General features: G+C 42.9%; 1 protein-coding gene across 1 annotated transcript; it reads right to left on the reverse strand.

Annotated features, from left to right (window-relative positions):
* Nucleotides 1-8,635: 8,635 nt before the first annotated feature.
* LOC126252749 (sialin-like) lies at nt 8,636-109,699 on the reverse strand. Its single transcript, XM_049953655.1, has 10 exons — nt 109,608-109,699; nt 97,104-97,315; nt 90,165-90,398; nt 88,437-88,521; nt 86,364-86,578; nt 77,225-77,377; nt 57,289-57,421; nt 35,232-35,473; nt 13,919-14,039; nt 8,636-8,830 (listed from the first exon to the last, which is right to left on the reverse strand). The coding sequence occupies exons 1-10, from the start codon at nt 109,633-109,635 to the stop codon at nt 8,733-8,735; spliced, it is 1,521 nt and encodes a 506-aa protein (XP_049809612.1). The 5' UTR covers nt 109,636-109,699; the 3' UTR covers nt 8,636-8,732.
* Nucleotides 109,700-144,179: the final 34,480 nt, after the last annotated feature.

The following is a 144,179-nucleotide window of genomic DNA, read 5'->3' on the forward strand; positions in this document are numbered from 1 at the left end:
GGTTCATCGGAAAACCGAGGCGCTCTATTTGGTGAGCTGTGACCTGTCTGAAATTTTAAAGGATGTGGGGTGGCTGTGGAAGAGTGGTTCTCTGGTAAGGGTGGAGAGAGGGTGCAAAAGAAGAAGGCAGTCGCTGGTAAGTCACGGCGCAAATTGTTCCGCTATGACTTGGTTCAAATGGCTCTGAGCACTATGGGACTTTAGAGCTGTGGTCATCAGTCCCATAGAACTACTTAAACCTAACTAAGCTAAGGACATCACTCACATCCATGCCCGAGGCAGGATTCGAACCTGCGACCGTAGCGGTCACGCGGTTCCAGACTGAAGCGCCTAGAACCGCACGGCCACACCGGCCGGCTGCTATGACTTACTAAGGGCTGCGTCTGCACACGATGTTATCATTTCTTCAGCGCAGTCGAGTTCGCAGTTTTTCTAAGCGCAGTCAGGGGTTCAACACTGGTACAAATTAGAATGTCCGTCAGTGATGACCCGTAATTACCTAAGATAACTGATGGATCTTTCAGCATTTATTGCATGTGATGATGCCAGGATATATGTTTTATAGAACGATGGGCGGTCGTACTGGTTGATGGCTTAATGCAATCCAGCCAAATTTTACCCGAAGGTGCGATTCATTATTGCGTAACCGCATGTACCTTGATTCCAGAATAACGAGTATTACCAAAAATTAAAAAAGAATTTAATCCTCCTGTTGAGTTTGAACAAGGAACCGTCCCTCCAGTTCCACCACAATGCAGTTGTTCAGCTGGCTGTAGATCTGTGCGGACATCCTGCCAAGACTCGTCACGTAACGGTGTTGGTTTGTTGGTTTCTTATAGAAAACGTCAATAATTTGACGTTCGGAATCAACATAGTCGGAGAAACCTCGAGAGGAGTATTTATTATTATTTTGGTAGTTTTGTAAGTAGGCTGTTTAGGTTTTTATGTTGGTAACGCCACGTAGCGCTCTATATGAAAATCACTGACTGTGCTGTGTGAAGTCTGTGGCTGGTTTGTATTGTTGTTTGCTATTGTAGTGTTGGGCAGTTGGCTGTTAACAGCGCGTAGCGTTGCGCAGTTGGAGGTGAGCCGCCAGCAGTGGTGGATGTGGGGAGTGAGATGGCGGAGTTTTGAGAGCGGATGATCTGGACAGAGACAGTATATTTGTAAGACTGGATGTCATGAACTGATATATATATTATGACTTTTGAACACTATTAAGGTAAATACATTGTTTGTTCTCTATCAAAATCTTTCATTTCCTAACTATGCCTATCAGTAGTTAGTGCCTTCAGTAGTTAGAATCTTTTATTTAGCTGGCAGTATTGGCGCTCGCTGTATTGCAGTAGTTCGAGTAACGAAGATTTTTGTGAGGTAAGAATTCATGAAAGGTATAGGTTATTGTTAGTCAGGGCCATTCTTTTGTAGGGATTACTGAAAGTCAGATTGCGTTGCCCTAAAAATATTGTGTGTCAGTTTAGTGAATGTCTGAGTACGTTCAGTTTTGCTCAGCTGTTTGAAAATCAAATAACGTAAGATGTTTATCAGCACAATCATTCATTAATTTTTCTAAGAGGACGTTACAGTTTAAACGGTAAAAGGGGACTCGGTCATGACCATCCAGCGCGGCTGTGAAGTGTTGGAGCAGGCGTAAAGTCTCGTGATGTTGTTCAGATAGTATCATTTTGGTTGACTTTTGTTAAAATTAAGGATATTTCCTTGTATGTTGGACTTGGTCACCTGTTCCCGCCATTAGTCGTTTTCATCTTGACTATGTCCATATTATATTTTTGGGCTGTTTCTATTACATCGCAAGTTTAGTCAAATGAATATGAGTGGGCTACACCAGTTTTGTCGCGGAATTTTGCGGAATTTATAGTAATGTTCAACCGTATGTTCCCGACATTCGGTGTGTACTTTCCTTACTGAGCTCAAATTACATTTTCGCGTGGTTTTCTCGTGGTAAAAGCATGTTCAGTTGAATATCAATGAGGCACTAATAATTTTCTACAGCAATTTTATTGAACTTTGCAAGTAATTTTCAACCACATGTGCTCCCAATTAGGCTTCAGCTAGATTGATCCTGTCCAAATTACGTTTTCGTGTGATCTCTCTCGCACTGTGAGGTTGACTAAGTGAATATGAGAGTGGCTATAATAATTTTGTGTGATAATTTGCCGGGTTTTCTGTGATTTATTTGTACGTACCTGTCATTTGCCATGTAGTAGATATGCGTAGTCAGAATGAATTTATTCACCTCTGGTGCAATTACAGTTCGCTTCAGTGAATATTATTCAAAGAGTCCTCGTTTCGTTTAAGAATTATCACAGTTTTAGCATCCTTTCTCTGTATGTAATGTACGACCATGTATTCCCGCCATTTGTGTTGAATTATCTGTTTGGTATTAATCGTGTGATTGCTGTGGAACCTCTTGCTTGAAGTGTTTGTTTGTAAAGATCAGAAATTTAATTAATACAACCAAACATAATAATTTCACGTTTTGGCATAATTTAACCACATCCTCCCCCCCCCCCCCCTCTCCCCTGATGTAATATAATGCATGCGCCCATGTGACCAAGAATCTGCTGTATACCTCCCTGTTGCATATCGCTACCAATCGGAAGAATATTCTGTATGATTTAACGTCAACTGAAAACTTAAACTCATTAATTTCCATGTTTCCCCTGTGTATGTGTATTGTCGGACGCTGTGACCAGCGACACACTTAGTCCATGTTCGCTTTGTCATTTTTCTGCACGTGCTTAGACGTCATAAATTTGCTTAACTTGCTCATGATAGTTCTTGGTGCTCGATTGCGAGATGGCAAGCTTATGGTAATGATGAATGTAATAACCAGATCTAGTTGCTAACACCGTGTGACAATATGTTTTATTCAATATCTTTCATTCACTAGGAGAGCAAAATTGAACTTCATAGAATTCATTACCAGTTATGCCGTGGATTTGAACGTTCAACCCATTTGTCACTTAAATGTAAATCTGTTTTACTTGCTAATTTCATAATAATCATCGGAGCACAATTCGAAGAGGATTCATCACTTGAAGACAATACTCCAGTGAAAGAGAATCCAGGCCTAACACGTGGTCGGAGATACCCAGGACAGCGGCAGGATACCAACCTGACTGTCGCCCGCCATACGCCTTCACGACCAGGGGTGATGATCTGGGGTACCATTTCGTTCCACAGCGGGACCCCTATGTCAACCGCTGTACCCTTACAGCATAGCGATACGTCAACGATATTCTACGCCCCGTTTTGTTGCCGTCGTGGTAAGGCATCCTGGGCCTACATTTCAGTAGGATAATGACTGCAACATCGAGAGGTTCTATTGCTTGTCTGCGTGCTTGTAAAATCCTACTTTGGCCAGTAAGGTCGCCGGATCTCTCCCCAAATGAAAAAGTTTCGAGTATTATGGGCAGCGCTCTCCCACAACCCCGTGATTTTGACACATCTGACGTGCTAATTGGACAGAATTTGACACAATATCCAACAACACTATCAATTAATGCCAAGCCACTTTAACTGATTTCCTAAGGTCCAGGTGTGGGCCAATCCGTTACTGACTTGCTCAATTTGTGAAGCTGTTTCTCTTGAATAAATCATAAATTTTTTTCTGAAATTGTAATCATTTGTTTGTCTGTACATGTGCATCACATCTACCCACTTCCATCCCGTTCGGATAATTCCTTCGTTGTGTGCCGTTTTCTGTCTTATATTATGATTACTGATTTAACAAGGAAATCAAAGAGTGTAGGTACAAGAATTAATCCATGTTTATAAAAGGAAGAGGTGCATGCCCCATATAATAATTTCATATCAATTTCCATTACCGTTATGTTGACCTGTTCTTGTAATCATATCTTCATCTCCTCTCTTTCCTATTCCTCATGTGACACCCTTCGCCCGCGGTGTGCCTAAGTCGACAGACTGTCCTGGCTTTGAATATTCTTCCAAGAAATCTCGGTCTAATTTTCCCTCCTCTATTAGTTTTAAGTTAGCTAGCAGTGCACTTTGTGATAGCTCTACTTCTAGTGAACCTAAATCGTCCACAGTAGTGTTAAAAGTGACAGTGAGTGCTGAGCTAGCGAGTGTCAGGGAAGTCCTGGATTTCAGCATCAGACGCTGGTTTTTGCGCGCCCGACTACAGAATCAACAACAGTTTCCCTTCCTGACAAAGCCATGACTTCAGAAATCAGAAACTTAGCCCAGAGGTCTTACCCGCTTATTCGGGCTTTGAAGCAAACAGTCGAACATTTCACTCCAGCAGTAATTTGAAATGTGCTGCTAATTGGAATATCGCAGTGACTGAAGAAACCTCCGCATTTCAAGTGTGCAGCATGGAATTTGCTCGAAACATATTATCTTCACCACAGTGACGAGCAGACTAGCAGATTTTCTAATGATACGTAGCCCTTTGGTAGAGGAACGATGTTATGTTGCACGTATGTTGCCTTCTCTAGTCTGGCTAAAGCCTTCAGGGCTTTTTTCCACTGTTCGTTGTAGTTGGTCGCATTATCTACAATACATCTACTTGATTACTCTGCAGTTGACAGTGCTTGGCAGAGGGTTCATCGAACCATCTTCAAGCTATTTCCCTACCGTCCCACTCTCGAACAGCGCATGGGAAAAACGAACACTTCAATCTTTCTATGCGCATTCTGATTTCTCTTATTTTATTATGATGATCATTCCTCCGTATGTAGGTTTGCGTCTATAAAATAATTTCACACTCTGAGGAGAAAGCTGGTGATTGAAATTTCGTGAGAAATTACTGCTGCAACGAAAAACACCTTTGTTTTAACGATTGCGACCCCAATTCCCGTATCATGTCCATGGCGATCTCTCCCCCATTTCACGATAATTCAGAACGAGCTGCCCTTCTTTGAACTTTTTCGATGTCCTCCGTCGATCCTGTGTGATGCAGATCCAACACCACACAGCAATGCTGCAGAACGGGAGGTACAAGCACAACGTAAGCAGTCTTTTTAGTAGGCGTGTTGCATTTTCTCAGTGCTCTGCCAATAAATCTTAGTCTTTGGTTTGCTTTAGTTATTCGTAATTAATAGTGATTTATCGTGTAACTGAAATTTAGCGGACTGCTTTTGGTACTTAATGTGGATGACTTCACACTTTCCATCATTTAGTCGATTGCCACTTTACGCACCATACAGACATCTTGTCGAAATCGTTTTGCATTTTTTTATGATCATCTGTTGACTTTATAAGACCATAAATGACTGCATCATTCGTAAATAATCTAAGAGTGCTACTCAGATTGTATCCTAAACCGTTTACGTAGATCAGGAACAGCAGATGGCCTGTAACACTTTCTTGTGAAACGGTAGATATTACTTCTGTTTTACTCGACGACATTCCGTCAGTTACTACGAACTGTGACCCTTCTGACAGGAAATAACGAATCCAGTCGCACAATTTAGACGATAGTCCATAGGCACGCAATTTGATTGGAAGTCACTTTTTAGGTTCTATATAATTCTTTGCAGTAGTCCCTGCTTATAATTCCAAAAATACTTTCTGATATTATAAGTATATAAATTGTCGGGAAACGAACAAGAAAGCGATTCCGGAACGTTTTCAGTAGGGTATCCTATCTGCTGCTGCTTATTTTTCCTCCTTGCCTTCCTCCTCTTTTGGAATTTTCTCTTTAATGTGTTAAATCAGCTACATTGGGCGGATATATACGCAAGAATTTAATGGACTGCACTATCTCTGTGACTAATTTTGTTTTTGACTGGAGAACAATTCTAACACATACCTTTGCGACATATCTGCTGTAAGGCGTTTGTACTGTAGTTCAAGGGCTCTCGTAAGACATCGTAAGCCATTGTGTAATTCTATTGCCTGCATGTCCAAGAAAGTGTGTTTTTGCTCCATTGGTAGCCATGACTCTGCATACATCAGAAGTTCACCATATCCTTGAATTGTGAACCTATCCAGACTAGTTTGCGGTAACACTTCCACATAATTTTATAGTAGTGCAAATAACTTGAACGTTAAAACTGGCAACTCCGTTGCTGCTGAAGTATTCGTCACTTTGTACGTACTGTTATTTAACATACGTGTGCAGTCGACTGTTCGATAACATCGGGTAACGTATAGCGTTCTTGCCATTTAGTGTACTTCAAGAGCAACTGAAATCACAGAAAATTTGATCCATTATGACATCTATCTTTTTTCTGCAGTTACTAATTGAAAAAGATTAAAAATTGCCTTGCATAATACGTAGCCGAACTATTTATATTTATTAAAGACGATCGATTTCGTTTATTATACAACAAACTTTGGGTCCCTTTGCCAAAGGAGAATAACCAAAAGACACGTGTGTACAGTTGTCATATAATGCGCCTTATGAAACAGTGCCTCCCACCTGTATGGTCGAGTTCCGCTCTGAAGGCTAGTTCCTTTCGTATCAACATGGAAGTATCCACTAAGTCATTTTTAGGTGTACTTTCGTGAACCTGTATCGTTGTTTATAATTCTGAATTTCTTAGTCCTCTCACTTTTGACAACATCTTCTTCTTTGTGAAGGAACAACCATTACCCTGTCCGAAATAAAGTATAGGTGCTCATAATCCACTGCTAAGGCATTAACTGAGGCGGCTTAAGGGATTGCGAGTCGTCGTTTGGTTTTATTAATGCCATAAACGAGTCGCATATCAACAGCTGGAGAGAATGAGTAGCCATTAAAGTCGCGCATAAGGTGGTATCTGAGACACATGCTATATGGTGGAATAGCAGCTCACAGGGAATCCACAGTATCCGAGAAAATGATGTTTCTTTCAAGGAGATGTTAGCATTTATGACATTTTACATTCACTACTCAAGTACTTTGATTTTAGTTGAGGACTAAGTTGCAACTTCACTGTATTGCTTTTTGTGTTACAACATTTAGGTGGCAGAAAGGGAACTTGTTTTTTCCAAGAAAGGTTCATATCTCGCCATTGTACTCGCCCGTCCTATAGACCGCTTTGTTAATTAATTTTGTTCTAGGAAAACACCCACCATAAAAGTCAATATTCGACACAATAATTCTGTTGCTTCCATTAACATTGCCCATGTTAACAAGTACTACAAGCCTACAGCAGCCAGGCGCAGTGATGTTTAATGCATATTTAGATTTCGGTCACAGTGTGGCCATCATCAGCGCAGTAAATGTAAGTTAAAATACCAGAAACCCTTGCGTATGCACATACTCAACTACGCTATTCATTTCAGACGATGACTTCATACTCACACGTTGTCCCAACTGGACTATTCTTATTAGATTGAGTTTGAGCTCAACGTCTGACGTGAATCGTTCAGTGGGAACTAGTGCATGCAAAAGTGTTTTTTTGTTTTTATATACGAATAGAACGAAAAACCAGTCAAAGTTGCAAATATTTAATTTTTTATTCATTAGATGACTAGTTTCGGGACAAGACCCATTTTCAAATCAACATTATGTTTTAACTGACACTTAGTGCACTGAACATAAGAAACAATAACCGAAATCTAGATATGCGATAACAACATTGCGACTGACTGCTGTTCCCTTTACTAGAAATGAATACAGTAGCTGGGCACAACTGTTTCCGTATGGAATCAAACCCGAATGTCCATGATGACATCAATCCAGTACCACGCTAATAGTTACTGTAAATATATTTGTTGTCCTATCGATATCGTTTTTATCAATTAAACTATGGTGAATATGGCAGGAAACATCATTTTGTTGAGGGTGAAGTTACTGAAACGGTCATAGTAACGACCAATTGTAGTTTTCATAGGTGTGAATGGGGATGTTAGTGCTAGTAGTACTGAAGTATATCATTTATATTTACGTTACATAATTTCTGCCTGTTCTTTGTAATTACAGCGACTCCTAGCTATACAAGAGACGGCATCATGTCACTGAATAAACTGGTGATCTTGTTTTATATTTATGTGGACGATGCACAATCTGGATTATTGATTTTAGTTGAATTGTCCAATTTCGACTAACTTAGGGCATCTACATAGCTGAAATATGGGCAGGACGACCTATGGTCTGTTGGCTTCTATCTGGGGTTCTTCAGCCGACATCTGTTTAGCGATTTTGCTGACGTTTGGCAGTCCAAGTGGCTGACATTGCCAAAGGTTTACCCACCATTGCTGAAAAAATGTCAGCAAAATTGCTAAGCGAACATCCGCTGTAGATATCGAGACAGAAACCAACAGGCTGCAGGCCAATAAATCGATGCAGAAGCCTCTACAACTTTTTGTATAGAGGACTTTTGCTTTTACCGATGATAGTTCTTATCATCTTCCAATTTTAGATCTGCGTATATTCTTTCAATAAATGTTCGTGAAATACACTCTAGCTACTTTGTTCATACACTTCACTAAGTGCTTACCGTAGCTCAGCTTTCGAGTTAAACCTACTACTGTGACAGTGACGCTCGTCTCATGGTCAGTTCCGTGTTTTTATATAGTCAGGACTCACTGTAGAAACATCTGAAGACTCTACAGAATAATGATCTGTTACTATGAAATAAGTAGAGAGCAAAAAACTAGCATTTATTTGGATTTTGATATGTAATTTCAGTAACAAAACAACTTTAACATTAGTGTCAGCTATTAGAGAATTGGCTGATAGAAGTCGAAATTATAGTGAATAATAATTTATAAGGTTGATTCAGACGACTGCAATGTGTCCTGATGCAGAACGTAAATTAAAGTCTAGAAGATATTCGATTGTTGAGCTGCGAGTCGTTCTCTTCGAATGCTGCGTTTACAACGCCCTTGACGTTCTTCTTCGAGGATCCGTTTTCTGGAACAAAAATATTATGTTTTCTGAATAAGGAAACTACTGTTTGTTGATGAATAAATTTCACTCGCAGTTAATTGTAGAGAGTGTGTGAAGTGCATCGCAGTTGTGAGGAGACACAACTGTAGTATACAAACTTTAAGGGAATAAATGAAATAATATTAGTGTAATCAATTTATTAGACCATTCTGTAAGTTAATTTAGCTGGTGATGGATGTATTATGTTAATCCCCTTGATAGGTTTATATTAATTTGTTTGTTGGCTGTAAAAATTGCACATGACTGCGATATTTGAAACTAATATAAATTAAAAGGATGAGATGCATCAGCTGCAGCAGTATAATCAGAATATAATTCCTCTTATTATTATGAAATTCATCTTACATTGGAGCACAGCTAACTGATCGTAGATACAATTTAGATAACTTCTGCAGACACAATTAATGTCTTCCCATCACACATTAAGTTCGAAAAGAAAAACGTTACCTCAGAGCCTCTTTCCTAGTTGTTAAGTATTACTCTGAGAACATTGGCAGTTGGACTTTTCTGGTACTGCAGTTCATTACCAGGTGGTTTATGACTAATAACACATAGCAGCAAAGGTATCCTAGTAGGACTACTATTCAGACCCCTCCCTGCCTTGGAATTCTTGCATTTGACTGCCCAGTTCAGATTCATCCCGTTAGTTGAATTATGTATTGGAAATTTCGGTTGTCACAGCGTGCCGTCTCCCTTTCCCACACTGAAAAATATACTTCGCAAGCATATATCTTTCTAAAAGCACTCCTTGCATAGTATTCAATTTACCCTAGGTCTGCAAGCTTGGCTAGTCATATATCTTACTGCTTTCAAGAGTACTTCTCACCTGCTCTTTCCAGAACCACTTCGTTTGTGACCTTGTCGATACATTTTATTTTGAGCATGCGTCTATAGCACCACATTTCAAAAGAATTTAGCTTCTGGTCTTCCTCTGTTCCGAGAGTCCATGTTTCACACCCATAGCATGCCACACACCTAGTTACTCACGCCTCTAAAATAGTAACCTCAATTATCCTAAAACGCATAGAACAAAAAGTCGAAGCTACACTCTCCAAATACCAGTTTGGATTCCGAAAAGATAGAGGAACCAGAGAATCAATATTTGCTCTAAAACTAATAATAGAGAAACGACTAGATAAGAACCTGACAACATACATAGCTTTCGTAGATGTAGAGAAAGCCTTTAATAATGTTAAATGGGATAAGATGTTTGAGGTACTCAAAGAAGTAGGAACAGACTATAAAGATAGAAAAATGATATGGAACCTGTACAAAAACGAGACAGCAGTTATCTGTGGATGGACAAAACAAGAAGAGGTGCAGATACGGAAAGGTGTCCGACAAGGTTGCGCACTATCCCCTGTTATCTTTAACTATACATTGAAGAGGCGCTGAAAAAGTAAGGGAAAATTCACAGACAGGTGTAGTAATTCATGGCCAACAAATAGATATGATAAGATATGCCGATGATATAGCTGTCCTGGCTGAAAGTGAAGAAGATCTTGTAGTCCTACTGAATAGAATGGATAAAGTTATGGGGGAAGAATATAATATGAGAATTAATAAAGCAAAAACAAAAGTAATGGCATGCGACAAAAAAGATCAAGTGAAAGTCCAAGTTCATGTAAGCAATGAACTGCTTGAACAATTTGATAAACTTACTTATTTGGGCAGTAATATTACCAGGGATGGAAGGAGCAAGGCAGAAGTGAGAAGTAGAATTGCTCAAGCAAAGGCTGCTTTTAACAAGAAGAAAAACATCTTAACATCTAAGAGCACCAGCCTTGAAATCAGGAAAAGATTTTTGAAATCATATGTGTGGAGTGTGGCATGCTATGGGTGTGCATCTCATTGGCAGCGGCATAATCGTTTGTGGCAGCGTCCTCGTACCACGTTGGCGGCTGTAGGAAACGCGGCGGCGCACGTATTTGGAGTGCGGCCGCCTGGATAACGGCCGATACCGCAGCTGTATCGCTCGTTTCCTTGGCTATACGTCTAATCTGCACTTCACTGTACCCAGTTTTTGAACCACTTCTTTAAAGTGTTGCAACTCACCTGGCAGTCTGTCTCTGTCGTATGTCCTGTGGAGTTGTTATAACAGTGTATCGCTGCACCGGACGATGTCAGCTCATGGCATATTGTCACAGATCTGTAGGGGTATTCTCTCTGTAGACTACATGTCTAAGGGTACCATCGCATTTTCTACTTATTATAATGTCAAAAACAGAGACATTCTGTCTATTCTAGCTCAATCGTGAACTGTTCATATGATCCGGGAACATATTAAGGGCTTCTCTGCCACGTTCCCACACAGTGAAGGTGTCATCCATGCAGCGGAAAGGTTTGAGCCCTGCAGTTTTTCGTGACATATCCTCAAACTGCTCCATATAGAGATTAGCAATTTCAGGGACAAGAGGTGAGCCCATGGCTACTCCATCAATATGATGATAGGGGCGGCCTGGTGTTGCAGAGTACGTTGTGCTGAGAAATAATTCTTAAGAAAAAAAATCGATACGTTGCCCCGTTTCCGAATTAATTAGCATTGAAGTTAGGCAATCAGTCTGTTGTGCACGCAAACTCAGTCTGCCTGCCAGATACAACTAGTGTCAGTTGTCCCGGAGGCTAGATGCTAGGGCACTGCTCAGCCTTCAGCTTTGGATGCTTACTACACAATGAATACAATTATTATACTGGGCCATGTCTTGTGATACTCGGGTAAAAAAATGACTTTTCACCTTCAGAGCCCTATTCGTATCTGTGCAATGAAAGCATACAGAATAAAATGCTACGTACCATAGCAAAGCGAGAAGTTGGGATGTCAGGTCAGATTCCTTTGTACTGCTGGAACCGCGCTCTGCTCCAATTTCGGTCCTGACTTCGATAACAGTATCAGCAACTATGAACCAGCCGGCTGTCTCCTCAGTCCAGACCGGCTGCTTGATACAGTCAGTAGCCAGCTTGTGCCCCCCGTGCTGACGATAGCACTCGCTGCTGGCCGTTTCGCCTCGGCTGCTGGACGCCGCCTGCCTCAGAGAGCCTGACCCAGTCGGCTGCTGCCGCACTGCAGTCGTCGCTTTCTGGCACCTCAGCGGCTCCCGACTACGGTAACTGGCCGACTTGGCAGCATAGAATGAGCTGCCAACAGAAGCTGTTTACCTTCTGGGAGCACTCTCTGGCTTCACTGTAGCCACGGTCCAGGCATTACACATTCGCTGAGGTCGTCCGTACTCGACGCCCTGACGGCCAAGTGGCCATGTTGCTATCCCCGGGTGCCCATGTAGCAGTCAACCCGGGCCGCTACACTACAGTCTCAGGCTAGCTCAGATGAGCACGGGACAGTGCGGTTTGTGTACACTGTTCACTTTGTTAACATGCCTCAAAGGGCTACTTCAAGCTTAGACCGGGCCTACATTATCACTTTACGGTAGGAGGAGCTATCAACACGAGAATGACATACACTACAACGAGGTCAGTCTGACATTCAACTGCAGTCGTGAGTAATAAAATGCTGAAGATTTTGTTCACAGAAGGAGCCCATGGCCAAGAATACCAATACATTATCTTTGCTTACAAATTATGGCTTTTAGGTATCCATAGGAGAACGCAATAGAACAAAGGTTGCCTTCTTGGAGGTAGCTAGGAGGCCCGTGTAGAACTATACAATACGTAAGTGTTCCAACAAATAAATATCAATAAAAAGGTGAAGAACTCTCTCTCCCTCACCAACAGCCCTGGGGAGTGCGGAGATGCAAACACGTGGAATAGGACCTCTATCAGTGTAACTGGGTTCTCTTCACTGACGTGTGTAAGATTTGAAACTTCCTGGCAGATTAAAACTGTGTGCCGGACCGAGACTCGAACTCGGGACCTTTGCCTTTTGGGGGCAAGTGCTCTACCAACTCTTTTTAAAAAAAAAATCTCATTTTGTTCGCTTTTGTTCGTTGCATCTGCTCGGGGCGGACGTCGTAAGACATGTTCGTTGTTGATCGATTGACTCAGTTTTTTTTTATTACAGAGAGCACGTAACCTTCTGGCCGAACACGCTGAGCTACCGTGCCGGTTACCAACTGAGCTACCCAAGCACGACTCACGCCCGGTCCTTACAGCTTTACTTCTGCCAGTACCTCGTCTCCTACCTTCCAAATTTCACAGAAGCTCTCCTGCGGAAGCTCTCCATCAGTCCACACTCCGCTGCAGAGTGAAAATCTTACTCTGGAAATATCCCCCAGGCTGTGGCTAGGCCATGTCTCCGCAATATCCTTTCTTTCAGGAGTGCTAGTTCTGCAGGGTTCGCAGGAGAGCTTCTGTAAAGTTTGGAACGTAGGAGGCGAGGTACTGGCATAAGTAAAGCTGTGAGGACGGGGCGTGAGTCGTGCTTGGGTAGCTCAGTTGGTAGAGCACTTGCCCGCGAAAAGGCAAAGGTCCCGAGTTCGAGTATCGGTCCGGCACACAGTTTTAATCTGCCAGGAAGTTTCATATCAGCGCACACTCCGCTGCAGAGTGAAAATCTCATTCTGAGTGTAAGATTTGTCTGACTCCTGATGATGGTCGTATAAGAGCGTGGCGACGGTTAAGTCTTAGGCGTACGTTCCCGCGTGCTCAGTACTTAGGTTTGGGACCGTATCGTGTAAATGTGTCAGTCGCCTCTCATCACTACAGAGGGTGAGTTGGGTGCATAGCGTGTCAGGATCCTCTATACTATTTCTCATTCCTACATTCAACAATTCGGCGTACGGTCCATCTTTCAGTACGACAATGCACGAGCACAATTCGTGCAGCTCGTGAACATATTCTTTCAGGACGAAGGAATGTCCTGTATGGAGATCGTCTGGGGCAACTGCTGAAAAGATCCCAACTGAGCATACTTGCGTCCAGTTGAAAGTTTCAGTGTCACTGTAGAAATGCTCCCCATACACGAAAAGACCTCACGAGACCTGCTACCAAAGAGTGGAACAGGTTTGAACTGCTTTCAGGTATGAAGTAGAGAGGAGTGAGCAGGCAAGCAGAGACGCGCTCTGTCGGAGGCGGCAGGAAACAGCCTCAAGCCCTCACCTGTGGGTGGCACGTTCCAAGACTGCTCCTCGGCGGTGGTGAAGACGGCGTAGAAGATGTAGCCCGCTGCAGCCACCGCTGCCGCCACGTAGAACACCATGTTCCATGTCGCCCGTGTCGGCTGTTGACATACGAAAAGGTTGTACGCATTGATCACCAGTAGCGTCATCAAGACGAGGATTAAAAAGCGTATGTTGTCATCATTGTAACGTTAGTGGGTATAAAAATTTGCTTATTTTCAAGAGCTTCGTAATTTTAATGTAACTCAGTTCTTTACGGAATATGATTGGGCTTCACTGAATTGCTAAAGCTTGTCCACAAAGTAGTGACGAAGGATGGTAGCAGTAGTTCCGTAGTGACAGGCTAAATGGACTTCATTTGTAATGTCATTGTGGCAGCTGTCGGCAAGCATCGTTATGTGTTTATTGCTGGGTGTTGGAACATTTGTCAGCAAAACCTTGGAGTGTGAGCAAGGTAAGCTAACCAAGAAGTTTATGGCATTCTATAATTACTGATATCTTAGTTGCAAATTTTGGAGAGGTGTCCCCTTCACAGTGGACGACGTGTTAAACGTGCAATAACATGTATGATAATTGCAAGACCCAGAAAGAAAAGAGCTAATGAATTCAGATTCAAAGGATGTGCAAAAAAGTGAATGAGTGATTGCGACTGCAGAGAGATGAGGTACACATTCCCAAAGGAAACACCGTTTCAATGGCGGCTTTAATATTGGGTGTCTCACCCGGTTGATAAAGAGAAATAGTGATGAAGGAAGCGCAAAGGTGAAAAAGTGCACCAACGCCAGTCTTCAACTTTAAATGACGCAATATAAGAGTTAGAGCGTGACAGTATCTGTCTGTGCGAAATGGGTTGTCTGACTGTGGCGTTTCGCCCCATATAGTGCAGGAAATACTGTTGTGGCAAACCATAAACTTCCTCTGTCTGGAGAAAAACGAGGTACAGAAAACGGCTAGCGACCAATCTGAAGCGTTACTATGAGAATAATGGTAGTACTCGACGCCTAATTAGGAGAGAAATACATCTCTGGTATGATCTGTACGCTTCCTGATCCAAAGATACAAACGGCAATCTAAATCACTTCTGTACTTGGCACCTTTACTCTAGGTGAGATCATAGGTGAAAATGAATATAGCATCTTCTTCTTCTGCCAAGATGTTTAGAGGAAAAGACGTGTTTTGTCCCACAAAAATCATATAACAGTGATAACTAAGAAAATTATAATAAATGGATTAATTTATTATTTCAAAAATGAATTGGCGATAGTTTTTACTATTGAATTTCTTGGGCTGTGATTTCTTCCAGAAGGACTGAATAACTGATTTTTGAAACAGAGGGAAGGCATATCCTCTATAAAAAATAAACTGTAATCACGTCAGGGTCATTACTACTACCAATTTCAATACTCTGTATTTTACGACATTCTAAATTACATTCTTAGGTTTTAATTCGTGGAAGGAGATGAGCCAGTACACAGCAGACATCGCAGTTGTGTCCTGTTGTGACGTCCGACGACTGTACTTTTTCCCTTTCTTGAAGACACACATGCTGAGTCTCATTTTTACTGTCCGTGTAAACTGCATGTACAAATGAATCTCAAATGTCATCTACACAAATATTCCTCATATGCATTATAATATAAACTTTTGTTTGTAATTTTACATTATGACGCAAATACAGAAGCAGAGTTCCTTTCAATGCTTTGAAAGCGTAAAAAACCTTGTACATGACCTGCTACGGCACCTCTTCCCTGTTGGCTACGAAGACACGATGTACCACGTAGTGTTCGTAAGTGGATACGAGCAGACATTTTGCAAATTTAGATATATTGCTTCCTTCACACTCAGTGGCTTGCAACGATCCGCGTGATATTCCTGATGATATTTATAACAATTACAACATGTCGCTGCGCCTAAGAACAAAAGCGTCAATGAAATGAAAGGTCTCACAGAAACATTGCCGTCTTCATCCACTTTACGCCACTATTTAACGAACAGTATTTTCATCTATACTGTCTGCTTACGAAAGGAGGCTTAAATAGACTGTAGAATTATGTGGCATTCTCAGTCAATCAGTCAATGATGTATTTGCTTGTAATAGTTTTTCTCTTATATCTACATAATGATAATATTTCGAAAATCACTGTAAGATTAAAAAAGAAGAGAAAAAAAGAAGAAAAAACGGAGAAAACGATGGACACGGAGGAATTATTCGAGTGGGACGGAAATCGGTAGATGTGATGTACATGTACAGACAAAAAAATGATTACGATTTTAGAAAAATTCGGCTGTTTATTCAAAAGGAAGAGTTTTACAAACTGAGCAAGCTAATAAAGCGTTGCTCCACCTCTGGCTCGTTTAGAAGCAGTTATTAAGTTTTTCATTGATTGATAGAGTTGTTGAATCTCTCCTGATGGGTGCTGTGTTAAATTCTATTCAACTACTGCTTCAGATAGTCAGAATTCCAAAATGGTTGGAGGGCCATACCCACAATGCTCCAAATGTTCTCAACTGGAAGAGATCCGGCGACCTTGCTGGCCAAGGTAATGTTTGGCAAGCACGAAGACAAGCAATAGAAGCGAGAGGGCATTATCTTGCTGAAATGTAAGCCGAGGATGGCTTCTCATGAAGGGCAACAAAACGGGGCATAGAATATCGTCGACATGCCGTTGTGCTCCTGGTTGCATCACTCCTGTTTGGCGACCATTTGGCGAGCGACAGTCAGGTTGGTATCCCACAACTGTCTGGGACGTCTCCAGACACGTGTCCGGCCTGGAATCCCATTGACTGAAGTAGAACAGTCCTCAGTGATGAGTCTCGCCTCGAAGGCGTGTCTCGACAACCCCGGACAGCGTGGAATACCAAACTGACTTTCGTCCGCCATACTGCCCGGCAACCAGGAGAGATGATCTTGAGTGCTATTTCTTTTCATATCAGGACGCCTTTGGTTGTCATCCATGGTACCCTTACAGCACAGCGGTGCGTCGACGATATTGTTGCCCTTCATGGTAAGCCATCCTGGAATCCCATTTTAGCAAGATAAAGTCCTCCCGCACACGGCGAGAGTTTCTACTACTTGTATTCGTGCTTGCAAAACCCTACCTTCGGCAGCAAGGTCGCCGGATCTCTCCCAATCGAGAACGTTTTGGGCATTATGGGCAGGTCTCTCCAACCATCTCGGCATTTTGACGATGTAACTCAAGAAATGGACATAATTTGACATAGTATCCCTCAGGAGGACAGCCAACAGCAGTATCACTCAAAGCCAGGCAGAATAACTGCTTGTATAAGGACCAGAGTTGGACAAACGCATTAATGACTTGCTCAATTTGTGAAGCTCTTCCTCTTGATTAAACCATCCAGTTTTTCTGATATTGAAACCATTTGTTTGTCTGCGCATGTACATCAGATCTCCTGGTTCGCAGGAGAGCTTCTGTAAAGTTTGGAAGGTATGAGACGAGGTACTGGCGGAAGTAAAGCTGTGAGGACGGGGCGTGAGTCGTGCTTGGGTATCTCAGTTGGTAGAGCACTTGCCCGCGAAAGGCAAAGGTCCCGAGTTCGAGTCTCAGTCCGGCACACAGTTTTAACTGCCAGAAAGTTTCATATCAGCGCACACTCCACTGCCGAGTGAAAATCCCATCAGATGTATCGATTTCCGTCCCATTCGGATAATTCCTCCATGGTCCATCGTTTTTCGTGTGTGTGTGTGTATGTGTGTGTGTGTATGTCTGTTAGAGCGCTGATTGCAAGATTTTGATACAAGCTCTTAGCTTCTCTTACTTGCAGTTTTCTTGAACCATGTTAAGTAATTATCGTTAAACAGCCTTGGTTCAGGAACGACATCACGTCTTCGGTCTAACCACCGTTCCAATAAAATTAAAACATCAACTGGTTGACAAACTAAAGAAAATTAATGATCTACAAATTACAAATTGTGTAGTCGTACTGTATTTGTCTGTGTTTGCTTGGTATGCAGTTTTATGTCGTTGTCTCATCTGCCGTGTTGTTTGATGCTATAATTCTGAGTACTTATGTTTTCTTATGTTTTTCAAGTCATCGGTTTTCTTCACCTCATGTTTAACTTCATGAATGTCATGTAATGTTGCCTTTGATAAGGATATTTTTCCATTGTGAAAATTCGTAAACAGATGTATTTAAATCAAATTTGGTAAAGTTAGGACGTGTAATCTTTAAAGATAAACGTTGTGATGTTGTCGTTCTGGAGTGCTTATTTCAGAAGTTGCCGAACAATTTTCAGTACATATATTTTTGTAAATTGCTAGAAAAATGTTTTCTTCAGATTTTTATGGGGAATTACGCGCGTAATATTGTTGCACAGATCTAGTACATCCGCATCTCCAGGTTATGTGATTTTCTGTTATATTATGCAACTGGTTAAAACATTTTATGATCATCTACATTACCTACATTCTTCAGTGACGCTTCTATGCTTATGTCATTTTGTGCTGTGCTGACAACGTAAGTTTTTGTCAAATCTAAGTACTATTCACTTAAATTTATCTCACCACTCGAATTGGTGGACTCACATTCTGCAAACGAGCAGTTGAGTTCCCCGTCCGCCATCCAGATTTAAATTTTCTGTCTTTCCCTAAATAACTTATGTGGAATGTGGGAATGATTTTTGGAAAAGACAAGACACGATCATTTTCCTTCCCTTTCCTTCACCTATTTTCAAATTTGTCACCCCGCCCCCTTGCTAGATGCCTTATTGGTGATTAAAATTCAAATTAATCTAAACCCCCTATTAAACGAAAAACGCCAACTACACTTGGGGTTGGCGACGTAATTAAATGGTTAACTGTATGAATCACAATATCCTCCTAAATAAACTACGGTTTCATGGAATTGATGGTGTAGCTAACTAATGGATTACGTAGTATCTAACCACAAGAATGCATAAAGTTGTTCTTAATAATTCAGCCAGATTTTTACGACGGGAGAAATCAGTTATGGGGTTCCACAAGACTCAATATTAGGTCCATTGTTGTTTCTCATTCATGTAAACTTCAGCAGATACACTACCGTAGCAGATGCTCGCGGATAATTGACAGAGAATAAGCTGAATCAATGGAAACATTTTTTTTTGTGGAACTATTAACAGTCAATATATTTGGAATAATACGTGATGCCTTCTAAATTATTTATTCCCAAACTGTTTCATTCATAGACCATCTTCACAGTGATGGCGTGCCATCACATGATACTCATGCTTTTAAACAAGAAATGAAGAAAACTGATGACTTGAAAAACGTAAGTAGTCAGAATTATAGCACTGGCTAGAACAGCAACAAATAGTGAAGTGTGAGCACAAACAAACTGTCCTAGAGATTAAGACTAGGGAGAACGAAACGGACAACGTACACTCCTGGAAATTGAAATAAGAACACCGTGAATTCATTGTCCCAGGAAGGGGAAACTTTATTGACACATTCCTGGGGTCAGATACATCACATGATCACACTGACAGAACCACAGGCACATAGACACAGGCAACAGAGCATGCACAATGTCGGCACTAGTACAGTGTATATCCACCTTTCGCAGCAATGCAGGCTGCTATTCTCCCATGGAGACGATCGTAGAGATGCTGGATGTAGTCCTGTGGAACGGCTTGCCATGCCATTTCCACCTGGCGCCTCAGTTGGACCAGCGTTCGTGCTGGACGTGCAGACCGCGTGAGACGACGCTTCATCCAGTCCCAAACATGCTCAATGGGGGACAGATCCGGAGATCTTGCTGGCCAGGGTAGTTGACTTCACCTTCTAGATCACGTTGGGTGGCACGGGATACATGCGGACGTGCATTGTCCTGTTGGAACAGCAAGTTCCCTTGCCGGTCTAGGAATGGTAGAACGATTGGTTCGATGACGGTTTGGATGTACCGTGCACTATTCAGTATCCCCTCGACGATCACCAGTGGTGTACGGCCAGTGTAGGAGATCGCTCCCCACACCATGATGCCGGGTGTTGGCCCTGTGTGCCTCGGTCGTATGCAGTCCTGATTGTGGCGCTCACCTGCACGGCGCCAAACACGCATACGACCATCATTGGCACCAAGGCAGAAGCGACTCTCATCGCTGAAGACGACACATCTCCATTCGTCCCTCCATTCACGCCTGTCGCGACACCACTGGAGGCGGGCTGCACGATGTTGGGGCGTGAGCGGAAGACGGCCTAACGGTATGCGGGACCGTAACCCAGCTTCATGGAGACGGTTGCGAATGGTCCTCGCCGATACCCCAGGAGCAACAGTGTCCCTAATTTGCTGGGAAGTGGCGGTGCGGTCCCCTACGGCACTGCGTAGGATCCTACGGTCTTGGCGTGCATCCGTGCGTCGCTGCGGTCCGGTCCCAGGTCGACGGGCACGCGCACCTTCCGCCGACCACTGGCGACAACATCGATGTACTGTGGAGACCTCACGCCCCACGTGTTGAGCAATTCGGCGGTACGTCCACCCGGCCTCCCGCATGCCCACTATACGCCCTCGCTCAAAGTCCGTCAACTGCATATACGGTTCACGTCCACGCTGTCGCGGCATGCTACCAGTGTTAAAGACTGCGATGGAGCTCCGTATGCCACGGCAAACTGGCTGACACTGACGGCGGCGGTGCACAAATGCTGAGCAGCTAGCGCCATTCGACGGCCAACACCGCGGTTCCTGGTGTGTCCGCTGTGCCGTGCGTGTGATCATTGCTTGTACAGCCCTCTCGCAGTGTCCGGAGCAAGTATGGTGGGTCTGACACACCGGTGTCAATGTGTTCTTTTTTCCATTTCCAGGAGTGTAGTAGATCTCCCCGACACAACCATTGCAGATTAAAATGTGTGAGCTGTTCACGGACGCTTCGTAGAGAAGGACTGTGCTCCATCGCGCACGAACCAAATCTCAAGCCGTTGTTGGTAAGTTACCTCCCGTAGCAGGATCCGAATATATCGTGCACCTAACAACGTGTCTGAAAGTATGGAATCTCCTATTAGTCTCGCTGTAACAGAGGTGTGTTTCACAGTATCGAAAATGAATAAGTGCTCTTAGCTCTTAAAATACGCATTTTAGAACCCATGTTTACTGGACATTTCAAAACGTGGAACACTTTTTAACAACCTATATTTTCTCATTTCTAGTTTATTTGATCTAAATATCGCCTATCCTGGCTCTCTCACTCTGTATTTCCGACCATACCACACGTGTACTGCAACGATACAGAAGTGTTTCTACATTATCAGTAAAGTGGGTTTCATACCTGATCTGAGCGTCGTCTCAGTCGAAAGTGACGCTGTGGCGGCCTTCGGCCATTAAATATACTCTTATAAAATTTCGGAAGTACAGGTCTAGGTATGAGCATAGTAAAAATTCTCATCTGGAGACAGGTTTTCCACTCAGTACCGGTAATTTATAGCCATTTGTCTTTTATAAATGTTACTAAATTCGCAGTCCAATGCTGTGAGAAAGCTCAGTGGGCTGTAGTTTGGCAACTCACCTTACTAGTTGCAAGTAAAGCTGTCCGTGGTTTAACATTATCCCATACGTAAATGGCGTAACGCGTTAGAATGTGTGTTGAAACTCAGTTACTTTCATCAGATGTTTCTCACACGTTACATCAGAAACGCATGCAGTCGAATCCTTGTACGTGGAGGAATAAGCGGAATTACCTAGCCTAGCGTCGAGATTATGGCAGCGCCGAACGTTGTTTGTTCGGACCTTCTGAAGGACGTTCCTTACACATGTGTTGCTAAGTGCTCCCGTTATCTTCGTGTAGCATAAAGAGGTACAATTGTGACGACACCAAGCACACGAGCTGGGAGAGTAATAATTCACGTGAACCGTGTCAGGTCTAATACGGCCGCTTTTTAAATGCATCATTAAAAGGGAGAGACATGCTGATGCACGTAGTAAAACTAACAGGGCAACCGTCAAACTTTTGTGTACCTTACGTTATCGACTTCATTTGGAGTGCTGCTGCTGCGGTGTGTAGAGTAACAATTCTTTTAGCTCCAACGTTACGCGAGTGGCAGTTTTGCGTTTAATAGTTCTGTGTACGTCCTTCCATTCAGTAACTTATAGTTCCATGTTTCGCATTTATATGGACAGCACACATACTTTTAGCTTCACTGATACAGCGCACCATTCACGATGTGGTATAGTTCTGCGGTTGTTTTCAACGACAATGAATTGCGTGAAGGACATACTGGAGCAGACGGATGGTGGCAGTGAGTGGACAAAATCAGTTGTGATGACGTAACCGACTCTTGGGCCACGGGTTTGGTTAAGTTTGACGGTAACAAATGTGGAGCATTTTGTCCTAAAGGAAGCTATAAGCGGACATTGGTCATTGGTCAAGTCCACAGATATGTAGTTTAGAAAGGGTACCAATGCGTCTTACTCGATAAAAGCCATTTTCAAGATCCAGGGAAGGAAGAAGAACATTTTTCTGCTCACGAACTAGTTTGTTGCGTTAGCTTCGAAAGCGAATTGTATACCCTGAACGTTAGCGATTAATTTTGCAATTACTTGTCAAGCATTGTGACTTGGATAGCTCAGTTTTTTACTCTGTTGTTTTCTTCTCAGAAGGGAATAATAAGAGTGTATACTTAGAGTTTTATTCTGCGTTTACCCTTAACACAGAAGCAGCTCCATCTGCTTCTCTCCGAAACGCATCACGGTACAATGCTACTCTCTACGTCAGGCACAAACACAGACACTTTGCTTCGTTGGGCTGTGCTCTTGTTATCTCGTTTACAGGTGACATGGCTTAAAAACTGCTAATATTATGTAACAAGTCACCCTAGATGGTGTAATATTAGCAACGCATTTCGTCACCTTATATGGCTGCCTGTGACAGCTACCTGTCCAAAGCTATGCGGTCGTTGCCATGCAGATGCGTGGCACTCATGAGCTGTTACCTCGACCAGAACAGTTTCTCCAGGGCCTCCTTCCCCGGTTTTAAAACATCATTGTTCATTAAATGTGTAGTACATCGCTGAGGGAGACCAAGAGATGAATACACTAAGCAGATTCAGAAGGACGTAGGTTGCAGTAAGTACGGGGATATGAAGAAGCTTGCACAGGATTGAGTAGCACGGAGAGCTGCATCAAACCAGTCTCAGGAATGAAGACCACAACAACAACAACATCGCTGTAAAACTATTAACAATCATTCGCTGTGTTATTGTTATCATCTCTTGGAAAACATATTAACGTAACGTATATAATTTAAAACAGTATAGTTATGTTCATACGGCATCTTAGATCAATGCTTTATCGATACCTAGGTAAGCTTACGAAACGGTAAATCACAAAATATTCATAGGTAAGGTATGTATGGCTACAGTGGACTACCGCTTATCGCAGTTCGTCAGACTTTTACACAAAGAAAATTTTATGTCACCATGCAAGACAAAAGGTGCAGATGGGGATTACAAATAAATGTGCTACCTTAAAAAAAATGCTGGCTGCCCTTCTACATAACATCTCTACTAATAATCAGCCCATTTCTGTCGACAGCAGAGAATTCATCTGCAAGGATGACACTACAATGACTTTCGAAGAGGAGCCGGCCGGTGTGGCCGTGCGGTTCTAGGCGCGTCAGTCTGGAACCGCGAGACCGCTACGGTCGCAGGTTCGAATCCTGCCTCGGGCATGGATGTGTGTGATGTCCTTAGGTTAGTTAGGTTTAAGTAGTTCTAAGTTCTAGGGGACTGATGACCTCAGACGTTAAGTCCCATAGTGCTCAGAGCCATTTGAACCATTCGAAGAGGAAGGAAACAAGTTTGTCCATGCCACTGCAGAATTATCCACTTACAAGGGAACATTCCCAAGTGTCAATAAATCATGTTGATGAACTTCTCACAAAGTTCTTCCAGCGTCGAAAGCTGTATACGTTCCACGGCTGCATCTGTACATCGAGCCCTTTGGATCGGCAGATGTTCCTTGCCCTCGGCTACGACGATCAAAACGGTTCTTTCACACTGATCACCGGCCTTTTCATAGTTTTAAAAGAAACTAATGGTGAGTTTGGACGGAGAATTCGAGAATCTCTTTTTAAGTCCTAAATGTCCTTGTAACAGCATAGAAAATTGGTAAACAAACGCATGGATAGGTCGTAAGATATTTGAAAGAAGTTTTCTTTTCCAGTATGGGAGAAACATCTTCAGTATTGTTAGATTATTGGGGTGGCCAATGGGAAAGAACCGTTGAGAGCGTCATAGCTGAGACCAAGGAATTTGCTCATCTGGCGATCCCAAAGGGCTCGATGGCACAGGTGCAGCAGTGGGACTACAACTTTCGATGTTGGAAGAATTTTGTGAGAAGATTTTCAAATCTAGGTCTGTTGAAAGATTATGATGTCGTTCTCCACTTTAGAAACAATATAATCAAGCTGCATTCTTTAGTACATAATCAATTCTCTTGGCCAACGCTTACCAGTGTACTGAAATATGACTGTTATAAATCAGGATATTTAGAGGACCACCCTTGGGAATTTGAAATCTTGTTGTGTTTTGTTTCATATTGTTTTGTTTGTCGTGTATAGTGTACTACGCGAAAAATTTCGTTCATTTTGTGTGTATGGTGTAAAAAACGTATGTGTTAAGAATTTCTTTACAGATTAAAATTATTGTAATTATCTTCTATCATATTAAAGAGCTACTTATTACTTACTATTAACGAAATACACGTATGTGAAACGGTAAACCAAAACACATAAAAACAAAAAACGTAAAATAACAACTTAAACATAACACAAACATAAGTAAATAATTAGAATAGTAAGGAATGTTTAGATATTTTGATTAGTTATGTTGAAAATACTCCGACAGCACACTGTGTGCAGCTTATTTTCGAAAAACACTATTTCAGAAGCTTGCTTTATTACACAGAGATATATGTAGCTTGAAAGTTTCTTTAACTTATGTTGCAAAAAAGTCTTCATTTTTTAAAACTAATTAATAGTGGTGGGGTATTTTGCAAAATTTCAAATTCTTACAAAAGTTGGTTATATAGCTTTCAAGAACGTTACTTACATATCAACTTTTATATGGGAAAATAATTTTATATACCATCTTTTCGAAGATATTCCCTCTAAATCTAAAATGCCAATTACCTTTCAAGATATTTTTTACCGCTTAAAGTGAAACTGGTCACAAGCGAAAAATATGTTTTCTGCTATTTTGCACTCTGTACACCCCAGCCAAGTTTCATCAAGATCGTTTATTGACACTTGGAAATGGTCCCTTGGTAGTATCAAAACAACCATCTTACACGAAATCCTGGGAAAACTCCTATCTGTGGATTTCATCTAAGAAACAGGGAGGCAGAAATGGAGGGTGGACAACACTTTCCCCACTGCCAGAACAAAAAATATTTGAGTGTGAAACTGGTCTAAATTCCAGCATTCAGACACCAATGCTAGAACACTGACCAGAAGATTAGTACCAGGAACGTCATCTTTCAGAAAATAACAACTACCACATGGGGTGCACATACCAACATCTTTCGCACACTAGTCCTACGTAGCTCCAACTCAGCCCATACTGATCTAGCTCGTGATGAGAGAGTTTGAATATTAACGGATCTCTTAAAACGAAATCCACATAGAAGAATCTTCCCGTTCATTGGCATACAGCCTTCAGATATAACTTTAGCAGCAAAACTGGAAAAGGAAAAACAGAAAACAGATCCACAACAGTTGCTGTTTGGACGATCTCCGTCCTTCAGAGTTTCCTGTACAAATCAGCACCAATTCGACCTGCTTCTTTACCTGATTCCCACCATAACGACCTGTGAAGTGAAAGAACATCACGTGGATTCAGGGATGCCACTGACACTAGTAAAGCTTTTTACCACCTCCAGTTTGGGACATAGGAGGCACTCAACAGACTGAACGGGAGTGACGCGGCACAACACCAACATGAAGCCCCCAGGGGCTCAGCATTCATTTGCTGAGTACGGGCTTGGCGACCCCGGGGTCCTGAGCTGGGGACTGGTCGGCGCCGCCGGTCTCCTGTCACCGTAACCCCCGGACATGCTTCAGCGACCACCGTATGGCGCGGCGGTGGAATGTTGTGTGCTGCGGGGAATGGTAATCTTGGCTTGACCGCCTGGATTGCGAGGAAGGCCAACCTCTATAAAAACCCCTCAATCTTCCGGTGTGCTCCGCGCCTATGAGATGCATGGCTGTTGAGGTGGAACAGTCGCAAGCGGGCAACCTCTGGGGCACCTGCCACACCCCAGTTGTGTAAGGCTTACTCAGGCACGCGGGGCTCTGTCTGAGCGGACCTTTAGTTCCCTAGCTGCTCGTGGGACCGCAATGGACCCTTCGACCTCTACATTTCCCCCTACCAGTGGCTTGGGTGGGCCACTGGTAGGAAAACACACCCCATCGAAGAAGCGACTTCGTGCTGCGAGTCCTCCAGCGCCTAGTGTTGATCGAGATTTATCAGACTGTCGTAAGAGAGCACATGCTGATACTCAGAATGTGTTTTTGATTATTAAACGGAAGGGGGGTAGCTTTGAGAGGGTTTCTCCCTTTTACATCCACAAGGGTCTTGAGGGAATTGCAGGAACACTTAAATCTGTGAAGCGACTGCGCAATGGGACTCTGTTAGTTGAGACATCTAGTTCCCGTCAGGTCACTTCTCTTAGGAATGCAACCTGTCTCGGTGAGTACGCTATCGAGACCGAGCTCCACTCCACTCTGAACTACAGTAAGGGTGTTGTGACATGTAGGGATTTGATGGATATCCCCTCAGACGAGTTAAAATCTGAATGGGCTCATGAAGGTATTGTTGACGTGCAGCATATTATGAAACGAGTCGATGGGAACCTAGTCAAATCCGACTCTTTTATTCTCACGTTCAGTTGCCCACGACTCCCAGAGCATGTTAAAGCGGGGTTCTTACGTTTGCCAGTAAGGCCATATTTCCCCAACCCCATGCGCTATTTTAAATGTCAGCGCTTTGGGCATACTACGTTGGGGTGCAATGGGATAGCCACTTGTGGTAAATGTGGTCAGCCTGCCCATGAAGGAGCCGATTGTTCATCGCCTGTGAAGTGCGTGAATTGCTCTGGGAGTCACCCTGTCTGGAGCCGGGTCTGCCCCATCTATCTCGACGAACGGAAGATCCAGGAGATCAAAACATCTAAGCGCATCCCCTATGATGAGGCCAAGAAGCTCTTTAAGGCCATGCAACCTCCTGTGTTTACGACATCTTTCGCTTCCGCTCTGAAAAAACCGGTACAAATGGCCACTGTTGCTACGCAAACGGAGGTTGCTAGTGTTAGCACTAATACCTGCGTTTGCCAGTGCACTTGTGCTGCTGCGGTTGTTTTGAAACCTGCAGCTCTCCCCGCAACGTCGGACAAGGCCGTGGTTGCTGACATTGGGGTACTTCCTGCCTCTTCCCATATGGCGCCTTCTGTCCAGGCGGGTACAGCTCCACCAGCTGCCAAGGCTCTGACTTCTAAGCCCCCCCAAGACAAAGACGACGAAGGTGAAGGTTTTGCCACCTGAGGAGACTGGTCAGGGTCGGTCCGATGACGAGGCCATCGCACTGTCTGACATCTCCCGTGGGTCGTCATCGGAGCTGATGGACATGGATGTCGACCGGGGGCGATCTTCTCGCCCCAGGAATAAATCTCCGGCCAGTACGGGCTCTCCTCCAAAACACAGAGGCAGGGTGAAAGTTCAGCCACCCTGATCACTGGCTCCCGTATTACAGTGAAACCTGAATGGGTTCAGGACGCATGTGGCCGAATTACAACTCCTTGTACGAGAGTGCCCTTTGTACTTATGTCTCCAAGAGACACATTTTCGGGCCACTGATGCTCCTTCTTTACGGGGCTATACCGTATATCGGAAAGATGATCTGACGGGGGAAAGGGCAAAGGGTGGTGTTGCGGTTTTTGTCCGTGACATGCACCCCTCATCTGAGCTCCCTCTCGTTACAGACTTGCAAGCAGTTGCAGTTGACCTTCTTGTGGGTCAGAGGCTCACAGTCTGTTCACTTTACTTACCACCTCAGGATGCGATAGACTCTGAGGCTCTCACAGACCTTATTAGCCAACTCCCCCGCCCATTTCTTCTTCTGGGGGACTTCAATGCTCATAATGTCTTATGGGGCTCTTCGACTACTTGCCCCAGGGGTCGCATTCTGGAAAACCTCATAATGTCTGAAGAACTGTGCATCCTCAACTCTGGTGCTCCCACTCATTTCTGTATTCCTTCTGGGTCGTCATCAGCTATTGACCTTTCCTTTTGCTCTCCAGCACTCGCGGATTCTGCTCTGTGAGAGGTTGCTGCAGACCTCCTTTCTAGTGACCACTTCCCCCTTTGGATTCGCCTCCTGGCTGAGGCTATAGCATTACCAGTGCCACCCCGGTGGCACCTCTGCAGAGCTGACTGGACACTTTTCAGCCGTTTTGAAACACCGTGCCAGCGTCCACGAATGGGTAGACCATGTTACAGCCGTGATCTCCCATACTGCTGAATTGTCAATCCCACGGTCATCCGCTCATCCCAAGAGACGTCCTGTCCCTTGGTGGACCACTGAGTGCCGCACAGCCATCCGAGCCCGTCGTGCAGCTCTGCGCCGCTTCAAGTGCCGTCCCTCAGCTGACAATCTTGCGGCCTTTCGGGTGGCAAGGGCCCAAGCGCGGCGAGTGATTAAAGAGAGCAAACGACGGTCATGGCAATCGTTCTTGAACTCCACCTCCCGTTCCACTAATTCTACGAAAGTATGGGAAGCCATTAGGAGGATTTCCGGGAAACTCGGTCAGCTACCTGTCACGGCATTGCTGCATCAGGGAAGTCTCCTCACGGCGCCGAGAGACATTGCCCAGACACTGGCCATACATTTTGCGGAATCTACCGCTACTATTCACTGTGATCCAGATTTCTGCCGCTACCGCTCTGCCATCGAGAGGGGTCACTTGGACTTCCGGTCTCCAAATTCTGAACCCTACAACTGCCCCTTCACAATGTGGGAACTGGATTCGGCGCTGTCTGAGGCTCATGATACTGCGCCTGGCCATGATCAAATTCGGTACAGCATGCTGCAGCACTTGTTACTGCCTTCCAAGGAAGTTCTCCTGACTTGTTTTAATATGATATGGTTATCTGGCACGTACCCTGACTCGTGGAGGGAGGCGATTTTGATCCCCCTCCTCAAACCGGGGTAGGACCGAACGCATCCCGGTAGTTATCGAAGTATTGCTTTGACGAGCTGTGTCGGGAAGACGTTCGAACGCATGGTCAACCGTCGCCTGGTTTGGCTGCTCGAAACCAGGCAGCTCCTTAGCCCCTCGCAGTGTGGCTTTCGGAGATGTCGTTCAACTATAGACAACTTGACCCTGCTTGAGGCGGCCATCCAGCAGGCCTTCCTACGTAACCAGCATTGTCTCGGTGTCTTCTTTGACATTCATAAGGCGTATGAGTGGGGTTTTCGTGGCCGTCTCCCCATCTTCATTCGGTCCTTTCTTTCCCACCGCCTCTTTCGGTATAGGGTTGGTAATGTGCTATCTGATTTGTATGTGCAGGAGAATGGTGTTCCTCAGGGAAGCGTTTTAAGTGTCACCCTCTTTGCCGTCGCCATTAACAGTATCACGTCCACTATCCGGAGTCCTGCCCAATGCTCCTTGTTTGTGGACGATTTTGCTGTTTTCTGTTCTTCCTCCAGTCTTGTCACTGCTAGTCGGCAGTTGCAGCTTACGATACAGCGATTAGAGGCATGGACTGCGAAGACGGGTTTTACCTTTTCTGCAGACAAATGTGTGTGTGTTCATTTTAATCGTTCTCGACGTCTTTTTACCTCCCCTGAATTGCGTCTGAGGGACACCATTCTTCCTTTTAGCGACACTGTGCGGTTCCTTTTGATTCCAAGTTGTCGTGGTTGCCTCACCTTAAAGACCTCAAGGTGCGGGCCCTGAAGGCACTGAATATTTTGAAATGCCTGAGCCATCGGTCCTGGGGAGCAGATCGGGCGCGTCTGCTGCAGTTTTATAGGGCTTTCGTCCGATCGCGTCTTGACTATGGTTGCACCGTGTATGGGTCAGCAAGGCCTTCGTATCTGAAGATTCTTGACGCAGTACACCATGAGGGTATCAGGCTGGCCACTGGTGCCTTCCGTACCAGTCCCATCCCCAGCCTGTGTGCTGAGGCAGGGGAACCGCCGCTCGCCATCCGGCGGAAACTCCTCATGGTGCGACGGGTGTGTCAATTCCTTGCCTGTCCTACCTCCCCTGCGTACCCTACCGTTGCCCGACCGCCTATGGAACGTCTCTTTTCCGGTCGTCCCAGGGCAACGAGACCATTTGGGATTCGTGCCAAGCATTTGCTTGAGTCCCTTGGTGTCGAGCGTGTGGCCCCCCAACGACAAGGTTTTACTCGTCTGCCTCCCTGGTTGCTCCAGAGGCCCAGCGTCTTTTAGACTTGTCGGAGTACCGGAGGAGCTGCACTCCTGCGTTTGTTTTTACCTCCTTATTTTATGATATTTTAAACCAGCATCCCGACCATGTACCAGTATTTACGGATGGCTCCAAACAGGGGGACTCTGTTGGTTGTACTGTTGTTTTCCCTGATCGAGTCGTCAAGTTACGGCTTCCTGCGGCGTTTACCATCTTTGATGCCGAATTGTTTGCGATCTTGCGGGCATTTGAGCAGATGAGATGTGTTCCCAGTCTTAAGTTCCTCATCTGTTCTGACTCCCTGAGTGCCCTTCAGACCATGCAACACTTGTACCCAGCGGATACGGTCGTCCAGAACATCCATGATGCCCTACTCCACCTGCAACGGCAGGGGAAGGAGGTTTCCTTCTGCTGGGTGCCGGGGCACGTGGGTATTAGGGGAAACGAACTGGCGGATGTGGCTGCCAAAGATGCGTGTTCTCTCCCTCACGTTGTTGCATATGCCGTCCCCCTCCATGCTGTTACCTCCCTCCTGCGTTTTCGCGTTCTGCGTCAGTGGGAAGAGGAGTGGCTGGCAGACGGTGAAAATAAACTGCGTATGGTCAAGGCCACCACGCGGCCATGGCGTACGTCCTACCAGTCATGCAGGCGGGATGAGATTCTCCTCACTCGCCTCCGCATCGGGCACAGTCCCTTAACGCATGGTTTTTTACTCCGGCGGGAGGACCCCCCAATCTGCAGTGCTTGTGGCGTCCAGATTACTGTCCGCCACATTTTACTTGACTGTCTTTTATTCTCTGACCAGAGGGCGGTGGTTTCTTTGCCACCGGATTTGCCCTCTGTTTTACAAGATGACGCAACGACTGTAGTTAAGGTCTTACGGTTTTGTGTCCTGTCCAATTTGTTGCCTCGGATTTTAGGGAGAGGGTTTTAATGTGCTGCTGGGTGACTGGCTCACCCATGTTTTAGGTAAGAGGTCAGCCAGTCACGATTACCTCCTTGTTTCCCTTCGGTTTCTGTTCTCTTTTCCTTGTTTCCCTTCCTTTTTAGTGTGTTCCTACTCCTCTTGTTTTGCCTCTGTATGTGAGGATTTGAAACTGCGTCAGGTCTGTGTCTTTTAGCCATTCTCCTTGTTCGCTGTCCGTCTTAGTCCCTTCACTGCATGTGTTCCTGTTTTTATGCGTTTGGGCGCTGATGACCCCGTTGTTTAGCGCCCGTAAACCTCAAACACACACACACACACACACCAACATGAAGAAATGCAATTATGCTGAAGAAGCCGAAGTATGTGATTATGGAGAAATGAAGAATTCCAAACACCCTTTGGTCTGTAGCAACGTGCTGAAAAATATTCTGTAGAAGATTTATGTCTGCAAATGACAAGGCCGTTCACACAGCCAAACGCTTTAATTAAGCTATAGCTGAAATGTTAGTTGTGTTTTGAGCTATCCATCTGTGTTTCAGACTAAGGGTGAGAAAAGGATGATATGGTCTGGTAATTAGCGAACGACTTTAATCTTCCAATGATATCACTCTCTTCACAAAAATGCTCATTTTTGCTTATGGAATTTAGTGGCAAAATAGCCAGCGTTTCTTGATTCCCTTATATTTTTTCTAGGGTATCTACTTTTGATACTTCGCATATTATCTGATTATTTATGGCCATGTCTTTCCTAGAATGCCTTTTTACAGCTCGAAGACACCTAATTTTAGTGAACTGCTCCATCGCTGCTTCTCTTACGTTTAGACACATGTCACAACCAAAATAATGACACAGTTGTGTGCTTGGCTGCTTAGCGTAGCGTTTTAGCCAACCTGTATTTTCTCAGTTATAAATCTGGTCACGTTCGTTCGACGACATGGTTCTTTTAGAGCTGTTAGTTTATCATGTCCTTCGTAACTATTTAGGCTTGGGAATAGCGTAGGAATACTTAGTTTAGAGTTCACCATCATGTTTTAGGCACAGATTTGGGGGATACGTGCGTATATGGAAAATAAAATTGCGATATTTGACATAAACATTACACTTTCTGTGTTGCTGACGTATTTTCTTGGAATAAACATTGTAACACTTAACAAGCATCATATGTATGGTAAGTATTTAGTTTTAGATGTATATATGGAAACTGAAGGGACGAATGAAAATTTGTACTAAGTCCCGGATTCAAACCCTGCTCACAAGGCACTGCGCCACGCTGAGACACGGACTTTCCACAACTGCACAGGACTACCCTAACACGCCGCCCCGTCAATTCAAATTCCCACTCATGCCTCAGACCACTTGGTATTCCCCATAAACTCGTATCTCTGATATTCAGTCTCTGTTGATCCACCATGGATACAGTACAACGGCCAATCAAACACTTACCAAAGAAAAATCACCAAACAGCCGTATGTTTTCAGAAGTTATTTTATTTAGACGAACATTTTCAGCGTCTCATTAATGCCATCTTTAGGCCCTGTGCACTCCATGTATAAACAATCACATACATCGGTGTATGCGTAACTGGAGCCATCAGTATCTGGATTCCATGAATCTGATCGTGGAGTGCGTGAATAGGAGACTTGATAACAACTCCCTGGAATACAGATGTTGATGGTTGCAGTTATAATTGCATCTGTGTATCTGATTGTCTATACATGGAGTGCATGGAACATTTCGTATTCGTTCGATGCTGAGTTGCTATTCTAATACAGTTGGAGAGCCTCTGCAATGCTGTTGGAGTTTAGAGAATTGCCGAATGGGCTGAGGTGTGAATCCCGGGCATGGTAAAAATTTTCATTCGTCATTTCAGTCTGCATATATACATCATAGATGTTTGAGACTAAAAGGTCTCTGGAACCATATAGTTACATTTAATTTAATTTGAGGCTCTGCGTGGTGTTCAGATGAGACAATGAAGGTTACGACCTGTCGGTGAGACAAGCGACAGGAGCATAAACCAGCAGTTGATTTTATTCCTCGTTTTTGAAATTTTCGGGAATAATATGTAAAGTAAAACTCATCTTCGAAAACTATATCCTATATCCTACTAATTCATTTATTACGCTGCATAAGCAAGTGTTTGTTGAACATGTTTGCCGGCCGTGGTGGCCGTGCGGTTCTAGGCGCTGCAGTCCGGAACCGCGGAACTGCTATGGTCGCAGGTTCGAATATTGCCTCGGGCATGGCGGTGTGTGATGTCCTTAGGTTAGTTAGGTTTAAGCAGTTCTAAGTTCTAGGGGACTGATACCTAAGATGTTAAGTCCCATAGTGCTCAGAGCCATTTGAACCATTTGTTGAACATGTTTATGGAGAGTATGTTTTATTCTCGTTATCATATTCCTTAAGAGTTTTACCTGCCTGTTTAGCATGCCACGTGTGTTTAGACGTACTTAAGAGTTTTCAATGACATTTTTTTACCCCAATTTGATGTAGACGTGGTACTTTTTTGCGTTTCTGATGCATTTTTGCTAACTTCGAAAGAACATTGTGATATTTGACAAACATCATGGACAATAAACAATTAATCTGAGGCTCCGTTGTGCCTTACACCATGGTGCTTCAATCGAACTTTGACATTTTACCCTTGCAGCCATCTGTTGACAAAGACAAGCAACAGGAGCATAAAAGCAGCAGTTGATGCAATTTCGCGTTTTTGAAATTTTGCGGACTAGTACTTAAAGTAAATCTCATGTTTGGCAGCTACGTTTTTCTAATTCGTTACTTGCATTAGACAGTCAGATGCTGATTTTTAATTATTTATGATGAGTATATTATACACTCATAATATTTCATAGCGAATTATATACAAGGTGTTCAGAAACAGTCTGACAAGCTTCGAAGAGTGTCGGTTGATCTCATAGCGCGGATGACAGCGCACGAGACTGTTCAGCGTTTGGCTCGGTTTCGATCCCTGCTACCAACCCGTGTTTGTATCGCTATCTTGTTCTGTTTTATGAAAACAACGAAGAACACGTTTGGCGATACTGTCCTTGGCAAGGCGCTTGAAGTTCCTCATGCAACTGCTTCGTTGGCTACCTTCAATCTTAATAACCTGAGAAACGGCCCAACGTATCGAATTTTTTTCTTAAGAATTATTTCTCAGCACAACCTAATCTGCAACACCCTTACAAGCGTTGATATACACCATTGGGGACATGTTGAAAATGTGTGCCCCCACCAGGACTCGACCCCGGAATCTCCTGTGTACATAGCAGACTCTATCCATCTGAGCCACCGAGGGCACAGAGGGTAGTGCGCCTGCAGGGACTTATCACTTGCACGCTCCCTGTGAGAGTGTGATGGGCAAAGATCTAGAGAAGCTGCTCGCTCATCAATGGTATCTGTTCTTTCGGGAACAGTTACTACCTTCATATACCCTTACAAGCTTTTCAGACAATTTCTGACTACATTTTCTAGCTTTCAATGAAATTTATGGATGTGACTGGTGAGCCAGGCCATAAGCGAATTTTTTAAGTCAATAACGAAAACAGAATTGAGAACATTTTCATCATTTTCGCAGATGAGTAACTTCTCTAAGTGAATGATGATTCAGCAAGAAGAGTCAGAACTACTCAGAAGTATTCGAAGTGAGACAAGAAATTCCAGAAAATTCCTTGCCCACCACTTGCTGAATCAGCAGGAAGATTCGGAATTAATCGGAAGTATTCTGAGCAAGATGAGTTCTGGAGATTCCCTGTGATATCACCAAAAATTTAATGACCTAGGCCACTAACTTGAACAAAATGAGCAAGAAACCAGGCCAAGGTTATCGCCCAAGGTCACAGATGTAAATCCCCGTGGGAATACTCTCTGCACATCGTGCAGCGTGAGCCACTTCTACTTGTCACGATTGCTGCCACTTCTACTTGCCACAAGTGACGGTGAAGTAACGTACGTTTGCCTTGGTGGCGGCTCCAACGACGTACGGGACGACGATGCCCGACATGTTGCCGAAGGTGTTGACGAAGCCGACGATGGTGCCGGCGAAGTTGGGCGCTATGGCCTGCATGTTCATGTAGAAGCCGGAGCAGTGCGCGGCCATGCAGAAGCCGCCGAACGCCAGCATCGCCACGATGGAGGCCGAGTCGCAGCCCACCAGCGCCACCACCAGAATCGCCGTGCCGGGACCCAGGATACCTGCACACAACAGGGAGCTGTAGTCGGCTCTGCGCTTCTAACGGCCGCAGTACAAAACGTGCACGGTGCAGATAGAGTTGTAATAAATAAAAATAAACTGGCTGTAGGAGTGCTTACTAAAATGTACACTGTAAATGGTCCCTTTGTAATCACTTTATTCATCAGTTAATACTGTTAAAATTTTCCATCTTTATATTATTGAAATTAGCTTGGCCATATATTTTCACATCCAGTTTCCAATTTTTGAAAATTCCTCAAACCAAAAAGGTAAAGAGGTACGTGCCCATTCTGAACATAGCCATCACACTGTGAAGACTATCATAATAAAAATCTGCAATTTGTGATTTTGAAAGTGACGTCTTCTGCAAAAGACAAAGTTTTTTTTTCTTTCCCTTCCCCAGACTAGTGTCGGTGCCTATGTGTCATCTTCATTAGATCACTGGCATGACAGTGTGTCATCTTCAAAACAGTAGGAGGAATAAGTTTCTTTTTTCAAAAAGTGTTTTTTCAAAATATTTTTCTGAGAGTAATAGTGGTGCATGGGCTGTCATAATGCACATACTTCGCTTGTTTTGTGAGTTGTAGTTATATACACTGTTTTCACACGTTTTTCATTTCCCTCTCACCTGTCGTCACAACTTTTCATACACAATTCTAGACTTACGAAAAACTTATCTGACCACACTCATAGAGTGTCTTTTTTTATCGCTTGATTGTCCATTTGGTTTTTGTTCGGTGTAGTGTTAATTTTGAATGTTTGATTCAAGCTTTTATAGCGCTTAAGCTAAAGGAAGGAGCACTTATTTCCTGTGTGTGTGTGTGTGTGTAATCGCTGGATGCAGGAGGGAACGACGGACCGACGGGTCCGATAGCTTTCACCTCGTTGCGTCACTATACGTGATATTGAGCGCATGGCAGTAATGGATCGCTTTGCCACATCGGGAACTGTATCACAACGAATTCGGTCTCTTAAGCAACAAGCAATGTCCGCGCGTACCATTCGACGTTGTTTGCAGCACAGTGGACTCTTCGCAAGGCGTCCATTGCTACGTTTACCACTACGTCAACGCCGCAGGCGTTTGCGCCGGAAATGGTACGATGAGGGCTAGGCTCTGAGCACTATAGGACTTAACATCTTAGGTCATCAGTCCCCTATAACTTAGGACTACTTAAACCTAACTAACCTAAGGACATCACACACATCCATGCCCGAGGCAGGATTCGAACCTGCGACCGTAGCAGTCCCGCGGTTCCGGACTGTAGCGCCTAGAACCGCACGGCCACCGCGGCCGGCACTGGTACGATGAATGGACATGGCCAACCGAATGGAACGACATTATTTTTACCGAGGAATCCTGATTCTGCGTGCCACACCACGATGGTTGGACTAGAGTCTAGATACACCGTGGTGAGCGGCTGTGGAACTGTTGCTTTATGCATAGCCACAGTGGTCCTGTACCTGATATTATGGTTTGGGGTTGTATTGGATTCCACTCTCACAATCCCTAGTATATATTGCCAGTAACTAACCAGCCAGTATTATACCTCTGAAGTGTTGGAGCCCATTGCCCTCCAACACTTCAGAGGAGCCTGCTGACGGCCACATTGCAATAGTAAAATGAGCGATCACTCGTGGCTCGCAGTATTCAAAAATTCTTCCTCGCCCATTGGAATGCATTGCTGCCTTGGCCTTCCTGCTCTAAACGTCTAGCCAATGATTGTGGAATGACTGGTCTGGGGTACATCACCCGCTGCTACACCAGACTAACTTTGGCAATTTGTGGAAACAGCATGGACTACTATATCGCAAAAACACATCCAGAGCCCATTTGAGTCAGTGCCGAGGCGTGTAGCAGCGGCTATAGCCGACAATGGTGCCAGCACTCATTACTCATTTCATCATCTTCCTCACTTAGAATGGGTCTGTATTTTCAGTCATGTGATCTTTGTATAGAGGGTTATCCCCCGAATAAATTTGGCTGTGATATCTTCGGTCCTTTTTGGTATTGCATATAGGATGGCCAGCAGTGTATTTACCAATAATTGCTAACCTGTAGCAGATAAATTAAGTGCATATAAAGAAGAAACTGTCAATAATGTGAAGATAATGGGCTGGAAACTAAAAGCAGACAATCTGAATTTGATTGCCTATGGTTATGTACATATTGTAGACAGATGAAAGAATAGCGTTTGAACCTCATCCTTCCATTCCATGTTATTCACTTATTGCTTCTCTTCTTTGCCTCTTGGATCTATTTTAATATACAGGGTGTAACGGGTATAAGTTGAGATAATTTTATTTGGTACCTTAATACGTACACACATCAATGTGTTAGTAGGGTTTTTTTTTTTTTTTTTTTTTTTTTTTTGCGTCGAACAGTCTTCCCAGAACACATCACAAACTTGACGACTTGGTTTTTCCACCATTGTGATAACTGCACAACTAAATAGACTACATCTGTCGGTATAGACTAACTGTTTTGCATCCACGTGTACACTTCAACACCTGACCTGCTGCCAAGTGGAAAATAAGCATTAATGGTTCAAATGGCTCTGAGAACTGTGGGCCTTAACATCTGAGGTCATCAGTCCCCTAGAACTTATTATTGTTGTTGTGGTGTTCAGTCCTGAGACTGGTTTGATGCAGCTCTCCATGCTACTCTATCCTGTGCAAGCTTCTTCATCTCCCAGTACTTACTGCAACCTACATCCTTCTGAATCTGCTTAGTGTATTCATCTCTTGGTCTCCCTCAGCGATTTTTACTCAATACCTCCTCATTAGTTATGCGATCTACTCATCTAATCTTCAGCATTCTTCTGTAGCACCACATTTCGAAAGCTTCTATTCTCTTCTTGTCCAAACTATTTATCGTCCATGTTTCCCTTCCATACATGCATACGCTCCATATGAATACTTTCAGAAACGAACACTTAAATCGATACTCGATGTTAACAAATTTCTCTACTTCAGAAACGCTTTCCTTGCCATTGCCAGTCTACATTTTATATCATCTCTACTTCGACCACATCAGTTATTTTGCTCCCTAAATAGCAAAACTCCTTTACTACTTTCAGTGTCTCATTTCCTAATCTAATTCCCTCAGCATCACCTGACTTAATTCGACTACATTCCATTATCCTCGTTTTGTTATTGTTGATGTTCATCTTATATCCTCATTTCAAGGCACTGTCCATTCCGTTCAACTGCTCTTCCAAGTCCTTTGCTGTCTCTGACAGAATTACAATGTCATCGACGAACCTCAAAGTTTTTACTTCTTCTCCATGAATTTTAATACCTACTCCGAATTTTTCTTATGTTTCCTGCACTGCTTGCTCAATATACGGATTCAATAACATTGGACAGATGCTACAACCCTGTCTCACTCCCTTCCCAACCACTGCTTCCCTTTCATGTCCCTCGACTCTTATAACTGCCATCTGGTTTCTGTACAAATTGTAAATAGCCTTTCGCTCCCTGTATTTTATCCCTGCCACCTTCAGAATTTGAAAGAGAGTATTCCAGTTAACATTGTCAAAAGCTTTCTCTAAGTCTACAAATGCTAGAAACGTAGGTTTGCCTTTTCTTAATCTTTCTTCTAATATAAGTCGTAAGGTTAGTATTGCCTCACGTGTTCCAACATTTCTACAGAATCCAAACTGATCTTCCCCGAGGTCGGCTTCTACCAGTTTTTCCATTCGTCTGTAAAGAATTGGCATTAGTATTTTGCAGCTGTGACTTATTAAATTGATAGTTCGGTAATTTTCACATCTGTCAACACCTGCATTCTTTGGGATTGGAATTATTATATTCTTCTTGAAGTCTGAGGGTATTTCGCCTGTCTCATACATCTTGCTCACCAGATGGTAAAGTTTTGTCAGGACTGGCTCTCCCAAGGCCGTAGTAGTTCTAATGGGATGTTGTCTACTCCCGGGGCCTTGTTTCGACTTAGGTCTGTCAGTGCTCTGTCAAACTCTTCACGCAGTATCATATCTCCCATTTCATCTTCATCTACCTCCTCTTCCATTTCCATAATATTGTCCTCATATACATCGACCCTGTATAGACCCCCTATATACTCCTTCCACCTTTCTGCTTTCCCTTCTTTGCTTAGAACTGGGTTTCCATCTGAGCTCTTGATATTCATACTAGTGTTTCTCTTTTCTCCAAATGTCTCTTTAATTTTCCTGTAGGCAGCATCTATCTTACCCCTAGTGCGATAAGCCTCTACAGCCTTACATTTGTCCTCAAGCCATCCCTGCTTAGCCATTTTGCACTTCCTGTCGATCTTATTTTTGAGACGTTTGTATTCCTTTTTGCCTGCTTCATTTACTGCGTTTTTATATTTTCTCCTTTCATCAATTAAATTCAATATTTCTTCTGTTACCGAAGGATTTCTACTAGCCCTCGACCTTTTATCTACTTGATCCCTCAAAGCTACCCATTCTTCTTCTACTGTATTTCTTTCCCCCATTCGTGACAACTGTTCCCTTATGCTCTCCCTGAAACTCTGTACAACCTCTGGTTTAGTCAGTTTATCCAGGTCCTATCTCCTTAAATTCCCACCTTTTTGCAGTTGCTTCAGTTATAATCTACAGTTCAAAACCAATAGATAACCTTAGAACTTAGTACTTCTCAAACCTAACTAACCTAAGGACCTCACACACATCCATGCCGAAGGCAGGATTCGAACCTGCGACCGTAGCGGTCGCGCGGTTCCAGACTGGAGAGCCTAGAACCGCTCGGCCACTCCGGCCGGCCTAAGCATTAATGTCTTGCTGTTGCCACACATACTTGGAGATACTAATCAGTCTAAAAATAATTGAGCTATAATAGCTGTAATTATTAACCTGCAGATGACGTAAATACTGACGTAACGTTGTTCAGCGAACAGTCTTCAATTACCAATAGTAATACCTGCAATTACACTGGTTCCACTCTGTATTATCGACAGTGGATCATTAGAGACTAAGCGAAGAACGTGTTAAATATGGATGTACGAAAGAAGCCGTAGTATTTACGGAATCATCTTAGCGTCCATTTGCAGTGACGAAGGGAAGAAATAGTGCAGCAACGTAAGACTGAGGAGGCAGAGACTGGAATGGTAGGCGTCACAGTGTTCCATATCGCCGATACCATGTTCACTACAAAAATTCTTCTCATCTTCCATACAACGAAGCTAATGTTTCACTTATCGTGATCTTACCACATAAACGATAATAATTGCAAACGCTATGTGTAATGCATTTAAATTAATAGTACAACCGAGCAGCATTGTTCCTACATCTCCACAGTAAATTTTATGTTTTCATGTAAGGAATTCAGATCTTGAAGGAACTCTCCGAGACTGTCCAAACCAGGAAACCAAACCATAAAAGTGTCATCAACCTCTTGCCAAAATACTGCTGGTTTTAAAATAGCTGAGGCGGGCGCTCCCTGCTCAGAATCTTCCATAAAAGATTGGCCACCAGGTGACATCGTCAGATCGTTCAAATACTCGTTAAGTACAAAGTATGTCGAGGAGAGTGTGTGCTCGAACAAAGCTGTAATATTTACATATGTGCGTCTGGTGGACTCAACTGCATCTCATCGGCAATAGGTTTGTGGCTGACATTTCAGCTTTGCTCGAGCACACTGAGCCATGGCGGCTGTTTCGCAATGTATCAATATCACCATTCCTATGCTCTTTGACTAACATGTTGCTGTTGGAGCACAGCGCCCTCTGGTGTGGCGACTCCGGGAGTGGTGGTCGGTTTTGTGGGCAGTAGGAGCTGAGGAACGAAGCTGTAACGAGCTTTGCGTGGGGGGCCTCTTCGCCTTCGTGTTAGCTGCTGGCGGGCGATCAGTGTTAGGGTCATGTTACCCCATGTAAGTTTGTTGAGTACCAACGTGGCTTGTGATGTGGTTTATCAGAAGGCCACCGACCAGTCAGAGCAGTGTTCTCTGTTCCTTTGCTCTGTCTTCCTTCTGTTTGTTGGGTACGGACGCCCGCTTCTCCATGGTACTCGAAGGGCAATGAGACTCCAAGATCTGGCTGACATGTTAGACTGATTCATTGGCTGATATCCTTTTATAATTTACGAGCATTTTGTGTTAACCTTATGCATACATGGTACTTCTGAACCTTTAGCCTGTGTAAAGAGCCGTTTTCCAGAAGAAAGCTTATTCGGAAGATTGGCTGTGTGGACTAGGGTATGCGTTACCTGCTCTTGTCTGCCTCTCATTAATTCTTCTGATTTTAAAGTAAATGATTGTTCACTTAGTTCTCAATAGGTTCAAACGGTTCAAATGGCTCTGAGCACTATGGGACTTAGCATCTGTGGTCATCACTTCCCTACAACTTAGAACTACTTAAACCTAACTAACCTAAGGACATCACACACATCCATGCCCGAGGCAGGATTCGAACCTGCGACCGTAGCAGTCACGCGGTTCCGGACTGTGCGCCTAGAACCGCTAGACCACCGCGGTCGGCTCTCAATAGAGACGCAGTTAAGTATTACTTGTTACCACGGATATGTAATTGTTTATGCCGTAATGTGTGTCGGTTTTGCTGTTTTACTGGCCTAGTTATAGTCTGCTTTTGTTGTTCTTATTTCCTTGAGGCTAATGGTAACCAAGTATGCTGTCTAAGAAATGCTTCTGTGATATTTAAGTGGCTCAGGTAAATTTTAGTTTGCTCCAGGCCGCATTTGTTCTCTCCGAGTCACTGTGGACTGATGCGTGCACGGACGCTTTGAACGTCATGCGAATGTCCTTGTGGCTACTTTAATTGGTTACCCACAAAAAATTAATATTTATCGTTTGTTTCTTAATTCTTCTAATTGTCATGGTTTTTGGTGAGCTCAGATTAATTAATTCTACCCCAAAAGTTATTTATTTGATGTACGGCTGTGTGTTTCAGTTCTAATTAAAATTATTTGTGTTGCGGGGAACTGTCTTAATCTTCTGTACTCCATTGCTGGTACGTGTTACCCAGCATCGGGCCTCACACAAAGCCCGTCGGCTTGCTTAGCCCGGTGTTTAAGTCACTTGAAGTGCATATACTCGGCAGCTCTTGCCGCTGTCTGTCCTTCGTGCTGTTTGCTCCAACCGCAGCCGCACTAGTTAATGTTCCTGTTCAAGTTAAATTTATACTTTGAAGAATTCTGAATTTGTGCCCGTTAGCTTGTGGCCTTCACCTTACGCAAATTTAACTGTGCATTGTGTCTCAACATACACTTTAATCTGTTGAAACTCAATTATTCTTCTGTTATTGGAAAATGTGTTAAATCTTCTATTGATGTGTGTTTCTGGGCTGAAAATTATCTTGCCCGGATGTTAAATTGTTTTTCATTGTTTTAATTATGGTTTTAGGTTTTTTTATCAGTCAAGTTTAAATCATGTTTTATTCTCACCATTCGGTAATTAACGCGTTTTTGATGTGTTCTGGTATTATTGTTTAGATTTACGTCTGCCTTTGTCACGACTTTACCGTTATTTCATTGGAAATTTGTGGTAAGTTCTATGGACCTCCGACGGGGGAGGGGGGAGGGGGGGAGCCGCGCGAACCGTGGCAAGGTGCCCAAGACCGCACGGCTACCCCGCGTGGCCCTTATTGCATTCTGTGTATTACCAGGACGTGTCTTGCCTTAAGGAATATTAAGTCAGCTTGGGTTAAAGTTAACGTTAAATTTTCTGCAAATTATTTAAATTCGCATTGAATTTTAAATGACTCTCATTATTTGGCTTTTAATTAATTAAAAAGGGTTTAATTGGCTGCTGTGTGATTTGTGTTACACCACTGAATGAAGTGAGTAAAATCCCCATTAGTACAATCCCTCCTGATCTTCCTACCTAGCTAATTAAGAGTCCGTTATTATCACGTTTCACACACTATCTCAACGCCAACCGGACACACCGCACATGTGCCGGCGGGGTCTTACACACGTGAGCTCATTGCCTTTCCTGTCAGTATTCAGGTGGGGACGGCCAGAAGACTCTGCGCTGAAATATCGTGGCAGCGATTTGCAGACACCCAGAAGTGGTGCAGAAATTTTATGGAACAATTTGTCAATTGTCTACTTCTCACGCGTTGGACGCTGTGTCTGCTAAGGAGGAGCTCCAGAGAGTTGTTACACGGCTGAAATGCGGGAACAACAACATTCGCAAATAACTGATACCGCCCCTACCAGCGCTCTACACCCATTTATTGACTGTTGGGCCGAGGGTACTGTGCCGCAGGGTATACGAGCGTGCCCAGCACATGTACCGTGAGTTTCAACGTGAGTTTCGAGCTTAGCGATCCACTATTCATAAGAACTTCATTCTCTGACAATTCCTTTGTTCAGTACTTTCATCAATCTAAATAACGCATTTGAGACAGTAGGCAGGGAGGGACTGTACACTTAATTAGCGGGGTGTTCTCCAGAACTCCTGAAGATGATCAGGACTTTTCACGAAGATATAAAGTCTGTTGTGGTATTTTCTGGAAGCACCTCAGATCCTTTTGTTATGCGTAGGACTTGAGTCTGGTTGGAAGAAAGTGAGGCCCTACCGAACAGTCACCAACAATGCCGGCCCAAATATTGATAAAAAAAATCTTTGTTTATTACTTGTTTCAACAGTTGCGTGAGGATTGACGTCTACCAGCACTTGCACGTGAGTACATGCATACGCCGATTGTGAAAATTTACAATCTGATCTCGGTGAAACTTGTTGCAGAAAATGAGTTGTAACATGGAAACAAAGCGTTTCGAGCCAATGTTCAAACATAATTTATTCGTCTACGTGTGAAGAACGTGACCTGCAATTTGTGCCGTACATTTTTGTTGCACCCTACATATGACATATCGCAGTCAACACACTAATTTGTATACGCCTGACCGGCTTACTTTATGGGGGCGTTCATTGTTGTACGTAATGATGCTGAAGCTCGTTACCAGTAATAAAAACAACACGTAAATCCTGGTTTTTAAAAATCTTAGCCAAATCGTAAGAGAAACCCCTCACAAACGGGACGTTTACAAATTTTGGTCTCGAAAACAGCGAGACGATAGGACCTCCGTGCTGAGTTACTGCTGTTCTTTTCTGTACACAGTTTCTCAACGGCTGCAGGACAGTGTGAAATGTTTACAGCGATGTGTTTCAAGTTCCCTAATTCTTTTCCTATGGAGGATTGGCTGAGCGGTAGCCCACTAAACAAGTTTCATGCTGGAAGACCTTCCTCCGTCTCAAGTTCCAAGAGGGCGCAGGACCTGCGAAGTATGGCTCAATCGTCCACAAGTTAAGCAACTAGCTTTCTTAAAAAAATACGGATTTTACTCGCCATAAAACTCTGTAACTGAAGAATTAACAGCATCATCAAAATTGCTTTAACTTATTGTACAGCACTTAAATATGTAGATGTAATATTTATAAACGTCCACAAAACACAACCTCATGTCTCACACGCAACTAAAACGGTAGGAATTACCGGAAATTGTTTATGACGGTCTTCAGTGTGCGTTCATTCACATGATTCCAAAAACAAGTCACTAGACTAAAACACCGGCCAGGAAACATCATGTGTACTCAGGTATACTATCCTCCGGCTGCAACGCTCTTCGCTGCTGTTATTCTAAATGGCCATAACTGCAAATCATCCTTCCATTCTATAATAACAACAATAATAATAGTAATTGTTATTATTATTATTATTGTTTGATTAAGAATCAATGTAGAATGAAGGAAGATATCGAAGCAGTTTAGAGGCGGGCTGCTAGATTTGTTACCAGTAGGTTCGAGCAACACGAAAGTATTATGCAGATGTTTCGGGAACTCAAATGGAAATCACTGGAGGGAAGGCGCCGTTCGTTTCGGGGAGCACTATTGAGAAAATTTATAGAACCGGCATTTGAGACTGGCTGCAGAACGATTCTGTTACCACCAGAGTATCTTCCGCGTAATGACCATGAAGGAGGCAGTTGGTTTTCCCCTCGCTCTGTTTGCGAGAGGACAGGAAATGAAATCATATGTTCTTGGCATTATCAAGTTAGGGGGCGATATAGATTAATGTAGAAACAAAATAGAACTTCAAACAGTAAAGATTGCTACTGTACAGCATTTATTGTGATGACCAGTTTCAGCAAACTACTTTGCCATTATCAGATCTTGTGCACTACGTTTCACTCAGTCTTGAGCAAATGCATATTATACCGTGTCATATCACAGAATGATATTTCATGAACATGAGAACACTAGTATATCAGGAAATCAAGCATAAAGTAACTATTACATAAAACTACGTAAATACTGCACTGATTAGGGTGATTGTTCTCGTTGTTGTTGTTGTTGTGGTCTTCAGTCCTGAGACTGGTTTGATGCAGCTCTCCATGCTACTCTATCCTGTGCAAGCTTCTTCATCTCCCAGTACCTACTGCAACCTACATCCTTCTGAATCTGCTTAGTGTATTGATCTCTTGGTCTCCCTCTACGATTTTTACCCTCCACGCTGCCCTCCAATGCTAAATTTGTGATCCCTTGATGCCTCAAAACATGTCCTACCAACCGATCCCTTCTTCTAGTCAAGTTGTGCCACAAACTTCTCTTCTCCCCAATCCTATTCAATACCTCCTCATTAGTTACGTGATCTACCCACCTTATCTTCAGCATTCTTCTGTAGCACCATATTTCGAAAGCTTCTATTCTCTTCTTGTCCAAACTATTTATCGTCCATGTTTCACTTCCATACATGCATACGCTCCATACGAATACTTTCAGAAACGAACACTTAAATCGATACTCGATGTTAACAAATTTCTCTACTTCAGAAACGCTTTCCTTGCCATTGCCAGTCTACATTTTATATCACCTCTACTTCGACCACATCAGTTATTTTGCTCCCGAAATAGCGAAACTCCTTTACTACTTTCAGTGTCTCATTTCCTAATCTAATTCCCTCAGCATCACCCGATTTAATTCGACTACATTCCATTATCCTCGTTTTGTTATTGTTGATGTTCATCTTGTATCCTCCTTTCAAGGCACTGTCCATTCCGTTCAACTGCTCTTCCAAGTCCTTTGTTGTCTCTGACAGAATTACAATGTCATCGGCGAACCTCAAAGTTTTTACTTCTTCTCCATGAATTTTAATACCTACTCCGAATTTTTCTTTTGTTTCCTTTACTGCTTGCTCAATATACAGATTGAATAACATCGGGGAGAGGCTACAACCCTGTCTCACTCCTTTCCCAACCACTGCTTCCCTTTCATGTCCCTCGACTCTTATAACTGCCATCTGGTTTCTGTACAAATTGTAAATAGCCTTTCGCTCCCTGTATTTTACCCCTGCCACCTTCAGAATTTGAAAGAGAGTATTCCAGTTAACATTGTCAAAAGCTTTCTCTAAGTCTACAAATGCTAGAAACGTAGGTTTGCCTTTTCTTAATCTTTCTTGTAAGATAAGGCGTAATGTTAGTATTGCCTCACGTGTTCTAACATTTCTACAGAATCCAAACTGATCTTCCCCGAGGTCCGCTTCTACCAGTTTTTCCATTCGTCTGTAAAGACTTGGCATTAGTATTTTGCAGCTGTGACTTATTAAATTGATAGTTCGGTAATTTTCACATCTGTCAACACCTGCATTCTTTGGGATTGGAATTATTATATTCTTCTTGAAGCCTGAGGGTATTTCGCCTGTCTCATACATCTTGCTCACCAGATGGTAGAGTTTTGTCAGGACTGGCTCTCCCAAGGCCGTAGTAGTTCTAATGGGATGTTGTCTACTCCCGGGGCCTTGTTTCGACTTAGGTCTGTCAGTGCTCTGTCAAACTCTTCACGCAGTATCATATCTCCCATTTCATCTTCATCTACCTCCTCTTCCATTTCCATAATATTGTCCTCATATACATCGACCCTGTATAGACCCCCTATATACTCCTTCCACCTTTCTGCTTTCCCTTCTTTGCTTAGAACTGGGTTTCCATCTGAGCTCTTGATATTCATACAAGTGGTTCTCTTTTCTCCAAATGTCTCTTTAATTTTCCTGTAGGCAGCATCTATCTTACCCCTAGTGCGATAAGCCTCTACAGCCTTACATTTGTCCTCAAGCCATCCCTGCTTAGCCATTTTGCACTTCCTGTCGATCTTATTTTTGAGACGTTTGTATTCCTTTTTGCCTGCTTCATTTACTGCGTTTTTATATTTTCTCCTTTCATCAATTAAATTCAATATTTCTTCTGTTACCGAAGGATTTATACTAGCCCTCGTCCTTTTATCTACTTGATCCCTCAAAGCTACCCATTCTTCTTCTACTGTATTTCTTTCCCCCATTCGTGACAATTGTTCCCTTATGCTCTCCCTGAAACTCTGTACAACCTCTGGTTTAGTCCGTTTATCCAGGTCCTATCTCCTTAAATTCCCACCTTTTTGCAGTTTCTTCAGTTATAATCTACAGTTCAAAACCAATAGATAACCTTAGAACTTAGTACTTCTCAAACCTAACTAACCTAAGGACCTCACACACATCCATGCCGAAGGCAGGATTCGAACCTGCGACCGTAGCGGTCGCGCGGTTCCAGACAGGAGAGCCTAGAACCGCTCGGCCACACCGGCCGGCCTAAGCATTAATGTCTTGTTGTTGCCACACATACTTGGAGATACTAATCAGTCTAAAAATATATGAGCTATAATAGCTATAATTATTAACCTGCAGATGACGTAAATACTGACGTAACGTTGTTCAGCGAACAGTCTTCAATTACCAATAGTAATACCTGCAATTACACTGGTTCCACTCTGTATTATCGACATTGGATCATTAGAGACTAAGCGAAGAACGTGTTAAATATGGATGTACGAAAGAAGCCGTAGTATTTACGGAATCATCTTAGCGTCCATTTGCAGTGACGAAGGGAAGAAATAGTGCAGCAACGTAAGACTGAGGAGGCAGAGACTGGAATGGTAGGCGTCACAGTGTTCCATATCGCCGATACCGTGTTCACTACAAAAATTCTTCTCATTTTCCATACAACGAAGCTAATGTTTCACTTATCGTGATCTTACCACATACACGATAATAATTGCAAACGCTATGTGTAATGCATTTAAATGAATAGTTCAACCGAGCAGCAATGTTCCTACATCTCCACAGTAAATTTTATATTTCATGTAAGGAATTCAGATGTTGAAGGAACTCTCCGAGACTGTCCAAACCAGGAAACCAAACCATAAAAGTGTCATCAACCTCTTGCCAAAATACTGCTGGTTTTAAAATAGCTGAGGCGGGTGCTCCCTGCTCAGAATCTTCCATAAAAGATTGGCCACCAGGTGACATCGTCAGATCGTTCAAATACTCGTTAAGTACAAAGTATGTCGAGGAGAGTGTGTGCTCGAACAAAGCTGTAATATTTACATATGTGCATCTGGTGGACTCAACTGCATCTCATCGGCAATAGGTTTGTGGCTGACATTTCAGCTTTGCTCGAGCACACTGAGCCATGGCGGCTGTTTCGCAATGTATCAATATCACCATTCCTATGCTCTTTGACTAACATGTTGCTGTTGGAGCACAGCGCCCTCTGGTGTGGCGACTCCGGGAGTGGTGGCCGGTTTTGTGGGCAGTAGGAGCTGAGGAACGAAGCTGTAACGAGCTTTGCGTGGGGGGCCCCTTCGCCTTCGTGTTAGCTGCTGGCGGGCGATCAGTGTTAGGGTCATGTTACCCCATGTAAGTTTGTTGAGTACCAACGTGGCTTGTGATGTGGTTTATCAGAAGGGCAGCGAGCAGTCAGAGCAGTGTTCTCTGTTCCTTTGCTCTGTCTTCCTTCTGTTTGTTGGGTACGGACGCCCGCTTCTCCATGGTACTCGAAGGGCAATGAGACTCCAAGATCTGGTTGACATGTTAGACTGATTCATTGGCTGATATCCTTTTATAATTTACGAGTATTTTGTGTTAACCTTATGTATACATGGTACTTCTGAACCTTTCGCCAGTGTAAAGAGCCGTTTTCCAGAAGAAAGCTTATTCGGAAGATTGGCTGTGTGGACTAGTGTATGCGTTACCTGCTCCTGTCTGCCTCTCATTAATTCTTCTGATTTTAAAGTAAATGATTGGTCACTTAGTTCTCAATAGGTTCAAACGGTTCAAATGGCTCTGAGCAATATGGGACTTAGCATCTGTGGTCATCAGTGCCCTAGAACTTAGAACTACTTAAACCTAACTAACCTAAGGACATCACACACATCCATGCCCGAGGCAGGATTCGAACCTGCGACCGTAGCAGTCACGCGGTTCCGGACTGTGCGCCTAGAACCGCTAGACCACCGCGGTCGGCTCTCAATAGGAGGCGCAGTTTAGTATTACTTGTTACCACGGATATTTAATTGTTTATGCCATAATGTGTGTCGGTTTTGCGGTTTTACTGGCCTAGTTATAGTCTGCTTTTGTTGTTCTGATTTCCTTGATGCTAATGTTAACCAAGTATGCTGTCTAAGAAATGCTTCTGTGATATTTATGTGGCTCAGGTAAATTTTAATTTGCTCCAGGCCGCATTTGTTCTCTCCGAGTCACTGTGGACTGACGCGTGCACGGACGCTTTGAACGTCATGCGAATGTCCTTGTGGGTACTTTAATTGGTTGCCCACTAAAAATTAATATTTATAGTTTGTTTCTTAATTCTTCTAATTGTCATGGTTTTTGGTGAGCTCAGATTAATTAATTCTACCCCAAAAGTTATTTATTTGATGTACGGCTGTGTGTTTCAGTTCTAATTAAAATTATTTGTGTTGCAGGGAACTGTCTTAATCTTCTGTACTCCATTGCTGGTACGTGTTACCCAGAATCGGGCCTCACACAAAGCCCGTCGGCTTGCTTAGCCCGGTGTTTAAGTCACTTGGAGTGCATACACTCGGCAGCTCTTGCCGCTGTCTGTCCTTCGAGCTGTTTTCTCCAACCGCAGCCGCACTAGTTAATGTTCCTGTTCAAGTTAAATTTATACTTTGAAGAATTCTGAATTTGTGCCCGTCAGCTTGTGGCCTTCACCTTACGCAAATTTAACTGTGCATTGTGTCTCAACATACACTTTAATCTGTTGAAACTCAATTATTCTTCTGTTATTGGAAAATGTGTTAAATCTTCTATTGATGTGTGTTTCTGGGCTGAAAATTATCTTGCCCGGATGTTAAATTGTTTTTCATTGTTTTAATTATGGTTTTAGGTTTTTTTTATCAGTCATGTTGAAATCATGTTTTATTCTCACCATTCGGTAATTAACGCGTTTTTGATGTGTGTCTGGTATTATTGTTTAGATTTACGTCTGCCTTTGTCACGACTTTACCGTTATTTCATTGGAAATTTGTGGTAAGTTCTATGGACCTCCGACGGGGGTGGGGGGGGGGGGGAGCCGCGCGAACCGTGGCAAGGTGCCCAAGACCGCACGGCTACCCCGCGTGGCCCTTATTGCATTCTGTGTATTACCAGGACGTGTCTTGCCTTAAGGAATATTAAGTCAGCTTGGGTTAAAGTTAACGTTAAATTTTCTGCAAATTATTTAAATTCGCATTGAATTTTAAATGACTCTCATTATTTGGCTTTTAATTAATTAAAAAGGGTTTAATTGGCTGCTGTGTGATTTGTGTTACACCACTGAATGAAGTGAGTAAAATCCCCATTAGTACAATCCCTCCTGATCTTCCTACCTAGCTAATTAAGAGTCCGTTATTATCACGTTTCACACACTATCTCAACGCCAACCGGACACACCGCGCATGTGCCGGCGGGGTCTTAAACACGTGAGCTCATTGCCTTTCCTGTCAGTATTCAGGTGGGGATGGCCAGAAGACTCTGCGCTGAAATATCGTGGCAGCGATTTGCAGACACCCGGAAGTGGTGCAGAAATTTTATGGAACAATTTGTCGATTGTCTACTTCTCACGCGTTGGACGCTGTGTCTGCTAAGGAGGAGCTCCAGAGAGTTGTTGCACGGCTGAAATGCGGGAACAACAACATCCGCAAATAACTGATACCGCCCCTACCAGCGCTCTACACCCATTTATTGACTGTTGGGCCGAGGGTACTGTGCCGCAGGGTATACGAGCGTGCCCAGCACATGTACCGTGAGTTTCAACGTGAGTTTCGAGCTTAGCGATCCACTATTCATAAGAACTTCATTCTCTGACAATTCCTTTGTTCAGTACTTTCATCAATCTAAATAACGCATTTGAGACAGTAGGCAGGGAGGGACTGTACACTTAATTAGCGGGGTGTTCTCCAGAACTCCTGAAGATGATCAGGACTTTTCACGAAGATATAAAGTCTGTTGTGGTATTTTCTGGAAGCACCTCAGATCCTTTTGTTATGCGTAGGACTTGAGTCTGGTTGGAAGAAAGTGAGGCCCTACCGAACAGTCACCAACAATGCCGGCCCAAATATTGATAAAAAAAATCTTTGTTTATTACTTGTTTCAACAGTTGCGTGAGGATTGACGTCTACCAGCACTTGCACGTGAGTACATGCATACGCCGATTGTGAAAATTTACAATCTGATCTCGGTGAAACTTGTTGCAGAAAATGAGTTGTAACATGGAAACAAAGCGTTTCGAGCCAATGTTCAAACATAATTTATTCGTCTACGTGTGAAGAACGTGACCTGCAATTTGTGCCGTACATTTTTGTTGCACCCTACATATGACATATCGCAGTCAACACACTAATTTGTATACGCCTGACCGGCTTACTTTATGGGGGCGTTCATTGTTGTACGTAATGATGCTGAAGCTCGTTACCAGTAATAAAAACAACACGTAAATCCTGGTTTTTAAAAATCTTAGCCAAATCGTAAGAGAAACCCCTCACAAACGGGACGTTTACAAATTTTGGTCTCGAAAACAGCGAGACGATAGGACCTCCGTGCTGAGTTACTGCTGTTCTTTTCTGTACACAGTTTCTCAACGGCTGCAGGACAGTGTGAAATGTTTACAGCGATGTGTTTCAAGTTCCCTAATTCTTTTCCTATGGAGGATTGGCTGAGCGGTAGCCCACTAAACAAGTTTCATGCTGGAAGACCTTCCTCCGTCTCAAGTTCCAAGAGGGCGCAGGACCTGCGAAGTATGGCTCAATCGTCCACAAGTTAAGCAACTAGCTTTCTTAAAAAAATACGGATTTTACTCGCCATAAAACTCTGTAACTGAAGAATTAACAGCATCATCAAAATTGCTTTAACTTATTGTACAGCACTTAAATATGTAGATGTAATATTTATAAACGTCCACAAAACACAACCTCATGTCTCACACGCAACTAAAACGGTAGGAATTACCGGAAATTGTTTATGACGGTCTTCAGTGTGCGTTCATTCACATGATTCCAAAAACAAGTCACTAGACTAAAACACCGGCCAGGAAACATCATGTGTACTCAGGTATACTATCCTCCGGCTGCAACGCTCTTCGCTGCTGTTATTCTAAATGGCCATAACTGCAAATCATCCTTCCATTCTATAATAACAACAATAATAATAGTAATTGTTATTATTATTATTATTGTTTGATTAAGAATCAATGTAGAATGAAGGAAGATATCGAAGCAGTTTAGAGGCGGGCTGCTAGATTTGTTACCAGTAGGTTCGAGCAACACGAAAGTATTATGCAGATGTTTCGGGAACTCAAATGGAAATCACTGGAGGGAAGGCGCCGTTCGTTTCGGGGAGCACTATTGAGAAAATTTATAGAACCGGCATTTGAGACTGGCTGCAGAACGATTCTGTTACCACCAGAGTATCTTCCGCGTAATGACCATGAAGGAGGCAGTTGGTTTTCCCCTCGCTCTGTTTGCGAGAGGACAGGAAATGAAATCATATGTTCTTGGCATTATCAAGTTAGGGGGCGATATAGATTAATGTAGAAACAAAATAGAACTTCAAACAGTAAAGATTGCTACTGTACAGCATTTATTGTGATGACCAGTTTCAGCAAACTACTTTGCCATTATCAGATCTTGTGCACTACGTTTCACTCAGTCTTGAGCAAATGCATATTATACCGTGTCATATCACAGAATGATATTTCATGAACATGAGAACACTAGTATATCAGGAAATCAAGCATAAAGTAACTATTACATAAAACTACGTAAATACTGCACTGATTAGGGTGATTGTTCTCGTTGTTGTTGTTGTTGTGGTCTTCAGTCCTGAGACTGGTTTGATGCAGCTCTCCATGCTACTCTATCCTGTGCAAGCTTCTTCATCTCCCAGTACCTACTGCAACCTACATCCTTCTGAATCTGCTTAGTGTATTGATCTCTTGGTCTCCCTCTACGATTTTTACCCTCCACGCTGCCCTCCAATGCTAAATTTGTGATCCCTTGATGCCTCAAAACATGTCCTACCAACCGATCCCTTCTTCTAGTCAAGTTGTGCCACAAACTTCTCTTCTCCCCAATCCTATTCAATACCTCCTCATTAGTTACGTGATCTACCCACCTTATCTTCAGCATTCTTCTGTAGCACCACATTTCGAAAGCTTCTATTCTCTTCTTGTCCAAACTGGTTATCGTCCATGTTTCACTTCCATACATGGCTACACTCCATACAAATACTTTCAGAAACGACTTCCTGACACTTAAATCTATACTCGATGTTAACAAATTTCTCTTCTTCAGAAACGATTTCCTTGCCATTGCCAGTCTACATTTTATATCCTCTCTACTTCGACCATCATCAGTTATTTTACTCCCTAAATAGCAAAACTCCTTTACTACTTTCAGTGTCTCATTTCCTAATCTAATCCCCTCAGCATCACCCGATTTAATTCGACTACATTCCATTATCCTCGTTTTGCTTTTGTTGATGTTCATCTTATATCCTCCTTTCAAGACACTGTCCATTCCGTTCAACTGCTCTTCCAAGTCCTTTGCTGTCTCTGACAGAATTACAATGTCATCGGCGAACCTCAAAGTTTTTACTTCTTCTCCATGAATTTTAATACCTACTCCGAATTTTTCTTTTGTTTCCTTTACTGCTTGCTCAATATACAGATTGAATAACATCGGGGAGAGGCTACAACCCTGTCTCACTCCTTTCCCAACCACTGCTTCCCTTTCATGCCCCTCGACTCTTATAACTGCCATCTGGTTTCTGTACAAATTGTAAATAGCCTTTCGCTCCCTGTATTTTACCCCTGCCACCTTCAGAATTTGAAAGAGAGTATTCCAGTTAACATTGTCAAAAGCTTTCTCTAAGTCTACAAATGCTAGAAACGTAGGTTTGCCTTTTCTTAATCTTTCTTGTAAGATAAGGCGTAATGTTAGTATTGCCTCACGTGTTCTAACATTTCTACAGAATCCAAACTGATCTTCCCCGAGGTCCGCTTCTACCAGTTTTTCCATTCGTCTGTAAAGACTTGGCATTAGTATTTTGCAGCTGTGACTTATTAAATTGATAGTTCGGTAATTTTCACATCTGTCAACACCTGCATTCTTTGGGATTGGAATTATTATATTCTTCTTGAAGCCTGAGGGTATTTCGCCTGTCTCATACATCTTGCTCACCAGATGGTAGAGTTTTGTCAGGACTGGCTCTCCCAAGGCCGTAGTAGTTCTAATGGGATGTTGTCTACTCCCGGGGCCTTGTTTCGACTTAGGTCTGTCAGTGCTCTGTCAAACTCTTCACGCAGTATCTTATCTCCCATTTCATCTTCATCTACATCCTCTTCCATTTCCATAATACTGTCCTCAAGTACATCGCCCTTGTATAAACCCTCTATATACTCCTTCCACCTTTCTGCCTTCCCTTCTTTGCTTAGAACTGGGTTTCCATCTGAGCTCTTGATATTCATACAAGTGGTTCTCTTCTCTCCAAAGGTCTCTTTAATTTTCCTGTAGGCAGTATCTATCTTACCCCTAGTGAGACAAGCCTCTACATCCTTACATTTGTCCTCTAGCCATCCCTGCTTAGCCATTTTGCACTTTCTGTCGATCTCATTTTTGAGACGTTTGTATTCCCTTTTGCCTGCTTCATGTACTGCATTTTTATATTTTCTCCTTTCATCAATTAAATTCAATATTTCTTCTGTTACCCAAGGATTTCTATTAGCCCTCGTCTTTTTACCTACTTGATCCTCTGCTGCCTTCACTACTTCATCCCTCAGAGCTACCCATTCTTCTTCTACTGTATTTCTTTCCCCCATTCCTGTCAATTGTTCCCTTATGCTCTCCCTGAAACTCTGTACAACCTCTGGTTCTTTCAGTTTATCCAGGTCCCATCTCCTTAAATTCCCACCTTTTTGCAGTTTCTTCAGTTTCAATCTGCAGTTCATAACCAATAGATTGTGGTCAGAATCCACATCTGCCCCTGGAAATGTCTTACAATTTAAAACCTGGTTCCTAAATCTCTGTCTTACCATTATATAATCTATCTGATACCTATTAGTATCTCCAGGATTCTTCCAGGTATACAACCTTCTTTTATGATTCTTGAACCAAGTGTTAGCTATGATTAAGTTATGCTCTGTGCAAAATTCTACAAGGCGGCTTCCTCTTTCATTTCTTCCCCCCAATCCATATTCACCTACTATGTTTCCTTCTCTCCCTTTTCCTACTGACGAATTCCAGTCTCCCTTCACTACCTGAATAATTTCTTTTATCTCGTCATACATTTCATCAATTTCTTCATCATCTGCAGAGCTAGTTGGCATATAAACTTGTACTACTGTAGTAGGCATGGGCTTTGTGTCTATCTTGGCCACAATAATGCGTTCACTATGCTGTTTGTAGTAGCTAACCCGCACTCCTATTTTTTTATTCATTATTAAACCTACTCCTGCATTACCCCTATTTGATCTTGTATTTATAACCCTGTAATCACCTGACCAAAAGTCTTGTTCCTCCTGCCACCGAACTTCACTAATTCCCACTATATCTAACTTTAACCTATCCATTTCCCTTTTTAAATTTTCTAACCTACCTGCCCGATTAAGGGATCTGACATTCCACGCTCCGATCCGTAGAATGCCAGTTTTCTTTCTCCTGATAACGACGTCCTCTTGAGTAGTCCCCGCCCGGAGATCCGAATGGGGGACTATTTTACCTCCGGAATATTTTACCCAAGAGGACGCCATCATCATTTAATCATACAGTAAAGCTGCATGTCCTCGGGAAAAATTACGGCTGTAGTTTCCCCTTGCTTTCAGCCGTTCGCAGTACCAGCACAGCAAGGCCGTTTTGGTTAATGTTACAAGGCCAGATCAGTCAATCATCCAGACTGTTGCCCCTGCAACTACTGAAAAGGCTGCTGCCCCTCTTCAGGAACCACATGTTTGTCTGGCCTCTCAACAGATACCCCTCCGTTGTGGTTGCACCTACGGTACGGCCATCTGTATTGCTGAGGCACGCAAGCCTCCCCACCAACGGCAAGGTCCATGGTTCATGGGGGAAGTGATTGTTCTCATGTTCATGAAATATCGTTCTGTGATATCATATATGCGTTTGATTAAGATACAATTAAATGTACTGAAGATACCCTCCGCCATACGATGGCTTGTGGAGTATATGAGTATATGTAGATGTAGGTAACCATGGTCCGATGTAAGGGAGAGCCTGATGCATTTATCTGATCAAATTAAATATACACATCACCTGTGTCCCCTCAGTGGTTTACAAAAGAACAATTGAAGGATTAGAAACTCCTTAAACAGATCCTGAAAGCATTCTAGGTAGTAAAATAAGGACTAAAAATAATTACTATTAAGGCGTTCTTTTGTATACAGCATCACTTTCTGCTTTCATTCGGTAATGAGGATCATAAGTAAAAATTCTTGGAAAGAGGCAATAAACACGAAAGAAAAGATACTATGAATAAACTTACCTATTGCGTTTGTGATACGGAACACACTAATTTTGGACACATAGCCCCTGCGGTAAACAAAGTCAACCAACCATCCAAACAGCAAATTGCCAATTGAGCCGGTGATATGAGGAACAGCAGACAGGATACCATTCTGTGTGAAATACAGGAATCTTGACTACTTTTGCAATACGCCTGACAGTATAAACATCTAATCATATATGTCACAATTTTTGTCGCATCTATTTATTTATGTTTTAGACATTCTAAGACATTAATAAAAGCTAAATCTGATAATGAACTACTACAGGTTGAAACACATCCTAAATCACTAAAACTTTTAAAAACTGTATGGAGTAAAATACTTAAATTATTTTCTGTAATCCAAGATATCACATACATTATGTGTAGTTTCATTCTAGATATGAAAAACATCCACTTTTGTGTAACATCTAAGAGACTGTTTTATGTAAGAAATGAGCAAAATTTTTCAACATTTACTTTAATGTTTTAATCTTGGCAACAGAGTGATGTAGATACACAGCTGTATGACATGGATGTAAAGGAGCTCTAGTTTACACACACTTATATTTGGCCGGCCGGAGTGGCCGTGCGGTTAAAGGCGCTGCAGTCTGGAACCGCAAGACCGCTACGGTCGCAGGTTCGAATCCTGCCTCGGACATGGATGTTTGTGATGTCCTTAGGTTAGTTAGGTTTAACTAGTTCTAAGTTCTAGGGGACTAATGACCTCAGAAGTTGAGTCCCATAGTGCTCAGAGCCATTTGAACCATTTGAACTTATATTTGTTATCTCGTCTCCGAGAATAGAACAACGCATGCAGTCTGTTTTAACGTATCTAGAAAGAAGTTACAGTCCTACGAAAAAGACTATAACTATACTCTTTTGGCTGCATTAAGCCCTTTGGTAAGCACATGATAACGGAACTAAATGTTCTGAAATATCAGTTATTCTCTATCGCACGAACCAGTATAGAAAACTGTTTGGAAAACAATTTTTGTGATGTATAGAGTTTTAGCGTTTGCTCATCCTAATGGTTACTGAAAGCAGGTAAGGGTAAAAATAAATTTTACGTCGGATTTGAGACCCAATGTGGGCTCTTACGCTACGTTTGTCTGAACAGTGTGGGACAGTAGTTAGAACAATAAATTTGTATTCTAGAGAAATAGATTAAAATCGCCGGCTGACCTTCCTGATTCAGGTTTCCTACATTTTCCATAAGTCAATTACACAACAAACATGACCACAGTTGAGTTTAATGTTCGGTAAGTTCTAATGTGCGATAAACTGACAGGCCCATTTCTCTTCGTAGACGAAACGATAATGGAAAATGTTTGCCAGGATACGTTCGAGCTGTGGTGTCACCGCCAGACACCACACTTGCTAAGTGGTAGCCTTTAAATCGGCCGCGGTCCGGTAGTATACGTCGGACCCGCGTGTCGCCACTGTCAGTGATTGCAGACCGAGCGCCGCCACACGGCAGGTCTAGAGAGACTTCCTAGCACTCGCCCCAGTTGTACAGCCGACTTTGCTAGCGATGGTTCACTGACAAATGACGCTCTCATTTGCCGCGACGATAGTTAGCATAGCCTTCAGCTACGTCATTTGCTACGACCTAGCAAGGCGCCATTATCAATTGCATGTACCGTCAGACCGATGTTCACCAATTATGGATTAAAGTTAAGTATTCCAACAGCTACGTACTTTATTTGCTAGACTCAAATCCTTTAACTGTTCCAGACCTCACGCCAGCCTGCGTGAGCTTAAACGCGTGCCTTTCGGCTTCACCTCCTAGTGGCTTGGCTGTCTTGCCAAGTCACAACACGAGCATCTTCTGCAACCGCAGATCCGCAGTCGTCTATCACCTTCCAGCATGGTACGATATTGCAGTGCCTGTGTTATTCCTCGTTACGATGCAATGTGCCTTTGTACACTCATGCTGGTCCAAACGAACAGGCATTGTAGCGACTACAGCCACTATGAAATACATTAAATGTACTCGTAATTGCTAATATAGACAAGCATCAGCTGTAGCATAGAATAACGACAACGGACATTTGTGCCGGACCGGGACTCGAACCCTTGTTTCCCCTTTTCGCGAGCGGTCGCCTCACTATTCGGCTTCCTGTCCACGACTCACGGCTAGACCCAAACTTCCAGAAGTCTACCACCATGTGTCTACAATCTGTACTCGTACATCCACTATATATCTTCCCGTACAGTCGAGACATTTTTCTTGGAAGTAGCTTGCCCCATGTTGGAGGATAAATACGATGTTGCAGTGGTTGTGTTATTCCGAATTGTGGTGCAATGTTCCTTTGAACAAGCATGTATGTCCGAAGAAACAGGCACCACGGCGACTATAGGCGTTATGAAATTCATTAAATGCGTTCGTAACTGCGAATGTGGAAAACCATCAGATGTATAATTGAATGACGACGTAGAAAATTTGTGCCCGGCCGCCACTCGAAACGGGATTTGCTGCTTTTCGCAGGTGTTCTCCTTACCATTAGTCAGCCCGAGCAGGACTAATCGTCAGACCTAAACTTCATGCATGTCAAACTTCATGCATCGTAATTCGGAACAACACAGAGACTGCAATATCGTATTTATCCGCCGACACCAGAAACTGACTTTCACGTACAATCTCTCCCCTGTACGGGAATATACGTGATGGAAGTACGCGCACAGGTTGTAGACACATGTTTGACGACATATGGAAGTTTGTGTTTGGTCACGTCTCGTGTACGCACCCCTCACGAAAAGTGGAAAATCCGGGTTTGCGTTCTGGTCTGGCACAGGTTTTCACTGTCGTCTTTCCTTTCTACAGCTGATGGTTGCCCATATTCGCAATTGCGTATAGATTTAATGTATTCCAGCATGGTGGTGCACGCCCACATAGTGGTCTGAACGTGCTGGTTATACTGGATGGCACGTTTCCTGAGAGGTGGGTGAGTCGTGATGGTCTCATTGCAAGGTCCCTCCTCTCCCCCGATGATACTTCATTGGACTACATTTTGTGGGTTTACTTCGAGGAACACTTGTATACACCACAGTGAATGACATAGCTACCTTTCACGCTCTAATCAGTGAACCAATCAGAGCTAAGATACGACAGTGCTGCGCCGCAAGTGGGCAGAAATCGAATATCGCCTTGATGTCCTCCGAGTGATAAGTGAGGCACGCACTGAAATTCTGGCATAACAGTAAAAGCTTCGAGAGCTGCTAAACGTTTTACAACAAATCACGATTCTCTATCTGTAACAGTTTCTAAGTTTCTGGACATCCTGTATTTCTTCCTTCCTTTGAATGCAAGGACAGGGAAAACATCAGTAGAGGGGTGACGCTGATTTTAGTTCAAATGTTCAAATGTTTGTGTTTCTTATGGGACTTAACTGCTAAGGTCATCAACTTACACACTATTTAACCTAAATTATCCTAAGGACAAACACACACACCCATGCCCGAGGGAGGACTCGAACCTCCGCCGGGACCAGCCGCACAGTCTGGGACTGCAGCGCCTAAGACCGCTCAGCTAATCCAGCGCGGCGCTGATTTTAGTAAAATTGTGTTTTTCTAATGTTGTAAGTGTTGATTATATATGTACAAATAATTTGTTTAAACTAAACTTCAGAGTCGTATCACTGATTGACCACCAACCTAGTAGCCGGCATGTCCACCTTTGGGACGGACATCAGTAGCGACGCATCGTGGCGTGGACGGAACGATGCATTGGATGGAGTTGGCCTCACATCTACCTAATTCCAGTAAATTACGGAGAGGGTGGCAGTGAGCTTTGATGCTACATCCAATCACAGCCCACATGTGTTCGAATGGGTTTAGATCTGGTGGGTTGTGGGCCAGCACATCAATTGGAGCTCACCACTGTATTCCTCGAACCACTTCATTGTACTCCTTGTCTTGTGGCATGGCGCATTATCTTGTTGAAGAATGGCACTGTCGTCAGGAAACATGATTGTCATGAAGGGGTGTATGTGGGCTGCAGCCAGTGTACGATACTCTTTGGCCGCCATGGTGCCCCTCACGAGGTCCACTGGAGCCACGAATGCTCACATGCATGCTCCTCAGACCATAATGGAGCCGCCGCCAGCCTGTCTCCGTCACGCAGTACAGACGTCAAGAAGCTGTTACCCTGGAAGACAACGGATTCGCACCCTCCCATCGGCATGACGAGGAAGGTATCGGGATTCATCAGAACATGACATGCTCTGCCACTGAGTCAACGTCCAGTGTCTATGGTCGCGTGCCTATTTCACTCGTGGTGTTAAGATTGGCACATGCAAGGTTCGTCGGCTGTGGAGGCCCATCGTTAGGAGTGTCCGGCGCACAGTGTGTGCAGACACGCTTTTAATCTGCTCACCGTTAAAGTCTCACGTTAGTTCCGCAATAGTTCGCTGCCTGTCTTGTTTCTCCAGTCTGCCCACACCACGACGTCCGACATTTGTAATGAGCGGTGGCCGGCCAACCCCAGGACGTCCGGACGGGGTGAGGTCATTCCTAGCCAGGTGACGCTGCTAGTGCCTGGAGGGGTTTATATCAATAGTAGGTCGGTGATAATGTTCTGGATGGTCAGTGGCTGTACACCAGTACAGAGAGGATTGCACATTTCACATGAGGAACTTACTGTGAAATCGCACAGTGGATGTTGCATTTGTTGGCTGCTGACCAAAAGGAAATGCGAAAATGAACTTCTCAACAATTAATGGACCCTTTTCAGAAATAATCATATTGATTTTTTGCTGCTATTTGTGTCTGTGGACGAGATGTCGGATCCGTTATTTAACACTGAAAGACTGTTCAACTACATTAAGTCGTAAGAATCCCGAAGAGTATCTCGGCAAATATTTCGAAACGTCAAGGTACTGAAGTTGCAAAGAAAAGTGGATTAGTCTAATCATCAAGATGATTTTACTTTCATCAATTTCATCTGTCAGGGCAAAGGGTATTCCTTATGTTTAGGGGAGAGAACCTTAACAGGCCAAGACAACATAAGTGTCGTGAACCTACTGGGTGATTACATAAAGAAGGTGACATGAATGGATTGTAAAACTAAATACTAGACTGTTTGTCTGCTCACAACGTTATTATATTAAATTGAAATTCGTAGTTACACTTTCTCAGCTTACATTAGCAACCTACTGCATGGAATCATACTGCTGCTATTATGGTCACTGTAGGAACCTTATTTTCATGGTGGTTGCTTTTTCACAGTACCTAGCTTTAGAAATTAGTTTATATTAATTACATTTATTAAATGTAAAAATTGCACTTTAGTTCCTCATTTGCAGTCAATATACGAGGGCAGTTCAATAAGTAATGCAACACATTTTTTTCTGAAACAGGGGTTGTTTTATTCAGCATTGAAATACACCAGGTTATTCCCCAATCTTTTAGCTACACAACACTATTTTTCAACGTAATCTCCATTCAATGCTACGGCCTTACGCCACCTTGAAATGAGGGCCTGTATGCCTGCACGGTACCATTCCACTGGTCGATGTCGGAGCCAACGTCGTACTGCATCAATAACTTCTTCATCATCCGCGTAGTGCGTCCCACGGATTGCGTCCTTCATTGGGCCAAACATATGGAAATCCGACGGTGCGAGATCGGGGCTGTAGGGTGCATGAGGAAGAACAGTCCACTGAAGTTTTGTGAGCTCCTCTCGGGTGCGAAGACTTGTGTGAGGTCTTGCGTTGTCATGAAGAAGGAGAAGTTCGTTCTGATTTTTGTGCCTACGAACACGCTGAAGTCGTTTCTTCACTTTCTGAAGAGTAGCACAATACACTTCAGAGTCGATCGTTTGACCATGGGGAAGGACATCGAACAGAATAACTCCTTCAGCGTCCCAGAAGACTGTAACCATGACTTTACCGGCTGAGGGTATGGCTTTAAACTTTTTCTTGGTAGGGGAGTGGGTGTGGCGCCACTCCATTGATTGCCGTTTTGTTTCAGGTTCGAAGTGATGAACCCATGTTTCATCGCCTGTAACAATCTTTGACAAGAAATTGTCACCCTCAGCCACATGACGAGCAAGCAATTCCGCACAGATGGTTCTCCTTTGCTCTTTATGGTGTTCGGTTAGACAACGAGGGACCCAGCGGGAACAAACCTTTGAATATCCCAACTGGTGAACAATTGTGACAGCACTACCAACAGAGATGTCAAGTTGAGCACTGAGTTGTTTGATGGTGATCCGTCGATCATCTCGAAAGAGTGTGTTCGCACGCTCCGCCATTGCAGGAGTCACAGCTGTGCACGGCCAGACAGTCTTGCTTGACCTTGCGGCGATGATGACACACGCTTTGCCCAACGACTTACCGTGCTTTTGTCCACTGCCAGATCACCGTAGACATTCTGCAAGCGCCTATGAATATCTGAGATGCCCTGGTTTTCCGCCAAAAGAAACTCGATCACTGCCCGTTTTTTGCAACGCACATCCGTTACAGACGCCATTTTAACAGCTGCGTACAGCGCTGCCACCTGTCGGAAGTCAATGAAACTATACGAGACGAAGCGGGAATGTTTGAAAATATTCCACAAGAAATTTCCGGTTTTTTCAACCAAAATTGGGCGAGAAAAAAAATGTATTGCATTACTTATTGAACTGCCCTCGTAAAATGTAACGATTAGATGCACCTATTTCAGGAATGTAAGTGAACTTTTTTGTGACTGTCTTTATTTTCACAGATTTTGTCTTGTTCCCGACTATGGCTACTTTAACTGCAGCTACCCTTTACAAAACATTTTTGAAAAAAATTTGCAACTTTCCATCACACAGTAGTATTAAACAGACAATATAAATATGCTCATTGTGTGAGCTACTATCTCAGGATCAGTTTTCCAGATGTTATATTTTAAGATAAACGGAACATAGCAGATGGACTTTATAGGAGTGCTGAACTACATTCCTTCGCTAGTGGGAAGAATCCACATAGTACTATACTATGCAGTGTTCGTAGGTGTTCGTATTGTGTTCTGCTCTGGCATTCAGACACTGCAGAGTTCCAACTATTATCAGGGTACCCTGGTACTGACTGGGTAGTCTAAAATCGTGCATTTGGAATAGCAAACACTTCCCGCTGGGAAGGTGGGGTATCCACAAACTCTTTGAAGTGACTGTTTGGTGAACTGTTTCAGTAAAAGAAAATTACTTAAGGTCCTGATAAAATTCACAATCGACTTGATTTACCCAAAGTGAAAAGTAATTTTGAAGTGCATACGTGATTGTTTATAGGAGAAAACTGGACTGAGAAAGTAAATGGAACATATAATGGAGGGCTAGTCCGTGGGCCTTACGGTCGTCAGGACTACCAGCGGGAGACAGAGGTGAGGAAAAGGAAAAATTACTGTCAGTTATATATTTATTAATCACAAATACACGGTTATCTTCCCCAGCAACGACTGCTCACAGAGCAAGCCACTATGTCTTTGGCGGGCGATAAGGCCAGTAGTGCCACCAACGGTGGTCTGTCTGTAGCTCTGATCTTCAGAGCGTTCTCGTTGGCGTCGAAGACCGACCCCCTAGTGCGGCCTCCCGTTAGGAGAGAGAGAGGCTGGCAGGGTTGGTGTCCGCCGTAGAAACCAGCGCCAGAGGCAGTAGTGGCTCAGTCTCCAGCTTATGGATGAGGATCTGCTCCTAGACCTGGCTGGTCAGGCCTCGAGGAGGCCACTGGGATGGTTACAGTCACAGCACCCGATTAGCCTCGGCTCCGTTGTAGGCCCTGCTGCTCACGGCAGCTAGGTCCCTCCAACAGGTTGTGGTGCTCCATGGAATTTCGGAGACGGTGAGGCGAATAGAGGGTCGACCGACATAAGCTACCCTCCCGAAAGGAGTGCCGCGACTGATCCAGACGGGAGTGATATTTATGCTGGGAGTGCTCATGTGCTCTGGTGCAGTGAGGCACCAATGACATCAAGCATCCTGGTTTTCCATTTGGTCAGCTCTCTCGGTCGCTTCAGAATTTCTCAGCTTTGTCTTTCAGACTGTCTTAACTTCTGCGTCGGTAACAGTATAGTAACTGTCATGACAGATCTAGACTTTCTTGTGACACTCCGCGTAATCCCCATTATGACGATTCCTTCTGTTGTCATGATCTCATCGTGCTGCGCTCGCTTGCTTTGGCGCTCGGACAGTTCGGAGTTTCGCAGTATCCTCCACGTTCAGTGCTCCTCCATCACACGGCGTCTCTTGCTGGCATTCCGCCGCTCAACGACAGGCATTGCCGGGGACGTACTTTGCCAATTTTTTAATTTCTATTTGAAATACTATACTAGTGAGCAGCAATATGCCATATAATTGTGCATTTTAATTCAATGTATTAAATTCATGCATGTTTTTTAAATAAAATAATGATACGAATGAAGAACAAAGAAAATATTTGTCCTTCTCGTGCTCGTCAGGTTGAGCAATTCGAAGCTGTTACAGTCATCCCTTTGGCATTACATAATAATTTTGTTAACCACCAAAAATCAAGTATTTATATTTGCATGTGTCACGTTGCACTCATGTACCTATATTTTTCCTCAATATGCAAGCACAACTTTCTACCTCCATAACAGAGTCCCTGTTTCCTTCGATTGTTTCCACCTTGTACTTCCCCATCTCATTTATGAGGGCGAAATTACTAGTAAAACTACAAGAAGAACTACCATCTATAGAATATTGTTGTAGTGTATGTTGCTATCATACCAGGCGCTTGCTGAGTGCCGTGCGGGATTAGCCGAGCGGTCTTAGGCGCTGCAGTTATGGACTGTGCCGCTGATCCCGGCTGAGGTTCGAGTCCTCCCTCGGGCATGGGTGTGTGTGTTTGTCCTTAGGATAATTTAGGTTAAGTAGTGTGTAAGCTTAGGGACTGATGACCTTAGCAGTTGAGTCCCATAAGATTTCACACACATTTGAACATTTGAGCTTTCTGAGTAAAAATAATTATTTTACCTGATGTACAAATCAGAATAAACAACTATTACGTTGCTGATACGTGGTGCATGGTAAATTATGTGCACCAACTACAATTTCAAATTTAACATCTTATTTTACTTTTTCACAACCTATGTAACAACTGGTGATCGATCTATTCACTGTTGCTAATCTGATACAAAATTGCTTGAACCCTCATGTAACGATTAGAAACTCACTACAAAGTTAAAATAAAACCGGTAACATAAGATTTACGCATAGTACAAGTGTCAAAATGATTTATTTTTAAATAAACACTAATCACAATAAATCCAGGTCCGTCCTATACTCTACGAAATAACTCTAAGTGTCGACTAGTGCTAAATTAATCAGAGGCGCCACTAAAATTGAGTTCGAATCCAACTCGGTACGAGATTACTCCTGTTCCGAACCAGATCTACACACGAAAATGACGGTTTAGATTAGAGATTAGATTAGATTAATACTAGTTCCATGGATCATGAATACGATATTTCGTAATGATGTGGAACGAGTCGAATTTTCCAATACATGACATAATTAGGTTAATTTAACAACATACTTAAGTTAATATAACAACTTTATTTTATTGTGTTTTTTTGTTTTTCTTTATTTTTTATTTTTATTTTTTAATTTTTATTTTATTTTATTTTTTATATTTTTTTGTTTTTTTTTCCTTAATTTATATCTAAAAATTCCTCTATGGAGTAGAAGGAGTTGTCATTCAGAAATTCTTTTAATTTCTTCTTAAATACTTGTTGGTTATCTGTCAGACTTTTGATACTATTTGGTAAGTGACCAAAGACTTTAGTGCCAGTATAATTCACCCCTTTCTGTGCCACAGTTGGAGTTAATCTTGAATAGTGAAGATCATCCTTTCTCCTAGTATTGTAGTTATGCACACTGCTATTACTTTTGAATTGGGTTTGGTTGTTAATAACAAATTTCATAAGAGAGTATATATACTGAGAAGCTACTGTGAATATCCCTAGATCCTTAAATAAATGTCTGCAGGATGATCTTGGGTGGACTCCAGCTATTATTCTGATTACACGCTTTTGTGCAATAAATACTTTATTCCTCAGTGATGAATTACCCCAAAATATGATGCCATATGAAAGCAATGAGTGAAAATAGGCGTAGTAAGCTAATTTACTAAGATGTTTATCACCAAAATTTGCAATGACCCTTATTGCATAAGTAGCTGAACTCAAACGTTTCAGCAGATCATCAATGTGTTTCTTCCAATTTAATCTCTCATCAATGGACACACCAAAAAATTTGCAATATTCTACCTTAGCTATATTCTTCTGATTAAGGTCTATATTTATTAATTGCGTCATACCATTCACTGTACGGAACTGTATGTACTGTGTCTTATCAAAATTCAGTGAGAGTCCGTTTACAAGGAACCACTTAGTAATTTTCTGAAAGACAGTATTGACAATTTCATCAGTTAATTCTTGTTTGTCAGGTGTGATTACTATACTTGTATCAGCAGCAAAGAGAACTAACTTTGCCTCTTCATGAATATAGAATGGCAAGTCATTAATATATAATAAGAACAACAAAGGACCCAAGACTGACCCTTGTGGAACCCCATTCTTGATAGTTCCCCAGTTTGAGGAATGTGCTGATCTTTGCATGTTACGAGAACTACTTATTTCTACTTTCTGCACTCTTCCAGTTAGGTACGAATTAAACCATTTGTGCACTGTCCCACTCATGCCACAATACTTGAGCTTGTCTAGCAGAATTTCATGATTTACACAATCAAAAGCCTTCGAGAGATCACAAAAAATCCCAATGGGTGGTGTTCGGCTATTCAGATCATTCAAAATTTGACTGGTGAAAGCATATATGGCATTTTCTGTTGAAAAACCTTTCTGGAAACCAAACTGACATTTTGTTAGTACTTCATTTTTACAAATATGTGAAGCTACTCTTGAATACATTACTTTCTCAAAAATTTTGGATAAAGCTGTTAGAAGGGAGATTGGACGGTAATTGTTGACATCAGATCTATCCCCCTTTTTATGCAAAGGTATAACAATAGCATATTTCAGTCTATCAGGGAAAATGCCCTGTTCCAGAGAGCTATTACACAGGTGGCTGAGAATCTTACTTATCTGTTGAGAACAAGCTTTCAGTATTTTGCTGGAAATGCCATCAATTCCATGTGAGTTTTTGCTTTTAAGCAAGTTTATTATTTTCCTAATTTCAGAGGGAGAAGTGGGTGAGATTTCAATTGTATCAAATTGCATAGGTATGGCCTCTTCCATTAACAACCTAGCATCTTCTAATGAACACCTGGATCCTACTATATCCACAACATTTAGAAAATGATTATTAAAAATATTTTCAACTTCTGACTTTTTGTTCGTAAAGTTTTCATTCAATTTGATGGTAATAATGTCTTCCTCTGCTCTTGGTTGACCTGTTTCTCTTTTAGTAATATTCCAAATTGTTTTAATTTTATTATCAGAGTTGCTGATTTCAGACATGATACACATACTCCTGGATTTTTTAATAACTTTTCTTAATATAACACAGTAGTTTTTATAATTTTTGATAGTTTCTGGGTCACTACTCTTTCTTGCTGTCAGATACATTTCCCTTTTCCGGTTACAAGATATTTTTATACCCTTAGTAAGCCATGGTTTGTTACAAGGTTTCTTACGAGTATATTTAACTATTTTCTTGGGGAAGCAGTTTTCAAATGCATTTACAAAAATGTCATGAAATAAATTATATTTTAAATTGGCATCAGGTTCACGGTATACCTCATCCCAGTCTAACTGCTGTAGGCTTTCCCTGAAATTTGCAATTGTTAAATCGTTGACTGAACGTACTACCTTGGAGGACTGTTTAGTATTGCTGAATGGAGCTATGTCATATATTGTAACTAGCTGTGCACCATGATCAGAAAGACCATTCTCAACAGGCTGAGCATTTATCTGGTTAAACTTATCTTGGTCTATAAAGAAGTTATCTATCAGTGAGCTGCTATCCTTTACCACCCGAGTAGGAAAATCAATAACGGGTGTCAAATTGAAAGAACCGAGTAATACTTCAAGGTCATTTTTCCTATTACCCTCTTTCAGAGAATCTACATTGAAGTCCCCACAAATAATAATTTGCTTCCCCCTGTCTGACAGATAGCACAACAAGGAGTCCAAATTTTTCAGAAATAGATGAAAATTTCCTGATGGGGACCTATATACAGTTACAATTATAAATGTGCCTTTATTTAATTTAAGCTCACAGGCACATGCTTCTATATGTTTCTCTACACAAAACTTTTTTGTTTCTATACTTTTTGCACAATGATAACTTTTGACATATATGGCAACTCCTCCTTTCTCCATATTTTCTCTCATTACATGTGCAGAGAGCTTATATCCACTTACATTTACCTTATCCATATCAGTAACAATGTGATGCTCAGACAGGCATAGTATATCTATTTCATTCTCAGCTTCTAAATCTTCTAAACAAACCAGAAGCTCATCTACTTTATTCTTTAAACTCCCAATATTTTGATGAAATATACTTACATTATTTTTAATTATACTTTTATGAGAACCTTTCCTTATTCTAACATTTGCAGTACTCTCCTGTCTGAGTTTCTCATTGTGCTTAGGCCTAGTTCCTATACCAGTGGTCACACGGTGTTCAGAGAGGCAGATTATGTCAACTGGGTTGGGTGACTTTAATTCATCAATGCAATTACCTAGGACTGAGATACAACTTGGTGGAGATAAAGTTTCTGGTTATTGGTGAAAATTTATAATTGATAGCTGTGATTGGTGATCCAATGTGCTAGAATTGTGCTGTTTAATTTCTTTCCTAAACTGAAGATTTGTTTCAATCCTGACCTCTCGTAGAACTTGACATCTTTCTGTCTTACCTATCCTAAAAAAGGTGCTGCTCCAACACCTGTAACCACTGGTATTTTACCATTCATGGCAGTGCCTCCCCCCTTAAATTTCCTGCTATTACCCCAGCCAGTTTCCCCTTCCCTTTCTTGTTGAGATGTAGGCCGTGCCTGGTATAGTCCCACCTACTGAGATAATCAACAGGAACCACACCAATATGAGCCCCCGCACCCGACCCAAGCAGCCATTCCAACTCCAAATTAACTCTCCCAACAGAAGAGTTCAAATGAGGCCGGTCATGGCGTCTCAGGACAGATACAAATTCAACATTGGTGTGTCTTGATGCCGACGCAATCTTTACCAGGTCACACTCTATACTGTACCCAGGATCTCTGTCGATGCTGTTCCCTGGCCCTCCCACAATAACCACGGTGTCTTCCCTGGTAAATCCTTTACAGAGTGAACCTAAATCCTCTGTCACCTGATCCAGACTAGCACTTGGTTTGAAAAAATTTGTGACCTGGTATTCTGGTCCTAATTCCTCCTGCAGAAGTTGGCCTACACCTCTGGCATGAGAACTGCCTAACAACAAAACTTTCTTCCTTTTCGATGACTTTCCTAGATTCTTTTTCAATTTCCTATTGAAAGTTTGTTGTGTCCTGTCTACACCTACCTCTGCTTGAGGCTCATCAGTTTCTAACTGAAGCAACAGGTCAAACTTATTTTTGACATTCACCACAAAACTGTCAGACTTAGTTCTAGGCCTGTTCCTTCTGCTACCTGTTGCCACTTCCCACCTCTCTTTGCCCTTCTCCCTCCTTAACCTGTCCAGATCTTCCCTAGCCTGATCTAGCTCAGCCTGAAGGGCAGCAATTTTCCCCTCCTGTTCCACTATCTTCCTATCTCTGCTGCAAATCCTACATAACCACTGATGAGCCTGGTCCACTTTCCCAACACCCACGCCACTGCAATCCCCCCAGTGAAAAAAACTACTACATCCATCACACCAAACCCCGGAACTAACAATTCTACGGCAAGTCAGGCACTTCTCACTCATGGCAAAAATAATACTTTAGCTAGAATAAATCAATTAAATTACCGAAAATCAAAAAAGACGTTACAAGAATTAAGCCTATTCACAAATGTATATAAGCAAGTTTCTGATTTAAAATTCCGCTGTTTTTCTGAGATCTGTATTAAAACAATGAAGGTATACGCTATTTATTATATATTTCACTCGATTGAATGAAAAAAGGACAATTAAACGAGGTACTTTAACTTTGATTCTCCAAAAACGTTACGAGAATTAGGCCTACAAACAAATGTATATAGGCAAGTTTCTGATATAACGTTACGCTGTTTTTCTGAAATCTGTATTAAAACAATGAAGTTACACGCTATTTACGGTAGTTTACTTATTTGTTACCGAGAAACTAGTTAAATTACCGTGAAACAATAAACAAACACGTTTACAAAATTTAAGCCTAAGCGCGACTTCGCGAAGTTACGATCTTTTCGTGTTTTCTGAAAAAATACGCAAAGAAAAGTCAAACCTTTAATGGCAAGACTAAACGAGACACTAATGCACGTATTTAATTTGTTGTCGACGTTAAACTAAATTATATTCCTGTCTAAATCACTTAACTTTCTGGAAATGGTTTCTGGCGTCACTTACTCGGCGGCCATCTGCAGAAGTCATTGTAAGTGTTGATCACAGTGAAATTTTAAGAGCCCACACTCAACCGTCAAGAAAATAACTCTAAGTGTTGGATCTATCAACCCACAAAATCTTTTAAGTTCATAAAATCTTGCGACTAAATCGCCGGCCAGACCAGAGTAGATGCTGCGTTTTCAACTGCGTCCGATCGACTACGTGTGAGAAAAATGAATATATAATTATATGCACGCTTCAAACCCTGATTAATGAGACATATTACACCTAGTAACATAATGAAGTAGACATATGAATGGCACATCTGTCTTATAGGGAATGACCTGCTCTTTCCACTGTGCAATCCAAATTCATGTATCTTTAACGACATTTAAATTACGGGTGAAACTACGAAACATTCTGAATAGTAACTGATAACTAATTCTACAATCTAAATGTTTTATATGAAGCATGTTTACTTTCATCAAGACATACTGCCATGCTATCGTGTATCTGTCTTGGTTCATTAATTAAAATAATTTTTCTTAAACACTTGATTCAATTGGCTCTCTCTGGACAAATAAGAATGTAAGCAAACAGGTAGGTAAGTCACTCGATGCGTTTCGATGAGTGCTTTAATCTCAAGTTAAAGTATTTCCAATATTGACAAATATTTAGCTAAAAGAACGTTGCAGATGTCTTCTCTGCATTGTGGCTAATTACGCATATCATTCACATAGCCTGTATAAGTATCACCTGAATCGTCTTGCTATGCTCTCGAAATTGCTGTATCCCATTCCATGGTTTAATCACCACATGCTCAAAAATGTACAAAGTGTCGCGATTGTAATGCAGGATATGTTGGACAAACAGGCAGACCCTTCCAAATTAGATTGCAAGAACATCTTCTTAATAGATGGGTACAAGTAAAACAGAACTCTGCCTTTGCCCAAAACCTTAAAGCCAGTGGCCATAGTCCTTCGCAAGTACAAAGTCTTAAGATTTTGCATTTTGCGCAAAAGGGTAAGAAGTTAAACATTTTGGAAGAAATTTAAATATTTAGGCATATGGAAGACAAAGATTTGTCTCTCCTTAACGGCCAAATATTTGGCGCCAATCAGGCCTTTAGAGAAGTTATGAAATCGGTGTTATTAATATAATCCTGGAGCTCTCGTAATTCTACCTAAATATGAGCCCTGTTCCTCTCTGGTCTTATGTCGTCTTCTTAACCAAGCCATTAGGGTTTTTTTGACTCAAATAGGATACTTGCGAGTTTGTCGCTTTAAATGATGACGCATTTTACACATTTCAATGTAGCTATATAAAAAAGGGGAAGGGGGGGGGGGGGAAGTTTACCTGCATAACGTCTGTCTTCCACGTTGGTGTGTATTGTTTAAGCCTAATAATTTCATTTGTATTTTATTGAAAAAAATTTTCTTGCTAGAAGTTCTAGCTCCGAATGACGCACTATTGAGTGTTATATGGGCGGCCTCTTTATCTGAAGTTGCAGTCCTGTGTTTTCAATGTTCTTGTTCTAGTGGTATATGACACGAAAAATCTGTTTATTACAATGAAATGAACACCCTTAACTGCTTACAGGCGTTGACATACGTCAACAGGGACAGATGAAAATGTGTGCCCTGACCGGGACTCGAACCCGTGGTCTCTTGCTTACATGGCAGACGCTCTATCCATCTGAGCCACCGAGGACACAGAGGCTATTGCAGATATTTATCCCTGGCAGAACAGATACCATATTAGTGTATAAATCTGTTTATCTACTGCATCTGTGTGTTGTATTATACATCTTGTTTTCTCATTTTAAATTTACCGCCTTCATTTATATTTTACTTCGTCAAAATTTAAGGATAAGCTATGCACAGATGTTGCTCCTAGTAATTCCATCTAATCAATGTTTTATGTGCATTACATTTATAAAGTTTTAGTGGGTATGTATATCCAGTTTATGATCTCTCATTTTTATCACTGCTGCGTCGCAGCGCCGCCTCTTGAGGTGATTTTGTATTAGGCTTCAGTACTGGCACACGACGCTGTGGCGCATTATGCTTTCTACCTGAGCCCCCATCTTACTCTGTTACTCGCTCCTGTGAACGGGAAAGCGTTATGCTGATCTTGGTGCCTCTCGTCCATCTAGAAAAGGTAATGATTTTACTATTTTATATTTCTAGTTTGTACTGAGTTGACGAAGGCGATGTTGGCCTGATATATTTGACGATGCCCTTTGGCTACACTGACTAAAGGATTTTTCTAAGAAATACCAAATTAAGGTATTTGCTCTTTCAATAGGTGATCTGTTTATACATGCTTACAAGTTATCCAAGTCTGCACAACGCGATTGCGATTCTTAAATAGATGTATTTGTTCTCCGTTTTCTATGTAGATAACCTGAAGATGCCTAAATAAGGCGAAACGCGTCGTTGAAAATTAAAAGAACTAAAATTGCAACCAAGACTGTTTTTAACCAATACTGTTAAGCACTGGTTTGCTGTATGCCACATATGAATTGGAAGAATTTCTACAAAGTTATCTAGCCTTTGTGTGAGATTTATCTGTGCGTGTGACGTTGGTTGTTTTGGGGAAGGAGACCAGACAGCGAGGTCATCGGTCTCATCGGATTAGGGAAGGACGGGGGAGGAAGTCGGCCGTGCCCTTTGAAAGGAACCATCCCGGCATTTGCCTGGAGCGATTTAGGGAAACCACGGAAAACCTAAATCAGGATGGCCGGACGCGGGATTGAACCGTCGTCCTTCCGAATGCGAGTCCAGTGTCTAACCACTGCGCCATCTCGCTCGGTACGTACGTGTGACGTCACGTCTGGACCACGTGAACTGAGCGACCGCTTCCGGCCCAGCCATCACGTCAACTTGGCATTCCGTCAAACGGCATCGTCAAACCATCTCTGATCTCGTTCCTGGTCGTGGTGTTAGAAACTCAATACTTAAGGAATGCGCCTCGAGAACACTGGAGGTTGACTCGTCTACCTGAGACATTATCCACCTCTGTATTACACAGGGCAATCTCATGGGTGAGCATTAGAGATGGGGGATCCGCTCTTGAACTAATTCATAGAGTTGAATCTTTCAAATGAGTGAACAATCAGTGATTCAGAAAAAAAGAACGGTAGCTCCAAACGTTTCCCACGGCAGAGAGAGAGAGAGAGAGAGAGAGAGAGAGAGATGGAGCATATCAGCAGCGCCTCTGCTGGTCAGAGCACAGTGCACGCCACACAACACAGCCAGCGCCGGCCTCTGCCCTGCTTCTACCTTGGCTGCCTGCATTGTGCAGTGCCCCATTGGATTTTGTGTTTCACATATGCCGTGCCGTCTCTGTGCGTCGTCTGCCGTGTGCAGTGTCTGGCGCAGCTTAACTTCGCATCGCACTCTGTCGGCGATCGTTTCAGTCGCACGTCCTGCCCTCTGGGCAGTTGATGCAAGCAACAGGACAGAGAGCCACCTAGCGGATAACATAGGAAGTACTTGCAAAAACCTGCTCGCAAGGGAACGGACGATTTGTCTCGGAGCGGGTGAGTTCACCACTCCCCCCACCCTCGGAACTCGCCCGCTCAATGCTCACCCCACCGTCTCGATTCTAGCCAGAGCGTTGAGCAAAGCGACTCAGGTGTCACTCTGGTCTCTGCGGTCTTAGCTCATGCAGTAATACAGCTCGCGGCTCGACCTGCTCGACTCAGCGCCTCTGCATCGGAGTTCGTCCCCACTGGATATTGTTCTTCGTAGTAATACCGCTATGTATATTACATTATTATGTTATGTATACATCAATCGTTTTTATTTTATTTTTATTTGTTTAGACTGATTAGATTAGGTTCCTGATGACTCCTCTTACCATAGGATTTTTATTATGGACACTCGAATTTACGCTTTAATTACGAGCGAACCGATAAACGTATCGCAAAATGTGATACACCAATATTTTCCTTGTTTTATTCTGCGTAAGGCTATATGCAGCACTTTCGTTTTACAGTCAAATTTATATATTTTTTTCTTATTCTGGTACGGATTTTGCGATTTTAGGCGTCTTCAGAAGGAAACGTTCACTTTAAAAATATATGGCTTGGGATGTATTTGTATGAGGTTAATGAAATTTTAATACATTATAGCCAAATATATTGTTAATGTAAATCTCAAGTTACAACATTTTCCGATCACCCAAAAAACCACGATAGTGCAAAATAAATCAATAATCAAAAACTTTGTCATATCGTGGAAATTTCAATAAACAATACAAAATTCTTACTCATTATCTGTGTTACTTCAAAATAGGATCAAATAAGATCAAAATACAGGTATAGTACTGGAATAAACCAAGTTTAAAGGGCAATGTGCCTTCCATTTATTTTCTATTGTAAATGAGTGGTGAGTCATGAAAAAGAGCTAATTCATTTCAGGGAGTGAACAGTTCTGATCCAATCTCTGAAAAGAACAGTTTTGCCCATCTCTAGTGAGCATCGATGATGTGTTGACTTTGTGACTCTACATTTCTGGGTGGCTGGACATTGTTTACATGGAGAGCGAAGGCCGGTTGAGACTGGGCCATACTTCTACCTGGAGTGATTGGCGTTACTCACTCTTAAAATCACAGCCTTGAGTGGCCTTCCAGCAGTAGATACAGTGTTCCAAATAACGCATGCAGTAAAGTGATCCACAGTGCGAGAATCATCAAAGGGCCTCCACCACTCTGCGTTCTGAGGATTTGCCTTGGTTGTCTTCTTATGTTCGACATCTCATACTAGAACTGGATTATTTATCAATCACTGCAGTTACACTTACTTCACGCCATCTGTTCCCACGCCAAATCAGAAGGTCACTTTGCTTTAAATGCTGGAGAATGATACTTATTTCGGTGACATCCCTCTCAGAAACTGCAAACCCCATGTCATGTTGAGCTGTGAGTCTTTTCAAATGCTTTAGATTGGCTCCTCCAGTGTGCATCATCGTCCTGGTCTACAGGTGAGACCAGCAGAAGTTTGTTCCGCACACTCAACTGGTGCGGAAGACTCAGCCACAACGTCTTCGTCTGGCGAGACGCTTCTCCTGTCCGGCGACGTTAATATAAACAACAAATTTACGATACTCACGAGATTTTCTACCTTTTACTTCCACTCATTCTCACATGCGAGGAAATTTTTTACTCTAAGAAGATTTTGAATCTGTTAGAATCGCATTTGTGGACTGCATCTGTTCACTGAAGTATCTTTGAACATTGTATTTTGATTTACAAGTCAATGGACATCAAACTAGAGATTCTAATTTCATTACTGATGAGAGAAAAGAAACGTAATGTCGTCAATAGCAATAGAATCTTCACGAAATAGAACCAGTCAGCAACATAAGTAATTGGACCAGCGAGGCTGTATATGTTATTGAGGAAGTGTACCCTACGGTAAAAATGGTAGAAGTTTTCTGTACTTACACTTTCAACGTCAAAGTGCAAGATGTCGGCGATGTACAGGGGCAGCGAAGAGAGTAGCAGATAGAAAGTAACGTCCAGAGTCACGAGGAAGACGACTAGGGCCCAGATAGCTGGCGTCGACAGCAACCTTTTCCAGGGCACAGGCAGTTTTTGCTGCAACATCAGAAACGTATCTTCAAAGGTTACACCTGCTGATTGCACTATTTTGTTCGAGAACTAATGCACAGATATCTTGCTTAAACAGGCAATTAGTGAAAGGACAATCAAGAAAGATATTATGGTCCTTTCTCCTGGCCTTACCCTTCAACTGGTGGGGGGATGTGAAATTAATCACTGGTAATCACCTGATGTTCACTGTGATGATGCAGTTCAAACCTAAACTGCAACATGAAAGCAACGATACTCTCTCATTGCTACACAGGCAACAAGCAAGACTGTATACTTACCACTAAAAGGAAGAGTGCTTTTTGGGTTGACAGCCGAAAATTCCAAAGTAAGACACTAACGAGAATATTATGGAAAGGATAGATTGCTACTCATATATAGCGGAGATGTTGAGTCGCTAACAGGCACAACAAGAAGACTACTAAACACGTAAGCTTTCAGCCAGAAGGCCCACTTCTGAAATAGACATCATCCACGGAAAAGCAGCTCACACACTAATGGCCACTGTCTCTGGCTGCCGAGTCCACACAAGAACTGCATATGATGAGAGAAGCAGGGGGTAAGGGTAAGAAGGAGGCTGAGTTTTGGAGGGGGAGGGAGAGCGGGATACGGGGTAGGCACAGCAAAGTGCTCTTTGTGGAGGCATACAGGGACGAGATGGAGAGAGGGTAGGGCAGCTAGGTGTGGTGTGGTCGGGAAATAAGATGAAGAGTGGGGGAGAGGGAGGCAGAAAAGAAGAGAGGTAAAATGACAGTGGGTGTGCTTGGGGAATAGAAGGCTGTGTAATGTTGGAGTGGGAACAGGAAAGGGGATAGGTAGGTGAAGAACAATGGCAAAAGGAGGTTGAGGCCAGGAGGTTTATGGGAATGTAGGATATATGGCAGGGAGATTTCCCACACGTACAAGTAAAAAAAGCTATTGTTGGTAGGAAGGGTTCATATGGTACAGGCTGTGAAACTGTCATTATCAAAGTCCGTTACGTTGGCCATTGTGCCCAGCAACTTGATGGTCCAGCTGCTTCTTGGTCACAATTTGTCAGTGGCCATTCACATGGACAAACAGCATGTTGGTTGTCATGCACACGTAGAATGAAGCACAGTGGTTGCAGCTTAACTTGTAGTCCACATGTCTGGTTTCATAGGTACCCAAGCATTTGAAGGGCTTGGCGATGCTTGCCACTTGACTAAAGTAGGTAGCTGTGGAAGAATGTATGAGACAGATCTTGCATCCAGATGTGATACAGGTGTATGAGCCGTGAGACAAGGAGTTTGGAACAGGGGATGTGTAGGGATATAGGTTCAGAGGGTGGCGAAATCCATGTGGCAGGGGTGGGAAGAATAGTGAGTAGGACATACCTCATTTCAGGGGACGACAAGAGGTAATCGAGAGCCTGGAACAGAATGTCATTCAGTTGCTCCTGTCCTGGGTGGTACTGAGTCACAAGGGGAGAAGGGGAGTGCTCCTCCGTGGCCAGACAATGGGAATTTGAGAGGTGCTGGGTGGCTGGAGAGATAAAGCACACAACATCAGCTTCTGTACAAGGTTCGGAGGATAATTACGGTCTGTGAAGGCCTCAGTGAGATCCTTAGTATATTTCAGGAGGGTCTGCTCATTAATACAGATGTGAAGGCCATGGGTGGCTAGGCTGTAGGCAAAGCACTTCGTGGCATGGAATGAGAGGGAGCTGTCGACATGGAGGTCTTGATGGTGGTTGTAGGTTTGATAAGGATGGAGGTACTGGTGTGTTCATCTTTTAGGTGGGGTCGAGGAGCTGGCTTGCTGGGCTGAGGAGGACCAGGTGAAGTGAATGAGGGAGAAGTTGTTGAGGTTCTGGAGAAACATGGATAGGATGTCTTCATCCTGAGTCCAGATCACGTAGATGTCATCAGTGAATCTGAATCAGGTGAGGGGTTTGGGATTTTGTGTTGTTAGAAGGGATTCCCTTAGAAGTCTCATGAATAGCTTGACATAGGACAATGCCCACTACTGTAACCTGAATAAACAAAGTTCCAAATCAACTCCAGCCGCAGAAAGGTAAAATTGAATTCGAGAATCGGCGTTACGAGGGTTTCGATGATGATACATGCACTGCCAATGCTCCTGACAGAGAGGGAATTCATTGCTTGTCACCATTCTCTAGGGAGAGATTCTTCAATTAGCAATCGAAACGACCTGGATCCTGGAGTTGACCCCAGTCATGAGTGAATTTCTGAATAAAACTCTTCAGCAGAATCGATCGAACACTTCAGATATAAGAAGTAGCCTCGTTTTGCTAGAGACACTATCAAAGAGAGCAAGGTGCGAACAGATATTCAGAGTACCCTCTTGATCTGCGGGTGGGGAACTGTCCTAAAAGGCCAAAGAATTACCAATGACCAACGGCATGAGAATGCAGAAGGCGCAGAAATCTCTGCATTAAAGATGCATAATGTGTAATAACTGCACTTGCGTCCTGAAACAGATAAGTTGTCATAATGCTCCCTCTTTTAGCAAACGATTCCAGATTAATCTTCCATCCGAATTTCCTGCAAAAGGCGATGTTACCACCATAAAAAGTTTCAATAACGAACGAAAGGGAAGCATTCCGCGAACCACAGGGGGAAATGTCAGCAGTTTGAATGTAGTAAAGATGCACCTGTAGTCTAAGGGTAACGTCTTTGACCAGCAATCAAAACGTCCTCGGGCCCGGGGTCGAACCCCGCCACCGCTTAAACTCTGAATAAAAATCATCAGCAATGGCAGCCGAAGACTTCCGGCATTAAAAAACACCCTCATTCTGCCAACAGCCTTTTCAAAGAGGGCGGTGGAGCGTATAGAGGTTCAGAGCACTCTCGTATCCTTGGGATGGAAACTGCCCCTACAGGCGGAAGATCAGATATGATCAGAGGTATGAGGATGCAAAAGGGAATGGAAATCAATGCATTAAAGACGCATAATGTGTATCCACAGGACTTGTAACCTCTGATTGTGTCATGATGATCTCTCCACTGGCAAAAGATTCCCGAGTAGTCACCCATTAGGATCTCCAGGAAAGCATTGCCGAGACGGTGGTGACCGTGATAACGAATCGGGGCATGGAATGTCAGAATTTTGAACGTGGTAGGGTAGCTAGAAAATCTGAAAAGGAAAATGCTAAGGTTTACTCTAGATATATTTGGGGTCAGTGAAGTGAACTGGCGAAAAGACAATTATTTTTGATCTCATGAGCATCTGGTAATATCAACAGCAGCAGAAAATGGTATAAAGGGAGTAGGATTCGTTATCAATAAGAATGTACGGCAGAGAGTGATTACTGTGAACAGTACAGTGATAAGTTTATCATCAGAATCGTCAGCAAGACAACATCGAAAACGATATATCAGGTATACATGCTTATGTCGCAAGCCGAAGATGAAGAGATAGAAAAAGTATATGAGGATATTGAACATGTAATTCAGTACGTATAGGAAGATGATAATCTAATAGTCACGGGGGATTAGAATGCGTTTCTAGGGGAAGGAGCAGAAGGAAGGGTTACGGGAGAACGTGGGTTTGGTACTGGGAATGAGAGAGGAGAAAGAATAGTCGGTTTCTGCAATAAAGTTCAGCTAGTACCAGCAAATACTCTGTTCAAGAATCACAAGAGGAGGAGGTATACACGGAAAGATTTCAGTTAGATTACGAGGGCAGTTCAATAAGTAATGCAACACATTTTTTTTCTCGGCCAATTTTGGTTGAAAAAACCGGAAATTTCTTGTGGAATATTTTTAAACATTCCTGCTTCGTCTCGTTTAGTTTCATTGACTTCCGACAGGTGGCAGCCCTGTACGGAGCTGTTAAAATGGCGTCTGTAACGGATGTGTGTTGCAAACAACGGGCAGTGATCGAGTTTCTTTTGGCGGAAAACCAGGGCATCTCAGATATTCATAGGCGCTTGCAGAATGTCTACGGTGATCTGGCAGTGGACAAAAGCACGGTGAGTCGTTGGGCAAAGCGTGTGTCATCATCGCCGCAAGGTCAAGCAAGACTGTCTGATCTCCCGCGTGCGGGCCGGCCGTGCACAGCTGTGACTCCTGCAATGGCGGAGCGTGCGAACACACTCGTTCGAGATGATCGACGGATCACCATCAAACAACTCAGTGCTCAACTTGACATCTCTGTTGGTAGTGCTGTCACAATTGTTCACCAGTTGGGATATTCAAAGGTTTGTTCCCGCTGGGTCCCTCGTTGTCTAACCGAACACCATAAAGAGCAAAGGAGTACCATCTGTGCGGAATTGCTTGCTCGTCATGTGGCTGAGGGTGACAATTTCTTGTCAAAGATTGTTACAGGCGATGAAACATGGGTTCATCACTTCGAACCTGAAACAAAACGGCAATCAATGGAGTGGCGCCACACCCACTCCCCTACCAAGAAAAAGTTTAAAGCCATACCCTCAGCTGGTAAAGTCATGGTTACAGTCTTCTGGGGCGCTGAAGGGGTTATTCTGTTCGATGTCCTTCCCCATGGTCAAACGATCAACTCTGAAGTGTATTGTGCTACTCTTCAGAAATTGAAGAAACAACTTCAGCGTGTTCGTAGGCACAAAAATCAGAAGGAACTTCTCCTTCTTCATGACAACGCAAGACCTCACACAAGTCTTCGCACTCGAGAGGAGCTCACAAAACTTCAGTGGACTGTTCTTCCTCATGCACCCTACAGCCCCGATCTCGCACCGTCGGATTTCCATATGTTTGGCCCAATGAAGGACGCAATCCGTGGGACGCACTACGCGGATGATGAAGTAGTTATTGATGCAGTACGACGTTGGCTCCGACATCGACCAGTGGAATGGTACCGTGCAGGCATACAGGCCCTCATTTCAAGGTGGCGTAAGGCCGTAGCATTGAATGGAGATTACGTTGAAAAATAGTGTTGTGTAGCTAAAAGATTGGGGAATAACCTGGTGTATTTCAATGCTGAATAAAACAAACCCTGTTTCAGAAAAAAAAATGTGTTGCATTACTTATTGAACTGCCCTCGTACATCAAGGTCAGGCAGAGGTTGCGAAATCACATACTGGGTTGTAAGGCGTAACCATAATCAGATTTAGACTAAGATCACAATTTAACAGTGATGAAGATTAGGCTGAAGTTTAAGAGGCAAGTCAGGAGGAATCATAACCGAAGAAGCAGTTCAGTTGAAGAGAAACGGACATCTCTGAAAAGGGCAATCACAGAAGTTAGAAAGAAAAACATAGATACAAAGAAGGTAACTGCGAAGAAACTATGAGTAACGGAAGAAATACTTCAGTTGATGGAGGAAAGAAGTAAATACAAAAATGTTCAACGAAATGCAGGAGTACTTCTCTACAAGTCACTTGGGAATGAAATAAACAGGAATTTAATGGAAACCAAGGCGAAATGGCTGCATGAAAAATTTGAAGGCATCGACAAAGAAATGATTGTCGGAAAGATTGACTCAGCGTATAGAAAATAAAAGCAAGGATGGTAATATTAAGAGTGCAGTGGGAATTCCACTGTTAAATATGGAGGAGAGAGCGGGTAGATGAAAAGAGTACATTGTAGACCTCTATGAGGGGAAGACTTATGTAATGTGATAGAAGAAGGAACAGGACTCGAAAGAGGAGATAGGGGATCCAGTATTGGAATCAGAATTTAAAAGAGCTTTGGAAGATTTAACCTCAAATAAGGCAGAAGGAATAGACAACATTTCATCAGAATTTCTAAAATCATTGGGGGAAGCTACCACAAAATTACTATTCACATTGGAGTGCAGAATGTATGAGTCTGGCGACACACCACCTGACTTTTAGAAAAATATCATCCACACAGCTACGAAGACCGCAAGAGCTGACAAGTGCGAGAAGTATCGCACAATCAGCTTAACAGCTCATGCATTCAAGTTGTTGACAAGAACAATATACAGAAGAAGGGAAAATAAAATTGAGGATGTGTTAGAGGACGATCAGTTTGTCTTCAGAGAAGGCAAAGGAGCCAGAGAAGCAGTTGTGACGTCGCAGTAATAGGAGTAAGACTAGAGAAAAATCAAGATACTTTCATGGGATTTATCGATCTGTAGAAAACGTTCGACAATGACAAATGGTGCAGGATGTTCGAAATTCTGAGGAAAATAGGGGTAAGCTATAGGGAGAGACGGTAATATACAATATGTACAAGAGCCAAGAGATAATAATAAGAGTGAGCACCAAGAACGAAGTGCTCAGTTAAAAAGGGTTTAAGACAGGTATGTAGTTTTCGCGTCTATTGTTCAATCTGTGTATAGAAGAAACAATGATCGAAATAAACGAAAGGTTCAAGAGTGGAATTAAAATTCAAGGTGATAGGATGTCAATAATAAGATTCGCTGATGACGTTGCTGTTTCAGAGAAAGTGAAGAAGAATTACAGAATCTGCTGAACGGAAAGAAGAGTTTAATGAGCACAGAATATGAATTGAGAGTAAATCGTAGAAAGAGGAAAGTAATGAGAAGTATCAGAAATGAGAACAGCGAGATTGGCGCTCACGAATTAGATGAAAAGAAATTCTGCTACCTAGACAGCACAATAACCCATGACGGAGAAAGCAAGCAGAACATCAAAAGTAGATTAACATTGGAAAAAAAAGGGATTCCTGGCCAAGAGAAGTCTACTATTATCAAACATAGGCCACAATTTGAGGAAGAAATTTCTGAGATGTATGCTTGGAGCACAATGTTGTATGGTAGTGAAACACGGAGTGTGGGAATACCGGAACGAAAGAGAATCGAAGCATTTGAGATTTTGTGCTAATGACTAATGTCGAAAATTAGATGGAATAATAAGATAAGGAATGAGGAGGTTCTGCGCAGAACCAGAGAGGAAAGAAATATACGAAAAACTCTGGAAAGAAGAAGGAAAAAAATTGGAGGGAAGCTAGGAAATCTGAAAATGTAAATGCAAGGTCTCAACCTAGATATAATGGGGTCAGAGAACTGAAATGGGCAACAATTTGTGGACAGAAGAATATAGGGTACTATCAACAGCAGCAGAAAGTGGTGTCATGGGAGTAGGATTCGTTATGAATAGGAAGGTAGGGCACGGAATGGGGTAGTGTGGACAGTTCACTCATTGAATTGCTCCCATCAGAATAGTCAGAAAAGCAACAGCCATACCAATAGTTGAAATGTACATGTCGTCGTCACAGACAGAAAATGAAGAGCTGGAAAAAATATATGGGAGCATTTGACGGCTGATTCAGGATTGAAAAGATATAAAAATCTAATAAACTTGGGCATTTGGCAAGTTCTTGTAAGAGAAAGAAATCCGATATAAAATGGGATCGTAGCAAGAATGAGAGAGAATAAAGATTAATTGAATTCTACAATAAATGTGGGCTAGTAATAGCGAATACAACTATTGGAAGACCACAAGAGTAGAAAGTATTGTAAAAGGCATGGGTACACGAGAAGATCAAGGTGAATTACACAGTACCCAGACAGGTATTCTGAAATCATATACTGTACTGTAAGGTGTATCCAGGATCAGACTAAGACATGTATCACAATTTAATAATGACGAAGAGTGGACTGACGTTTGAGGGAATCGACCTGAAGAATCAGCGCGAAAAGAGAGGGGGTACTGAAGTACTGAGGAGGATGATTTACATTTGAAGTTCTTTTAGGCGGTAGATATTACCATAATGAAATCGCCAGTACGCAGTTCAGGTGAAGGGGAATGGACATTTCTGAAAAGGGTAAGCAGAGAAGTTGTACAGACAAATATGGGTATAAGGAAGGTAACTGCTAAGAAACCTTGGATAAGGATAGAAATACTTCAAATGATCAACGAAAGAAGGAAGTACAAAACTGTTCAGGAATGGTCAAAAATGCAGTAACGTAAGTCACTTCGAAATTAAATAAATAGCAAGTACAAATTACTTTCGGTTTGCGGTTTGTCGAGGGCTGTTCTATTATCTCAGACTTACCAGTTTCGAATAGTGTCGCCCATCTTCGGATAATTCTCGTAGTTACAGAGTAACCTGTCTTAACGGAAACACTATTAGTTTTACTGTCACAGGGATATGAATATATGACAGTGAACTAGTAGCGTTTTCGTTGAGACTGATTACTCTGTAACTGCGAGAATGATGTGAATATGTTCTAAATTCTCAGGAAAATGGATGTAAGCTATAGGGAGACAACAGCTACAAGAACGAACAGACAAAAATAAGGAGAACAAGAACGAAATGAACGGATTAAGAAGGGTATATGACAAGTTTATGTTCTTTCACTCCTACTGTTCAATTTACACACCGCCAAAGGAATAACGGAAATAAAGAAAATGTCGTGCGGTGGGATGAAAATTCCGGGTGAAATCACTGATAAGATTCTCTTGTGACCTTACTTCCCACATTGAAAGTGAGGAAAAATTGTAGGTTCTTTTGAATGCTTCGAAGCGTCTAATGAGCAGAGAGTATTGAAAGGAAACCAAAGAAAACGAAAGTAATAAGGACTGACAGAAATGAAATTTGCGACAAACTTGCATGGAAACTGGGAGCCACACATTAGAGGAAGTTAAGTAGTTCTACTACCTTGTTAATAAAACAATGCATGACGGACAAAGCAAGGAGGATGTAAGAAGTAGATTACTTTGCCAAAGGAGGAACTCCTCACAAGAAGAAGTGTACTGTTATCAATCGTTGGCCTTAATTAGAGGAAGAAATTTCTGAGAATGGAGTCTGTAATGGAATATGTACAGTGGGAAACCGAAAAGTAATAGAAAACTTGAAGTTATAATGACAGATGATGCTGAAAAGTAGGTGGACTGATAGGAAATGAAGATGTTCTCGGCAGCGCCAGCGAGGATATGAACATGAGGCAACAATGAGAAGAAGAAGGGTGAAGATAACTGGACATACGTTAAGACATCTTGCGATAGTTTTCACACTGCTAGAGGGAGTCGTACAGGACAAAACTTGTAGGGGACGACAGAGACTGGAACATATCCAATAAATACCTTGGCACTCGAATGTATAGTGGCCTCGATGTATCGACGTTCTGCTGGATCGATGTTCTTGTGTTGCGCCGGCGAGTCGGCAACCAGCAGCCACCATGGCACACACCATAGCAGTCCGATGCCGCCAAACACATAGAAAGTTAACGGCCAACCTACCGACGTCGCGCATAGAGAGCCCGTTGCCGCCATCGATACCACCATACCACCGTACAGCCCTGCAGGAAAAACAAATAAACCTAGTACACTTCTAAACAACAGAAAAATTCAAGCATACATGTCATTAATATTTCTAAGAGGGTGTACATTTGGAGACCTAGTTACCACTTCTTTCGTTTGGACTCCAATGTCTGAGGGTATTCTAAATATTTTCTTTCCGTCGCTTATACTGTGAAGCGCTTCTAGTACGATTATTTTTACAGAAAGAGATATTTCGTGGAACATAAGCTAGTGAGGAACTCTCTATTCTCAGTAGTATCTGAAGGTATTGTTCTTAAATTACATCATGATCTTATACGTTTAATGAAGCATTTGAGTAACTCTTCACTTAAAACTTCCGGGCTGATAGGCCGTGGTCGAAGTATAAAACTGTCTCCTAACGTTTCGTCTCCGACTGCGGGAGACATCTTCGGAGGTAAAGCGGCGCTTTACCTCCGAAGATGTCTCCCGCAGTCGGAGACGAAACGTTAGGAGACAGTTTTATACTTCGACCACGGCCTATCAGCCCGGAAGTTTTAAGTGAAGACAATACCGGCCGTGAAAGTTTACATTGTATGATCATTTGAGTAACTATTCTTTCGCGTCTGTACTCAGAAATAACAGATACGAGGAAAAAAGATCTCACTGCAGTGCTTTTGGCTGAAACACAAAATATGAGCTAAATCATAAACCACAAATATGGGCTGTCATCTTAGACCCAAATTCGCTTTAATATGTGAGTGTTGTGTGAATGTACAGACCTCAGAGGAATTTAAAAAAGTGTTTGGCACAACCACAGCCTTCTGAGCGTAAACGTTCATTTTCACAAAGATGTTATTTTCAAATAGTACTTCTTTAAGCACTAATAGCTAGTTTCGAGCGTTCGTCGTTCAATGCTGATAAACCATGCTAGAATGGCGTAACAAGCAGAAATCACATGCCATGCAGAGTTAGGCATAGCATGGTCGTCACTGTATGTGCACGACCTTGGGATATGTGTCCATTAATCGTACTCATACGCATCTATTTGCAGTTCCGCTACATGTCTACAATCGAATACAATTATTGTAATCTATGTTCATGTTTATTTTGTTGCTTAGAAGTTCTTCTTACAATATCTGGATGGCTTGTGAATTAAAAGACCAACGACTAAATACAAAGAAAACTGAAAATTTGGTACTGTTTGTCTAACAGCTGTGAGTACGATATACATAAAAGAAATACTAAGAAAATCTGAGTTATTCAGTGAAAGTTATTCCCCCACTGAAAAGCAAAAACACACCCTTTGAAGATGGACATCGTAAGTACATAAACATAATGCCGGTCCGTGTTACTTCAAAGTTCAATTATAGCTCCGGTATGTGTACATGTTGACTGCACAGCTGTAGCTACTACACATAAAGGTTGTTTATAAAATAATGACTGGCAGAAAATCTGAGCAAAATAACAGCGTAGTGTTGAGGTTTTTAGACAATATCGAGAAATGGCAACGGGACAACGAGCTCGGCGTTATTATCGATTTTATCGAGAAGGAGACCGAGCGAGGTGGCGCAGTGGTTAGCACACTGGACTCGCATTCGGGAGGACGACGGTTCAATCCCGTCTCCGGCCATCCTGATTTAGGTTTTCCGTGATTTCCCTAAATCGTTTCAGGCAAATGCCGGGATGGTTCCTTTGAAAGGGCACGGCCGACTTCCTTCCCAATCCTTCCATAACCCGAGCTTGCGCTCCGTCTCTAATGACCTCGTTGTCGACGGGACGTTAAACACTAACCACCACCACCACCACCATCGAGAAGGAGTGTCTTCTACACGGAACAGAGGAATTTATACCATCTAGGTGAGCTACAATACAGCATCTACAAATTTCGAAACTTACCTAGAAAAATTATAGAGAATTTGCTTCTTTCGTGGTCTGGCGACCACCTGCAGATAAGAGTTTGTATGGTGGGTACAATTCCGCCCTGGAACAAAGAGAAAATGATATCCAAATGCAAGTGGACTATATATTGCTGGACGTAAGGTTGTTTCTGAACACCACTCATGAAAGTTATGACACTGTGCAGCGTGAAATTCAAATTCCAGTTTCGAGAAACAAATTGAAGCTTATAGAATTAACTAAAATATTATTGACAAAAAAAAATACTGCGCAACCTCCCTCATCAATTTTAGTGCAGCTGCCCCCTGACACTTCGTCGTCTATATATTCTTCGTCCTCTTTTACATCCCAAGAGGCATTTATTTCATTTATGTGCATTATAGGCATTCATATTTAACGAAATTTAATGCAGCACCATAGTACTGCAAATGCCGTTGATGTACATTGATCAGCCCGGAACATTATGACCAGCTACCTACTACCCTTTCAGGTGGTAGCAGCGTCACCTGGCGAGGATTGACTGCTATTCAGACACATGCACTGTGCATGTGATATCAATGAGAGTATTGTCGTTTGTAGAATGGGGGACGCGCGTGATGTATCTGAGTTTGACCGAGGGCAGATTGTGACATCCCAGCGGCTCGACACGAGCATTTCGACTTGCCGGGTGTTCGATGAGTGCTGTGGTGAGTGTCTTCAACAAGTGACGAAAACAAGGTGAAACCACCTTGCCACCTGCCACCTCTCATTACAGATGTCGGACGTTGTAGGTTGGGCAGACTGGAAAACAGGACGGGCTACCAACTGTGGCGGAAATGACAACAGACTTTAATTCTGGGCAGAGAACACGTGTGACTGAACACACAGTGTACCTAACACGCTTAACGATGGACCTCAGAAGCCGACGACCCATGAGTGTGCCGATGATAGCATCACGCCATCGGCAACTACTGTACGACTGAAACGGACGCTTGATCATCGGCACTGGACGTTGCCGCAGTGGCAGATCGTTGCATGGTCTGATGAACCCCGATACCTTCTTCATCATGTCGATCGGAGAGCGCGAATCTATGGTCTTCCAGGGCAACAGCTCCTTACCACCTGTACTACGGTACGACGGCCAAGTAGTTTCGTACATTGAATGCAAACCATGTACACCTTTCATGACGATCACGTTTCCCGTGCCATTTTTCAACAAGATAATGCTCCATGTCATAGGGCCAGGAGCGTGATGGAATGGTTCGAGGAACACAGTGGCTAGTTCCAATTGACGTGCAGGTCCCCCATCTCGCCAGACCTGCATCCGTTCGAACGCATTTGGGATGAAATTGAACGTAGCGTCATAGCTCATCGCTCCCCTACCCGGAATTTACGGGAATCAGGTGACTTGTGCGTGCAGATGTGGCGCCAACTCACTCTAGCGACCTACCAGGGCGTCACTGCGTCCATACCGCGATGCCCCGCCGTTGTTATCTGTGCCAAAGGTGGACGTACCGGCTATTAGGTAGCTGGTCACAATGTTATGGCTGATCAGTGTACATGACTAATTTATGTTGAATGGCAGTGATTGCAATAAATTCCTTGCCTTTTCTAGGGGAGAGAAGGTGAGGAAGTTCTTTAGTGCATGATAATGCCTGTTGCTGCTCGTTTCAAAATCAGTGCCCTAGAGCACTTCCATTAGCACTTCAATTCGTAAATTCGCAGAGAGGAAGAAAATAGAAAAAATACCTGCACCGTTCCCTGGATCAGCCTGTTGGCAAACAGGACGTAGTCACCAGCCCACGCTGAAGCTGGAGTTAGAATAGAGAGCACAGACGAAACAAAGATGCCGACTGCGAATACGATCTTCCCTCCGAAGTGATCTGCCAGCATGCCACCAGGGAAGTGTCCGATTACGTAGCCGTAGTAATAGGCGGCCAGGATCTCACCCTGCTTCTGCTTGTCCCACGCGAAGTCGCCGTCCTGCAAAAAAACAGACAGTTGAAATAACTAAGTTTGCAGCACCAACCTCTTCTTTCATTTAGCTGTACATGCTGACATGAAAAGCATATGATGAATAGGTACATTATGAGAGGGCATCGAACGGGTAACTCCTTGGGTAAAGGGACAGGAAAATACAGTAACTAGGGTGGATGAAGAAATACAAAACAAAGTTAGGGGGAAAAAGACTTTGTAGTTGGAGTGAGGCAGCAGAAAGACTCTTCGAGTTCTGCAATAAACTTCAGCTAGTAATTGCGAATACACTGTTCAAGACTCAAAAGAGGAGGAGACGTGCTTGGAAAAGGCCTGTGGTTTCGGGAAAACTCCTCTGGTTCATGTGGTGACGAGACACAGATTCCAAAACGAGGTGCGGGATTGTAAGGCGTACCTAAAACAGATATACACCGTGAAAAAAAATCAGAGACCTATTTTAATCCTGCCGTATAAGCGGCGTAAGCGCAATAACTATGCTGGCATCTTGAACAAACAGCTGTTAACACCTCATGCGCTTTAGACCAGTCACTTGTGAGCAGGCAGTGCTAAAAAGGTTATCGCGCCTATCCGTCGATTTCGTTCAGAATGGGAGCGCCAGATGGTCATGAGTTTAGAAAAAACTACCATTTTTAGCGCTGGTCGGGCGTGGCATGAACCTTTTATGTTAAGGTAGTTTCCAGGCAGCGGAAGGCACAGTGAAAACAATTCAGAATCCAACGGACGTGGAGTCAAGTCCCTACGCGGAAACTCTTTTTAATTTCAATTTTTGCTTTACTTACACTAAATATAAATTGAAATAATGGTCAGTATACTGTATTTCTAAATATTTTCATAAAAGGACGAAAAGGAAATGCAAAATATAATTTCGGATGCAAATAAATTTCCAGGATGGAACTGCAGAACATACACGAGAACTTCATATATAAAATAAGGTAGTCCTGTTATTTTACAGTTGATGACACACATATGCTGCGGTGATATTCATCGTAAAAACTGGGAAACACTAATTTTCTCGGCATCTTGCAAACATTATAAACGCCGAATTTTAACACTTACACTGTTATTTTAGAATTTCTATAGAAAAACAACCTCGGTTTATAATGACAAAAAAATCTCTCTAATCGCATAGTTTGGTAGCTAATCACGTGTGATGTACACTCTTCTTGTGATGTTATTTCTTTTACTCTCTCTACGTGATAAGTGCAGTTTTGTAGATTTTTGATCAAGTCCGTTACCTCACATGTCAACAGTCTTGTCGTAGTGTTAGTACCAATTCCCGTCAGATCACCGAAGTTAATCGCTGTCGGGTTTGGCTAGCACTTATACGGATGACCGTTCATGTCTGCCGAGCACTGTTGGCAAGCGCGTTGCACTCAGACCATTTGAGGCGAACAGAGGAGAAGCATCGGCTCCAGTCACGAAAGCTGACAACGACCGGGAGAGTGGTGTGTTGACCACATGCCCTCCATATCCGCATCCGAGTGACGCTATTGGATGAGGATGACACTGTGGTCGGTCGGCACCGTTGGACCTTCATAGAGGTCCGCTCGGACGGAGTTCTTACCTCACGATAAAAATAGACGTCACAGCTTTGCACTAGCGGAATGAATTTCGGTGGAATCACTCTAAAATTGCACGGTGGCAATCCTTCGTCACCTCGAGAAATCTCGTCGTATAATCGTGGATTTGTTTGCCCTCTCCACGCTTCAAATGATAGAAGAAATTTGTTTTCTTGCTATTATGGCTTCATAATATCAGCCAAAAAGGTTTTGTGTAAAACTGTTGTAAATTGCCTAGACTTTCATGAAGTAATGACGAGATTCATATATTTTGCTACGAACTCATCCACTCTTTTTCGTATTCTTAGTCCAAATGTGCCACTACTCTCTTGCAGCCATAAATAGACTGTTGACAATAATTTTCCAGAAAGAGTTATAGCATACTGCAGTGTATATGAGTGAGTTGCTCTATTCATATCCCATCGTTTCATAAGAACTGCTTTCGCCCCTCGCTTGTCCAGGTACGAGTTATAACAATTGATACTGACACTCTGGAAACAGAACATACGAGAGTAAATGATGGATTTTGCGTGACGTTAAAGAAAGTATTTTAGTCGAAAGTCGATGAATGAGAATTTCCGACGTACGTGTTTGATCGGACAGTTTAATTGCAAACCTTGTTGCCGGTTTAAGTACATTCCTATCTTGGAAATTGCCAGCTCGGTTAGCCGAGGGGTCTAACGCACGACTTTACGGAGCGGGAAAGAGCGCCTGGTCCCCGACACGAATCCGCCCGGCGGACATCTGTTGAGGTCCGGTGAGCTGGCCAGTCTGTGGATGGTTTTTAGGCGGTTTTCCATCTGCCTAGGCGAATGCGGGCTGTTTCCCCTTTTTCCACCTCAGCTACACTATGGCGGCGATTGCTGCGCAAACAAGTTCTCCACGTACGCATACACCACCATTACTCTACCACGCAAACATAGGGGTTACACTCGTCTGGTGTGAGACGTTCCCTGGGGGTCCACCGGGGGCCGAACCGCACAATAACCCTGGGTTCGGTGTGGGGCGGCGGAGGGGTGAAGCCGACTGCGGTAGTTGTCGTGGGGTTGTGGACCACTGCGGCTGCGGCGGGGACGGAGCCTCTCCGTCGTTTCTACGTCCCCGATTAACATACAACATACAACCTTGGAAATTTATTTATAATGTCAAATTTTCCTTTGCCTTTCCTTTCCAATCCTTTTATGAAAATATTGGCTGCCTCTGAGCACTATGGCACTTAACATCTGAAGTCATCAGTCCCCTAGAACTTAGAGCTACTTAAACATAACTAACCTAAGGACATCACACACATCCATGCCCGAGGCAGGATTCGAACCTGCGACCGAAGCGGTCTCGCGGCTCCAGACTGAAGCGTCTGTGAAAATATTAATAAATACGATATACTGAGCGTTATTTCGGTTCATTTGCAGTATAAGTAACGTCAAAACTGAAAATCAAAAGAAGTAAAAATGTTTTAGAATAGGGACGCGATCCCACGCCCCTCGGGTTACCTATCTGTTCGCTTCCCGCTGGGCTAACCCCTCACTGGCAACCACTGTAACATAAATGGTTGACGCCTAGCCCGACCAGCGCTAAAATACTATTTCTTTTTTTCCAAAGTATTGGCTGTCTGGAGCTCCATATGCATGTTCAGAGGCATCGCACGCAGCACAGTTCATCGCCGTCGTCCCCCACCCCACCCTAGAGCACACTAGGGATAGCTGTTACCACTGCAATAACAACCCATTTTCCCCGTTTATTAATCCTTTTATTTTCCTGTCGTAAACTAAGACATCCAACAAAGGTTGAAAAGAATGTCATAAATGTGGTCGAAATCGGTGATAACGAGTAGGAGCGGTCTCCTTGTAAGTAGTGGCCGTCGTGCTGTAGTGTTTCACGTTTGCTGTGTTAGAAATCGCAGCGGAAACATATATTTAAATCAAGGGTTCAAGATATTCTCTATGACGTTTTGAAGAAGAAAAACGTGTGTGCAAACAAAGCCAAGGTGCTGCAGTCATGGACTGTGCGGCTGGTCCCGGCGGAGGTTCGAGTCCTTCCTGGGGCATGGGGCATAATTTATGGGGCATAATTTAGATTAAGTAGTGTGTAAGCTTAGGGACTGGTGACCTTAGCAGTTAAGTCCCATAAGATTTCACACACATTTTTTGAACAAACAAAGGCCTCCGGCGACTTGACTGAAGTGCAGAATGTGGACTTTTTTCTGAAAAAATCATCACTGGTGGCGAGACTTCGTGCTGTCAGTATGAATCCATCACAAAATGACAAAGCGCAGATCTGACATGACAGACCAACGCTTTGACTACATAACTGACATTCAAGCTATTGGAACGTGCTTGTTGAACAGCGTCCCAAATAACGGGGTGGGGGGGAATGTGTAGAACAGAAGTGTTAAAACTACCATCTTAAATTTCCTATATTTTTTGTCTAGTCTCAAACGTTTACGACTGACAGGATAAACTCACATTACAATTTAGATATGGTAGACACCAGACTGAAGTTTAAGGGTCTCATCAAGTTTATTTATTTATTTAATCGTATGGCTAGGACCCCTCGTCGGGCTCACCGTTCGCAGGGTGCTGGTCTTTCAATTTGACGCCACTTCGGCGACCTGCAGTCGATGAGAATGATAGGATGAGGACAGCACAACGCCCAGTCCTTGGGCGGAGAAACTTCCCCGACCCAGCCGGGAATCGAACCCGGGCCCAGAGGACTGACAAGCCGTCACGCTGACCATTCAGCTACAGGGTCGGACGTCTCATCAAGTGTCAATGACCAACGAAGCTGTATTCTCTGCTGAGGCAAGATGACCCACAATTGTTGTAACTGGTCCTTGATATTCTGAATACTGACACTGGGACTGGGTTGACTTCCGAGAAAATCTCACACACGTTCTATTGGGGGAAGATCTGAGTATCTCACTGCCAAAGGAGTACTTCAACACCAAGCAAACAGTTCAGAGAGACATGTGCGACGTGGAGACGAGCATTGTCCTGTTGAAATGGGGACCGCAATACTGGCGCACGTGAGGCAACACATAAGGACGCAGCATGCCAGTGATGTATTCTTGTGCCGTCAGAATTCCCTCATCACTACTAGTCGTGATGTTAAGTCATACCCTATCGCTCCTCATTCCACGACACCAGCAGTAACACCACTGTGCCTCTCCAAACCACTGGAAGAATGGGACCTCTCCCTACGTCGCTACCATACTCGCTGACGATGGTCAGCCAGGGTATGTTCAAAACTAGGATTCATTGCTGAGCACAATACGAAGCCGTTCACGGCTTTTATTCCTAGTCATAGCACCACTCCAAACGGAGCCATCTGTGCTGTATTAACGTCAGCCTACATGTGCCACTTTCATTCCTTCGTCTCGCTGCTGAAGCAGGATGACACGGAGTGTTGCAGGTATTCCATTACATATTCTCGTACAGCAGACGCAGATGTAATGGGGTTATGACTTTCCCGGTGCACAGTGAAGTGATCCTCCCTTGTGATGGTCGGCCATGGTCGACCGGAACCTTGACGAGTTGCCTGTCGTCAAGTTCCTTGTAGCCCAACATTAGGCCTTTGTCACACAGAAATGCCGTAGAAATCTAGAAATTGGATGATACCATCAACAAGCTAAATGGCTTCCACAGTTAGACCCCTTTCATACTCTGTCATATACTGATAATTTTCTGTTACATCAGTACGTGGCACCTCTGTGAACCTTGACGGTGTTGATGCAACATTTGATGCTGGGCGAGACCACTATATACCCTGCAAGGTCTGGTGACAACACTACGCACCAACAACACTAATGCACTCTGGCGACCATGCTACCTCTTACAGAGCATATTACAACCCTAGTAATTTACGTACGCACCAAAGATGTGTACGTGCACGAAATTACATTGATATCAAACCGTGTCTTCTTGCTGCTTTACATTTTTAACCATGTAGTGTGACCAATTCAGACTTGTTGTTGTTGTGGTCTTCAGTCCAGAGACTGGTTTGACGCAGCTCTCCATGCTACTCTATCCTGTGCAAGCTTCTCCATCTCCCAGTACTTACTGCAACCTACATCCTTCTGAATCTGCTTGGTGTATTCATCTCTTGGTCTCCCTCTACGATTTGATGCCGCAGAACATGTCCTACCAACCGGTCCCTTCTTCTAGTCAAGTTGTGCCACAAACTCCTCCTTTCCCCAATTCTATTCAATACCTCCTCATTAGTTATGTGATCTACCCATCTAATCTTCAGCATTCTTCTGTAGCACCACATTTCGAAAGCTTCTATTCTCTTCTTGTCCAAACTATTTATCGCCCATGTTTCACTTCCATACATCGCTACACTCCACACAAATACTTTCAGAAACGACTTCCTGACACTTGGATACATACTCGATGTTAACAAATTTCTCTTCTTCAGAAACTCTTTCCTTGCCATTGCCAGTCTACATTTTATATCTTCTCTACTTCGACCGCCATCAGTTATTTTGCTCCCCAAATATTAAAACTCTTTTACTACTTTAAGTGTCTCATTACCTAATCTAATTCCCTCACCATCCCCCGACTTAATTCGACTACATTCCATTATCCTCGTTTTGCTTTTGTTGATGTTCCTCTTATATCCTCCCTTCAAGACACAGTCAATTCCGTTCAACTGCTCTTCCAAGTCCTTTGCTGTCTCTGACAGAATTACAATGTCATCGGCGAACCTCAAAGTTTTTATTTCTTCTCCATGGATTTTAATACCTACTCCGAACTTTTCTTTTGTTTCCTTTACTGCTTGCTCAATATACAGATTGAATAACATCGGGGACAGGCTACAACCCTGTCTCACTCCCTTCCCAACCGCTGCTTCCCTTTCATGCCCCTCGACTCTTATAACTGCCATCTGGTTTCTGTACAAATTGTAAATAGCCTTTCGCTCCCTGTATATTACCCCTGCAGCTGTATAAAATTATCGTGTACTCGTAAAATAAAGCAAATGAATTAACGGAACATTGTCACTCGTTAAAAACACAGGCGCCAGTTCTATGGTCTTCTGGAAACAATATTAGAAATATATCGAAAGTCATTTCACTATATTCGCAGTGGCTGAGAGCAGAAAGCAGACACAGTTTTCACTATAGGAGGGACTCACTCACTTTGCGGCCACCGGGACCCCTGACCGCCAGCTCCCCCGGACAGGCGTCAGGGTCGAAGAAGACGAGGGCGCTGCCGTTGGAGTCCCGCTCCCGCACGGCCGTCTCGTTGACCATGTCCACGATGGCCACCGACAGGTTGACGCGCATCGCCAGGCTGATGCCCAGACCCAGCAGGCACAGCAGCGCCATCGTGTAGCGCGTCTTCCACAGACCTGGGCACACAGGCACGTCGTCGTGAAAATCAGCTCTCTGAACTTTCAGGTGTCAGATGACAAAAGTGAATGAATTTAACAACTGTGCAATAGAGTTTTGTGGAATTCAAAGTCATACATCATTATGTGAAAGCAATATAAATTATATTAATTCAAAGCCCTGTGACACTATTCGTGTTACATGACCCCATTCAGTTCTACACTTCGTCCATATTTCTTGGCCTTGGTGAACACCAGTCAACTTCCTACTTTCCAGATGTGAAATGTACCACTGCTGGATTTTTCCCTAATCCCTCAATCTTTCATTGCTCGTGCGGTTGACACTTGTGATTCACAAAATTGTCACACTCTGTTTCATCCAATTGGATTGGAGTTCGCGCCATTTTCTGTACCTTTCCGTTAACTCTCCATCCGTTAATTTCATCCATTACTGGCTTTAGGTTACGAAAGTTACATTGTTTATGAAACGTTATTGTAGCTTGGAGGACACTGGTCATCCACGCGAGCTCCTTTGTTACCATCCGAAAAAAATTAGTATATTGCAATCCTAGATTCAATTCAGCTTTTATTTGCGTAATTTTAGGTGTATCGAAACTAATTAAGTTAATTTGGTTGTTATCTAGAATACTTACCGAAGGGAAGTAAATATTCCCTTTACTTTTATCTTGTGGAAAAAATGCCAGAAGTAAAGTGTTTGGTCTACTAGAGGTTCGTACTTTTTGCCAGAAATCTTAAGTGTGTCGTTTCTTTAGTAATTTATGATCAAAGATCCCAGAAAGCGCTTTTATACTGACAGAGTATTGACAGAGTTTTCCTGATCTGAGAGTTGTTAACATGTGTGTAAAAGTGGAAAAGTAGGTAAGCTACAGCTGTTGCCAAAAGTGAGACTCATTTCTTTTCTCATAAAAGGAAACATTATTCAAGAGCACTGGCAAAATAGCCAATGCAGAGGTCATTTAATTTCTTTTTTAACATATTCTGGATCTAGACCTAGAGTGCATGTACACAGCCATTCCCAGGAGATAAGATTACAGCGTCTACTGTAACTGAACCTGATAACGCAAGTATTTATCTCATTTTTTCAAAGAGAAAAAAATGTATTATGTAGAACACAGGTGTAATTAATACAATGAGCCTGAATACTTAAAATACGTCTTGCTCAAATTGTGTAAAGATTTCGATAATAAGTGTGAAGATTGATTGTGTAGTCTGGGCAGTGGCCTAGAGTAAAACAAATCACCAGAAACCCGGTACTAACTTTGAACAGTTCATAACCTGGAGTTGCGATGCTACTAGCGAGGTGGCCGGGACACGCCCAGCCGTGGCAAATGACAGAGTTGTAGGCATCTGGAGCCCAAACCTCAGCTCGTCGTCTGTCTGTCTGGTAGGCACCTGTGGCTCGGTAGCTGGAAGGGCCTCAGACACAGCCAACAGATTCGGCTCATATTTGGCAGGACGCTTGTGTACCCCACCTGCATTGAAAGACTGTAAGATATTTGGTTCAATAACCGCCCCCCCCCCCCCCGCCGGACACCCGCACACCAGCACTCTCTCTCTCACACACACACGCACACATACATACACACACACACACACACACACACACACCACGCACCGTTTTCGAGAAGCCGTCCCTAAAACATATGGCACGCAATCGACTCCAAATGGATGGTATCGATACATAGTTGAAAACTAAACGTGTTTCATCATTTATGGGGGTCTCCAAACATATTTTCCTAGATATCGAGCAAACAAATATTTGCAATTGCCAGTAAGGTTTCCCTGAGGTAAATGCTGTTCAACGAAATCGCTGCTGGTATAGCGACCAAGGCATCTGGCTGGGGAGCAAACACCCTCTGTTAGGTTTACTAAATGCACTCAGCAGTTCTTTCCCATTTGCATTTTTTCGTATTGAATCTGGTAGAAATAGGTCGATTTAAGGTCACAACCACATGGATACAATAACGATTCATAGCATAGTTTATAATTAACTTTCAGGCGATGTGATGGGTGTTGAAACAGATCATTGGGAGTTTGTTATTTGCTATTCTGGAATTTATACATACTTTGGATGTCCCATACGCGAAGCGACAATTTTGAATAGCTTATTATTCGCACGCAGTCTTTGGCCAGAGTAGCTGCGTCGCTGGAAGATGTGCTTCTTCAGTCATCGCTGCTTGGCAGCAAGGAGAGCGGGAGTCCTATCGTTAGAGCAGTAGCGAGACATACGCCGAGCAGAGGACTCGTGGCAGTCTGGACGTGAGGTTAAGTGCATCTGTGTTTAAGTAAACTGATTTGTGTTTGAAAGTTGTGAAACAGAGAAGAAAGATTGGATTAGTGATTTAGAATGAAATGAAATGTAATGAGATTAGAAAAGTATATGAACTAGGAATGAAGGTACTATTTTTTATTTAGTTGCGTTTCAGTCGCGCGTAGTTTGGAGCCATTGTTGAATGAGACATCCATATCAGGGAACTTTAGATTTTTCATTAAAAATTGAGTAGTGTTCACTGTAAAGTATTTTTTTATGTTTAGCAGTTATTTGTCTAACATTTTTGAGAGAAGAGTTTGATATCAGTGATGCCCTTTGCCATTGTTAATGAGTGTTGTAACACGAATTTCACACAATTAATAATATATCAGATAATTTAAAAACATTTTATTATGGAAATAATTCACCTAAGAGCATTGGCCTCATCTTCGATACAAGTCATTTTTATTTAAAGGGTCTCTCACTCAATGATGTGTATAAGATAGTTTACTTGTTGTCTAAGAGCATTGCACTAAGCTGTCAGCAACTGTAGTTCGAAATTTGCAGCTGGCGAGCAGCAAGCAGGAAGCACAATTTTTCCAAGCAATTACATTGCGAAGTAACATATTTTCGTCTCAGGATCAGTTTGCTACGAAAATTATCAAAGCACAGGCACCATTTCGTGAACAGCATTATAAGGCAGATCATTAACGCACATGGACCACTTTGTTTAATTAAAGAGATTAATAGTAAACTTCAGGATTTTATCAGTTTTCACATTTTTAGAAAGATTATAAAACATGGCCAAATTCACGTTGTATTCTCGCAGATAGATATATCTGATTTCTCTCGCAGCTATAAATGCACAAAGTCACGCAAAACTGAACAAAGCAATGTTACAATCAATCAAATAAGCCAGTACGACGTCAAAATCAAACGAAAATATATTTTTATGGAAATTTCAGTGGTGCTCATGAAAATTAATTCTACAAAAAGAAGTATTAAGTGTTGGAAGGAAAGTGAGGACATATAAGAGGATGAGTGAAAGAGCCATTGTAAAGCGACCATAATTAAAGTTTTAATCCTTTACCAATCACAATTGTCTAGAAATTTATTTTCCGACCTGTTATCCTTCTGAGAACGGAGACATGGTCCAAGTAGGCTGCATTCTTTTCATGCGATTGCCCAATTTCAACTTCTGGTCAATTTAAAGAACGTATCTTAAGCCTCCAGCTTCATTTTACACCGTAATACACACACGTTCAGAAAAACAGAACACCTTTAACGACTAAAAATAGGTCGTTCATTCACACGACATGTACATATTCTATAGAAATGATTAGCATCTGAGACATGTTATTTATTATTTGTGGCATTTGCAATCCTCTCAAGAAGATCAACGCACACTTTTTTTCGATTGTGGTGCGTTTCAGTTAAAAATGACATCCTTTGTCCCTATTGTTAAACGTCAGTCTGATGTCACAAGAGCACGCTTGTTCCATTGTCTTTCTCCTCAGTTGTGAGATTTTTGGGCACCATTTTGGCACAAACCTTCCGCATGTGTAAAACTTCGGTCACAATTTGATGTATTGTGCAAGTGTTTAACATTCACCCTTAATCCGTATTGTTAAACGTCGGTCTGATCTCACAAGAGCACGCACACGTTCGATGTTTTCGTCGGTTTCTGAAGTTGAAGGTCTCTCCGAAACGTGTTCTCAGTCTTCTAAAATTATTTGTGCCAGCCAAAAAATGGTATTACTCGTGATAATGAATGTTCCCTGCAGACCTGTTTCAACTTTTGAAAGGTATACTCGCGGCTTTCTCAACCCTAACACAAAACTTCATGGCATAACATTGCTCCAAATTCCGCTGTTCCATTTTCGTGACACACAACAAAAACACAAACACAACTTCACTGATGACGCTCTCAAAAATCACGTGATGGCTATACAGAACTGAAACTCGGAATGATCATATGGAAGGGATAAACACATCGGTCTACACAACTAGAACAACACAGCGTTGCCACATCGATCTCAGTGTTCTCAGTCTCATTTCTTGCCTCACACGCCTTGTACACTCCCGGGCCTGTCGAGCAGTCATCGGTACAGCACGGCTATGCATCAAAGCCTGCAGTTTGTCAGTCCCTGTACCCTCTGCCACGGTGTTGCCAACACTTTCGAGACAACTATCATCGTCACAACCAGGATGAAAACCAACGACCGTTGTCTGACGGCCCACCACCAAGATTCTTTCACTCTGCCACCATTTCGGTAAGACAGCCTGCCGGAGATCCTAACACCTCATGATCCAAGGTACAATTTGAGACACTTCCAGCTCCATGGCATGGGGTCCCGCCGGCGCCACCTGCTGCTCTCCAGCCGTCAGTCCAGGATTCGACCTCATGGGCAACGCCACAGTCATCTGCCGGGTATGCCATCTGCCTGTCTCATGCTGGCAAGCTGACATTGAGATACAGTTATGGCATCCTGACTAAGGTACAGTCGGCCATGGTAGTGTGCTGATAGCAATGCCACTTGCTACCTGCTGCTTCTACTCACTTTAAAGGGCATGTCTACAATGGCGCATTTGGATCCAGGTTTCAATGGACGTCGCCTGCCTTTCTGCTTAAGGGGCTCCGGAAAGGCTCAAAATCATGAAAAGTTCAATTTTTACTTTTTTGCGTTTTCTAAATCTGCAGACTATTACCTTTTAATAGATATATAATTTATTCAATTCCGAAGACTACAACTATTTTTAAATTTTTTTTGAAATGTGTTCTACATGGGCGTGACCCACTGTGGCGCTGTTAAACTGCTGTCAAATGGTGTTATTATTAACGTCCGTGTTCATCAGGTACATTTTAGTGATGTGAGACCAAGCATGTGTTGTGGCTAACCTGTGATGGTTCAATATATATCGCTGGTGTGATTGTCGATTGTTTCATGTTTATTTACTCTGTCGTTATCTCGAAAATATTCGTAATTAATTCTGTTTCTTGAGTCTCTGTTTTGTTGAAGTATAATAATGAGTAAAAGTAAAGTTACTAGAAATCCTCTGAAGGCTTTTAAGAAAAGGAGAAATGTTGGAAAGCCAAAGGTATTTAGAAATATGGGAATGAAGATAGGTTCTAACATGGTACGAGCGATGCTTGCTTTAGACAAGGAACGCCTTCGGGCTGCAGACAGGGCTGTAAAGAGTCTAGAAATACAAGCAAGAGTAAACAGGAGGAGGAACAAGAGGAAGCTGGAGGAGGAGTTAGCAGAAGATGAAGATAATCCATCCTATGGACCTGGAATGCACTAAAAAGTTAATTCAATCTTTGTCGCTCGATTCCCAAAACTTTTATTTTCTCATACTAATTACATGTTTTCTAAGGATCTTCCAAACATATTTGTTTCAAACGTTCAGTAAATGTTACACAGTACCTTCTGCATAATTTAACACAGCCTTTTTCCAAAAAACTGTATATTTTTGAATATATAAATAAAAAATTGCAAAAAAATGTTGTGAATTTTCATTACAATTGAAAAAAAAATCCTCTTTAATAACTGAACTAAAATTTTGTAAAATCCCTGTGTTAAGGTGTAGCCCATATTCCAATAAATAATCTGTAAAAAGTTCAACTTCCTACCTCAAATACTTTGTGAGGAAAGATGTAATTTATAAGCGTTATTTTAACATTGCAAGTATAGGGCGTTCCGGAGCCCCTTAATGCAAATACGGTACACTATGTTTGTTTATAATTAAAATAAATAACTTTCTCAACACCTGGTTGCCTTAATTTTGCATGGTTCCACATACTCCAGTAGAGAGCCATTCGTTCACTCTGTCCATTCTGCCACCCTTTACATTTGGAGCAGAACAAGTTGCAGGTTGAATTCGTTGGCCAATGGAGGGCAGCAATGGCACTGATTCAGGAACAGTGATGTTCAGCAATGAAATATAAGTTAAGTGCTGACTTTAAGTTTATGGTCCTATTTGGTTGCTTCCTGACTTTCCGTTTCTTTTTGTTTTTTGTTTTGCTTCTCTGTTATGCTGAATGCTTTCAGTGGTAACATCACAAGGGCTTCAAGTACTGAGGGTAAAGGTGCATCACCTTGGGAGGCAATTCACAACATTAGAAAGCTGGGAAATATGTCAGAGTAACGTACAATTAGGTCAAAAGCTTAATAATGTAGTGGAGGAGAGAAGGGAATGCTAAAATCCTAGCATACCCCTACCTGTCCTTAATACTAGCGCTGCCTCGTTGGTAGCTCAATTTTCTGGTAGAACTGGGAAAGATATTTTTGTTTTCTTTGATAATTTGTATACAGCCACAAAGTTAGGGAACTCGTATGACAAGTAGTTGCTAAGTATGGGCTCGTTGAAAGCTTGCAGGTATGTTAGGGCTTAAGTGATATGCGACAAGATCTTACCAGATGCTCAGTCCTTCGAGAACTCACAGAAAGCGTTAGTAGAGGATTACAGAAGGAAAAATACATCTAGATATTATCGAGAATAGTTTCATGGTGTAGTTCGAAAACAAGGGGACTCAGAAGAAAGCTTTTTAGATCGTAACAGGAGAATCAATGTTAATAAATATGAGGCGACATAACGACAGCTCCAATAGCGTCATTTTGCAAGAAGTGGAGCAAAGGGCGCTTGATGCATTTTTGTGAGGTCTACCAGACGGAATGTCACGTAAAGTACGGATGGGATTCCCATAAACGCTAAACAAGGGTGTAGCACATGTGATTGCTTTGATTGCGGTCAGCATAGTGAACAAGCCGAAGGACAGTAAGGTGGTCTTCATATGTTATAGATGTGGCCATCTGCAGCACTTGTAAGAAATTATGGTATTACCCTTAATGGAACTGTCCGAGAAATACATGTCTGCAAGCAAGCATTTATTTCATTACATTGTATAAAGAAGGGCAAGATAGGTCATTTACTCGAGAAAGTTAAATATGGAGACCAATTCCTGCAAGACGGCTGAGGAAAACACAAAACCTGCCCACAGGCTTTAACGGATGAAACACGTGAAATAAGAGGGTACATTAAATCGTTTTAAGGTCACAACAGCCACTACAGCTTGAGGAAGACAGAACAAATTTACCTATAAGAGTCTTTGAATATTAAAAAAATGTTCATTATTTTGAAGAAGAAGTTTAAGGATCAGATTGTATCGTATCAAACATACTCCACGATATATAAGTTTTGAATATCTACGATCTGATACTTGTGGTTCCTGCGATGAGTATCTAGCCAAGAAGAAAAATTTGCAGAAGGAACTGACCTTAACATCGCCTGCTGAAAATTAAGTACGACTTCAGTCTGAACTTTTATCCAATGAAACAGCTCGTGAATTGCACCTTAGAAAGCAAATTTTTTCCATGACAGGAAGCAAAAACCAAGGAAGGAATGTCAGAAAGATCTATCAACGGTTGCAATAACGATGGAATACAGTAAAAATTTTCCTTGTCCAAATATAAAGACAAATGAAGGTTATTATGAACGGCAGTTGTCTATATTTATTTTCAGTTTTCATGTTTTGGCAACAAGGAATAGTTATTTTATATGTATCCAGAGGTCACAGGACGAAAAAGAGCAGACGAAGTTTCATCATTCCTTTTTCATTTCGTACAGCTTTCTAGATCCAACTGGAATTCTTCCGTGATTCCTAAGGAGACTGAAACAAGAATTGAAATGTGTTCAGATTCCTGTGCAGAAAAACGATTGGACTTTCTAAACATGACATTCCCCATAAGAGGTAATACGTACCAGCACTAGGGCAGTTTAAAAGCAGATACAATGGAGCGTATGAGAAGCTTAGTTACTTATTTCATGAAAGATAAGGCGAGCTACCATCTTGAAAGAAGGCGACTTCAACCTGCTCGATATGAAGGTACGGTAATTCCAATACAACAACATGTGTGGAAGTATTTTCATTTATTAAAGTAAGCTCTTTTAATATTGGCCTTATAACCATGTTATCAATGCTTTACAGGCGATCTCGAAGTAACTACTGAGAAATAAAGAGATTTGCAGGACTAGAAGAGATTTTGCTGTAGTGAAGTGTAAATATATTTCCATGGCGTTCGGCATTAGTACCACTCATTGAAAAAGCACAGACTATTTCATAGTGTATAATTAGAAGATAGCAATAGATTATGTCTTATAATGAGACTTTAAATAAATGTAAAGTCTTTGAAACCTTGTAGCTAAACGCAATATGTCATCTACTTATCGTTTTTTTTTTCCTCTGTACGAGCTGCATTCATGATAAAATGCATCATATAGTTGTAAAACTTAATAAAATGTGTGTAATTTCACCTGTGACGTTTCCCTGGAACATATGTTATCACGTTAAACAAAAATAAAGAATTTAACTTGAAACTTTACATGTCGTCCCCCGAAAAAAAAAAAAAAACGAGAATTGTGACTTAACAGATTTTTCCACATGACCCTATTCAAAAAGGGAGCAAAATTTCACTGGATTCAGGATTGTGAAGCAGCCTTTGTGTGATTAAACGGGTTATTGACCAATTATCCTGTCCTCACTTTCCTAGACTATCACAATCATGCCCTATGATGAGTATTGAGCCAAGAAGTGGATGGAGAATGCTCGATGGATTATGCTTCCAGTCAGCTCAATAATTCAGCTACGCAAAAGGAAATGCTTAGACAACAGCATTTCCTATTTTCGTTGTTTCCTGTACAGGCGACATTTTAAGGTAATATCGTATCATGCAGCCTTGAAATACATTATGCTCTTTAAAGATCCAACTTTCGCTTGAATCTATGGACTTTGCGGCCAAGCGAATTTGTTTTTGATGTTGTACGTCGATCACGGAAATCTTTTGGCAATGCTGTTGGATCGAGTTGCAGAATACTCAGCATAGAATGTACTGGTGTAGGCGCAAAAGAATGGTAGATAGCCAGGCCACTGACCTGGATTGTCAGCTGGTATGAAACAAGTGCACATCAGTGCTGGCACCATCCCGACACCATGCCTCCTTTCATGCTGGGGTTCAAATCTCTTTCTTATTTTGATCGAGGTATGGGTGCTTTGTTCATACTTTATCGACATCAGTGCCAGTGAACCTACTGGATTCATAGGATCAATGAAAAAGCAGTATCGTTCGGTGCTATACGGATTAAGTTCGAATAACTACGGAACAACATGGACTAGTTTTCAAATTTCTATCAGATGTCTGTTGCAAGTTTTGAAAAGATGCACTATCCAGAATACCAAAATGAGGAATTATATTCAAGCTTTTGAAATGCTGGCCATTACAGTACGCTAAGAGAAATGCATGACACGCACTACACTTGTAGGGCATTTATTCGCTACCGGTTTCGATCACGGACCATGATCACAGCTGAAGAATATCTACTGTAACAACTTCACATGGAATACATGCCATTTAACCAGGAACGTGTACAATCCTTGCTGACTTGAAAACGTAAGAAAACTGATTCTTAACGCCCCGTAATACAGTACCAACTTTCTTACTGTTTCATGTAAATAATGGCGTATACTTCATTGGTTAAATAGCATGTATGCTATGTGAAGTTGTTATTATACAAATCTTTCCTCTGTGAAGACGGTTCATGATCGAAACCGGTAGTCAATGAATGTATTGCAAGACAACACAATGTGTACCATGCACTTCTCCAAGTGTATCGATGCTGTTGACAATTGAATGAAAAAAATTTTGATCATTACAATAAGGTAAGCAATAAAATCGGAAAAAGTTGTACCAGTATTGATAGGATGATCACTTTCAGTTTGTAAAGCACCATCTGATATCAAAAGTACTTCAACTGCCGTAGGAGAAGTAGATGCAGTAGTCAACGTATCTGTGGATACGTTGATAGTTCCGTCTTACGCCTAAATCTTGAGTGAACATGCTTCGTATGTAAGATGCTATGGGACTTGCACTTTCAGGAAAAGTTGTATTTCTTGCAACTGTTGTAAAAATGTTGCCATTCTGAAGAACGAATCTGCTGGTCTGGTTGACCTGGCAAAAGTTTTTGCGTTTTAAAATTTTGGACTCGTTTCAGTACCACCATTATGAAACTGATTAATGCGTCCTCACTGAAATCTTATATTTAAGGTTTAACGCTTCTTGAAACTGACATGCAGAGATCGCCGTCTGATCCCTCTCCTCATATTCTAGACCTATAGACTATGTGCACCGTACAGTTAAATAATCAACAAGATTTCTCCCTACCTTATTCCATGTATCACGTAATACTAGAGTAAATTGTTTCTAACGAAAAACAGTAATTACCACAGTTTGACAAAAGGAGAAGAGTTTCAACATTCAAGAGAATATTACTGAACTCGAATTAAGGAAATACGTCAGAATCTTATATGGTTCCTGGAATCTAGTGACTAGACGGTGTTAATCGATACGTAACTACGCAATGCACTCACTTCTTGTTGTTCCTACAGATCCAAAGTCTTCGTTTAGAGCTGCATATTCTTCTCTCTAGGATTTCGTTGTGGCAATGCAAACACTGTGTATACCTGCAGCCATACCCCATAGGCAGTCATTTCCTGTATCACAGTATTTAACTAATTCCTCCGTGTCGATTTAAACATAGTCCTAATACATGCAGACACGGCAGTTCTGCGAAACGGCGTTCACCTCTGCAGTGACAAGGCACCTAGACCTAACTGTGGTCGCCAAACTGCAGTTTCTCATTTCTGTAAATTGCTGTAGCATATGAAAACCTACATTGCACACTGTAGGTTAATTATCTATAAGCCGGACATTTACCGTACGACGGAAACAGTAGCGTGTGAAACAGCCCCCCATTTGTGGCCTCCGACCCGTTGGTAGCATAGTACGCAGTTCATAGCTTTTACTCTGCTTACATGTGATTACGTGTTTCAAGTTCAAGGCCGTGCGGTATCATTCTTACTTCATGACGTACAGAATGCATATGCTCTATTTTTTTTATCCACAAGCGCTGAAACTGAAAAATTACTCGCGTAAAGTAACAATTTTGAGTCTCGTGGCTTGAAACTGGAATACAGCCACCATCGCCCGAAGACACAAATAGTTTGTGCCTGTTCGGGGTGTTTGATGACAGATTCAGCGGCGCTTTCTCGTTATCAGTGAGATAAGATATCATATTGTCCTATGACGCAAAGCGTACTACTGTGTTGTCTACCAGAAAAATCATGCTGCTTGTAGCAGATAATCAGCAGGCTCATACTGCTTTTAAAACAATACATTAGTTCTGTTTATGCGATACCCAACAGAACTTCTAAAACTGTCTTCTCCGTATTCTTCACTTCATTCTTCATAGCCGAGGTCTCTAACGTACGCCTTTGCGGTGGTGTCGACTCGGGGGTAAGCCGATTCGAATCCTGGTAGTGGATGATACTTTCACTGCCGGTATTTGACTTCGAAGAGAATTGAGTAATTTTCCCAATCACCAAACTTCGTATTAAATTCCAGATTTCTCTGTAGCGTTACGTGAAGTGAGCGCATGTAACATTCTTGATGATGGTCCGTCCGTCGCATGGGGACGTTAAAGTCGACTGTCCCCTTGACTGTGTGCCGGCAAAGGATTTCACCCTCCCCTTTGTCTCATCCACATCATCATCATACAAACATAACACAATATGCACACATCTACACACTCACATTCAGCAGATACTCATACGAAACAACTCACATTTGCAAAAATACAGCACCCAGTTTGCTCGGAGGAACATAGCCCTTTCCCACTACGTGGCTGTACATACACGTCTTGCGGTCTCCTAGCCAACAGCGCCATATCGCTTTCCTTAAATCTCATTTTAGAAAACAGCGATACGCCACACAGGTTGAGATGCTGATTCCTACTCGGGAGAAGATGTATTTACCGTCCAGTCATCCTAATCTAGACTTTCCGTATTTCCCTAAATCGGTAGAGATAAATCGTGGTATGATTCCTTCAATAAGGCCATGCCGGATATGTTGCCGCTAATGACAGCGCCGTTGAAGTAACGTGAAACTCTAACCTTCCTTCCCGTTCAGCGGCTGCGTGAGAACTTACCGGGGCTGTCCTGAGGCGCTGTCGCCATGGCTGCTGTTCCCCTGTGCCGCGCCTCTGCAGGGAGCTGATTTGCGGCAAGCCGACGGCGCCGCTTTGTTAACAAGGACGTGATCTTGCTGCTGGCTCCTGACGCTTGCTTTTATCTGCCCACTCTCCTGATTCGGCGGGAAAGGGGTAAAGGGATAGGGTGGGGAGATGCATATTTAGGCGCGGGGAAAGACTTTGCCGCTAAAGGGGTCGCAACCATATATTGCTTTTCAATTCGCTTTTAAGAACAATGACCTGTAATTTACCCATGTCAGTAGTGACTGAGGCCCGAGACTGTGGGTTAAATTACTTGAAATAATATAGCAACCAGACACTTTCAGTACAGCTTCATTTATTCCACGACTTGTTTCACGCTGTCACTCATCTTCAATTGGCCTAATACATTTATACCTTCATCCACATGCTGCCACTGCGACTGTCTTCTACTCTGTAGCCTGTAGTCTCTTTCTCTCGTGCATATACCTATAAAAGCAAGGAGATGTAAGTGAAAGAATTATGTACCTTGTAAGCAAAATAGCGCATGACGTTCGAAGCAAGGAGAACGTAAGTTTCTTTGCTCTGACATGATTGTCATAAGGAGCGCGACTAAAATATATTTTAGAAGTTTGACTCTACAGTGGAGAAGCCATAGTCACAGCTTATAATTTTTTTTTATTTAAAAAGGAAAGGCTACGTTACCGGTTTCGACGAACTACGTCGCTATTTTCAAATGTAGAAACATCAGTTGGAGAATATATAACAGGAATTATGACCACACATTTGACAAAATTATGAGAAATAATGATACCAGGCAACTGAGTCAATGGTGGCACAACCAAGTCACTACAAGTTGTCCCTATGCTTGCCCAAATGTTCTTTCTATCTCCTAATGTAGAATAGATAAAATCTACAAGATGACGAAATTCACCAAGAATTGGTGCAATGTGTCCTGCTGTGACGTGACGATCGTATGGGTGATATAAATTCAGAACTCTGAAAATTAAACACACAAATGTATATTTAATCATTGTCATGGTGCAAACTCCCTTGAGATAAACACATATAATAACCTCACCGTAAGTGTATCAAGCACAGCAAGCTTCTATATGGAATGCGGTACATAATTTTACTATGTTCCGAAAAAAGAATCTCAAGACATAATGTACTTCCATGTAGGACTGACACACTACTAACTTGCTAATATATCATTGCGCCATTTGCCTGGTATCACATTCTGTCACTAGAGGGCATGACTGTAGTATAGAAACACAAGAAACAAAACAGGGCCTACATAATATACAATAACAGGCACTAGATGGCGCCACTGTCAAGTCTTAATGAAACTAGTCTCGAGTTGAAATATAAACACAAACTGAACACTGTTACATAATCCAAAACATTAGTATACATTGGTTTCAGCTTTAAAATTAGCTATCACAGCATAGTCGGTAAGACATGCTAACAAAGAAACGGAATTTCCTCTCAATACAGCCTTATAACAATCAAAATATTTTTGGACACACATTACAAAATGCCAGTCTCATGTTTCTCATTAAGATGTCGTTTGTTACAGTCTGTCACACAGACAGTTACAAAAAGAAATTAAAATCCTATTTATCACAAATATAAAGAGCTGGATGTGTTGTGTATTTGAATAGGGCTGTGGGGGGGGGGGCGGGGGGGGGGGGGGGAAGGGAATAATTTAATTTTCTTTGAAATCAATTTTATCAGGCTCCCTGTATATATTAATATTCTCTAGTAAGTCCAGTCTATGCCCCTTTTTTCCCAATGTAATCTACCAATATTTTGCCTGATGTCACTCTCTGTATGTTTACTATTTCTTAAATGCAACCCAAAGACAGTGCTATCTAAATCTTGTTTTAAGTGCTCTACCCATCTGTTCTTAATACACTGAATTGCAATCTGAACATTCCAATTTATATACTCCTGACCTAGCATACTTTCTCTATTACTGCAAGTTCTATATCTTAACTTGTGTTCTGATAAATTATGTGTCTTAAAAGCTATTTTGATATTATGCTTCCTAAAGAGCCTATCAGTTTTCTCAGAAACATTGCCTCTATAAATCATTGAAACATACGAATTTTTTTCTTTCTTTTTTTGTTCTGTTTATTTCCATCTTTCTTTTCACTTTCAATTAAACCTTTACGTTTGTTATACATCTTATCTACAAAATCTCTTTCATAACCATTATCACTTGCAAACTATCTCAAAATTTGTAGTAAAAAATTTTAAATGAACAGGTTGATTTCAAATATAAGATTTTTTTACCTTTTTGATGAAGTTATATAGCAATATCTACTAACCACTAATTTGCTGTAACTCATGAAATGGTTAATGAAATATCCTCCATTTTGGGTAGATCACAGGGGATAAATAATCTGAATTAAACAGTGCTTAGTTTACCGCTATCCTTAATATTACATAGTTCTTGGTCAGTACATGTACATCCTGTTACTCAGCTAATCTATATATATAAATATTTAAATTGCTTACCTTGCATATTTAGGATCAGATTGTTTTCATACCACTTGGGACCTTGGTACTAAATCTATTTTGCAATCGTGTAATAGCATGGACTTAAGGTTGCCTTCAATACTTCTGTTTCTTGTGGTTTTTATCCTATTATATAAGATAATCGCTCTTCCAGATTGTATAACCTACCGTGTTATATGCTGTGATTGACTACTACACATAAATAGCAATGCGATAAATTACTTTTTTTTGTATCTGTTGTATTAGTTAATATCTTGTACCCACTCTGTACCTATTACCATAAGTTGTCTGTATCATTACTTAAGATTGCTGGAATGTAGTATCCAGAATGTAGCTTCAGTTTTACAGTAACTTCGATGTTGCTGTTGTCGACTGTTATTGCCCTCTCATGCATTGAAATACATTCTCCCCCCCCCCACCCCCCCCACCCCCCGTCCCTTCAAATACACAACATATCCATCCCTTTATACTTGTGATAAATGGGATTTTAATTTGTTTTTGTAATTGTTTGTTTGACAAACTGTAACAAACGACATCTTAGCAGGAAACATGAGACTGGCATTTTGTAATGTGTGTACAACTACATTTTGGTTGTTATAATGCTGTATTGTAACGAAATTTCGTTTCTTTGTTATCATGTCTTATCTACTATGCTGTGCTAGCTAATTTTAAAGCTGTAAACAATGTATACCAATGTTTTGGATTGTGTACCTGTGTTCAGTTTGTTTCTATATTTTAACTGGAGACTAGTTTCGTTAATACTTGGCAGTGGCGCTATCTAGCGCCTGTTATTGTACATTATGTAGGCCCTGTTTTGTTCCTTGTGTTTCTATACTACATTCATGGCCTCTAGTGACAGAATAGGCTACCAGGCCAATGGAGCAATGACATATTAGCAAGTTAGTAGTGCGTCAGTCCTACATGAAAGTACATTGTGCTTCGAGGTTCTTTTTTTGGAACATAGTAAAACTATGTACTGCATTCCATATGGAAGCTTGCTGTGCTTGACACACTTACGGTAAGGTTATTATATGTGTTTATCTCATGGGAGTTTGCGCCATGACAATGATTAAATATACATATATGTGTTTTATCCCCCCTCCCCCAGTACCCTCTCCTCCTTGATGACTGTCCCTTTCCTGACAGCCTCAGTAAGGCCAACCACTTTGCCTCTCACCTATCTGACGTTTCTTCCATCCCAGATGATCCCCAATTTGATTATTCCCTCTTCCCTGATGTCATCGACCATACAAATACCTCTGTTCCTGCCCTTGCTCCTAGCTTTCAGTACTTGGGCCACATACCAGCATCTGAACTTAACACTTCCATCACTCACAGGACATCAGCCCACACTAAACGCAACACTGCTCCCAGCTACGATCGTGTTACCTACCGCCACCTCAAACAGTGCTCTCCCTCCTTCCTTGCAGTCCTTGCCACCCTCTACAACGTCATCCTTGCTACCAGCTTCTACCCCGACCTGTGGAAAACCTTCCATATCCTGATGTTCTCCAAACCCAACAAGCCTCCATCTGATGCCTCTTCCTGTCATCCTATGTCTCACCTCAGTGTTCAGCAAGTTCTTGGAATCTATCTTTACCCAGTACATCCATCACCACCTCCACCGAAACCACCTTCTCCCCAACACCCAATGTGGCTTTCGACCTTCCTTCTCTGCCAGTGACCAATTCCTACACCTCACTCATCTCCTCTCCCTCCAGCTTAACTCCCGTCGCTCCGCCATTTTTGTCTCCCTCGATCTCAGAAAAGCCTACAATCCTGTCTGGCATCCTGGTCTCCTGTTTAAACTCCAAATCTACACCCTTCCTGTCAACTACATCTGTCTGATATGCTCCTTCCTCTCCCACCGCCCCTCCTACGTTACCATCCCTAATGTCGATTCCCACATCTTCTACCCCTCTGAAGGTGTGCCCCAGGGCTCTGTCCTCTCCCCTCTTCTCTACCTCCTGTACATGGCAGATATGCCCAAATCCCTACCCCCTCCAGTACACCTCCTGCAGTATGCCGATGACACCGCATTCCTTGCCCTCGCTCCTACCCTCCAACGGTCCCAACGCCTTCTCCAGAACCACCTTGAGCTTTTTGCCGCATGGTGTAACCAGTGGCTTCTGAAAATCAATCCTTCCAAGCCCCAGGCAATCATCATAGGTCGTACCAATCGCTCCTTCCGGCTCCTGGATTTCTCCCTTACCATCTGCACCTGTCCTGTCCACCTCTCCCCCACCCTCACCTACCTTGGTCTCACCATTGACCGTCACTTCACCTGGATGTCTCATCTCCGCTCCATCCAATCCACAGCCCACAACCGCCTCCAACTCCTCAAATTCCTCTCTGGCTGGACATGGGGGTGAATTCCTCTACCATTCTCCACACCTACAAATACTTAATACGTCCCATCCTCTGTTATGCCAGTCCTGCCCGAATATCCGCCCCCCCCCCCCCCCCCGAATTCTATAAATCTCTCCAAATCCTCGAGTGCCATGCACTCCGCCTTGCCTTCCATATATGCCTCCTGTCCCCCAAGCGGATTCTCTACAACCTGATTCCTTTCCCCATCTGCTCCTATTTCTCGAACATATCTGCATACTCTACACCACCTGCCACCTTGATCCCCCTCATCCCCTGGTTGCTCCTCTCCTCTCCAACCCCTGCCCTCTGCCACGCCTTCACTGTTGTGCCACCCTACCCTCCATCTCTAGACCCTTCATCTCCTTTCCCAAGGTAGCTTCTGTCAAGTCCCCCTCCTAGATGATACCCTCTCTCCCTCCTATCAACTGATCTTCATCTCCCCCTCCTTTCCTCTGTCCTTTCCCCGGGCTCCCTGTCCCCCCCCCCCTTTCCATCCTGTTTTGTCCCCATCTAACCTCTCTCTGCCTCCCTTCTCCCCCCCCCCCTGAGTCCTTTTGCATTCCCCTCCTCTGCCTTTCCCAACTCCCTGTCGTGTCTGCCCAGCCCCCCCCCCCTCTTATGGGTTCTTGTCCTCCATCGGCTCCTTTACACCATCCCCTCCCCACTTCGTTTTTCCTCTCCTTCCCCCCTTTTCCTTCCCATCATCTGTCCAGGTTCTCCCCATCTGCCCTCAGCTGTGGTATGTCATATTTGTGCCAACTTTTTAGTGCTATGTGCAGTGAGTGTACAATGTTGTGCATCTTTCCAAAGTTTTGCGAACAGAAATCATGCTGTCGCTGGGTATGAATTTTACATTTCCTGCGAACAGAAACAAGACTGTCGCTGTGTTTTTTAATTGTCTGTCTATTATTTTACCTGTCTGTTTCGTGTTTATTTTATTAGCATCATCAACCCTTTGTTTTATGTTTTAAGTTCCACAATTTTCCTCCATGTTACTATTTAAGTCACCGATTTTATCGCCTGCTTTTATTATTTATTATCTTCATCTTTTTAGGCTGAAGAGTGGCATACTAAGCTGCTGCCACCCCGCCCCCTTTGGGGGGAATCGAAACTCAATAAAGAAAAAGAAAAAAAATTATTTTCAATCGCCACCAGTGTTTAGTGCAACAGTGTTTTCTTCATTTCTGTTAGTCAGTGTTATCTTCGGTATGCACCTTCGTTCTACTGTAAAACTGATTACCTTCACTTGTGTGCACTGTGGACCTTATTTATGAAACCAGTGCTATCCGACACACACCTTCATTACTATTCTTGTGTGTGTCTTCTGTTTTTAACATTCATAAATTTCTGTTTCTATGTCTCCATGTTCGCTATATGTTTTTCTGTTGGCTGAAGAGTGGCATCTGTACGCCACTGCTGGCTCACGTTTGTATAAAGGGGAAATACAATAAAGAAAAAAAATTTTATTTTCATGGCTCCTGCATGACCTCATCCGCTTCCCCCACCTGCTCCTTTTCCTCCAACATCTCTGCATCCTTTACACTGTCCTCATCTTGATCCCCCTACCTCCTGGTTTGCTCCTTCCTCTCCACCCCCTTCATGTTACTGCGCCTCTATCGCTGTATCCCTCCACCTCCACACCCCCCATCTCCTTCATCAGGGCAATTTCCTGCACCGCCCCCTCCTGGATGTTGAACTTCGCCGTGACATCTACCAATCCTTCCAACTGTAACCTGGCCTTTCTGCCCCCCTCCCTCCCTGGGCTTCCCTTTTCCTCTCCCCTCATTCTCCAAGATCAGATTTTCCTCCTCCCCTCCCTGAGTCTCTGCACCCCCTCAGCTGTTTTCCTCATCTATCCCTTTCCTCTCCGGCTCTCGATTGGCGCCCCCCCCCCCACCTCGTCCCACTTTCTCTCCCCTCCTCCTCGCCTCCTCTTCCCCTTTTTCCCTTTTCCCTTGTCTCCTCTCTGGCGGTTCCTTCCAGGTTTTTATCCGTTATCAGTGTGATGTGTTAGTGTTGTGTTTCGGAGCCGTTATATAGTGTCATCTAGTGACATGGTCTTAATTGTGTGTTCGACCTGTTACTGATTCATGACTGTTCCCTGCTATGCCGTCCATCACGTGGATGTTTTCATCGTTCTACGACTTTTATGTTCTGGCTGTACTTTTACTGGTGCCTTTTAATCTGGTGTGCGTTTTTTGTGTAAGATACTTTTTATAGATTTTTATCTCCGATTCATAGTCAACACTTTGTATACTTTCTTTTCTTCTGTTCCGCCTTTTTGTTTCTATATTCCGCCATGCTTTCTTCTTTATATTGTTTTACATGTCTTCCTGTCTCATGGCTGAAGAGCAGCGCTTATGCTGCTGCCAGCCCGCTCGTGATGTGGAATGGAAATTACAATAAAGGAAAAAACAAAAGATTATTTTCATCTCTGGCCCTCTTCGGTGAGGCCTCCTTTCCCCTTCTCCCTCGTCTCCCCACCGCTGGCAGATCCACCAAGTTTTCTATTCACCATCGAGTGTGCTGCGTCAGCATTCATTTCGGTGCAGTTTTACAGTGTCGTCAAGCAGTGGTTTTTCCATCGTGTGCTCGATTTGTATATAGTTTTGTTTTCATGGTTTTTCCACTCTGCGCTGCTCATCGCAAGGCTGCTTTAATTTCTGCGACTTGTGCTCCTGCCATACTTGCACTTGTGTCTTTTAATACTAATAGTGTGTGGTTTCCTGTATAAAATATTTTTTGTTTGTGATCACCATTTTACAGTCATGCCTTTTTTTGTATCTCATACTGTCTTCCATTATGTTCCTCCTCCCCCCCCCCCATTATCTTCCCCCTTGTTTATATCTATGTCCACACATTATTCTCCTTTTTTTGTTTTAAATGTCCTTCTGTACACTTATAACATCTCTCGGCTGAAGAGCAGCGCCTGTGCTGCTGCCAGCCCGCCCCAGACAGGGAATTGAAATTACAATAAAGAAAAATAATTAATTTTCAGAATTGTTAATTTATACCAGCCGGACGATCGCTGTGACACAGCAGGACACAGTGCAGGAATTCTTGGCAAATTTCACTGTGGTGTAGTTTTTATCTGTTCTACATTAGCACATAGAATGAAAGTTTGGACAAGTATAGACACAAGTTGTAGTGACTTGGTTGTGCCTGGTGTCATTATTTCTCGTAATTTTTGTCAAATGTGTGGTCATAAGTCCATTATATATTCTCCAACTGATGTTTTTTTTTATACATTTGAGAATGACGACGTAGTTCTTCGAAACTGGTAATATAACCCTCTCTTTTTAAAGAAAAAGTTTTATATGCTATGACTATGGCTTCACTATTGTAGTGTCAAACAAACTTTTAAAAAAAGACCACATAAGAAGCAGACTAGAGCAAGCGAAGGAGGCATTTCTCGCTGAAAGGAATCTACTTGTATTAAATAAAGGTTCTAATTTCAGAAAGAAATTTCTGAAAATGTTCATCTGGAGCACAGCATTATACGATAGTGAATCATGGGGTCCAGGAAAACTGGAAAAGAAGAAAATCGAACCAAAATCTATTTTTAGGATGCTGAAAACTAAATGAATAAGCAAGGAGGAGATTCTTCACAGAATGAAAGGTATACTGCATGAGGAAAACAGTGACTAGAAGGAGGGACGTGACGATAAGGACGTTTGTAAAGACATTAGGTAATAACGTCTTTGGCACTCAAGGAAATCGTACAGAGCAAAACCTAGCGCAGTGCAGAGATGGGAACGTATCCAACAAATGCTATTTTTAGGAGAAGAGTTTGGCGTAGGAGGGGAAGTTGGGGCGGGGTGCATCAAACCAGTTAAACGAACGAAAAAAATTATCGATGATAAATCTGCCATTTATATGTTAAAAAAATGATTTAGGCCAGCGTACATTATTAGTTTTGTGGAACTGATTGCCCGAGACCCTCGTCCAGATATGTCATGATCGGATGCTGTTTTCATTAATAGAAGCACCGAGAATAAGTGTAATTACTTTGAGTTAAATCGGAGCGGCGAAGCGGGCCTCACTGGCTGAAAGGACAGTTCGTTGAGATCGCCAAGTAGGACATGCTGGGCTTCCATGTTACACTCTGGATCCGCCTTAATCCGAGAATCTAGTAACACGACTATAACACCTTGATGAGGTGCGGTCAGTAGGTCTTAGATTGTAGGGTAGAATTTACATATGCTGCCTGAAGTACTGTAACGGGTTATATAGGTGATGATGAGTCGGGATAGTCAGCCATGCCTAGACCCTGTGAGCTGCCTGGAGTTTGCCTAGACCCTGTGAGCTGCCTGGAGCTCACATGTCAGTGGATCCTTGAGAGCGGCTGCTAAGGCGAAGACGCTGGTGGTGGTGGCGGCGGATTCGACTGCTTCAGACAGGACGTCTGCAACAAGTTGAGATGGCTGGGGTCTCAGGATCGATGGACGGTGTCTAGCTAGAGATAACGACTTCAGAATATTTATTTAGTACTGCATGCAATACAAGACGATGCTTTCAGTGGCCATTCTACGATGAGGTGACAAAAATCATGGGGCAGCGATATGCACATATACAGACGGCGGTGGTATCGCGTACACAAGGTATAAAGGGGCAGTACATTGGTGGAGCTGTCATTTGTAATCAAGTGATTCGTGTGAAAAGGTTTTCGACGTGATTATCACCACAAGGCGGGAATTAACAGACTCTGAACGCGGAATGGTAGCTGGTGCTAGACGCATGGGATAATCCATTTTGGAAGTCGTTAGTGAATTCAATATTCCGAGATCCACAGTGACAAGAGCGTGTTGAGCATACCAATTTTCAGGTATCTCATCATGGGCAACACAGTGGCCGACGGCCTTCACCTAACAACCGTCAGTAGCGGCGTTTGCGTAGAGATGTCAGTGCTAGCAGACAAGCAATACTGCTTGAAATAACCACAGAAATCAATGTGGGACGTACTACGAACGTATCCGTTGGGACAGTGCGGCGAAATATAGCGTTAATGGGCTATGGCAGCCGACGAGCGACGCGAGTGCCGTTGCTAACAGCACGACATCGCCTATACCATCTCTCCTGAGATCGTGACCTTATCGACTGGACCCTAGACGACCGGGAAACCGTGGCCTGGTCTGATGAGACATGATTTCAGTTGGAAAGAGCTGATGGTAGGGTTCGAAGGTGGGGCAGATCCCACTAAGGTATGGACCAGGTTATCAACACGGCACTGTGCAAGCTGGTAGTGGCTCCATAATGGCGTGGGCAGTTTTTACATGGAATGGACTGTGTCCTGTGGACCAACTGAACTGATCATAGACTGTAAATGGTTATGTTCGGCTACTTGGAGACCATTTGCAGCCATTCATGCACTTCATGCTCCCAAACAATGATGGAATTCTTGTGGATAGCTCTGCGCCATGTTACTGGGCCACATCTGTTCGTGACTGGTTTGAAGGATATTCTGAACAATTCGAGAGAGTTGTTTGGCCACTCACATTGCCTAACATGAATCCTATCGAACATTGATAGGACATAATCGAGGGCTCAGTTCCTGCACAGAATCCTTCACTGACAACATTTCGGAATTATGGACGGCTATAGAGGCAGCGTGGCTCAATATTTCTGCAGGGAACTTCCAACGGCTTGTTGAGTCCACGCCACTACACTGAGCAAAAGAAGGTCCGACACGATATTAGGAGGTATAATATGATTTTCGTCACCTCAGTGTATGTGCGATAAGACGTCGAATGGCCCAGTTCTTCGGACCGACCAACGCCCATGCCCCCTCGAACCAACAAAAGGGCAGCAACGAGAGAGTCCTTCGCGAAAATCTACGGCCGCGAGCTGGTCTGGTCTGCGATGGTCAGCGACTTCCAGAAGCGGCCGTGAGTATCCTGACGGTATCGTCGGCAGCTTGAATGCCTTTAAACCTGTAAACTTAAACACATGGTCGCGTGGCAGTGTGAGTAAGAGAAACAGTGGGCCATATACGAGACATAATCATGAAGTTTTAATTATCACCTTGGAAAAATCAAGCTGTGGCCGTGGAAGAGGTGATGATGTTCTCAGCATATCCTTCCTTCAGTTCTAGACTTTTTGTTCCAATTATCGATAGTAAATTGACGAAACCTTGGTTGTAGAAGTCTCCATTAAACTTGTTTAGGAAACGTACCGTCTCGAAAATCTCCTCGTCGTTATTCTCGAAATGCCTGCAACACAAGGGTTTGTTCATACGAGGAAAGAGAAGGAAGTCACTGGATGACATGTCAGGAGAATACGGGGATGAGGACAGGGGATATGTGGGCCGCATGATAGGCTAAAGAAGCAGAAGGCATGACTGTCCCGTATAAAATGAGCTAGGTTGAATGTCGTAGAGCGAACACACTCCTTTGGACAGCTTAACGCAACGCTTCATATAGTCAGCCTCCCGTAACCCCGACAGAAGATTTCACCAATAGGATCCCGCGGTGGTTTGCCCCTTACGAGCCTAATCTGCTAGCATCAAAACAAGCACACTATCACCTTGCCCACGGCTGGTTAGGTCTTTACCTTTTACAGTGGTAATGGATCGACATGCTCGCAATAATTGCTTTACATTTATCTCTCGGAGACAGCGATACACCCCGCAATGGTCCATCGTAATTAGGCACCTAAGGAATTTATCTGTATTAGCGTGGCACAGCTCCAACATTTACGCTGCAGACTAGGTTGTGTGGATTTTTCGACTGGGTGTGACCAACTACAGAATCTAGGAAGGGGGCGAATTATGTCACGTGCAAAACATAGTCCAAGATGCTGAATTCTTATTCACGAATGAGTCTCAGATTTTCCTCTGTCACTTCAGTTGTGACACGCCAGTCTTCGAGTACCAACGACTTCACTTCTCTTGCGAAACCCAGATCTTGAGTGAGAGTTGCTCTGCCACTTCGTTCTTCGTCATTCACACTTATTTGATGGCACTGGAAGTGTCTGCGCCAGGTAACCACTACGATATAAAGGGTGTCTCAAACCTTTTGCGTCAAATTGAAACTGATGATAGTGGGTCCACAACCGATTACATTGAGAGAGGGAACCAGTGATCAAAATGCATATTTATCTCTTTCAGACTCTAATGCTCTTAGGTGATTTCTTAACGAATTTAGACGCAAGATTTGCTAAACAAAAATATGTACCCGTTTCCAAAGCGTACTTTGAACGTTTGGCTTCCTTTCGTGGACGAAAATAACTGATGTTGAAATATTCACTGTTGTATTAAATAAACTGATCATTCAATAATCATCCCGCAAAATAATAATAATAATATTCATTTATGCTGTGGTCTATAACTAACTAAACACTTCTGTGTATTCAGGCTGTCACAGGCTGTCACTGCTACATTGACTTGTTATTTTCGTAGTAATGCCCAACATTTGGCGACAATAGTGCATGATAAAAAGATAGAACATTCACAAATGCATAAATGAGATTTCCACTTGGGAAAAATATTTGTGTTGCAACTAAGAGACTGTACAATTTAATGCACACAGTTGTAGCCATTGGAGTCTTAAAGGGTTACTGTGTTATGAACATACACAGCGTACACAGTATAACAAGTACATAGCTCATAGTAATTGTACAAGGGGTGACCGTCAGCCTCAGTGCATTCCTGGGAATGGCGCATGCAATTCTGCCGGACTTTCTGAAAGATCCTGGGTGTCTATCGCAGCAAGAGACAGGCAGCTTGAACCCTGTCAATCAGGTCTTCCTCCGTTTATACAGAGTTTCATACACCAACGCCTTGACGTAGCCCAGAGGAAAAAATCTAGAGGTGTGAGATCCGGCGAACGTTCTGGCCATGGGACTGGACCTCCCTTCCAATCCAACGATGAAGGCTCGTGCCTCATCCGTGAACAGCACAAACTCTATGAAGTTCTGCACTACAACACTATAGTATATAATCCATTGACAGAAGTGAAAGTGTGGCTCAAAATCCGATGGTCCCTGTCCTTGAACATGTTCTTTATGACAGAGGTGTAACACCCGTTCCATCAGACTGTCCACACCATGTTCTTCAAAGTGTGCGTTTCGCGGGCATTTTAATTGCTGGGTTGTCGGCCCCACGATCAAAAATGATCTTCTCAAAGTCTGATCTTCGGACATGTCTTTGGCGAGAACACTGGACGGCTTACTGTGACGTGAGCTACCCTGTCTCTCGAAAATTGGTATCCACGGGGATAAACTTCTGTCAATTAGGATCGCTACGGTCGCAGGTTCGAATCCTGCCTCGGGCATGGATGTGTGTGATGTCCTTAGGTTAGTTAGGTTTAAATAGTCCTAAGTTCTAGGGGACTGATGACCTCAGAAGTTAAGTCCCACAGTGCTCAGAGCCATTTGAACCATTTTGACGGGCTCTACATCCTGCCGCACCGTGCATTTCCACCAATTCTCGTGACCAATAACGTTCCATCCTTGACTACCCGTCATGTATTGTACATAGTAACACACCCAATCCTGGACACATTGCAAGCTGTCTGATGCAGTGGACAACTGACACCAGGGATAGTAGTGTGCAAGCGGCACAGGTTAATTCCTGGGTGTGGTGCACGTGGTCATCACATGACACACGTGATATGAGCTGTCTGTTCGGTGGTCAGGGATGCACACATTTATTACCCGCTGAGAGTTCCAGTGTACAGAAGACACCCGAAATCCTTAGGAGAGTGAGGCAGAACTGTAATCGCCGTTGCAGTACATGCGTTGAGACTGGTGGTTGTCGCGTTAAAGAATTACCATGAGCTACTTTGTTGTTAGTCCGTGTACGCTGTGTATCTCCGTAACACAATAAATATTCATTTCCGACCACTGGTCCCCCATCTCAGTATAATCGGTTGTGGCCTATCGCCTGTTGCAATTTGACCCCAAAGATTTGAGACACCCTGTGTAAGAAACATTGCTGCTGTACTCTTCTACCAACTCAGCAAGGACTGCTGTAATCTTGTTCTCGTTCAAATGGACTTTCACAGTTTGTTTTCTCTCTTCTAGCACACGGTACTGTGGCGTGTGACTTTCAGTATGTACGAGGACTGGAGACAAGTTCCTGCAAAGGGCCCAAAAATTAACTACGTAACTATATTCTTTAGAGGTGATTCTGAAAGCTTTATGAGTACTGCCTTGTAGTGCTGAAACGGTTGGCGCCTAGAGGGCTTTCTGCTTCGCTGATCTTTGTGGAAGCAAGTGACAGACCGTTGTAGTACAGTTTGGAACGAAGAATACTCTCTGATGCCCGTATGATTGCTTTTGTGGTTAAGGAAATGTGTACAATAGTTCACCATCAGAGCAAAAGTATTCAGACACTTGTTAGTGGACATTAATATGGACGTGTCCAACTCTCGCCTTTATGGCGTTTTGAACTTTGCTGGGAACACTTCCAGTGAGATGTCTGAATATCTGTGCAGGAATTGCAGACTCATAATCTAATTCATCACGAAGTTGTTCCATTGGTTTCAGGTCGGGAATCCGGGCAGGCCGGTCCATTTCAAATCAAATTGGTTCAAATGTTTCTAAGCACTATGGGACTTAACATCTCAGGTCATCAGTCCCCTAAAACTTAGGACTACTTAAACCTAACGAACCTAAGGATAGCACACACATCTATGCCCGAGGCAGGATTCAAACCTTGGACCGTAGCGATCGCGCGGTTCCAGACTGAAGTCATCAGTTCCCTAGACTTAGAACTACTTAAACCTAACTAACCTAAGACCATCACACACATCGATGCCCGAGGCAGGATTCAAATGCTTCAAATGGCTCTGAGCACAATAAGACTTAACATCTGAGGTCATCAGTCCCTTAGAACTTAGAACTACTTAAATCTAACGAACCTAAGGACAGCACACACGTCCATGCCTGAGGCAGGATTCGAACGTGCGACCGTAGCAGTAGCGTGGTTCCGGACTGAAGCCACAGGGACCGGCTCGGTCCATTTCAGGAATGTTATTGCCCACCAGCAATTGCCTAACAGATGCTGGTTTATCATAGGACACAATTTCACGCTGATACAAATAATCATCATCTTCAGACTTCCTCTACTTTACACACCACACAATATTCTAAAATGAATTTATATATTCCCTCATTTAGCGCTTTTTGGACCTATATGGAGACCACATCCTAACCACCAAAAACACACATACCACATCCTCCGTACTTCATTGTTGGCACTACACATGACAACAGGTAATTTTCTCCAGGTATTCACCGAACCAAAACCCTTCCACGAATCACTCGTTTACAGTCATCCATTGTCCAGTGGCGTCGCTTTTACCCCACTTCGGGCTTCGCTTAGCATTGACTACAGAACCTAGTGGTTTATTAGGAGCCACTAGACCGTCATACCCCATAGCATAGTCATTATGCTAGTTGAACTGCTGTAGCACTTAGAAACTCATGAGTGGTTCTTTCGCTGATTTCGGGGATTTTTTACAGTCACTCTCCGTAATGTTCGACCGTCCCTGTCTGTCTGCATGGTCTTGATTTGTCTGTGGCTGTTTCGCGTTTCCACTTCACAGACACATCACCAACAGTCGACTTGGGCAACTTAAGAAGGGTTCAAATGTCCCTCATGGATTTATTACTCAGGTGAAATCGAATGACCAGGCGACGTTCGAAGTCACAGAGCTCTCTTGACTGAACCATTCAGCTGTTAGTGTTACTCTACTGTCAGTAAAATACTCCCTGCCACCTTTTATAATAGCACGTCCGCCTCTCGTGACATCTAGTAGTTAACATAAGGGTCTCCAGATACTTTTGATCAGATATCAGGGGATATTTTAGTATAATACTGTTGCATCCCTTATTCCGGACCAGTTGTACAGTGGCGATCGAGGCATAATTACACAAGATCTAGAGAGATGGTTTTGTACGTGGTGTATCACGTGTTTTCACATTGCACCATCTATGTAGGCATGGCGTTTTCACATTTATGTGCACCTTTTTGCAGGTCAAATGGTAATTTCATCACCTAACACAATTATCTACCTGACAGGGATTGATTGTGGGCGAGTATATCTACACTACTGGCCATTAAAATTGCTACACCACGAAGATGACGTACTAAAGACGCGAAATTTAACCGACAGGAAGAAGATGCTGTGATATGCAAATGATTAGCTTTTCAGTGCATTCACATAAGGCTGTCGCCGGTGGCGGCACCTACAACGTGCTGACTTGAAGAAAGTTTCCAACCGATCTAGTACACAAACAGCAGTTGACCGGCGTTGCCTGGTGAAACGTTGTTGTGATGCCTCATGAAAGAGGAGAAATGCGTATCATCACGTTTCCGACTTTGATAAAGGTCGGAGTGTAGCCTATCGCGATTGCGGTTTATCGTATCGCGACATTGCTGCTCGCGTTGGTCCAGATCCAATGACTGTTAGCAGAATATGGAATCGGTGGGTTCAGGAGGGTAATACGGAACGCCGTACTGCATCCCAACGGCCTCGTATCACTAGCAGTCGAGATGACAGGCATCTTATCCGAATGGCTGTAACGGATTGTGCAACCACGTCTCGATCCTTGAGTCAACAGATGGGGACGTTTGCAAGACAACAACCATCTGCACGAACAGTTCGACGACGTTTGCAGCAGCATGGACTATCAGCTAGGAGACCATGGCTGTGGTTACCCTTGACGCTGCATCACAGACAGGAGCGCCTGCGATGGTGTACTCAACGACGAACGTTGGTGCACGAATGGCAAAACGTCATTTTTCCGATGAATCCAGGTTCTGTTTACAGCATCATGATGGTCGCATCCGTGTTTGACGACATCACGGTGAACGCACATTTGAAGCGTGTATTCGTCATCGCCATACTGGCGTATCACCCGGCGTGATGGTATGGGGTGCCATTGTTTGCTCGTCTCGGTCACTTCTTGTTCGCATTGACGGCACTTTGAACAGTGGACGTTACATTTCAGATGTGTTACGACCCGTGGCACTACCCTTTATTTGATCCCTGCGAAACCCTACATTTCAGCAGGATAATGCATGACCGCATGTTGCAGGTCCTGTACGGGCCTTTCTGGATACAGAAAATGTTCGACTGCTGCCCTGGCCAGCACATTCTCCAGATCTCTCACCAACTGAAAACGTCTGGTCAGTGGTGGCCGAGCAGCTGGCTCGTCGCAATACACCAGTCACTACTCCTGATGAACTGTGGTATCGTGTTGAAGTTGCATGGGCAGCTGTACTTGTACACGCCATCCAAGCTCTGTTTGACTCAATGCCCAGGCGTATCAAGGCCGTTATTACGGCCAGAGGTGGGTGTACTGGGTACTGATTTCTCAGGATCTATGCACCCAAATTACGTGAAAATGTAATCACATGTCAGTTCTAGTATAATATATTTGTCCAATGAATACCCGTTTATCATCTGCATTTCTTCTTGGTGTAGCAATTTTAGTGGCCAGTAGTGTAGTTGCCAACAATTCAGTGTATGTAGTTATAAGCTCGATCACTTAACCACAATCTCATAGAGCGTGCATTACACCCTCGCATCAGGTGTCTTTATAATTCTTAAAATGAAAGTTTTATTTACTTTTTTATTAAGCTCATAGATACCGTCTTGATGTTATTTATAATGTACCACAAAGGCATTAATTTTGTTTAATTAAATGACTGCTTGTGGTGTCATTTATTTCTTGACCCATAACTGTCAAGTTTTCATTATTTTCCCTGGATATATGAAAAAAGTTCTGTTTCGCTTCCGTTCGTTCGTGTACACTTCTGTTCATTAATTTCTTCCCAAAATTTCTCCGCTCATACAGATCCTCAACACAGGTTTCTTATCTTTTATTCGTTTTTTCCCGTGCCATTGACGTTCGTTTGCACTGACATCAAAAACTTTAATTACAAGTTCATCGAAAATGGTTACAATATTGTAACTGGTTTCAGATTCACCAACATCCCCTTTTAGTATATTTTTTATAAAAATTCTTAGAACTCGGTGTTTTCATTCGGAATCCATCGTTACTTTAGTAACTAAAATTAACTGTTATCTTCATTGAATAGTTTAATAAGCGTTTAAGTTCATCTGTATCTTAATTGCTGGAGCATTTCTGCGATATTCAGATGCAATAATGTCTTTGTCCTCCTACCATCAAGTAAATACTTGAACACGTTACGCTGCTTGCGCCTCAGGGATGTGCCTTGCAGCAGCCAGAGTGTTGCCTTCATTGGCTGCAGCTGGTCTTAACGACAGAGTCTGCTGAGCTTGCATCTGACGCGGATCTTATGATAATCGCTCTCGACTTATCGTCAGTTTGGCTTGTGAAATACTGGCTCTCTGTAGGTGAATGTCAGTTGTGTCGTGGTTATTATTTGGACATTTGTCCTATATGTTCCTGGCATTGTACGCTGCCAAATTGGACAGACTGTGGTGGCGGAGGAGCTAAACCTTTGTTCGGCACATGTAGAAAATTAGCTCTCGTAATCTAAATACCACTCGAAGGCAATGCAGCATAGTTATGAAATCTTTGGGAACAACTAATGTTGATAAAGCAACTCAACATTTTTTCACAGTGGTTCTCATTTGTTTTTCTTCTTGAATCATGATGATGAAGCGGTCTCTCACATGCTCGAGCATTGCTTTCTTTCTTTCTCACATCCTTAACGTACATCTCAGCGCCTGTGATGGTGTGTTATATTCGAAGTAGTAAAACTGCTTGAAGTAGATCTACGAAATAAAGCATCTCTTGAAACTTCCTGGCAGATTAAAACTGTGTGCCGGACCGAGACTCGAACTCGGGACCTTTGCCTTTCGCGGGCAAGTGCTCTACCGACTGAGCTATCCAAGCACGACTCACGCCCGGTCCTCACAGCTTTACTTCTGCCAGTACCTCGTCTCCTACCTTCCAAACTTTACCGAAGCTCTCCTGCGTACCTTGCAGAACTAGCACTCCTGAAAGAAAGGATATTGCGGAGACATGGCTTAGCCACAGCCTGGGGGATGTTTCTAGAATGACATTTTCACTCTACAGCGGAGTGTGCGCTGATATGAAACTTCCTGGCAGATTAAAACTGTGTGCCGGACCGAGACTCGAACTCGGCACCTTTGCATTTCGCGGGCAAGTGCTCTACCAACTGAGCTACCCAAGCACGACTCACGCCCGGTCCTCACAGCTTTACTTCTGCCAGTACCTCGTCTCCTACCTTCGAAACTTAACAGAAGCTCTCCTGCGAACCTTGCAGAACTAGCACTCCTGAAAGAATCCTTTTCAAAATAATTGAAGAAAATTCCGAAATGATAAAAGAAAATGCAGAAAGCACTTTAGCACACAGTTATAAAAAAATCAAAAGATCAGTAAATAAGCTGTTTACAATTGCTGAAGTAAACTAAAAACACGATAACAGAATACACAGAAGGCGATCTAAGGAACCAGAAGACATTGCAATTTATATGACATTCAGTATTTGCCAAGACTGCGCAGAAGGCGTACTGCATTTAGAGAATAACGCAGAAAATTTTTGGTCGAAGTGCATCCATAATAACAAAACAATTTAACAAACACGCAAGCAATAAAAAGGAAAACGCAAGGACTGATCTGCTGAATGCTTTTAACTAAATAGAAGGCACTGCTGCTGAATTACAATTGGGCAAGAACTACTATTTTAAAATAAATACACATGCAACACAATTTCGCTGTATGCGAGATTACTCAAATTGCGCAGAAGCCAACTTACAGAGTTAAGAAATTATGTTATGAACATAAGTAGTAAAACAGAAATACCAAACCTGGCGTAATGCCAACGTTCTGGAAACTGAATGTTAAATGTCTAAAGGGCAAATAGTAAAATTAATTTTATTTCGACTGCAAGGACGTTCAAAATCCAGTCACTATAGATTGCGTCCGCTTATCGGTGACAATTCAAAAAGGCAATAGCCGTTTGTGAGTGTATCTGTACTAGTAACAACAGATTAACTGGGGTTAAATGGCTGACCAGAAAAACCCTCAACACAATGGTAATTACAGACAAGACTACAGTGGCCAGCGCCACAGCAGATAAATACAAAATTAAGCACAAGTTTAAAATAGACACTGTTAAACTGTATAGAATTAAGAACGCAAATCCGGTAGAGCACATATATCCAAGTCTTATTAACTCGGTCCAGTAGAAAACAATACTTTCAAGTTAGGCGAACTGCAGTACTTTTTTTTTTTTTTTTAGCGACTTATCTACTCGATACTGAAGGTAAATCAGCTATTATTCCGGTGATAGAATCTGTAGATGTCTGAGATGTCAAACACTATAATCAGCCTCGTTAACCGCCTTCTACAACATAGGGAGTTTAAGGTTCACAAATTGCTCACCGTGCAATCTTTTCTCGGCAACAGCCAGTTTACATTCGTTATAGAAGAGCAACACTAAGAAGTGCAGGTTACTTTCCTTTCTGAGAGATAATTGCGTACAACCAGTGCCGCTTCAAAATCAACACCAGTCCACCGTGCGGCCTCACACACAATTACCGGTCAAGCCGACTCCCGGTGTCATAACAGTGACATAGTCCGTTGTGATCAGCTGTCGAAAGAGGTCCATTACTGATGTAGGTTGGGAAATTCCTGCTCTGATCAAGATCTCAACAAACTTCTGATGTTGTCTGTCATAGCGTAAACACCTTAGTATCACATGGCAGAGATCTGCGATGTCAGTTGGGTGGACTTCGCGCTCAGGAGGTGGCTGAACTTTCATCATATAAAGATGTGAGGGGTAACAGCCGTGACCCTTTCGAATGTGTGTTATAACAGGGGTATGACATCTAGATAGCTTGATTTTGGAGAACCCGGATTTTCACGGAGTAATCGGGTGTATAGCGGCATAATGTCTTCCTATGGACTGTTGTGAGAGCTCCCACATTGTGAACATTCTCGATGGACCTTTTCCTTTACGCTAGTAACAAAAGCTGTATGCGGAAGGCAAGTGTTGTAAGGTTGGGCATCAATCACACTCTGTTTCGCCATGTGTTCTGCCATCTGGTTACATGTGATACCAGAGCGTCCTTTTATCGAGAGTAACTGGACACATTTATGTTGACTTTCACACTGATAGATTAACTTAATTACATGGAGCACATGGCGGTTATTGTTAAAGCCCCATTACTGCTCTCCCAGGTTTCCCAATGCGCTCACCGAATCGAATGATGATAAGGATGTCGTTGAACTGATTTGCCGCAATTTGAAGGGCTTCCTTAACTGCTAGAACTTCGGCAAAGAATATTCTGGATTCCGTAGGTAGCTTAAACATAGCCCAAGGTAGTGGATCTCCGCAGAAATAAGCAAAGCCGGGGCCTCGCTGTTTTGGAACCGTCAGTGATATTTTGACCGATGATGGTCATGTTGATGCCATCAGATGTGAAACGCCAGTGGAAGTAGTGAAAGTTCGATCCGAACCTCTGAAGTGATATAAGACTGGGACGGTAGTTCAGTACGTCGTATTGCAAGTTAAATGCAGGACGCAGAGCGTTTTTTTAGGTCGAGTGGTGTCACATATCTTTGGTGTATAAAACTATGAACTAGGAAAGGTGACCTCTGTCCTATCGACGTACCTTTTGTCCACAATAAACCAATTAAGAGTTTTGGAGAAGAGGATGAACTGTTTGCGATGCTCTAGGCCTCTTCCGGCAAACTGGCCAGCATTTTGTAGTGGATGTCGTCGTGTACTGGAGCAGTACTGCTGGTACATTTTAAGGCGTTCCGCTTCCACTCCCAGTGTTGAGACCAGCCGGCAGCTACGAGGAAAACTGTCCGTAGTCTCTGCAGTCGGCAACACAGTTCTCTTTGCCAGTGGATCCGCTTAAGTCGCCTTCCCAGGCAGTGTACTAACTCGGTCGGCCAGAAAAGTGATAGAAATCTCTAAGCAGAGATAGGCGAGTGCAATAAGCATCGATCGATACGTCCACTCGACAGATCAATATTCCTTATCATTATGTATAATTTTTTTTTAAATTGTACACACATGAACGTGCTATAAGCAGAAGGCTTTCACAGAATACATAAAAATTTGTATTTAAGGCTTATCAACTTGTGATCAGAACTACTATGGAATCTGAATTTGCAGTACCAGTAACAATAAACAAGACTCAAGAACAGAAGGAAGAGTAGATGGACAGAGGAGGAGGGAAGGGATGGAAAATGACACAGAGAGCGGGAGGGGGGGGGATGGACAGAGAGGGAGGAAGAAGAGAAGCCGGAGAAGAGGGACAGTGAGGAGATGAGAGAGCAGGAGGAGATGGACGGATAAAGGAGGGAGAAGGAAATTAAAACATTTATCTAGTTCCCATAGATATTTAGCAATTGCGAAACATCGTCGGGTTCGGCAGTATATAAAAACGAAATTAAGGCGAGCGGGAGAGAGGGAGATTTTTCAGCCGTCATCGTAATACCTACCAACAACAAGCAACAGTACGCCAACCCTAAACTTCTCACCCTTCATCACTCAGAAGTACTGTCACAATAACTATTAGTTCTTGTGGCCTGGGGGCTGCACTTTTTGCAGAAACACGTGTTGACTCTCTCATGGAGATAAAAAAAATGAGCAAAGTGAGGGGCACTGCTCGTTTTTGGTTCTGTTTAAAATCTTAGTTCTCAAAGAGAATAATCGACGAAGTTGGCACCACTTTTTGTGGTCAACCTGTGTCTTTTGCGGCATTATGGAATAACCAGTCTGTGACGTTAAGCTGTTAGGCACTGGCATTTTCTAGTGACCAACTTCACTTTGTATCTGCTTCCTTGTGCTTTAAAGGGGTCAAGTTTCTACAAAGACTGTTTTTAATGGAAGTCGCCATCGTGATGATAATTAGCAACTCCTTAGTACAATTAGGTTGGGCGTGAGACTTGGTCTCTTACTGTGCAAAATGAAAAGCCGTTTTGAGTATTTGAAAACAAAATTTTGAGGAAAATTTTCGGAGCAAAAAGGGATGACATTAGCGGAGAGTGGAGAAAACTGCATAACGAAGAGGTTCACGAACTCTATTCAAGCCCTGACATAATCAGTATTATTAAATCACGTAGGCTGCAATGGGCGGGTCACGTAGCTCGAATGGATGAGGGCAGGGCAGCGCGCAGAGTACTGGTAGGGCACTTAGAGGGAAAATGTCCTGTGGGGAGACCGACGCATAGATGGGAGGACGATGTGAAGGCTGATTTGAGGAGCCTAGGTATTGAAGGTAAATGGAAGGAAATAGCCCAAGACAGGGTCAGATGGCGAAAATACGTTGCTGCGGTAATGGACTCTCGAGTCCGGTATGACCAGTGAGTGAGTGAGTTAGCACAACTAGATAACAACTCACGAAAATCAGAGGAAAATATGGGTATATCCACGTATCATAATTATTTATGTATTTTCCGGTTAGCCTCGCTTCACACATGAAACTGAAAGGTAAGTTTTATCACACATTAATTACTGTAGTTTCTTCATTAATTTTTAGCCTCAAGTGCTTTACTTACTTCATTCTAACTGATTCCAGAATGTTATCATCATCCATCTAACTGTGGCGTCACACATTCACACGGTCAATTTTGCATACAACACGAGTGACTGAAACAGACGTGGTACAGGTTATTACTGAGAGAACATCCTATATAAGAGAAACGTGTGCAGACGAACAGACTTTGTTCCGAAAGTCGTTGTAAGAAGATGGGTTCATTTTATAAGAATGTTGCGTGGAGGCCACCTTGTGAGAGGTTGATACATACGACTACATTATGAAATAAAATGAGATGAATCGAGTTGTTCTACTGTACAAGAGAAATAGAGAAGTAGAGTAGAGTAGATTTAGGAATCGTTATGAGCAAGGAATCGGTTTTGAGCCGTGGCTGGCTCGCGTCATCCTTTGTTTTATTATCATTGGTTGCAGTCCAGTGGTGTCTTATTTCTTCTTCAGTTACCACCATAACATTGCTGTCTTCTCTCCGTGAGTGGCAGCAGCAGCGGATCTCCATACTAGTACTGCTGTACTATCTTTGGTGTGACGGATATATTTTCCGGGTGTGCTGTGTGTGGCAGTCGGTCGGTTGAGGCAGAGCAGCGAGGAAGTCTCCGTGGCGCGTAGTCAGGCCGGAGCCGCTCTCGGCGTGCACGCACGGTTGGAGTTGTGAGGCGCTTCTTACGAGGTTACGAAGTTCGTCGGCCACCGATCCTGGACACTAAAGTTGAGTGCTCACTTAACCTACTGTCAAGCCTCAACTGCTATCACATCTCTTCGATTGAACCTGGTTGTCGCTTTCTGGGAGATTCCATCAAGCAACAACGTGTGTGCATTGAAGTCGGCTATAACTGCAGCCGTCTTCCTATGTGGTGTTAACTTAATTTAATTCATTCCTTCATTAATGAAGTGTACCAGCGGTGTTTTCTGCCTTGTGGCCGTTTACGTTCCGGCTACCTGCCATCGTCGTTGACGTAGTTTTCGGCAGTGTATTTTCTTCGCCCTGTTGATACTGCGTGTGGTTCGACAGCTGTTGTGTTGTTGGTAGTTTTGGGCGTTAATTCTGACTTGGCTGGATTGGGCACCAGTATACAGAGCGTTGTGCTATTGACATTTTGTTGTCGGCCCGCATCTCGTGGTCGTGCGGTAGCGTTCTCGCTTCCCACGCCCGGGTTCCCGGGCTCGATTCCCGGCGGGGTCAGGGATTTTCTCTGCCTCGTGATGGCTGGGTGTTGTGTGCTGTCCTTAGGTTAGTTAGGTTTAAGTAGTTCTAAGTTCTAGGGGACTTATGACCACAGCAGTTGAGTCCCATAGTGCTCAGAGCCATTTGAACCATTTTTTGAACATTTTGTTGTCGTTTTGCTGTTCGGGTGCAGCAGAACTGATCTTGTTGGTTGTCGGTCTGGCTGCCTGTCTCACCTAAACGTGCGTTAGTGTTACCTCCCCAGGCCGATCCTTGTGCAGTGAGATGTTTGATAGAGATCTGTGATTCACCACGAATGAGAGTGTACGCACGTTGCACCATTTTTTTTCTTTATTGTTATTTTAATACCTTACAAAAGGTAGGCCGGCAGCGGCCTATCTGCACCGCTCTTCGGCCAGAGAATAACAGATAGAAAACATGGAGACAGAAAAACAGACATACATGAATGGTAAAAACAGGAGACATACACAACAAATGAAATGAGGACGTTCGCAGAAGGCACTGGTTGTACAAGTAAGTTCAGCAGTGCACACAAACGTAGACAAACAGTTTCACATACGAACGGAGGAGCACACTGAAGAAGAACACTGAAGCACGTAGGTGATGAGAACACTGTAGCACATTGGTGATGATCTTTAGTGCACTGAACACACTGATGAGATGGGGGTGGGGCTGCCACTGGGTGCGGGGGACGAACAGGGGGGAAGGAGGGAGGTAAGTAGCCAATGGGAGATAAGGAGGGAGAGGGAAGGGGAGAGGGTACGGTTATGTGGGGAAGCCCGGGGTGGGGGGGAGGGAGTGGGAAACTGGAAATGAGGAGTTGGGAGGGAGAAAGGAGGGGGAGAGAGGGAGCCTTGGAGGAAAAGGGGAAGGAAAAGAAGGGGAGGATTAGATCTGATATGAGGGGTATATGGAAGGAACGAGGACATCATCAGGAAGGGGGAGTTGGTAGAAATCACCTCAGGCAAGGGTGTGGAGAGTGTGAAGATGGAGAGCAGGTGGGATGCAAGAGTACAGGCGTGGCAGCGGGTTGAGTGGGAGAGGATGGAAGAGACAAGCAGGTGGGGAGGATCAAACTTGCAGGAGGATCCATATTTGTTTGAGGAAAAGGAAGAGGTGCGGGAAAGGAATCAGGTCATAAAGGATCCATGTGGGGGATGGGAGACGGATGCAATAGGCGAGGTGGAGCGCATGGCATTCAAGGATTTGAAGGGACTTATAGTAGGTGGGAGGGGCAGATATCCAGGTAGGGTGGGCATAACAAAGGATGGGGCAGATGAGGGACTTATAAGTGTGGAGGAATGTGGAGGGGTCCAGACCCCATGTTCGACCAGAGAGGAGTTTGTGGAGACGGAGACGGGTTTGTGCTTGCGTTGCACCATTGCAAGAGTCACACCTATATGTGGCCGATCGGTACATGGGAGATCAGACATGTTTGCGCCACCTCGTTTCGATGATGACAGACGCTTCACTCAACAACTCACAGTGTTTTTATCGCCGGCAGGTCTTCGTAGACATTCTGCAAGCGCCGATGAATGTCTGCAATGCTCTGGTTTTTCACCAAAAGAAATTCAATGACAGCTGTCTACTTTGAAAGCACGCGCCATTTTGGGGGACGACGTATGGGGCCGCCACCTATCAGAACTTCATTGCACTATAGAGACTGAAGCGAAAATATTCCATGATGTCCCACAAATTCCGCATTTTTTCAACCGAAATTTGCCAAGAAAAAAATATATTACTTTGCTTACTGAAAGCCTCTTTTAGATGCGAAAAATCTAGAACAATGGCTAACCTTACTATTCTCCCTTAGTTAAACCCAGAATAATAAGCACCTTGATCATTTGGCCAGTTTCATTGCATACAAGCCTAAAGTAGGTAGTGGTCCAAAAATATTAATTCAGTCTTATGATTACTCGTAAATAGTCATCAGTCCTTGCGATCTGAATGGGGTTAATAAGAATCTACATAACGGTTAGTTTTAGAATAGTAACGTGTTGATTGCATTGCTCAGATAATTGTTCAAAAATAAGATATATAGCAATTTTTAGTGTTAAAATAGTTAACTAGGGTCTGATTCGAAGTCACCGTCAGGTATTAGTTCAAAGTAAAAATATACATCTGAAAAAATATTAGAATATATTGCAGAATAGTGGCGCTTCATCAGTGATCCTGGGCCTTGTGTACAGCTTCAGACCATAGGGCAAGACCCTGTCAACCGTTCTCGTACCTCGACATTAGCCGAGAAAGATTCAAGTGTCTTGGGCTGATGATAGATGGGGTACTTGCATTCTTCTTCCAAGGTCGACGACGCCAGCAGTTGTTTTCACCCAAGCGTGTCAGTGCAAATAACGCATTCGTACGTCACAGACAACTTACGCAGCTGCAGATGGGACACTCCGCATACTTTGATATAAGAAGGTAAATTTGCTGAGAGCTTACGAAGACAGTGTATAGTCACTGCGGAAGCAGCGAGAGCTGGTGTAACCAGCTGCCCAGCTGTCTCATGCAGGCTGCCTTCAGCTACTCCGCCAAACTGCTGAGGTCATCGGTCCTTTGTTAGTAGCCAGCTGCATCCACAGTACTCACGAGGGAAGCTAGATCAACAAGCTGGGGCAGCAGACCACAAGTCTGCTCGTACTGCATTCCAGTCTCCCCATTATTTTCTGTTTTCTACCAGACATTTGTGTTGTTAAACAGATAATATTTCTTCTGAGAGGAACAACCATAGTAATGATAATTATAGTTCTTCATTCCTAGCGAGGTATAGTTTATTTATTTAATCGAATGGCTAGGGCCCCCCGACGGGCAGGCCGTTCGCCGGATGCCAGTCTTTCAATTTGACGCCACTTCGGCAACCTGCAGTCGATGAGGATCATAGGATGATGATGAGGACAGCACAACACCCAGTCCCTGGATGGAGAAAATTCGCCGAACCAACCGTGAATCGAACTCGGGCCCAGAGGATTGACAATCCGTCACACTGACCATTCAGCTACCATGGGTGGACAGCAAGGTACAGTAAGGCAACTTGACACCGTTGCGTTTGCCTTGCGATGTATACTTTTATAGGCAAGTCAGTCACTTTCCAAAGCGATTGTCGCAAAGCCAGAGCGTGAAGATTGTATTACTTTTCACTACCTGACAATAATTAGTTAACAGCTCCAGCATTTATACTTACATCGAAATAGAGACGGTCTGCATAAAAAAATGTTTCCAAATGGCCTTTCTTTCTAAATGTAAATGAGCTTTGTTTACAGCTCCCATTATTATTAAAAGTCAAATGGGCATGGCAGAAAGTGGCATACTTATAGAGTGTTCTGTGCACGTCTGAACAATTTCTTTCATGCTTTTATGATATCACGACAAATGCTGTTGGCATTCCAATTACCGTGAAAAATTAATAACTGGACTCCAATAACTTTTTAATACATCCTTAAGTGTGTATGTAAATAAATTATTTCTACACAATTTCATATTATACGTAGCCAAGAATGTAAAACTATGACTATAGTTCATAAGTGTCTGCGGGGGGTAGAGGTGGGGGGGGGGGGGAGGGGCGTGGGATGTGGGGGCAAAAAGGGGTCCTTGCCCAGCCTGCAAACCTGTGTACAGTTTGTTATTCCTTACAGACTTCTCTCATATTCCGAGCATTTATTGTGTTTGACTCAACTGCAGTTTAAGATTGCTGATTGGGACAATAAATAATGTAGTCTTATCAATTGCTGTATAACAGTTCTCGACGACCTCAGCTTTGACTGTCAGATTACAGTTCCAGTGTCAGGCTACACATGACCTTGAGAGCTGGTATCATGTTACACCTGAGAAAATTGGTCTAGTTATATTCAAGGACATCCTTGGGCACCCTAGTCCAACCGGACCACATCACTCCCCTCCCTCCCTCCCCCAGAATCAAGAAGACTGAAGCTCTCCCTCCCCTTCCTCATCCCTTATAACGAGAAGAGATGCATAGGAAGCATCATTTGAGGTTTTTTCATACAGTGAACGTATCCACGTGTCCTCATGAGATGTCAGAGACCAGACACCAGTCCCAGGCTGAATAAGAATTAACAATAATTGCTATTTTTCAGTCATGAATATTTTTTGCAATTTTACTGATTACCACAGCGAATTGTTTAATAAATCACATCAGTATATTAAGTTAACAACCATCACAATGTATTATTTAACAAATTACATTGATCCCCTTAACGTGTTAAATAAATACCTCATTGTGGCATGCAAGCACCAGACCTACATCGTCCTTGTATTGCTAGTGTGTGTGTGTGTGTGTGTGTGTGTGTGTGTGTGTGTGTGACGACATAGAGTATGTTGTAAAAAAAGCACATTTTGCCTAGTGGTAGAAATCCTGTAATATGATGATGTCATGACAGCTTCTGCAAAGTCTCAGTAAATAATAATACGAGGGCGGTTCAGAAAGTATTCTCCGATTGGTCACAGTGTGGGTTGTGGGGGGAGTAGTGACGCCATCTGTGCATTCACGCACTCAACAGGTCAGTCGGCATCAAGCCGTGGTCGAGTGAACGTCGTACCTGCGCTAGTTTAGTTTTTGTGGCAGTTTGAAATGCGTGCTGCAATAGAAAACCCCGCCAAATGTGAAGTGCGTGCTGTCATAAGGTTTTTTACAGCCAAAGGATATTCTGCAGCAGCTATTCATCGTGAGCTTTGTGCCGTGTATGGACCAAGAGTTATGAGTGAAGGAGTTGTCCGTGAATGGGTACGTTTATTTAAAAGTGGACGAGAAAACGTTCACGATAACGCCCGTCCTCACTCTGCTCGCAGAACAACGGCCCTTCTTGAGTCCTTCAAGTGGGACGTTATCAACCATCCACCTTACAGCCCAGACCTGGCGCCAAGTGATTATCACCTCTTCATGCATTTGAAGAAATGGCACGGGTCACAGCGGTTTGATGACGACGAAGAGCTCAAAGATGCGGTCACAGGCTGGCTCCAGGCACAAGCGGGTGATTTTTATGCAGAAGGAATTTCAAAGCTTGTGAAGAGATACGATAAGTGCCTCAATCGCTATGGAGACTATGTAGAAAAATAGTGCAAAGATGTAGTTGTAAGATGTATATATTAAATTATTTTTATTTAACTTGGTGTATTTTTTTAAATCAACCGGAGGTTACTTTCCAAATGGCCCTCATAAAATTTATGATGAGATTGTTTGACAAAACACTGTTTATAAATTAATGATTTCACAGCAACTTCAGCAAGCACTCCTACTACTCATAGTAGTTTTACCAATTTCCTCCCACTTTCAAAGACTGTCAACCAACAACACAATTAGCACAGTGTAATACATTAACAAGCATCACACTGCCACAAATACACACAAAGATGATAAGGAATTCACCCCTGCATTATTGATGTGTGATTAGTTGTCTTATGCAGATTATGCCAATCTAGTATAATAATATAATCATAAAACAATTGTGGAAAAAAGTCTAAGTATGTACACTATTCCCTAAATTTACACTTTAAAAATTACCGCCTCCACCACTGGCATCACACTTTATTTAAAACAAAACTAAGAAAAATACTAGGGATTGTCTCAGCTCACACATGCCACCCTGCAGACAACCAGTAATGCCAGAGTCAGGTACTATTGCTGCTCAAAGTGAAGACTGCTGCTACATGCCAAACACCAGTGATATGTCTGTGTGGTAGACAATACTTCACACGGCTGCCACTACCATTGAGCCCAGGCTACAAACGTCGGTCCCTTGTCTGCCCACCTCTCCATCATATGAAAGGAACAGGAAATAAATGCACTTTTTTTATTAATGACAAATACACCTCTGCTTTCAACTGCTGTAAGCACTATGACAAGCACATCCCTCCATTACTATTCACTCCTATTATGTACGGCTAAGCAGAGAGACTGCCACAATTTGAAATGCTCTGACAGAACCCTACCACCCAAGAGAATCGTCCCCTCCACCCATCCCTCTTTTGACCATTAAGAATTAAGCATCCCCTCCACACCTCCCACTTTTATTACTGAAGCAAATGTGTGGGAGCATCTTTCTTGCTCTGTTCACCTTAAACACAGGATCATCATGAAATACCACCAACAGCAGTGTCAGCCAACAGCCCTCCCAGTATTGGGACAACCTGCATACCAGTCCACTCTGCATTGTTGCCAGATATATCCAAGATGGCGCTGATGACATCATCCAAGATGGCGTCATGTAGACTTGGCAATAGCGCATGACATCATCTGAGATGGCAGCTATGACGTCATTCATGATGGCGGATGTTTGGCGGGAAGTTTTAATTTTGGCGGGGAAAAGGTCAATTGGGCTACCTTCACTAACCTAACCCACCTCCCCCATAAAAATGGTGGGACGTTCAAATTCCAACAGGATAATGCATCACACCACTATTATCTCTACTAACCAAAGAAAATCGCGGGAAGATAGGTCTCTCGGGCTACCTCCACTAACCTAAGTCACCTGACCGCCACTTACTCCTATGAACTGGAGCCAAGTTTGAATTTTGGCAGGAAGATAGGTCACTTGGGTTTTCGCTAACTTCATTTCGCCACCAGCAGAGGGCGCTCTCATGACATGAGGTTATGACGCAAGTACCGTTATTCAAGATGGCAGCACGCAGTGAGTTCACCACGAGGTCCAGACCCCAACTCACTTAGTACATTTAGTCTCCAACAGAGGGCGCTACCGTGATATCAGGTGATGACGCAAGTACTGTTATTCAAGATTGGGGCACACATTTTGTTCTCCATGTGCTCTACGACACAGCCACTGTACGATCCCATTACGTAATCCAAGATCGTCTGCTCTCTCTCTCACACACGTTCATAACGGGATACGTGGCACGTGTATGGCCAGCGAGTGCACGATTGATGACGTCATAGCCTCCAGCTAGTACGTTCATACTCACGCCACAGATAGTCTTCTGCAAATTCCCTAACGAATGTAAATGAACACATGTGACACCCACAATGTGGGGTCATTACCTAAGTAGTTAATTCCAATTCAATTTTATTTATATTCCATAAATCAATATACTATTTCGATATTCAATTATGAAATCAGAATTTTCACATTTTCCCACAAGGAGTGTAATGTTCTTTCATTCATGATGTAGCACCCCCCACCCCCCACCCCTAGAAAGCTGCATTCCTATTGGCCACTGCATTATTCACGTGATTCTACATCATAGAACCCCAGATGGTGGTCTGTAAGGGGAAAATGGCACGAAAACGACTCAGGCTGCGCTGGGCTGCTCGGGAGAGTAAGGAAGGAGTGTACTCTATTTATTTTTGAACATTTTGTTTATCACACTGATACAAAAGACATGCTTGGGTCCATCTCACACATCCCAAAAAAAAAAAATGGTTCAAATGGCTCTGAGCACTATGCGACTTAACTTCTGAGGTCATCAGTCGCCTAGAACTTAGAACTAATTAAACCTAACTAACCTAAGGGCATCACACACATCCATGCCCGAGGCAGGATTCGAACCTGCGACCGTAGCGGTCGCTCGGCTCCAGACCGTAGCGCCTAGAACCGCATGCCCACTCCGGCCGGGCACACATCCCACAGACCAAACAAATCCTAATTTTCCGAAATAATTTCATTACACACTTCCAGACCCCTCCTAAATAATGCAGCTCAGGGATGTGTAGACACGCTCAGTACATGTAAACTGTCCAAATAATGCATAGCGCAGCATACAGACCTGCTCGCAAAATAATTCGATCAACGCATGCAAGCACCCGCTGCCAACCCCTGTCCAGGAGAGCGCACAGGCAACCCCAACGAAGTGGCGGAGCCTCAGCTGTCAAACTACACACAGGTGCCCTCATGTATGAGGCGACCACATCCCTTTTCATAGTTGACACCAGAGAAATTCCTATCGCAATATGTGGTCACCTACATGCCGATGATGACGCGACCGGACAGGAGCGAAGACTTATTTACAGAGCGTGGACACTCCAAGCTGAGCCCCATGCATGTGTGGTCGATGCAGCTGACATAAACGGATGGGAGCGCAGACGCGAGCCGCCATCCGACGCAGGTGAAAGGTGCTTCTATTTTCGAGTATACATTTACTGATATATACCGATGTCTCAGAACTCCAAGGTACAGACCCCATACGCAAGACACCTCAAGGCAGCACTTGTCTTTACTACTGATGATAGAATAACACAGCCTGCTCTCCCCCTAACGGAACATATGAGATGCGCACCCGCCCCAGCACCACTGACACCTCGATGCGAAATGTCTGTGTGGTGACTCGCCATCTAAAACGTTCCCAATGCTATTCTTACACCATATTGCTTTTTACAAAAAATAAGGCCCAAGTCAACCTCTCTGGAATTGTATAATGTCACAGAAATAGTTAAACCCCGCTTTCTAAATCTCTCAGCTTGCATGCACCAAAATTCCTATCCTAACAGAACATGTTTACGAAAATAGCGCCGAATGCAGTCTTCCTCGCGGGCCTAAAAAATGGTTCAAATGGCTCTGAGCACTATGGGACTCAACTGCTGTGGTCATTAGTCCCCTAGAACATAGAACTACTTAAACCTAACTAACCTAAGGACAACACACACATCCATGCCCGAGGCAGGATTCGAACCTGCGACCGTAGCAGTCGCACGGTTCCGGACTGCGCGCCTAGAACCGCGAGACCACCGCGGCCGGCCTCGCGGGCCTAAGATGGTACCCAGTCCATCATGTGTTACCCTTCATGATTCCAACATACGCAAATGATCCCTCCACTATACAGAGGCTCCTATATCACAGCCCAAACGATGTCAATGAATCGAGCATTCTGATTGGCTGTTATCGAATTTACCCGCCGAATTACTGGTACCGCCGATATGAAAGTACTGTCCGCCTTTTTTTTCCATCTGCAGATGAGACTTTCAGCGATTATTTTACACAGATCGTCCTATAGCACTCACAATTAAATCATACAAACTACCATACATATCGTCAAATACGGAAAGACTCTTATCATAGGACACACTCATCTTCTCTAGTCATGCCATAACATAAGCCATAGTAACTTTACAATGCAATATATACACATTTTACACAACGTAAGCCACAAAAACTTTACAATACACTATATATACACATTTTACACAAACAGTGTGGTTATCTTTTATATCTGTACGGCACCCAAAAAAATTATCGTATGCATACACTCACACTGGCAGTATGTTACGATGCTCCCCAGTCCTAGGGAAGCGCCGTCTGCACCGACAATTAAACTTCGCAAAGTGTCATACATATCATCAAATACGGAAAAACCCTTACTCAACTACACTGTTCTCCCACTGAGGACAGGAGCTTGAATATTGAACTACAATGTCTACACAATAGAATGAACTCCAAGTGGTATGTTTCAAGGGTAGAGTTTCACATACATTAACGTGCATAAACGTGTACTATCGTGTACTAACGTGCACTCGTTTACCCTCAGAACAAATGCGTTACTGCTCCTGCTTCCTTGCTTGCTCGCTTTTTTCTACACACATCTCCAGACTCGGTGATTACAAGAACACACGTATTGTCGCTATAATATTATACCATTTTCGCGGTGCTTCTCGATATGAAGCACTAGACAGCATCCTACCTACTGCTAGGACAACATAATTCCCAACATATAGACTGGAAATTATTTGTCTACAACCCCAAACTTCAGCGACGTGCAGCATGCAGTAAACCACTTAGTAACTAGAAACAAATAGAGGAAACTGTTATTTCCACTCTCGAATACCGATGTCGGTGATGTAACAGATCCCAAATCATCCCTATAATTTACAAGCCAACTAAGGTCTTTCCCACGTCAAGAGAACAGGCAAAAGTGTCTTCCATACACCACAATCGCTCTTCTCTCAATTAAATAAAGGCGTGAAATGTGCACAAGCAGTCAACCGAACGATTTACATATGAGGGAATAACGGTCCAACCATCTTCTCAAATTTCCACT

This window comes from Schistocerca nitens, chromosome 4 (assembly GCF_023898315.1).
Source record: "Schistocerca nitens isolate TAMUIC-IGC-003100 chromosome 4, iqSchNite1.1, whole genome shotgun sequence".
Lineage (NCBI taxonomy): Eukaryota > Metazoa > Arthropoda > Insecta > Orthoptera > Acrididae > Schistocerca > Schistocerca nitens.

What these genes read in the sequence shown, in the direction of transcription:
- LOC126252749 (XM_049953655.1), bottom strand. Translation starts at nt 109,635, where the DNA reads ATGGCGACAGCGCCTCAGGACAGCCCCG. An exon ending in AGCGCCTCAGGACAGCCCCG is followed by an intron (nt 97,316 to 109,607) that starts GTAAGTTCTCAC and finishes CTGTGTGCCCAG; the next exon opens with GTCTGTGGAAGACGCGCTAC. An exon ending in GGGGTCCCGGTGGCCGCAAA is followed by an intron (nt 90,399 to 97,103) that starts GTGAGTGAGTCC and finishes GTTTTTTTGCAG; the next exon opens with GACGGCGACTTCGCGTGGGA.